This window comes from Camellia sinensis, chromosome 8 (assembly GCF_055761805.1).
Source record: "Camellia sinensis isolate YWXY chromosome 8, ASM5576180v1, whole genome shotgun sequence".
Taxonomy (NCBI): domain Eukaryota; kingdom Viridiplantae; phylum Streptophyta; class Magnoliopsida; order Ericales; family Theaceae; genus Camellia; species Camellia sinensis.
Genome location: NC_138968.1, coordinates 57392714 through 57536892, shown reverse-complemented (window position 1 = coordinate 57536892; position 144179 = coordinate 57392714). Strand labels below are relative to the sequence as shown.

The 144179-nt window shown below is 42.7% G+C and overlaps 2 protein-coding genes and 2 long non-coding RNA genes across 9 annotated transcripts; 3 read left to right on the top strand and 1 right to left on the bottom strand.

Moving 5' to 3' along the window:
• The first annotated feature begins 89674 nt into the window (after nucleotides 1-89674).
• On the top strand, nucleotides 89675-90685 carry LOC145796542 (uncharacterized). Its single transcript, XR_014337013.1, has 3 exons — nucleotides 89675-89792; nucleotides 89921-90082; nucleotides 90176-90685. It is a non-coding gene; the product is annotated as an uncharacterized LOC145796542 (long non-coding RNA).
• Nucleotides 90686-90832: 147 nt separating this feature from the next.
• On the top strand, nucleotides 90833-91672 carry LOC145796541 (uncharacterized). Its single transcript, XM_082881765.1, has 2 exons — nucleotides 90833-90950; nucleotides 91159-91672. The coding sequence occupies exons 1-2, from the start codon at nucleotides 90834-90836 to the stop codon at nucleotides 91567-91569; spliced, it is 528 nt and encodes a 175-aa protein (XP_082737891.1). The 5' UTR covers nucleotide 90833; the 3' UTR covers nucleotides 91570-91672.
• Nucleotides 91673-114611: 22939 nt separating this feature from the next.
• Nucleotides 114612-115064, top strand: LOC145797778 (uncharacterized). The gene has a single exon (XM_082885197.1). The coding sequence runs from the start codon at nucleotides 114612-114614 to the stop codon at nucleotides 115062-115064; it is 453 nt and encodes a 150-aa protein (XP_082741323.1).
• Nucleotides 115065-125141: 10077 nt separating this feature from the next.
• Nucleotides 125142-133478, bottom strand: LOC114276936 (uncharacterized). Of its 6 annotated transcripts, none has more exons than XR_014337721.1 (5): nucleotides 133181-133478; nucleotides 132090-132850; nucleotides 130560-130672; nucleotides 129902-130251; nucleotides 125142-125257 (listed from the first exon to the last, which is right to left on the bottom strand). It is a non-coding gene; the product is annotated as an uncharacterized LOC114276936 (long non-coding RNA). The 6 variants fall into 6 exon arrangements; XR_014337725.1 differs by having other exon boundaries at nucleotides 132732-132850; nucleotides 133181-133476; XR_014337722.1 differs by lacking the exon at nucleotides 133181-133478 and having other exon boundaries at nucleotides 129902-129999; nucleotides 130157-130251; nucleotides 132090-133157.
• Between the last annotated feature and the right edge of the window lie 10701 nt (nucleotides 133479-144179).

Below are 144179 nucleotides of genomic sequence, written 5' to 3'. Positions count from 1 at the left end.
TAGAATAAATTCATGACTTCTGTTCAGACAAACCGATTCATGGAACGGCTGGGGCACTCAAACCGTATAGATTGATCAATTTGCCCTTGCCCCAGCTGGTTCATGAACGTAGAACGCCGTGATCTGACTTAATCATAAATAGAATAAATTCATGACTTCTGTTCAGACAAATCAATTCATGGAACGGCTGGGGCACTCAAGCCGTATAGATTGATCAATCTGCCCTTGCCCCAGCTAGTTCATGAACGTAGAACGCCGGGATCTGAGTTAATCATAAATAGAATAAATTCATGACTTCTGTTCAGACAAATCGATTCATGGAACGGCTGGGGCACTCAAGCCGTATAGATTGATTAATCTTAAGCTAGATTGATCAATCTGCCCTTGCCCTAGCTGGTTCATGAACGTAGAACGCCGGGATCTGACTTAATCATAAATAGAATAAATTCATGACTTCTGTTTAGACAAATCGATTCATGGAACGGCTGGGGCACTCAAGCCATATAGATTGATTAATCTGCCCTTGCCCCAGCTGGTTCATGAACAGCGAACGGCGATCGTCACGTAAGGAATCTTGTACGGAATACCCGATGCGTGGAACGACTGGGGCACTTAAGCCGTATATATCAATCTGTCATTGTCGCTTCAGTATTAATGAGACAGCCTCAGAGATGATTCCCTTGTAGGGAATAAATAGGCGTGTGCTTCGTGAACGAGGGTCCTATTTATGCGCTCAGTGAGCATCTCAGTCCCGCTCTTTGAGGAAGATTAAACAAGTGCAAATGTCAAATAAGCTTTTCTCCAACAGCAGAGGTGAAAGGAAAACGCTAGCTGAGCTGGGAGGTGCCATGAATCGAAGCGGTGAATCCTTACGAACGGGCGGTAGGACTTCGAGGGATCGGGAGAGACACCTATTTCCTTGTCGTCGAAGTAGATCGCCTAGGAGGGACAATCAACCACAGCGTAAGGCTCCTCAATCCCGTCCTGGAAGGGAATCCAATGCGACTCCTCGTCCATTGAGTTTTGCGGTCTTCGTGGGTAATAGACCAATGACGGAGGCGGATTCGATCATTCGAGATCCAAATGTGGCAGTCGAGTTTACTCGACAAATTTTTTCACCCGAAGTTCAGTAGTCGATGGTAGGTCGGCCAGAGTTTGAAGCGTTTCGTGAAGGCGTTCATGGGGTGGTGAGGGGACTGTACACGGCTTATGAGATCGGCATACGTCTCTGAGCCGCTTGCCGCGGCATAGAACAGAGAGATGAACGAATTCAGAAGTTAGAAGCTCGCACCGAGAAGGCCGAGCGTGAGCTAAGGAAAATCAAGCCTGCCGGGGCTTGAACCGGCCAACCAAATTCGATTGTCGAAGAAAGGGTTACTCAAAGGTTGATTAGGGATGCGATCGCCAATCGTAATACGGCTAGCATGTTCACGATTGAGACTGCGAGAGGCGATTGGTCGGAATTCAGAAGACCAAAGAGAAACTCGCTGAGGAAGTTTGCCGATGTGAAAATCGTGGCTTTAAATACAATTGGATCAAGGCATCTCAAGCCAAGGAAGCTCTTCGAGCGTCGGGAATTGATTCGGCGCTGCCACTCTACCAACGTAATCATTTTCCCTTTTCCGCGTTTGAAGTCTAGAAGAGTGAGGATGAGGGCGAGGTCGAATAAAAATACTATGTAATTGTGTAGTTATTGCCTGATTGAATAAATCGTCCAATTTTAAATGTTTCATTGTAACCTGTATTCGTCACGCTCGCGTTTGCATACATTTTCATTGTATAAATATTGTCCGGCCCAAGTTAAGTGGGCATTTAATTCCGAACGGTTATATGTCGGCTTGTCATGAGCATTCTTGGTTAAATGTCATGCGTTTTACGCATGATCAATCTGCCGATTAGGCTTCTGATTTCGGAGGCTTAATCGGCCCAAAGGTGTCACGCTCCACGGGCTCCGAATCCGGAAACTGTCAGCCCATCTATAATTGCCATAATTAGTCCATTTTAACTCCAAAAAGCCAAAAATTAGTATATGGAGCGGCTATGGCCAATATCTACCGGCGTCCGTCTTTTGGGGTTCAGTATTAATGAAATCGCCTCGGGGTCACCGCAAGGATTAGAAATAAATTGCCTCGGATTTTTCACCCCAGTAATTTCACTTATTGTGTTCAAACTTGCTTTAAAACAACTTTGTTGCGCGGGGTCAGACAAATGTGAATTTTCTCCATCAGCAGAAGGGAGGCTCGAACTTTGGCTGAGCTCAGTACTGCAACGAATCGTAGTAGAGAACCCACCCGTGCGAGAGGTGGGGCGTTCAAAGAATCGGAAAAACGTCAGCCTCTAGGTCGTCGAAGCAGATCGCCCCGAAGAAAGGATAAGCCCGATGTAGCGTCGCGACCGTTGAATTTTACTATTTTCGTGGGGAATTCCTTTATTGTCCTGGATCTTGGCCTTGACATTGTCAATGGTGTCAAGGATCTCTACCTTTAGGGGAATTCCTTTCGAAGGGAATTCCTTTCTTCTCTAGATTGTCTCGCCAGTATGTACATTGTGGATCCAAGCGCGGTCAGATCGAAGCATTTCAAGCTACGAAAGCTCTCTGAGCAGTGGATGTTGATTCAACGTTGCCGTAATGCCAACGCGACCACTTCCCCTTTGTTGCTTTTGAAGCTTGAGAAGGGTGGGGATGAAGACGACGCCGTATGAAAATAGATATTGTAATGCTCGAACGCGGATTGCGTTTTAGTAATTACTGTTTTAATCGAATAAAATATTTTATTTCAACAGTCTGTATCTCATTGTGAATTTTTGTTAAGCATCTTATTTTGAGTGTTGGCATGTTTTGTTCTATTCATACGATTGTTCCAGCTCAAATTACATATCCCTGCTTTGATGTGAACCTGGAGGGCGCTCTGGTTTGCAGGCTCTATCGGCCCAACAACGTTATGCGCCAAGAGGGCTTCGAATGCAGAGACCAATCGGGAAACCACAAGGGGCGCTCCAAATCCGGAGACTTAATCGGCTCAGCGACGTCACACGCCGAGGCAGCTTCGAATCCAGAGGCTTTATCGACCCAATGACGCCATGCGCCGAGGGGCTCCGAATCTGGAGACGTTATCGAAACGACGTCATGCGCCGAGGGGGCTCCGAATCCGAAGACTTTTTTAGCCGATCGTGATATCCACGAAGAGCGCTCTGAATCTAGAGGCTTTATCGGCCCAACGACGTCATGCGCCGAGGGGTCTCCGAATCCAAAGACTTTTTGGCCAGTCGTGATATCCACGAAAGGTACTCTGAATCCGGGGGCTTTATCGGCCCAACGATGTCATGCGCCGAGGGGGCTCCGAATCCGGAGACTTTTTGGCCAGTCGTGACATCCACGAAGGGCGCTTCGAATCCGGAGGCTTTATCGACCAAACGACGTCATACGCCGAGGGCGCTCCGAATCCGGAGACTTTTTGGCTAGTCGTGATATCCATGAAGGGCGCTCTGAATCCGGAGGCTTTATCGGCCTAACGACGTCATGCGCCGAGGGGGCTCCGAATCCGGAGACTTTTTGGCCATACGTGGTATCCACGAAGGGCACTCCGAATCCGGAGACTTTATCGGCCCAACGACGTCATGCGCTGAGGGGGCTCCGAATCTGGAGACTTTTTGGGCAGTCGTGATATCCACGAAGGGCGCTCCAAATCCAGAGGCTTTATCGGCCCAACGATGTCATTTGCCGAGGGGGCTCCGAATCCGGACACTTTTTGGCCAGTCGTGATATCCACGAAGGGCGCTCCGAATCTGGAGGCTTTATCAGCCCAACAATGTCATACGCCGAGAAGGCTCCAAATCTGAAGACTTTTTGGCTAGTCGTGATATCCATGAACGGCACTTCGAATCCGGAGGCTTTATCGGCCCAACGACGTCATACGCCGAGGGGGCTCCAAATCCGGAAACTTTTTTAGCCGATCGTGATATCCACGAAGGGCGCTCCGAATCCGGAGGCTTTATCGGCCCAACGACGTCATGCGCCGAGGAGGCTCCGAATCCAGAGACTTTTTGGCCAGTCATGATATCCACGAAGGGCACTCCGAATCCAGAGACTTTATCGGCCCAATGACGTCATGCGCCGAGGGGGCTCCGAATCTGGAGACTTTTTGGCCAGTCGTGATATCCACGAAGGGCGCTCCGAATCCGGAGGCTTTACCGGTCCAATGACGTCATGCGCCGAGGGGGCTTCGAATCCGAAGACTTTTTGGCCAGTCGTGATATCCACGAAGGGCGCTCCAAATCCGGACGCTTTATCGGCCCAACAACATCATACGCCGAGAGGGCTCCAAATCTGAAGACTTTTTGGCCAGTCGTGATATCCACGAAGGGCGCTTCGAATCCGGAGGCTTTATCGGCCCAACAACGTCATGCACCGAGGGTGCGCCGAATCCGGAGACTTGTTTAGCCGATCGTGATATCCACGAAGGGCGCTCCGAATCCGGAGCCTTTATCGGCCCAACGACGTCATGTGCCGAGGGGGCTCCGAATTCGGAGACTTTTTGGCCATTCGTGATATCCATGAAAGCCGCTTCGAATCCGAAGGCTTTATCAGCCTAACGACGTCATACGCCGAGGGTGCTCCGAATTCGGAGAATTTTTGGCCAGTCGTGATATCCACGAAGGGCACTCCGAATCCGGAGGCTTTATCGGCCCAACGACGTCATGCGCCGAGGGGTTTCCGAATCCGGAGACTTTTTGGCCAGTAGTGATATCCACGAAGGGTGCTCCGAATCCGGAAACTTTATCGGCCCAACGACGTCATGCGCCGAGGGGGCTCCAAATCTGGAGACTTTTTGGCCAGTCGTGATATCCACGAAGGGCGCTCCAAATCTGGAGGCTTTATCGGCCCAACGACGTCATGCGCTGAGGAGGCTCCGAATTCGGAGACTTTTTGGCCAATCGTGATATCCACGAAGGGCGCTCCGAATCCGGAGGCTTTATCGGCCCAACAACGTCATACGCCAAGAGGGCTCAAATCCGAAGACTTTTTGGCCAGTCGTGATATCCACGAAGGGCGCTCCGAATCCGGAGGCTTTATCGGCCCAACGACGTCATGCACCGAGGGGGCTCAGAATCTGGAGACTTTTTTAGCTAATCGTGATATCCACGAAGGGCGCTCCGAATCCGGAGGCTTTATCGGCCCAACGACGTCATGCGCCGAGGGGACTCCGAATCCGGAGACTTTTTGGCCAGTCGTGATATCCACGAAAGGCGCTCCGAATCCAAAGGCTTTTTGTCGGAGCACCTTTCGGCTAGACTTCGCAGTGGGTGGGACTACAGCTTTTCAACAAGAATCCTTGCATTACAAAAGTGGAATGTGTACATGGCGAATCTTTTATAGCTAAGATCATTCCTCACAAGTCAGGTTTAATGACAGAATTTTCGATTACCAGGACCGTGACGTATTTCTGAGCCCATAAGGAATTCTTCCAATAATGGTCGCCTCAGTTATGACCTAATTGAGGATCCACTCTCCTGGTGTGTAGCGGCGCAGCTGAACGCGTTGATTATATGACTTGGCAAGTTGTTACTGGTGTCACCTAGGACTATTGTGGCTTTTCGTTACGGAGTTGTCCGACATTGTTGAGGATGTTTCGATTCGGAACTTCGGAGGAGTTGGCCTGCGACTTCGCAGGCGTCTTTCCAGAAAGGAGATAACATGTTTGTGCGGATTACCGGGAACCACGGATTTGCTCAATGCCGTGTACGGTCGGGAAGCGCAGCAGCTGATAGTAGGTGTTTGGCACGGCTTGAATAGCATGCAACCAAGTTCCTTCCATGATGAGATTATATGGCGATGGAAGCTTCATGACCAAGAACTCTACATCCGTTGTTTGGGAGCCTGCTCGAACGGGTAGTGAGATTTTCCCCAACGGGTACTCTGGATTTGCGTTGAAGCCGAACAAAGGATGAGGAGCTAGAGACAGGTCTGATTCATTGAAGCCGAGTTTGATAAAGGTTTCGTAATACATAACCTCTGAAGTGCTCCCTTGGTCTATGAGGACACGCTCAATGATAGATCGACTCACGCGTAGCTCAATGACCAATGGGTCACTATGGGGGAGTGTTACGCTGGTAAGATCGGAATCGTCGAAGACAATACTCATAGCTTCATGGGGCTGCTTCGATGGTGTGTGTTGTTTCTGGGGGGCTGACTGAATTGCATGTACGGCAAGTGGCGTTGGAAGGCCGTATATCATATGAATGATGTCGAGCGGAGGTGAATCCTGCTGAAGGGCAACTGTTTTGATTGCGTTTTTTCGGACATGTTGCTGGAGTCGACCATCTTGCACCAATTCCTCAAGGTGGTCTTTCAGAGCATAACAGCTATCCGTATCATAACCGTGATCTTTGTGATATTCACACCGCTTGTCCCGTCGTCTCGTGTCGGGAGGTCCCACCATTTTGGACGACCATTTGAAGAATGGCAGATGTTGGATTTGGGACATAACCGAGCTGATTGGCTCTGACAGCTCCGTATATTTCTTGTCAGCGCGCTTTGTGCGCCTATTATCAACTTACAATTGCTTATTTGTTCGGTGTGAGCATTGTTCGCTTGATCGGTGAGAATCCCGTTTCTTGTCTCGTTTAGCCCGCTGTCGTGGTTCAGGGCTCTGAGGAGGTATGGAACTTATTGGCTGAGGAATTTCAGGGGGGGCCCATTTTTATGGCAATGTGTCCAGCTTTAACCCACAAGGAGTCATCTTCCACTTTGCAGTATTCCTCTACTTTCTTCATCAACCCCCAAACTGTTTTGGGTGGTCTTCTGGTCAAGGAATTGCGGAGGGCGCTATCCGGGTGTAATCCCATTTTGAAGGTGGTGATGGCCATGGAATCATTGCAAGCATCATCAACAAGATTAAAGCACTCCCAATATCGTGCCGAATATGCTCTTAGTGTTTCTCCTGGCAGGATTTGCATTGCCCAGAGAGAGTCAGCTTGTTTCGGCTGAACGTCGTTGGTGATGAATCTAGCCCTGAAGGACTTCTATAGTTAGTGGAAGGTTTTGATCGAAGCTGGTTCTAGTTTATAATACCACCTGACAGCCAATGGTCCTAAACTGCTGGGAAATATTCGGCACATGAAGGCCTCGTCGTATGCATACAAAGTCATGGCCTGCTTGTAGTGGTGGATGTGATCAGTGGGTTCTGACTTTCCATCATAGAGAGTGAATGACGGGGCTTTAAACTTTTTGGGAAGGATTTCCCTTGCGATCCGTCACACAAAGGGATCATACTAGTCCTCGTCATCTGAGCCATTTCTTCTGCGCTTATGCCTTATACGTGGGCCCTCTTCAAAGGAGTTGGAAGTGCAGGCCGTCTTTTCTTTTTGGGCTCCAGAGATAGTGAGTCGGAGTCGCTATCAGTGTCTTGTTGCCGGGCTCGAGATCGTTGACCAGCCGCTTTCAAAGGTCATTCCAGCTCTTGGCACACGGTTTGTTTGGACTTTGCCACCTCCAGGGCCAAATCCTGACGGAGATGCTCGTTCTTAGCAATCATGTTTTCCAACCGCTGCTCGTTTTACTTTGCTTGTTCCATGATCGCTTGCATTGCCTTATGCTCTGGGGTCGAAGGTAAGGCGAAGTTCAAAGCGCGTCGTGCCAGGATATTCTCCGGTCCATGCATGTTTGTTGGCGTAAAATCGTCTAACTACATGGTTTCATCAGTGGCTATTGGAGGGTCCTTCGTCACGCCCGCCATGGATGTGCTTGAGTATTCCCGCAGACGGCGCCAGTTGTGGAGAAGTGGCTTTGGGGATTCTCTTCAGATCCTGGGGGACGCTTTTGATCCTCTTCTAGTCACCTGAAAAAGAATGAACACTCCGGTCGGGGGTGCCGGAATTAGCACTCTGACAGGCAAGTCATTCTCACACTCAAGATTGCTTGTATTCTAAGTTAAGCACAATAATTTTCACATACCTTTCTCAGTTTGCTATTCCTCTATTTATACTCGTTCCCTGTGCCTCGGGGCAAGGCCCACTTTTCACTCATTATCCTTCTATTCCCTCGGCTCCATAGTTCAATAACTATTCGGCCCATCTATCCATTTTATTTGGCATCTTGAACGTGCCGGATAGAGCCGAATAGTATCTGACTGGAATATGCTTCTAATTCTTTTTAACATTCGGCTCCCACAAATATATATATATATTATATGTGTGTATGAGGCTCTTTAACAAATTACTAAGCTCATTTGAATTGATTTTTTCCAGTGATTTTATAATTTTTTACGAGAGAAAAAGTGTAAAACAATAAAGAGAATGAAGTGACTTTATAGCAATCAGGCTTAGACCCAACCCATTTATTGCTTTTGAATCTGAGAAATCATATTGGTAGCGGTCTTCCTTCCTTCTTTTCTTATTGGGTTTTGGCTTCGAGGGTCGACAGCCTTCGTGGTGGTATTGCCACTACCTTTTTTTCTTTGTTTTGTTCTACTCCTGGGGTCGACACCAATCTTGGTGGTGTCGTCACCACCTTGTTGCAGTGCTCTTGGTGTGGCTACTGAAATTTGGGGTCGACACCAACTTTAGTGGTGTTGACACTTGTCTTGTTATTGGCCTCTGGGGTCGACACCAATTATGGTAGGGTCGACCCTTCCAATGCTTTTTTGTTCTGGGTTGCCTACTGAAAAATAGAGCCGACACCACTGGTTCTGAGGGTCGACCCTCGTCTGCGGTAAAACATTAGTGTCTCAGTTTTTCTTCTTAGGGGTCAACACCACTGTCTCGACGGTTGACCCCTGTGAGTTATTTCCATATTTTTGTTCGACTTGGGACCTACTTTTTGGGGATTTTGCCTTGTACTTTTCATTTGACTTAGAGCCATTTGTAGACGCGCCCGCGGAGGGACCCCGCTGCTATAGTTCAGACTCGATTTGTGTCACGGTTCTTAATCTGAACCAAAGAGTCCAAATCTGGCAAATCGTTTTGAGAAACAGATTTTTTGAAAAGTAGTGCTAAGCATGGACTGCTTTGCCAGATACAGAGTCGCCACCTAAATATTTTTAAAATGGGGAAATTTAGGAAACCCTGACTCGGTGCCGAAGGCCACATGTCCGTCATCACCGGAGTTGTCTCAGCTCGGGAGCTTGGGTACGATCGGGGAAGGTCAGCTATGAGCACCCCCTTTCGCCCGGTCCGAAGACCGGCCTCTACTAACCGTGATATCCGTATTTGAAAACTTTATGTGTTCTTATTCCATTTATTAGCCTAGAATTACTATGTTATGCGCGCAGCAAACAAGTATAGACTAGATTGCCTAATTTGGAAATAAGCATTGCATATCCGTTTGTTTTGGAAAATGTTTTGAATTTGCTACTCGCAAGTAGGCTAAAACACGGATTTCAATGAGTTCTTCCAACTCAAACAATCCAACCTTCACCCACAGGCATCCAAGCAGTTTATAACACATAAGCATCTAGCCACATGTTAAGCATGCTGACATGGCAACATTCACACTCATACGATATGCTAAAGCGGAAATACTTACATCGTACTCCGTGCCAAAACAAAGAACTCGTTAGCAAACATGCATGATCCAAGTCCATGTTAAGTGCCTAATGTATCGCATACAAAGTGTTGCTAGAATAGGCTCGGCTATCCTAAGCATGGCATGTGAGAAATGCACAACTATCACATATTCAGTTTAGAATTTGAAGTACAAATGCAGTTAGCGTGATGTACCGAGCCTAATACATGTAGCATAAATGCATGAATGCACGCATGCATAGCATAAGGTATGCTAATTTAAACGTGCCCTAATCTACCATCATAAGCAGGTAAATAAAAGGGAAGAAAGACGTGAGGTTGGAAGACATACACACACTCACGCACACTTATTACATCTTTACCCTCACTCGGAGGGATCGAATAAATATTACAGATTAATTAACTACGCAAGCTAATTAATATTACAAATTAATTTAATTAACGAATTAAATAAACTAAGAAAAGCAGATAAATCGCCTCGGGAAACGCGCCGCCATGCGCAAGCTGCCTCTGTTTTCTTTCCTCTGCTCCTTTGGAGGCTGTCAAAACCTCAGGACTGCATCCCTGGACACTGGGGAGTGCCACCGGCTGAGTGAAATTACCATCGGCACTGGTGTGTAGCCATCGGCACAAAATGGAGTTGTCGGCAGAGGAAAGATTGTCGGCCGGCACCTTACACTGCCGGTCGGCAAAGAAAGCCTGCAGAACCTGCAACTCACAGCAACAGAGGGCAAGACAAAGCATGGCAGCACAATTCAAGGCATATATGCACCAACCATGTCCCTTATCATGATAATGACTCAAAGGGGCATGTGCCTCGATTCTCGGACCACCAATCACGCATTTCCATGCATGATGGCCCAAAGAACCAAGTATGCAACTTTGATTTCAAATGCATGCAAACCAAATCAAACCAAACAAGGCCCAATTCCTATCATCAAGTCAAGGAACAAGGCATGCATGCAAGATGCAATGCAACCTAAGCATACAAACTAAGGATGCAACATGGCATGGTGACAAGCTTATGCAAGCATACAAGCATACATATGGCAATGCAAACTAATGCTAAGGTGGTCTTATACATGAATTAGGCAGCTCTAATAAGGCCTAAAACAGTGGCCATAATGCCCAAAAATGGAGGCCAAAACACATGTACACATACACACGTTGGGAGGCCAACACTTAGGCATAAATTAGACAACCCTCAAGCACACTTGAAAGGGACAATCATGAACAATTAGCATGCAACATGAGCTCCAAAATCATGTTATAAAATGATGCCAAATCATATTAAACAAGACAAGCAAGTGCATGCAAGCGTGGTCCAAGTACTTGAAGCAAGTCATGAAGCTTTGAAGCATGTTTATCACAACAAACATGGCATGCATAAAACTACTAAAACAGATTTTTAGCTTGTCAAAACAAGGCCAAAGGACTCCTTAGATGGCATCTAAGTGACTCAAATACAAAGGCATACATAGACACCAAAACATGGAGCATTGCTACACAAGCTTCCAAAGCATTAAAGAGGCATGTAAGGAAATCAAACAAGCATGGAAATGGGACTGAAATAACATGTGGGGGGACCCCAAATCACCAATTCGATGCAAAGATGTCATGCTACACATGCACATACTCAAGGCTAACAAGCCCAAATACAAAGGAGCTATATCAAGCATGCCAAAATCGACCCAAACACTTATGGACAGACCTAAAACATGGCAAAATAAGCACATAATCTTCACAAGACTAAGCCTAAAACATGCTCCCACAAAGGCTAACAACCTAAGGCACATTAAGGCATAAACAAGGCATTACAAGGCAACTATGCTAAACATGCATGGAGTACCAAAACCAACTTAAAGTCATGTTATATTATGGATATATAAGCATGAAAAACAGCCTAAACATGCTCAACACACACTCAAGCATAATGCTCTCTCAAGAGGCCAAAATATGCCCTTTTCAAGGACAACAAGGAGAGGGGGTGGCCCTCTCCTTCTTGGGACTTCAAGGCATCATCTTCACCACTGAAATCCCTCAAGATTTCAGTGGTGAAGAGACCCCAACACCAAAATCCCGGAGCTAGCACAAAATGGCCCAAAATGAGGACTTTCAAGGCCTAAGCGGGGTCAACCACCCTCAAACAACAAAACACTCTTAATAAATAATAAAGAGGGCCTAAAAATAGAACTTTTTTATGTTATACAATAAGCACAAAAACAGCTCTAAGACAAGTAGAAAATCAATGCAAAAATGGGGAAAAATGAGACTAGGTTCTCACCCTTGTAGACCTCTTCACAAATGGTGCTCCAATGGCCTCCTTTAGCTTGGATCCAACACCAAAACTTCAAAACCAGTCCCTTAGAACCTCAAGAGCCAAAGGAAGGTGAAACACTAGGTGTTTGTGTGCAATAGTATGAACTAAACACTATTTTACACACACAAGAAGGAAAAAAAGAGAAAGATAGGATGTGTATCTAATCCTAACCCTAAAACCAGAGCTTGGTCTATGTTTTTCTCTCCCTCCAATGTCCAAAATCTCCAACCCTTGCAACAAGAGAGAGAGCTCCTCTATATAGAAGCTTCTTGTCTTGTAAAGCTTACAAGACAAGCTTCATAAGAGGAAGATCCCTCCATACACGTGTATGGAGGGATGCAAAAGTAAGACAGCTGTCTAAAAATATCTGCAAAAGCAGATGAACAGTAATCGGCCGGCCAAAAATGCCATCTTGGCCAAAAAGAGTGCCGACCGGCACAAAATAGTGCTGACTGGCAACAAAGGTGCCGGCCGGCAATAAAAATTGCCGGTGGCAGCAAACACCAGCCGGTGGCCTCTAGACACTGCCGTTGGTGGGCGGGGATGGTCCACAAGCCCTACCCTGCCCTTCCAAGGAAAAACACAAGTGTTTGGTGCAAAACCAGACACTAAACGGTCGAGTTCGGGGATCCTGAGGCAAGGTGCGCGAGCCGAGACCTCCGGGAACTCCAAACGAACACAAACATGGAAGATCACCGTGTGTTCAAACGGTGACGTCCAAGTCTTGAGGACGGTCAAAAATGGGGTGTCTACACCATTATTCTATTAATACCTAGTCATTATAAATAGACCCAAAAGCACTTTTATCTCATGACTTGTTCCTCTTTTTCCCTCTTCACCCATGACCTCTCTTTCTTTCTCTCAAAACTCATTTTTTCTCACTTAGATCTTTAGATCTACTCACCTAGAGGTGTGACATTTTGTTCCAGGTGCTTGCTCAAGCGAAGGAAATTGCTTTCAAGTGGAGAATTTCCACTCTCAGAATCTCGCGAGTTTATAGATGGGTCACTCTAGCATAGGAAGTTGCGCGAGCGGAGAATGTTGGCTCCCAGTTGTTTCATTGTAGCACTAAAAAAATTCTAAGACTTGTTATTTTACACTCAAGCGAAGGATATGTTGCTTGAGCGAGGCTTCCAAGTTTGTGTCTTACGATCGAGCGTAGATAGTTGCGCTCAAGCGATTTGCGTGATATTAGCAATTTAAAAAGGACATTCTAGATCATTTCCTTACCTTTTTCTCTTCTATCTTCCGTTCTCTCTCCTCATTTCTGAAAACCCTATACTCTCATTCTAAAATACCTTCCATTTCGCTACGATTTGTATCAAAAGTTGAAAAAGACTTGAAGACATTACTTTTCTACCAATTGAAATTTGGATTTACGAAGGATTCTCCTAGGAGCTTTGCTATTTTTCTTGATCATCGAGGTAGGGTTACCTTTAACCTTGTATTTCTTTATTTTGAAGAAGTAATTGTGGTATTATTGTTGCTCAAGATAAAATATTGATGATTGAGTTGAAATAAACCCTTAATCTACACAAAATAGACTTTCCCCCCTTTTTTAATTGAAATCTCCCAAATTCTTTTATTAAGTATGCCTGTTATGGTAATGTGAACACTTGTAAGTGAAGAAGTGGAGAAAGCCCCAAATGTAATAAAACCCTAATTTCAAATTTGGGTAGAGAATGGTAGTTTAATTGAAGGCTTTCTTTAAAGTATTAGACTATTATGAATAATGAGGAAATGAGATGTATGAATATTATTGTGGAGATGGAATTGTGATTTGGGTTGTGGTTCCCTTGCATGTTATGTAATGTTGCTTGCTTGATAATGTTTAGTGTTTGATGATTGAATATAAATTTGATGAATTGTTCCTTGAACATGAGTACGGGTAAGAGTCAGTTTTAATGTTGTGTGAGTTATGTTGGTACCCGCACGCGGAGAAAGTTAAAGGTGCCCAATTGCACTGTCTAGGCTTATCACTGGACGAATGTGGGAAAATGTTTTTGGGTGTCCATTAGTCCTGCCGTATAGTGGTCACTAAAAGTGGAAAAAGAGATGATTTTGGATGTCCACGTCCGCTATATAATAGTCGGCAAATGTCGGGAAGGTTTTTTAAACAAAAGAAACTTGTGTTTTAACTTGGACTCTTACATGGGACTCATGGGTTAATTTCTTTTGATGTGATGAATGGTGTGAGATGTAAATGTGATTATTTGCTCGTTATGGTGTTGACATGATTGACAATAATTACATGTGTACATAAAATCCTTATTGTGTTTTGTCTCAATGACGTCACCTGTTTATTCGAATAATTAAATACTTGGTTAAATGTATTCCTACTGGACATATAGTTCAACCCTATTTTATTTTTCAGGAATTGATGATACACCACATCCTTGATGAGTTGGGGAAGACAAGCAATAGTTCAACTTGGGAAAGACTGGGTAGAGAATATTTTGTTGTTAATGTAGAAAGCATTGTACTTAGACTTTTGAATTGGTTTTGCTTATTTTGTACACCCTTGAGGCTTATTATTTTTGTAAGGCCATCTAGTTTATTGAACTGGAAAGTGAACTCAAGATGTTTTGGAAATGTAAATGTTAACTTGTAATCTCTTAAACCCTAGTTCAATAAGAAAGATGACCTTTGAAGTATATTATGGTATTTGTCTTGGTATGTTTCTGTATGTTTTAGCAGGGCGTTACAAATTGGTATCAGGGCAATAGGTTAGAATACCATGGGCTCGTGGGAAGTGACATGTGTTATGATAGGGCACCTAGGCTAGGATGGAATGCTTAGTGTGTCTTGTGTGTTTTGTGCATCTATGTGATTGTGTGGGTGTGGAGTTAAACTTCTATGATATGGTTTTTGTCCATTGTATTCACTGAGATCCTTTTGGAAAGGCACCTGACCACTGCTATTTCCACTGGGAGGTCCTTGATTTCAATGGAATTAGCCAATATCTTAGGAGGACAACTCATGTGTGCTGTATGTAATTGTGTGTGATTATGTGGAAATTTGTGTATTTGGATGATGTATCAGTACGAGGATTTGGAATGGAGCACTTAGGTGCAGAAAGTTGGTCTTGACTTTAACATTGTCTCTAGAGTTCATGGTTAGACCTCATCGAGGAGGCCAGAACATTCCAACCCAACCTAAGATCCCTTCGTAAGAAGAAAGAGTGGGTTAAAACACTATACTGATTCCACCGGCCCAAGAAGCTATGGAGGCCTTAGCGAGGGAGATGGAAGGGGCTCTTCGGGAGTCTATAGAAATACTTAGGGCCTAGCAAGCAGCTAGGATGGTGCGAGGAGAAACTAGAGCTTCCTTTTTGAAAAAGGAGTTCTTTCGCTCAAATCCTGCCGAGTTCAGTGGTGGACCTGACCCAATGAACGCGAATGAATGGTTGGAACAAATTGTCAAGTCCTTCAAGATTTTGGACATTCGAGAGAACGAGTTATAGGTGGTGTTAGCAGCCTATCAATTAAAAGGAGAGGCCGAGCAATGGTGGAAGTACATTAAGAACCGGGTCGAATACACATGGGAGGCATTGTGCACGCCTTCCAAGAGAAGTTCCTCCCTTCCATAGCTAGGGAGTGGTTAAGAAAACAATTTGAGGAGCTGCTCCAACTCAATACACCAGTATCAGAGTTTGAAGCCATCTTTACTAGTTTATCACGCTTTGCACCTGAGTTAGTAGCAACCGAGGAGCGTCGGTGTCCGAAATTCAAAAAGTGGTTGAGGCCGAAGATCTTAATGAAGGTGGTGGATAGCATGATTGGAGATTATAACCGCTTGGTGGAAGCGGAATCCCATGTAGAGATCACGATAGAGGCAGAGAAGGCAAGACAAAGGTTGAAGAGGTCGAGTCATTCAGAATCTCAGGGTGACACGAGTTCTTCAAAGAGGTCCTGGGGTTCATCGTCGTCTTTTCAATCACCTCCATAACCAGCCAAATCATCTAATTCTGTAATGGGTGGAAGTTCAAGGAGTGTGGCCTGAATCCGTGGTGCTTGTTATAAATGTGGCTAGATTGGTCATAAGGTTGCAAAGTGTGGACAGAAAAGTGGTGCACAGTCCCAATCTATGAGTCCACAGAACCAATTTTAGAATAGGGGCCAAACACAGTCTTGCTACCAGTGTGGTCAATCAAGGCACTTGAAGAAGTTCTGTCTGTAGAGACTAGGGACTACTAGTGTGGTGGGGTCTCGGCAGTTTGGAGGTTTTCAGATGGGCCAAGGGCAGAGATTGTCTTACCAGCCAGTTCCATCAGGTCAAACATCTCGAACAGTTCAGGGAGCTACAGCTGCACAATCTACACAACAACCTTTTGCTCAGAGAGGTGATGTACAAGAGCAGAGATCACAGAGAATGGTGTATGATGTCACCGCTTCCGAGCAGACTTCAGGGCCATTAGTTTTTAGACGTACATTTCTTATCTTCAACACCTAGGCTAGTGTACTGATTGACACCAGGCTTCTCATTCATTCATAACCGCTTCATTTGCATAATTATTAGGTTTAGAATGCAAACAACTAAAATCTTTACTCATAGTAGAGTCACCGAATGGGAGTAAGGTTGTTTTGACCAATGGGTGTCAAGGGTGTGTGATTGAGGTTACGGGTCGACAACTCCTATTCAATTTTGTTCTATTGGAAATGTCGGGTTTTGATATGATCCATGGTAGGGACTGGTTGTCCACTTATTGGGCAATTATCGATTGCTATCAGGAGAGAGTTACCGTATGCATTTAGGGAAGTGAGTGTTTTACGATAGGCATGATAGATCATTAGCCTCTTCATACTATCCATGTGGTCAAGGTGAATTTACTTCTCTCATAGCAGCCTTTTTAGACAATGGGAGTGGCGTAGTTCGAGACGGGTTTTCAAAAGTAGTATATGAGTATTCTTATGTTTTTCCTAAGGATCTCATTGAGTTACTTCCCCACCAGGAAGTTGAGTTCACAATAGATCTAATTCCTGGTGCGACACCTATCTCCCCACCATCATATAGGTTTACCCCAACTTAACTAGTCATTTTGAAAGAACAATTACAGGAACTATTAAGTAAAGGCTTTGTACACCCTAGTACCTCACCTTAGGGAGCCTTAGCTTTGTTTGCAAAAAAGAAGGATGGTTCATTAAGGTTGTGCATAGATTATCGTAAGTTGAATCAAGTCACGATTAAGAATAAGTATCCCTTGCCTAGAATAGATGATCTTTTTGACCAACTTAAAGCCTCTCGTTGTTTCTCTAAGACAGAGCTATGGTCGAGCTATCACCAAATCCGAGTTAGGGAGGAAGATATTCCAAGGACCATTTTTCACACTCGATATGGTCATTATGAGTTCTTAGTTATGTCGTTCGGTTTGACTAACGCTCTAGCCACATTCATTGAGCTGATGAATAGAATCTTTCAAGAGTTTCTTCACAAATGTGTGGTCGTCTTTATAGACAATATTCTTATCTATTCACTTTCCGAGGAAGAGCATGAAAGGCATCTTCACACTATCTTACAACTTCTTAGAGAGCATAGTTTGTATACAAAATATGAGAAGTGTGAGTTTTGGCTTTCAAAAGTGAAGTTTTTGGGCCATGTAGTCTTAGGAGATGGAGTTATGGTGGATTCTTCAAAGATAGAAGGTGTGCAGAATTGGGAACAACCTAAAAATGCTTTAGAAATTCGTAGTTTTCTGGGCTTAGCCGGTTACTATCACCAGTTCATAAAGAACTTCTATTCCATAGCATCACCATTGACTAGATTGACCTGCAAGGAAATGAAATTCATTTGGAGTGAAGCTTGCAAGAATTCTTTCCAAGAACTAAAGCTTAGATTGACCACCGCTCCTATTCTTATCATTCCAGAACGTGGCCTGGGATATACCATTATAGCTTTCTTTTTGTGCTCCTTTCGAATACGACTAGCCTTACAGTTCGGACTCCTGTGGTTCTGAATCTGATTTCACAAGTGCAATGTGAAATAGATAAACACAAATGAGTCCAAATCTGACAAATCTTTTGAAAAATTGATTTTGAATTTAAAAAAATGCCAAAAATAAACTGCTTTGCCAGATTACAGAGTTGTCACATAAATATTTTTGAGAAATTTAGAAAACTCGTGACTCGTGCCAAAGGCCATTAGTCTGTCATTGTAGCTCGACTTTTTCTCGCCCCCTTTTAGAAGTTTGAATATAAGCCCTACAGTTCAGACTACCGCGGTTCTGAATCTAATCTCACGAGTGCAATGTGAAATTGATAAACACCAAAGAGTCCAAATCCGACAATTCTATTGGAAAATTGATTTTGAATCAAATTGCCAAAAATGGACTGCTTTGTCAGATACAGAGTCGCCACCTAAATGTTTTATTTTGGGAAAATTTAGGAAACCCATGACTCGTGCCAAAGGCCACGTGTCTATCATCACAAAGATTGTCTCGGTTCATGAACTTAGGTACGAGAGGGGAAGGTCATGAATTGAGCAGCCCCCGCTCGCCCAATCAAAGATCGGCCTCTACTAATCATGATATGATTTTTATCAACATTAAATGCTCTTGTTTCGGTTTATTAGGCTAGCATTTACTATGTGATGTGCGCACACACAATGTATAGACTAGTTTGCCCGAATTAGAACAATTCAATTTCATGTTTCTTTTTTGAAAAGGATTTGATTTTTCCACTTAACAAAGTGGACTTAAAGTTTTGAGAATTTGCCACTTGACAAAATGGGCTTAAATGTACATTCATTGAATCATTCCAATTCAAGCAACAAGGCTTCATCCACAAGCACTAAACAATTATAGTAATTAAGCACTTAGCCTCATGGCAAGCATTCTAAACATGGCAACATCAACATTTCATGCAAGATGTTAAAGCATTAAAAACTCACCTAGCACTCTAAGCTAAGATAAAACAAAAGAGTTAGAAAAATATGCATGATTTCTAACTATACAAGATAGCCAATGCAACGCATGCAATAATGCAACTAAAATAGGCTCGGCTACTAAACATGTTATTTGCAACAATTTCATAGCATGTGTTTAAACACATTCAACGAGGTAATAAAACAACAATGCAATTAGAATGATGAACCGAGCCTCGGTGCATGTAAGACAAATAAATGGATGAAAACATGTGATATGGTAATTGAAACGTGATGCCCTAATCTAACCATCAAAAGCGGATAAATAAAAAGGAGAAAGACTTGGGGTTGAAAGACATACACATTATTACATCATTTCGCTCTCACGAAGGAGAGTCTGAATGAATAGACTAGCTAACTAGCAACCAATTAAGCTAAAGCTAATTAAGCTAGCTATTACAAAATGAAATAAATAACTTACTAAACTACTTAACTAATTATTAAAATAACAAATGAACTAATTATTTAACTAATCTAGCTATCTAAAATAATTACATCATAACTAGTTAACTACTTAACTAATTAAAGAATTACAACACAATATACAATTAATAATTAAACTAAGCAATTAACTACTATGCCTTGGGAAATGAGAGATGTTCATGCGCATGCATGGTTTCCACTCGAAAAGATCACCGTTTGGCTTTTGAATACCTCTATTTGCACAGTTAAACATTTCCAAAACAATTTTGCTCCACCCTACCAACACTCTGCTGAGTTTTGCATCAATGGCCAGTCAGCCAAAGATGAAGGTTGTCGGCCACCAACCGGCCATGGAGGTGGTCTGCCGGCCACTGATGCATAGGTTCATCTTGCTATAACAGAGGACAAACAGAGCATATACAAGGTATTTTCAAGGATTGTCTGCCCAACTCACCCCTCTTTTTCATGAACAAATCCAAGGAGTTGTGAACCTAAGCCACAAACCACCAATTCAAGTAATTTCATTGCATGATGGCATGTGACTCGAGAGTGCAAGTTCAATAAATGCAAGAACAAAACACAAACCTCTTCCCTTTCATGAAAGATCAAGAGAAGTGGTTGACCTTAGAGATTTGAATCATTTCATCACTAGCAAGTATGAAATGGTTCAAGCTTTCATGTGTTCAATTAACGTCCGATTGAACACACCAAGACACAATCAAATTCTTATCTTTGCACAATTTTAGTTTCAACTTTTAGTTACTCCTTTTAATTACCCTTCCATTCTTTAACCAATTAAGTCCATTGGTAAGTTGAGTCCTCTAAAAGAGAAGGGAGTGTCAAACAAGGGGTAGTTTAAGGCAAGAGAGAGGTGTCATGTCGTTGATAATGTACCCTCAAAAGAGGATTAAACCATTAAGCATGGACCTCAATCTCAAGCTTAAACAATCCCAAGGTTGAAACAACCCTCAAAGCAAACAAAGAGCGAAGAAATAAGGGAGGTTGCCGAGATTATGCTTGCTGAATTAAGTGAGAAAAGCACTAAAACAATGCAATCAACTCAAACAAGTGGTGTCTAAAGGCCTAAAACACCAAGCTTGTGAGGACACTTACACTAGAAGCATGCAAAACAAGACACAAATGATTCAACCAACCCAAAATAGAGCTAAAACAGTCCAAATCAGAGGTTAAAACAGGCTGGAATTAAGCGAAAAATGGCTAGAAAAATAAGCTAACACATAGAGCTATCTAGGCTAGCAAACAAGACCCAAGGAGTGGAGGCTAACCCCTCTAAATTTGGACTTCAAAACATGATTTTGGCTACTGAAAAAGCTCTAAAAATCAGTGTTTAAAAGCTTGGAAAAAGATAGTAAAAAGTTGGGAAACGTAAGGGCAAAGGCCTCAAAAACAAGGTATAAAGAAGGCTATCAACCCGTCAACCTTTAATGACCTTAAACCTAAGCTTCAGCCCAAAAAAACACAAAGTTTTGATAGCCCAAAACAATGAAAAAGTAGTAGAAATAAAAGCAAAGCAAGCAGGCAAATAGGTAGAGCCTTATACCTCTTGAAGAGAAGAAGCAATTCCAAGCAACAGCACAAGCAAACAACACCCTCTAGAGCTCAAACCAACCTCAAAAGTACCTCAGCTCAAAGGTGAAGAGATTTGGTTAAGGGTGTATAAGCAAATTTTGAAGAATTGTAGGCTAAAGTGTAGAGATTTGGTAGAGAGAGAGGAAAATTTTTTAGCTCAAAATTTTTTCTAACCTTCAAAACAATATGAGAGGTCTTCTATATATAGAGAACCAAGCAATTCCCTTAAAAACATCTAGCCCTACACATGGGTGAAGATGCATGCATATGTGGAAACAGCTGGCACAACTGTATAAAATATCTGCAAAACACACTGGTGGCCGGTGTAGACCGCCTGAACTTCCTCCACGCGCCCCCCTTTGGGAGAGGGCGCAGATTTGGGTTCTAGCTACTATAGTTCGGACTCCTATCACGGTTCTGAATCTAATCTCACAAAGTGCAATGTAAGACTGATAAATCACCAAAGAGTCCAAATCCGTCAAACCATTTTGGAAAATCGATTTTAATCAAAAAACGCCAAATATGAATTGCTTTGCCAGATTTCAGAGTCGCCACCTAAATATTTCATTTTGGAAAATTTAGGAAACCCTGACTCTCACCAAAGGCCACGTGTCCGTCATCACCAAAGTTGTCTCGGTTCAAGAACTTGGGTACGAGAGGGGAAGGTCCTAAAATGAGCACTCCCGCTTGCCCGATCAAAGGATCGACCTCTACTAATCATGATATGTTGTTTTGAAAACACATGTGTTCTTATTCCGGTTATTTAGCTAATTTACTACGTGATGCGCATAGCATACAAGTATAGACTAAATCACTCAATTTGGAACAAAACATCTCATGTTTGTTTTTCGAAAATGGTTTGAAGTTGCTACCCTCAAGTAGGCTAAAGCGCGAATTTTGCCACCCTCAAGTGGGCTTAAAACATGATTTGCCACAAACAAGTGGGCTTAAAATGCACATTTTGATAAATTGTTCCACTTCAAGCAATGAAGCCTTCATCCAGAGGCATTCATGTAGTTAATCACTTAAGCACATAGCCTCATGGCAATCATGCTATTGTGGCAGTCGCTTACACACATGCAAGGATGCTAAAGCGTAAACACGCACAGTGTGCTCCGAGCTAAAACAAAAGCTAGTTAGTAATCAATGCATGATTCTAACTATGTTAATTGCCTAATGCAACACATGCAAAATTCAACTAAGTAGGCTCGGCTATCTAAGATGGTATATGAATGCGACATTTGATACATGTATTCAAATAGATATTGAAATACGATGTGATTTGAATGATGCGCCGAGCTCGGTGCATGCAAGACAAATGAATGATGCAGAGATGCAAAGCATAAGTATGCTAATTGAAACATGCCCTAAAACTAACCATCTAAAGCTGGTAAATAAAAGGGAGAAAGACGTGGGGTTGGAAGACATTTAGACACACACGCACACTTATTACAACATTTGCCCTCTCGACGGAGGGTCTGAATAAAAGCTAAGCTAAGCAACTAATCTAATAATCTAATTAGACTAATTATCACACAACCAAATTGAATAATAAGCAATCTACTTACTAATTATTACATCACTTCAACTAATTGACAAATTAGCTAATTAAATTACAAATACGAAAGGCTAACTAACAAGTAAACATTTAAGCTAAGCTGCTTCAGCTCTATTTCAAGAAGTTGAATATGCATGCTCACATTTGGTTTCTCGCCCCGAAAAGCTCTCTGGTTGCTCTCTTGAGGCTCTGTTTGCAAGGTGTCCTTGAGAACTTGCTGCTGGATCTTACCAAAACCATGCTGGGGAGTGCACCAGTAGCCTGCTAGCCATGAGGAGCTACTGTTGGCCACCTGCCGGCCAAAGATGGGCCTCTGCCGGCCAACAATGGAAGGGTGCCGGCCATCAATGTGGCGCTGCCGACCACTGGTGTGCTGTGACACCATTCTGCAACAAAGCACAAAAATAGAGGAAATGGAGGGTCTCCCTAGGGCATGTGTGTACTGTGCCACTCCATATCATTTCAAAACATCAAGGGAGAGGCACTATTGGATCCAAGACCATCAATCGAGCATCTCAATGCTTTATAGTCAAAGATCCAACTTGCACAAATTCGATGAATGCACAACAAACAAGACACTAAGACCACGGCCTTATCATGAGAGGTCAAAGGCAATGGAGGCAAAGGGGATTGGCTCACTTTTATCACTTTGAGTATGAAGTGGGCCAATCCATCTTGTGTTCAACATAACGTCTGGTTGAACATGATGTAATGCACACAAACAACATGCTATGCAAACAACATGCTAATCTTGGCATGAAACACAAGACTCTAACACACAAACAATACATGTACAACATGTTAAGAGACTTAAGCGTCAAGACTAGCTAAGGATACAACACTAGGACCATGCAATACAATGCTCAATGGACTGAACCAGCCCCAAACAGTCCTCATGCATGCCAAAGTAGTGGCTGAAATGTGATGAAACTTAAGCACAAGAACCAAGGAAATCATGCTCAAGTTATGGCTCGCAAACAAGGCACAAAGCTCAACCCTCAAACACAATTAAAAAGTGATACACATGAGAGTATGGCAAGGCTATATGCTCTGAAATAACATGTTAAATGATGCCATATCACATAAACATCGCAAATAAGGCATGCCAGAGGGCTTAAAGCACAAGGCTAGCAAAGGGCTCTACACAAGAGGCATGCAATACATGGCCTAAACAACCAAACCAGCTCTGGACAGAGCTCAAACATGCCAAGTTAAAGGCCAAAACATGCTGAAAAGATAGCCCAAAAGCTTAGACAAGCATGCATACGTATTGGCTCACAAACAAGGCATAAGTCACGTCTCTCAAAAGCATTGAAAGAGTAGAACATGTGAGAGTGTGACTGCACTATACACACTAAAATCAAGTAAGAAATGAGGCTAAGGCATGCAATCATCACATTCAAAGCATGCTAGAGATCTCAAACACAAAGCTAGCGAAGCCCAACTACACTATAGCTATACAAAGCTAAGTATATATGACCAAGACCACTTAAAATAGACCTCAAGCATATTAAATCAGTGGCAAAAATATGCTGGAATGAAGCCAATACATGCTAGGATAATATGCCAAATCATGAAGCATGTTAGGCTTATGAGTATGATTGTGCTACAAGTACATGAAGCATCCATAAGGTGACTCAACCAAGCCAAAATAGAGCTACAACATACTGAAATAAGACCAAAAATAGGCTGAGATCAAGCCAACACATGCTAAAAAAATATGCTCAAGTATGAGGCCAACAAGAGATAGAACCAAGAAGCAAGAAGGGGAGGCCACCCCCTCCTACTTTAGACCTTAAAACATAGTTTCTACCACTGAAATTCCTCTGAGTTTCAGTACTAGAAAGGCCAAACAAAGGGTGCCTCTAAAGCTTTAAAAGATGGCACCAAGCTTAAGCAAATAAGGCACACAAGAGGATAGGACACCCTCAACACCAAAGAGGCCTCAAACAACCATTTCTAACACTTAAAAATTGAAGTTTTTATAGTTGAAAGCTAAGCCAAAAGAAGCATGCAAAGATGGCTAAAAGCAAGACAAAGCTTAAAGAGGGTACCTACTCACCCTTGAAGAACCACAGCAAAACAAGCACTTCTGAGGCAAAAACCAAGCTTTGAGAGCTCAAACATGCCTTATGGAATCTCAGATCCAAGGTCAAGATGTTAGGCTAAGAGGGTTGTGTGCAAATATGCCAAGAACACTCATTTTCAAACACTATAGAGCATAATATATATATATATATAGAGAGAGAGAGAGAGAGAGAGATCTAGAGAGAGAGATATATATTTTGTCTCTAAAATTTCTGAACCCTTGAGAAGGGGGAGGCACCTCCCCTTATATAGGAAATGCAAGCAAAAGCTTGCTTGACAAGATTAAACTTGCCTCCATCCATCCATACACGTGTATGGAGGATGGCTCAGTGAGCTACAGCTGGCTCAAAATATCTAAAATACTATCTGTTGAAACATAGTGGTCGGCCGGCCATCAGTGGTGGCCGGCAGTGCCTCATTGATGGCCGGCAGGCCTCATCAATGGCCGGCAACCCTTGATCATGGCCGGCAGGGCACTAAAACAAGCAATAGGGAGGGACCAAAACATGGTCCAAAGATGGGGCAGAAATAAAACAGGGTTTGGAAAGCCCAAACCTGTGACGTTCCGTTGCGAAGTTCGAATGCTCGGCGAACAACCAAACTTGTTGCTGGATGTACCTGCAAGCACAACCAGGTCTTAAGGACGATAAAAAATGTGGTGTCTACAGCCGGTCAGCCATCACTGGTGGTCGGCAAGCCATATAACGGCCGGTAGCCTCTAGGGATGGCCGGCAAATCACCAAAGGTTGTAGGCTGGAAAGACCATGGCATGGTTCAAAAATGAGACAAAAATGGTGCAGGGTTTGAAAAGCACAAAGTTGTGGCATTCCACTAAGGACTTCGAGCAATAGATGAACAGTTAGACTCAACATCAGGTATGCATGCGAGGACGTCCAAGTCGTAAGGGCTGTCAAAAATGGGGTGTCTACAGTCATCACCAAAGTGTCTCGGCTCAGGAACTTAGGTATGAGAGGGAAAGGTCATTAATTAAGCACCCCACTCACCCGATCAAAGATCGGCCTCTACTAATCGTGATGTGATTTTTATTTACATTATACGCTCTTGTTCCGGTTGTTAGGCTAATTTTACTAGGTGATGCACACAAGTATCGACCTATTTACAAAATTTGGAATGCATTGATTTTTATGTTTGTTTTGAAAAAGAGTTTTGAATACGTTTCACTTGAAAAAGCGACCTCGTATTGACGTTTGATCAATTTATTCCAACTTAAGTAAAAAGGCCTTCATCCACCGGCATTCAAACAGGAATATCACTTAAGCATTTAGCCTCATGGAAAACATGTTCGTTATGGCAACACAAACATACAATGCAACATGCTAAAGAAAAAAATGCTCACCTAGTACTCCAAGGCAAGCCAAATAAAGCAAAATAATTAGAAGAAATGCATGCTCTTAGATAGTGCAATATGACTAATGCGGCGCACACATTGTGAAAATGATAAGTTCGGCTACTAGCATGGAATTTGATTCAATTCAAAACATGGGATAAATCACGTATTCGAGCAATGAATTTTGAAATTGACATTTGATTAGTATGATGAGCCGAACCCTATGCATGCAAGACAAATGGATGCAAGTCATGGAAAATGCTAAGTAAATATGATGCTACCATTATAAGCAGGTAAATAAAAGGGAGAAAGAAATCGAGGTTGGAAAACATACATAATTATTACATTTTTTGCCCTTGTGCAAGAGGGTCCGAATGAGTGTCTAAGTGTCCGAATTCATAGGTAACTAGATGCTGCCTTCTGTTTCTACCAAAAGTCACTGTCTACCACACATTGGGGGCCGACCAGCCCCAAATGACACCCAGCCATGTCCAAAAATGGCCGGTATTGCCCTAATTTCATGCCAAAAATGTTTTTGTGCTCGGAGGTAAGGACAGTGCAGACAGAGCCTTTCTAGGCCTTGTTTTTCCCTTCTGCTCTTCTCTGTCATGTTAAACTCAAGAGAAGAACAAATTCGAGTCTGAAACCACCAATAAGCACAGGTTGATGGCTTGATGATCCCATGCACATTTGGACAAAATTGAATAAATGCAATGAAAAACCACCAACCCTTCCTCCTATCGTGAAGGCTTAACGAGGGAAGTAGACAAGCTCTAAGTCTCATCAATGTATCATTGATTGATAAGTGACAATTCTTGGAGCGATAGACTTGGCATAACGTTCGGCCAAATCTAACCATCTAAACATTTTCTTTCTGTCGGTTTCATTCATTTTAAACCAATTTTATTAATCCTTTCCATTCTTTAATCAATTTCTCCAAAGCCATGTTTAAGTCCACCAAATGAGAAGAAACGTAATGCGAAGTGATTCATAGCATAAAAGGAAGACTACGCCTTGACGATGAACCACCGTAGAGATTAAGCCATTGAGCATGGGTCACTTTCTCATGCTTTGAATAACAATTGATCTTTGAAATAACTCTCACACGAAAGAAAAGAAGAAATCAGGGAGAGCGCAGAAATGATCACGTGAACTTGATTATTAGGATGAGACGCTAAATATGAAAACTAAGTAAAGCAATGCCATCAACTCAAATGACTCGGTGTCTAAGGCCTAAACAACTAAAGCCACGAGGAATTACAACACAACAAGCTAGATATTCAAAGAATAAACTAATTAAATAAATTGGGATAGCCCTAAACAGCCTCTAATATGTGAAAAATAGTGGCTAAGAGTACACAAAAAGAGAGGAAGAATGAAGAAACGCAAAGATAGTAAACAAGAGCAAGGAGAGGTGGCTAACCCCTCCACTTTTTGAGACTTCTAAACCCTGTTTTTTTAGCCCTTTTAAACTCTGAAAATCAGTTTCAAAGCCAAAGAAAATAGAGCAAGAACAAAAGGTATGAGCTATGAGTTAAGGCACAACAAAGGGTGTTAGCCCTCTCTACCTTTGGTAGCTATCCAACCCCAAGTTCCAACACTTGAAATGGATCCAAAATAACACAAAAAACACTAGGAATAGATAGAAAGAGACAGAAATGAAAGCAATGAGAAAGGGGATAAGCTTCTACCTCTTGAAGAGAACAAGTTCTTGTTGTAAACCAAACTCAATCCAAACGCCCTCTCAAGTGCGAATTGTGATTCACAAGTCTCAACCAAGGCTCTAAGGCTTTGCTCTAAGGTTGTGTATGGTGTATAGATATGGTGTAAGGGTGACAAAATATCTCAAAGCTAGCATGCACAAGAAAAAAGCGCTCAACAGGGTGATTTGGCTTCAGTGAAAATTTTCTAACCCTCAATACAGTCTCTTAGGCCCATATTTATAGAATTTGAGCAAAACAGGTCGAAAATATCTTTAAAAAACAACAGCTGGCTGATTCCCGCCCAAAACAGTGTTTCTCGCCAAAGAGACCCGACCAGCCCTAAATGACCACGGCCGGCTCCCAATGTGCTCCCCTATTCCTTTGTTTCAAGCTCAGTGCAGGTCAGCACAAAGTTCAAAAATGAAATTCTGGGGTACAAACAGTGTAAATATGAAAGGTCTGGGCTTATTTTGAAGCTTGAACTTAGATCATTTGTTGACAATTTGAACCACACGCAACGCAACTTTTATCATCGAGTGTGCAGGACAATGCGTCCAAGTCTTATAGGCAGTCAAAATTGGGGTGTCTACAGTTGCCTCTCTTTGACAGAGCTCGAAGTCATGGAATGACGTGAGTGAGTATCAAAGCCCGACCCATTTTTGACAAGACCGTCAAACTTGGGCAAACAAACGAAATGCATATGCAGTTGGTTGAACCCGAGGGTTGCCTACATATCCCGTTGCAAGGAATCAAACCAGCGTAGTTTAAGGACAAGATCCAAATGATACACAATGCAACGAAACAATGCAAATGATATACAATGTAAGCAATCTATGCCACGAGCAGTGCTTACCACACAAATTTCATAAAGGAACGGAGATGCAAATCAAACTACGTTTTATATAGAAAAGAAGTGTGGGCACGAGCCAAATGACGCCTAACACAAGCTAAGTGCCTACATCCTCAATACTGGCATTAGCGCAGCAAGGATGCTTACACATAACAGAACCATGTTTTAACGTGAAAAGGGTGCGAGCACATGCAAAACTATGTATTTCATAGAAAGAGAAAGGGTTCAAGTAATTGAGTGGTATGATATAAGTGAGGAATGATCTGATGGGGAAAGATAATGATCCTAAATGCTGAATGCAACAAGACAAAGTACAATGCAATGGATGCAATAGATGAAGTGAATAAGGGACACAAGCTGAACTACGTCTTACCTAGAAAGGGCATGGACACAAATCAAACCACGTCTAACACAAAAAAGGCACCGACAGCCTTGATACTGGCCTCAGCGCAGCAAGGTACTTACACATGACAAAACCATGTTTCAACGAGGGAAAGGTAAGAGCACATGCCAAACTAAGCTTAACATGGAAAGGATGCAGACAATAAAATGTTACGATGTAATGGATGTAATGGATAATGCAGTAGATGAATGCAGTAGATGCATGTGGTAGATGCTATATGCAATTTAATAGATGATAATGGATATGTTGTAGTAGCTGGGAATTTGTACTTTTAGAAAGTACTTGGCAAGGGTAATTGGCGATGACTCACCTCATGCTGTTGGGGATGTTCCGCTTCTTCTTGGTTTTAAGACTTCTTCCCTCATCTTACGCTTCCAAACCACAAGAAGTACTTTTCTCCCTGGCTAGGTTCGGAACTTTCCCTATTCTCTAACAGGGTGACTGTAGACGCACCCTAGGGCTTCATACTACAGTTCGGACTCAAATGTCACGGTTCTTCTGATCGAACAATGTGCGATGTGAGATTGATAAATCACCAAAGAGTCCAAATCTGGCAAATTGTTTTGGAAAATTGATTTTTGTAAAGAAGTGCCAAACATGGACTGCTTTGCCAAATACAGAGTCGCCACCTAAATATTTATTTTGGGAGAATTTAGGAAACCCTGACTCGTGCGTAAGGCCACGTGTCCGTCATCACCAAAATTGACTTGGCTCGGGAACTTGGGTACGATTGGGGAAGGTCATGCAATGAGCACCCCCGCTTGCCCTATCAAAAATCGGCCTGTACTAAGCAAGATATCTTGTTTTTGAACACACATGCGTTCCTATTCCGATTATTAGCTAGAATTATTATGTGATGCGCACAACACACAAGTATAGACTAGATCGCCTAATTTGGAACAAAGCATTGCATATTCGTTTGAAAATAGTTTGAAGTTTGCTACTCGCAAGTAGGCTAAAACAGGGGTTCGATGAATTGTTTCAATTCAAGTAATCCAACCTTCACCCACAGGCATTCAGGCAGTTATATCATATAAGCAATTAGCCTCATGGCAAGCATGCTGTCATGTTAACATTCGCACACATGCAAGATGCTAAAGCATAAAAGCTTACCTTGTACTCCGAGCCAAAACAAAGAACTAGTTAGTAATCAATGCATGATCCTAGTTTATGTCAACAACGGCTAATGCAACACATGCAAGATGTAATTAGAATAGGCTCGGCTAATCTAAGATGGCATATGAGATGTGACAATTTGATACACGTATTCAAGTTGGAATTAAAATACGATGTAGTTAGTATGATGCGCCGAGCCCGGTGCATGCAATACGAATGAATGATGCAAACATGCATAGCATAAGGATGCTAATTGAAAATGACCTAGAACTAACCATCGTAAGCGGTTAAGTAAAAGGGAGAAAGAAATGGAGCTTTGGAAGACATGCATCGCACACACGCACGCTTATTACAAAACTTGGCCCTCTCGACGGAGGATTTGAAAGAATAATACAAATCATCTAATTAACTAACTAACAAGCTAATTAATTATTACACAACCCTTAACTAATTAAACAAATTAATTAAGCTATGAAAATAGTAAAACAGCCTCGCGAAGAGGGACAAATGCATGCTCGGTCGACTTCGCTTGGAAATCCATCGCCATGCCTCATGTTGCCTCTGTTTGCACTGCTTTGTACCTCTGAAAATTGTGCCAACATCTGTGACACTGTTGAACCACCTCATGTACACTGTGGGAGGTCGTCGACCAAAAGATAAGGCTATCGGCCAAAGGAATGGTGTCATCGACCACTAATAAGGCTCTCGGCCAGGAATAGTTAGCCGATCGGCACTGAATATGGTCGGTCGACCATTTCTTCCGGTAGATTGCTCCTGTTGCTGCAGTAGAGGACAAACAGAGCATGGCAATGCATTTACAAGACAATGTTTGCACCACCACCCTCCCTATCATGTCATGAGCTCAAGGGAGTATAGTCCTCGACCCTCAGACCATCAATCATGCATTTCAATGCATGATGGCCAAAGGAGCCAAGTGTGCAATTCAATATCAAATGAAATGCACACAACACATAAGGGGCCTCAACCTCTGTCATGCTCGATCAAGAAGCAAGGGAATGCACACACAATGCAATGCAACCCTAGCAAGCATGTGACAACATGCAAACTTGTAAACATGCAACAACATGAAATCCAAGCATACAAACATGCATTCATACAATGTAATAGGTATGCAACAACAATACCAACAACAAGCATGCAATGACATGTAATCTAACAAATATGCAAGGTGGTTGAGCATGCAACAACATGTCAATTAGTAAGCATGTAATAATATGTAATGGACCAAGTACGCGACAAACATACAAGCATGATGTAAAGTAACAACTTTGAACAACATGGTAAGATGCAACATGAACATGCAAACATGCAAGGCATGTAAAGGTGGATAAGTATGCAACAACATACAAAATGAGACAAGCATGCGACAACATAGTAAAATGGACTTAAACTAAAGATGGATAGACCTCAGCCATGCCCAAAATCAGTGGCCAAAATGCTATGGAAATGAAGACAAAGGTACATACAAACATGCATGCCAATTGCCTATCACCTAAGCATAGGAGAGCAACTTTCAAGAACACTTAAAAGGGGATAAAGCATGCAAGTATGACAATACTACAAGCTCTGAAATGATGCTAGGCATGATGCCAAATCACACAAACAAGCCAAGCAAGGCATACAAGAAAGCCTAAAACTTAAGGCTAGCCAAGGAGCTCAAACCATGGCTATGCAAAACATGAAGCAAATGGAAAGTATAATCCAAAATAGTCCTAGATCATGTCAAAATGAGCCTAAAACATGCAAGGACCAAAGCCAAAATAAGCTAGAATAAAGGGCCAAAAGCATGAGGCATGCAAGGCTATAAAAGGGGTGTTAAACTACACCTATCAAAACCGCACATGGCATGACTTAAACCAATAAAATCAGAGTTATGACATGTCAAAGTAAGCCCAAAAACCCACTTAGATGGCATCCCAAAGACCTAAACATGATGGCATACACAATGACCCATTCATGAGGCATAAAACATCAACTCTTTAAAGCATTAAAGGAGTGATAAGTGCAAGTATATGAGCATACTATATGGACTGAAATAACATAACAAGTGATGGCAAATCACTGCAATGGCCCAAGTAAAGCATGCTAGTGACTTGGACACTCAAAGCTAACAAGCTAGATTGAATGGTAGCTATACAAAGCATGGCATATATGATCAAGACAATGAAAAACAGAGCTTTAGCATGTTAAAACAAGGCTAAAAGCTTCTTGGAGTTGAGCCAAAATCATGCTAGAATGACATGTTACAACATGATGCATATTAAGGCAAATAAGGGGATTGCATGACAAGTATATGGAGCATGTAAGAGGCCGTTAAACCAACTTGAAACAGAGGTATATCATAGCAAAACAACACCAAATACTTGCTGAAATGGAGCTAAAACAAGCTAAGCAAACGTGCAACCAATATAGGCCATTTATACTAGCATACAAGACAACAAGGAGAGGGGATGACCATCTCCTATTTAGGACTCCAAAACCACCTTTCCACCACTAAAAATCCTCTGGATTTCAGTGGTAGAAAGGTCATGCAAAGCTAAGAACAAGGGCCAAAAGGGGTGGCCTAAAATAAGGCCAAACAAGGCCTAAGAGGGGGTAAACAAGGCCTAAGAGGGGGTAAACAACCCCAAACCAAAAAGTGACCTTAAACAAAGGTCTAAAGCATCAAAAATCAGAACTTTTATCAGTTAAGAACTAAGCTTAAAACAATAAGAAAGAAGGGCTAAAAACTTATGCAAGAATGGGGTATTAAAAGCAAGTTTGTTCACGCTTGTAGAACCTCTTCAAGAACAAAGCTCCAGCAACTTTACCAAGCTTAAATCACTCCAAGAACTCTGAAACTAACTCCCTAGTGCCTCAGCAACAAGAGGATGGTGTATTGCAAGGTGTAGTGCAAAAGTAAGACAAAATCACACTTTAAGGCACAAATACACACACAAATCAAGAGATAGGGAGATATAGAGATAGATAGATGCAACTTTTCTAACCCTATTTTTCAGAACCTCTATGAAAGAAGGAGGAGCTCCCTTCTTATAGAATTCCAAATTCTAAAGCTTCCTAAGCAAGCTAATCAAGGGGCAAATCCCTACATACACGTGTATGGAGGGGGGAATTGTGGATGCCAGCTATGACAGCTGGCATAAAATATCTACATAAAGCAGATGAACAGGGCTCAGCCAGAAAATATGGCCGATCGACCAACATAAGTGCTGATCGACCAAAAAGAGTGCCGATCGGCCAAAAGAAAACAAGGCCGATGGCTTCATGCCTTGGCCGATGGGTTGAGGGAATGGCCAACAAGCCGCCCTCTTCTCTCAGAAGCAAAAACACAAGTGCTTGGTCCACAACCAAGCACAAAACAATCAAGTCGAGAGATCTTGAGGCAAGGCATTCTGTCGAGACCTCCGAGAACTCAACACGAACATGAGCATGGATGATCATCAAGTGTTCAAATGATGACGCCTAAGTCTTGAGGACAGTCAAAAATGGGGTGTCTACAGTTACCCCTCTTTGACAGAACTCGAAAGTCATAAGATGACGAGAGTGAATGTCAAAGCCCAGAGACGACCCATTTTTGACGAGGCCGAAGACTTAGACAAGTATACAAGACAACGAAGATATGTGCCCGTAGGCAGGGGCAAGATGCAAGTGACGTGCACGATGCCGAGCATAACTTATGATCATGCAAAGGAAGCTGTAACGAAGCAAAACATGCAATAGCATAACATGCAACAGTTTTAAACAAACGAATACAAATCCAACTACATTACATGCAAAAAGGATGTAAGAGAATTATACAATTCTCGCTACATCTCACACGGAGAATACAATACCATCCGGTTCGTCTGGTCTCGCCAGCTTCAAATGAACCGTACATACAATATCATGCCTGCAAAAGAAAGAAACTTAACAGGTACAATATCGTTAGAAACATGCATAGCAATGCAAGTGAAAAGTGCATAACAACACGAGTGAAGTGTGCATAACAATGCAAGTAGAACGTGCGAAACAACGCATGTTATAGATATGTGCGAAACAATGCATGTTATAGATATGTGCGAAACAACGCAAGTTATAGATATGTGCGAAACAACGCATGTTATAGATATGTGCGAAACAACGCAAGTTATAGATAGATTGCAAAACAATGCAAGTTGGATAGGTTGCAAAACAATGCAAGTTAGATAAGTTGAAAAACAATGCAAGTTAGATAAGGTTGCAAAACAATGCAAGTTAGATAAGGGTGCAAAACAATACACAAGTTAGATAGGTGTGCAAGAGAATGCACAAGTTAGATAAGCTGCACAACAATGCAAGTTAGATAGGTTGCAAAACAATGCAAGTTAGATAAGGGTGCAAAACAATGCAGAAGTTAGATAGGTGTGCAAGACAATGCACAAGTTAGATGAGCTGCAAAACAATACAAGTTAGAGGGGATGCAAGACAATGCACAAGTTAGTAGGGGTGCACGAGTTAGTAGGGGGTGCAAGACAATGCACAACTTAGTAGGGAGTACAAGACGATGCACAAGTTAGTAGGAAGTGCAAGACAATGCACAAGTTAGTGGGGGTGCAAGGCAATGCACAAGTTAGTAGGGAGTGCAAGACAATGCACAGGTTAGTAGGGAGTGAAAGACAATGCACAAGTTAGTGGGGGCTGCAAGACAATGCACAAGTTAGTAGGGGGTACAAGACAATGCACAAGTTAGTAGGGAGTGCAAGACAATGCACAAGTTAGTGGGGGGTGCAAGACAATGCACAAGTTAGTAGGGAGTGCAAGACAATGCACAACTTAGTAGGGAGTGCAAGACAATGCACAAGTTAGTGGGGGGTGCAAGACAATGCACAAGTTAGTAGGTAGTGCAAGACAATGCACAAGTTAGTAGGGGATGCAAAACAATGCACATAACGAGCAAGACAATGCACAAGTTAGTTGGGGGTGCAAGACAATGCACAAGTTAGTAGGGGGTGCAAGACAATGCACAAGTTAGTAGGGAGTGCAAGACAATGCATAAGTTAGTGGGGGCTGCAAGACAATGCACAAGTTAGTAGGTAGTGCAAGACAATGCACAAGTTAGTAGGGGGTGCAAAACAATGCACATAACGAGCAAGACAATGCCAGTTATAGGGGATGCAAAACAATGCACATAACGAGCAAGACAATGCCAGTTATAGGGGATGCAAAACAATGCAAAAAAGACATGCAAGACAATGCAAAAGAGATGTGCAAGACTGTAGACACCCCATTTTTGACCGTCCTCAAGATTTGGACGTCATCGTTTGAACACTCGATGATCGTCCCTGTTCGTGTTCGTCTTGAGTTCTCGGAGGTTTCGGCTACGCGCCTTGCCTCAAGACCTCTCGACTTGTTTGTTTTGTGTTTGGTTTTACATCAAACACTTATTGTTTTGCTTCTGAGGGTGGGAAATAGCTTGTAGGCCATCCCCACACCTCACCGGCCATGGCTTGAGGCCACCGGCCTTGTTTCCTTGCCACCGGCCATTGGTGATGGCCAGTCGGCACTATTGATGGTCGGTCGGCATTGTGTTTGGTCGGCCGACCACTGTTTTTCATCAATCGGCCACTTTTCCTAGCCGAGACCATTTCTTGAGGGAGCCTGACCCTTTTGAACCTTTTTTTAGCTTCTTGAGGAAGCTTGAACCTTCTGACCCTTTGTCTAGCTTCTCCAAGAAGCTTGACCTTTTTTTTCAGCTTCTTGAGGAAGCTTGAACCTTTTTAGCTTCTCCAAGAAGCTTGACCCTTTTTTAGCTTCTCCAAGAAGCTTGATCTTTTTTTTTAGCTTCTCCAAGAAGCTTGAACCTTTTGACCCTTTGTCTAGCTTCTCCAAGAAGCTTGAACCTTTTTAGCTTCTCCAAGAAGCTTGATCTTTTTTTTTTTTTAGCTTCTCCAAGAAGCTTGAACCTTTTGACCCTTTTTAGCTTCTCCAAAAAGCTTGACCCTTTTTTTAGATTCTCTAAGAAGCTTGACCCTTTTTTTTTTTTAGCTTCTCCAAGAAGCTTGAACCTCTTGACCCCTTTGCCTAGCTTCTCCAAGATGCTTGGCCCTTTTGCTCCAAGCTTCTAAGAGAAGCTTGGCCTTTTTGGTCAAAGCTTCTAAGAGAAGCTTTGCCCCCTTGGTTTCTCTATATAAGGAGAGCCTCTCCTCCCCTTTAGAGGGTTAGAAAAATCAGATATATATGATATATATATCACTCCCTCTCTATATCTCCCTCTCTCTCTACATTTGTGTAGGTTAGAGGGTCCAAAAGGGTCTTGTTCTTGGCCTATTGCACACCACTTCATAGCCACACACTTCCATCATCACTTGGAGGTTCTTAGAGCTTGTTTTCAGAGGTTGAGGACTGGTTTTTGAGACCTAAAGGTTGCTGGTTCTTGCTGGTCTTCAAAGGTAACTTCTTACCCTCTTTATTCTCCATTTTTGCACACCCTTTTAGCCTATCTTGATTGCGAAATTAGGCTTTGTGTATAACATAAAAAAGTTCTGTTTTTTTGTGTTTAAGATACTTCATTAAGACCACTTTTGTGTTTGGGGTCGTTTACCCCCTCTTAGGCCTTGTTTGGCCCCTTTTTTGTGTGATTTTGGTGAGCTCCGGGGCCACCTTGTTTGGGACTCCTCACCACTGAAATCTTGAGGGATTTCAGTGGTGAGGATGGTGGTTTGAGATCCTAAGAAGGAGAGGGGTGACCCTCTCCCCTGTTGCCTTGTTTGTTGCCCCTTTTTGGCCTTCCAAAGGGGCTCCTATTTGCATGCTTCCAAGCCTTGTTTCAAGCATTTTTTAGTGGGTTTTAGGACCCCCATAAGCCATTTCTAGAGTTGGTTTGGTCTTGTTGAATGTCCTTATTGCATGTGTAGAGTAACCCTCTTGTTGGCCTTTCAAAGAAACACCCCATCCTAGCATGTGTGGACCTTGTTTCCATGGGTTTTTGGGGCTTATTTGACATACCATGTTACTCTTTTTACTTGGTTTAGACACACCATGCTTGCGATGCATCCTTGTCTTGTAATGCCATGAATTGCCTTAACATGTGCTTAGCATTTAGACCACTATGCTTACTTGTTTTGGCTTAGCTTTGTGAAGCTTTTGTGCATGTTTTAATGTTGTTGAGGTCTATTTTTGGTCATTCGGGTCATCCATGCTTTCCTTTGTATAGCTACCATGTAATCCCCCTTGGCTTGCCTTGTGTTTTAGACCATTGTTGCATACTTAGCTTGTCTTGTTTACTTGGTTTTGCACCTTCTATAATATGATTTCAGAGCTTTCTATGTGTGCCATGTATCCATGTTTATCCTCTTTTAAGTGCGCTTCGAAGTTGCTCTTTGGTGCCTAAGTGTTGGACCTTGTGTGCATGCATTCTTGTATGTGTTTTGGCCCTCATTTCCATGACATTTGGCCGCTGTTTTGGACCTAGAAGAGAGCTGTCCAAATTAGTTTAAGACCATCCCTTTGGCATGTTGTTGCATGCTATACATGTTTGTATGTTTAGGTACTTAGCCTATTTACATGTTGCATGTTTAAGTGTCATCGCTTTGGCATGCTTCTTGTATTAAGTTGCTTTGCATATTTACATGTGTTATGCCTTTCATGTTATTGCATGTGTGTCATTAACATTGATGTTATATGCCTTGCATGCTTACTTGTTTAGTTCATGTGCCTATTGCACATTGTTTTGTTGTTTGCATGATCATGTTGCACACTTAGCTCACATGCCTAGGTTGCATTACATTGGCATGCATACTTTGCCTCTTGAATTGAGTATGATAGAGGTTGAGTTCATTGTTTGTTTCTGTGCATTTCATTCCACATTGAAATTGCACACTTTGGTTCTTTGGGCCATCACGCATTGAAAGGCGCGAATGGTGGTCCGAGAATCAAGTACCATGCTCCTTTGAGCCATAAACAAGATAAGGAGTGTGGTTGGTGCATACATTTGCTTGAAATACATTGTCATGCCTTGTCTGCCCTCTGCTGCTCTCAAACAGGTTTCAGCAGGAAGAATTGGCCGGCCGACAGTGTTGGGTGCCGACCGGCAAAACAGGTTTGGTCGAGAGCATAATGTTTAGCCGATGAACATTCTAAATGGCCGGTGATGATCTCACTTAGCTGGTAGTGTCCCACAACACTCAAAGAAGCAACCTTGGAAGTTGTGCAATTTTCAGAGAAGCAGAACAGTCAAAGCAGAGGCAAACTTGTGCATGGCAGTGACTTTCCGAGCGGAGCCGAGCGCGCATTGCATTGGGCCCTCTTCCCGAGGCCGTTTACTGCTTTCATTAGATTGGTTAATTTGTTAAGTAATTAATTGGGCTGTAATAATTAATTAGCTTGTAGGTTAATTAATTTATATTATTCTTTTGGTCCCTCCGAGCGAGGGTGAATTTATAATAAGTGTGGGTGCGTGTGTGCATGTCTTCCAACCCCTACTTCTTTCTCCCTTTTACTTACCTACTTTTGATGGTTAGTATTAGGACATGTTTACTTTAGCATACCTTATGCTATGCATGCGTGCATCATTCATCAGTATTGCATGCACCAGGCTCGGCGCATCATATTAACTGCATAAGTATTTCAAATCTAACTTGAATACATGCTATTTGTGCATTTTCACATGTCATTTATAGACTAGCCGAGCCTACTCTAGTGACATTCCGCATGTGTTACATTAGCCATCTTAACATGAACTAGGATCATGCATATGATTACTAACTAGTTTCTGTTTTGGCTTGGAGTACTCTGTAAGTCCTTTTGTTTTAGCATCTCGCATGAGTGTGAATGTTAACATGACAGCATGCTTACCATGTGGCTAAATGCTTATGTGATATAACTGCTTGAGTGCCTATGGGTGGAGGTTGAATTACCTAAATTGGAATAATGCACTAAAACTGTGAGTTTTAAGCCCACTAGATAGTGGCAAAAACCATCTTTTCTAAAAGCCCACTTGAGGGTGGCAAAACCTGCATTTTTAGCCTACTTGCGAGTAGCAAACCATCTTCAAAACGAACATGCAATGTTTTGTTCCAATTTAGGCGATTTGGTCTATACTTGTTTGCTGCGCGCATAACATAGTAATTCTAGGCTAATAAATGGAATAAGAACACATAACGTTTTCAAAACTGGATATCATGGTTAGTAGAGGCCGATCTTCGGATCGGGCGAGAGAGGGTGCTCATAGCTGACCTTCCCCAATCGTACCCAAGTTCCCGAGCCGAGGCAACTTTGGTGATGGCGGACACGTGGCCTTAGGCAAACGAGTCAGGGTTTCCTAAATTTCCCCAAAATAAAATATTTAGGTGGCGACTCTGTATCTGACAAAGCAGTCCATGTTTGGCACTTCTTTCAAAAAATCTGTTTTCTGAAAAACGATTTGCCAGATTTGGACTCTTTGGTTCAGATTAAGAACCGTGACAATTTGAGAGTCCGAACTGTAATAGACCCGCAAAACGAACGGAACGGGACTCGTCCTCTTGGGGCGTTCGGGGACGTCTACAGTTTCTGGCGACTCCGCTGGGGATTTAGAGAGCTTGACTCGAACTCGTGATATCCTGTTTTGATTTCGCTTATGTGTTTCTTTGCATTGCATGTGCATTGGTGCGCCTAGGACACCGTTTTTGCCATCTGCCATTCCTGAACGGTTTGCCGGAGGCTTGTCTTGTCAAGGCATGACCATAAGGCTGACCGGTTATGGGCTCTGACAGTATGGGAACACAAACCCTGGTTTTTACCGGGGCACCCTTTTGACCATTCGACCTAGTGCATATTCGGAATCCATAGTGACCATTCCAAGCTAGGATAGGTTGCTTACCCGATTATAGGTTGTTTGAAACCGCTGCGTGCATAGTGAAACCCTAGCTCCTGACAAAATAGGACAGGGAAACCCTACCCCAACATAGGGGTGTTTTGGCTCTCATTTGCTTGCTATGTGCTTTTTGGAGTTGGCCTCTATAGGAATGCATATATCAGTTTGCAAGTCTGGGTATCAGGCCTGCGGGCATCAGTGTTTTGAGAATCAGTTATATCTGCGGGTATCAGATTCAGATTTGGGGCAGCGATTTTGGAGAACCGTGATCAGTAGTGGAATACAGTTATTCAGTTATGCCTATGCCTGTTCTGATGAAATTGGGCTGAGATGCTGCCTGTTTTCTCTTTTGCTAGGTAGTCCTGGAACCATAGCTTCAGAAGGCTCCAATATCCCCCGAGGTTCATTGAACTTGTACTGATAGACTTTGTCAGGTCATAGACTCAGTTCAAGGGTAATCAGGGCCAGAGAAGGCTAGTCAGGCACAGACCACCAGTACAACAGCTACCAGATCAGTGATCTTTGAGCAGTCAGGCTGAGATTTCCGAGCCTATTGCCGACACAGATATACCGGTTGCTCAGTTAGATTAGAACAGTATGTCGAGTCTAGAAGAGATGGTGCGCCAACTCCAGGATAGTATGAAAGCCATGCAGCAAGACACTGTCCGTCAAGCAGAATTCGCCAAGCAACAGGCTGTGGTCATAGCCCAATAGGCAGAGACAATTGCCAGATTGGAGCAGCAAACTGGAGTATCTACTTCGCACCAGGCTCCTCCCCCACCAAGAGTTCCCATACTCGGGGAGGCAACCCACGTCCAGGATGATACGGACATTCCAGTCGGGCCAGCTCCGCCCCCGGTTATACCCTAGCTATCCAAGACACCCATCAACCTACCGGACTCCCCCTTTGAGTTAGAGACGGATCCAACGGCACTAAAGATGAGCAAGCTTGAAAGGTTGTTCAAGAAGGCTCAAGGCATGAAATCCGTCCCGGACATCGAGGATGGGTATACCAATGCAACTGTGACGCTGCCAGACAGATTCAAGATGCCACATATTGACCGTTTCGATGGGTCCGGGGATCCCATGGTGCACTTGCGGCTGTTTTCAAACATTCTAAGGCCGATGGGCCTCACCAGATTACAGAAGCTATCATTGTTTGGCCGGACCCTGTCTGGGATAGCCGCAGTCTGGTATGCGAAATTGGAGAACTCTGTGAAACAGAATTGGGAAGAGATGGCTGAGGCCTTCAGTGATCAATACTCCTACAACACACAGATTGAGGTCACAACTCGTGATCTTGAAGTCACCCGCTAAGAGCCAAAGGAGGGTTTTTCAGAGTTTGTGGCGAGGTGGAGAGCAAAGGCCTCGATGATGGCTACAAGGCCTTCCAACAAAGACCTGATAAGGATGGTTGTGCGCAACCTCCAACCCAAACTAATGCAGAAAATAATCGTGCTCCCCTTCTCTACCTTTTTGGATCTGCATGAGATGGGGGTACAGATCGAGGATGCTATGAAGCAGGGCCTTATTGATCAGGAGAAGGAGCAGCCCAGGAGGGCGTTTAGCCGCAATTCGAATGCGACCACCAGCGGTGACGCAGCTGCAAGATCTTCTGAAGTGGGCATGGTCGCCACCACCACACCAAGAACAGCCACCCCTTTTGTTGGTGCATCCAATCCAAACCCCCGAACTTCGGACTATCTACCCCGAGGCAAGAGGGTTTTCACCCCACTTTTTATGCCTTTGTCTAAAGCCCTGGGGGTCCTACTCAGGAAAGGACATCTGAAACCGTTGGAACAACGGCCTCTACCCGATCCTCTCCCTCCAAAGCATGACCTGACTACGTACTGTGCTTTTCATCAACAAACCGGTCATGACACCGACAGTTGCATCCGTCTCCACCACGAGATACAAAATTTAATTGACAGCAGTGTCATCCCCGCACCAGGTCCTGCAAAGTCTATCGACACTTGACCAGTGAACTTGTGGGGGATAATGTAATGTGATCGAGGGATAAACCACTTGCGGGCGGTGCTCCATTTACTCCGGATGTGGCGTATGGCACGCACTGTTTTGAGCATTTGTGAATGCTGGGTTTTGTACGTTCTGGCTTGGGTATTGAGTCAGTTCTGTTGTTTTGAGTCTGTCTCTTTGTTTTGAGTCTGTCTTTTCATATCGAGTCAGTCCTGTTGGGTCTGTCTCGTTGTATTGAGTCAGTCGGGCTTGTCGTGTTGTATCGAGTCAGTCCTGTTTTGTTAAGAGTCGGGTGATTCCTGGGGTGTTACCTCGGACATCACTATCTTGTTTTGTGTTTGTCTTTTTGCTTTCTTTTGAGTCTGTTTCTGCCTTGGAGCCAGTTATGCCAACAGATTTGAATGGAACAGCAGTGATTTTCACACTCTCGTGTTTGCTTCTGCCGTGTGCCAGTTGTGCCAGAAGTTTGAATGGAATGACAGTGCTCTTCGCCTGCCTTTTCTGTGCCTTTGAAGTCATTGTAATGACCTAAGTTTTTCAAAACTTTTTTCGAAACATTGTGATAAAAACGAAGAGGAAGGAATTCCTCAGGTTTTGCAAAACTTGATCAATTGAGAGAAAGAGAGGCATGCTAAGCCCTTAATGATTGAGATCATGCTTGTTAATGTGAGTACTGAGAAGGACCCTGGCTTGATCCAGATTGGTTCTACACTGTCTTCAGCGCGAGCGATTTGGCGCTTTCTTAAAAAATTTCAAAAAATATTTTGCGCGGTCCTGCGAAGACTTGTGTGGGATCGCTCTTGAGATTGTGCAGCTTAGGATCGCTCTCAGCCTCGAGATTCGACCCCTCACTTTCAAACCTTGAACCTGAGTTTAGAACGTTCAACGGTCAACCACAACGTGAGGCCTGTGTGGCCATTTTGAAGCAGCCCTCGAACAAGAGGCACCAAAGTCAGATCAAGAAGATCAGATCAAAGGAAGCTTGTAAAGCTAGATCAGAAGCCCCCCCTCAAACTAGGGGCAAAAATGTCAGGTATGCTCGAAGAGCCGAAGATGGATCCTTCATTAAATCAATACAACAGCCACTCTTCTGGATACGGATGGCTTCAAAACCCTAAAACCATTTGGCATGGACTTGTTACACTTTTACCCTTTGAGAGGCTCGCTGGGCCGAAAACCCGGAAGGGCGACCCAGGCAAAAGTTAGAGCAAAAGAAAAATACAAAAAAAAAAGTAAAAAAAAAATGCAATGCAAAAGAAAAGAAAAAAGAAAGAAAAAAAAATGCAAAAAAAAAGAAGAGAAAAAGAAATGAAAAAAATTGAAAAGAAAAGAAGAACAAAGCTCGCAAGGTCGAAAACCCGCAACGGGTGCCTTGGCAAAAGTTAGAGCCTAAAAAGGAGAGGATAATACCCGAGTGTACCTTACCGGAACTACGTAAGGCTTGATTCTCATGTTTGGGATACGTAGGCAACTTCATCTTGAAGTCCAGCCACATACACTTCGAATTCGATTATGTCCATGTGATGGTTCTGGTCATCTTTGTCTTCTCTGTATCCGAGAATTTGGTTGTGTTCGTCACTCTGAGGACTGACTACAATGTGCTGCGGTGCCATTCAAACAAGGGGCAACTTTCCGTTGCCATTCAATGCGCTGCGGTGCTATTCCAACAAGGGGCAACTTTCCGTTGCCATGCAGTGTCCTTCAGACAAGGGGCAATTTTCCATTGCCTCCGACCCAAGGTCGTGCATCTCAAGAGTAGGTTCTGTGCTCGTTGAGCAGTGGCCGTTTGCAAAAATAATTTTTGAGAATTTTTACTGAGGTTGACTGATCTCTCGAAAATTATTCCATTTTTTCCAAAACTGGACCATTTCTTGGACCCAAAAAGGGAAAATTTTCAGTGCTCATAACCTAACTTGCATGATTTTCAAATCAAAAGTCGAACAGGTATGTTAATCTAACTCTCATGTTGGTCAAAATTGTTTTAGTAGAAAGCCAAAACAAAAAATGGTCAAAATAATGAACTAGGGGCACAGTTGAGTCAGGCTTCCAGTCTTTTCCCTGTTGTCAATGCATTTGCCAGAAAGGGCACTCTACCTGCCAGAAAAGGGCACAACTGAAGTCAACAACAAAGGGCTGAAAGCTCTCTCATCCTCCAAGCAACGAGGTATCAAGACAAGTGCGAAGCATGAACTAGAATGGGGCGAGATATTCCACTCCCTCATCTGGACAGATCTGATCATGTCCGAACTTCCCAGCAGAGCATCATCAACTGATGTCAGCTACAGATTTGCTACATACCCAGTTGTAGCGCAACCCCTCTGTGGGAGGAATTCACTGTTGTGAACAAGAATCAAAAGCTGGTAGAATACCAGGGGCAAGGGCCCACGACTTCCTGTTTATCCATCAACCACCCAGGGGAGGGATTGAAAAAAAAATACGAGAGATTGAAGAATAGAGAGATGTGCGATGAGAGAAAAAGTGAGAAAAGGGCTTTTTCAGAAAAATAGAGCTTGAGGGCCGAGTGATGTGAGGATCACAAATGAGAAAGGGTGGGAAACAATACCCGGTGAAACAGGCTCCCTGTGCACGTCTGTATGTCGTGTCTTTTGTTTTGTTTGTCTCGATTCTTGCTTTGAGTCGTTCCAAGCGTGTCTCGATGTGTTTAGGTTATTTACCTTTTGTTTTCCGTTGTTGAGTCGTAGTGCGCTGTGTTCAGTCGTAGGCTCAATACCCGGTTAAGAACTCATTTCTTAACTTCAAAAATAAAATCGCTTTGTGCTTAGAGTGCTGTGCCATTCTTCACGTTTGTGCAAAACAAGATTCTTTCTTTCATAAAACTGCAGGGTTCAGCCCAAGTCATGTCAGAACAGTAAAACCAGGACCTATTTGAAGCTATATAGGTCCCAGACTACAAAACAAAAGCAAAAGAGGAAAATATCGGGTATCTGAGTGTGCTTCAACTTCGGAAAACTCCGTGATTGTGCTCCGGATGTACCTCTTCAGGCCTTGTCAGTGCTCCGAAGAATGAGTGTGCCTCTACTCCAAGCTTAAGCCTGCTTCAAGTCAGAATGGCAATTAAAGCAGCAGCAGATGTTATCTCTCGCCAATGTAAAATAGGGTGTCCCTTTTTCGAGCAGAGTTGTGTTGCCAAGTCCTCCGAAAGGTAAATCGGAGGCACCAGAGTACATGTTTGATGCCCTTCCATTGCATAGAATGTGAACTTTCATATACACTCCGGTTGCATGCGTGCCGCGCATCGTTATGTTTCAGCACAGAATATGCTTTCAATGTTGCATAGAAAATGCCCCCATACTTTCATTTTATCGCACTGTCTTGTGCACCTGCATTGCATTGTTTTGCGCGCTCCTTTGTTTGGAAACACTGGGATACGTCCTTTTGTTTCTTATACCCTTCTGAAACACCGGGATACGTCCCTACGTTTCTCTCTCTTTTCGAAACACTGGGATACGTCCCTACGTTTCTCTCTCTTTTCGAAACACCGGGATACGTCACTACGTTTCTCTCTCTTTTCGAAACACCGGGATACGTCCCTATGTTTCTCCTCTCTTTCCGAAACACCGGGATGCGTCCCTATGTTTCTCTCTCTTTTCGAAACACCGGGATACGTCTCTATGTTTCTCTCTCTTTTCGAAACACCGGGATATGTCCCTATGTTTCTTTCTCTTTTTCCGAAACACCGGGATACGTCCCTAGGTTTCTCCTCTCTTTCCGAAACACCGGGATACGTCCCTATGTTTCTCCTACTTTTCCGAAGCACCGGGATACGTCCCTATGTTTCTTCTTCCATTCTGAAACAACGGGATACGTCCCTATGTTTCTTCCTTCTCTCCAAACACTGGGATACGTCCCTATGTTTCTCTTTCCATTTCGAAACAACGGGATATGTCCCTATGTTTCTCCTCCTCTCCGAAACACCGGGATACGTCCCTATGTTTCTTCTCCTTTGTCGAAACACCGGGATACGTCCCTATGTTTCTCCTCCTTGTTCGTAACACTGGGATACGTCCCTAACCCTTGGGGTACGTCCCTAACCCTTAGGATACGTCCCTAACCTTTGGGATATGTCCCTATGTTTCTCCTTCTTTGGTTAAGAGCATTTGGAATACGTTCCAATGCTTATACATACCCGAAACACCGGGATACATCCCTATGTTTCTCTACCTCTCTGAAACACTGGGATACGTCGCTATGTTTTTCCTTCGTTTCGAAACACCGGGATATGTCCTTATGTTTCTCCTTCCTTCCGAAACACCGGGATACGTCCCTATGTTTCTCATTCCTTCCGGAACACCGGGATACGTCCCCACGTTTCTCTCTCTTTTTGAAACTCCGGGATACGTCCCTATGTTTCTCATTCCTTGCGAAACTCTGGGATACGTCCCTATGTTTCTCATTCCTTCCAAAACTCCGGGATACGTCCCTATGTTTCTTTCTCTTTCTCTGAAACACCGGGATACGTCCCTATGTTTCTCTCTTCTTTTCGAAATATCGGGATGCGTCCCTACGTTTCTCTCTCCTTCCGAAACACCGGGATACGTCCCTACGTTTCTCATTCCTTGCGAAACACCGGGATACGTCCCTATGTTTCTCTCTTCTTTTCGAAATACCGGGATACGTCCCTATGTTTCTTCTCTTTTTCCGAAACACCGGGATACGTCCCTATGTTTCTTCTCTTTTTCCGAAACACCGGGATACGTCCCTATGTTTCTCCTTCTTTTTCCGAAACACCGGGATACGTCCCTATGTTTCTCATTCGTTTCGAAACACTGGGATATGTCCCTATGTTTCTCCCTCTTTGGTTAAGAGCATTTGGAATACGTTCCAATGCTTATACATTTCCGAAACACCGGGATACATCCCTATGTTTCTTGCATGATCATAAGTTATGCTCGGCTTTGTGCATTGTCTTGCATTTTGTCCCTACCCTAGGGCGCATATCTTTGTATGCTACTTGTATGCTTTTGTCTAAGTCTTCGGCCTTGTCAAAAATGGGTCGTCTCTGGGCTTTGACATTCACTCCCGTCATTTTTATGACTTTCGAGTTCTGTCAAAGAGGGGCAACTGTAGACACCCCATTTTTGACCGTCCTCAAGACTTGGACGCCATCGTTTGAACACTCGATGATCGTCCCTGTTCGTGTTCATCTTGAGTTCTCGGAGGTTTCGGCTATGCGCCTTGCCTCAAGACCTCTCGACTTGTTTGTTTTGTGTTTGGTTTTACATCAAACACTTATTGTTTTGCTTCTGAGGGTGGGAAATAGCTTGTAGGCCATCTCCACACCTCACCGGCCATGGCTTGAGGCCACCGGCCTTGTTTCCTTGCCACCGGCCATTGGTGATGGCCGGTCGGCACTATTGATGGTCGGTCGGCATTGTGTTTGGTCGGCCGGCCACTGTTTTTGATCAATCGGCCACTTTTCATAGCCGAGACCTTTTCTTGAGGGAGCTTGACCCTTTTGAACCTATTTTTAGCTTCTTGAGGAAGCTTGAACCTTTTGACCCTTTGTCTACCTTCTCCAAGAAGCTTGACCTTTTTTTTTAGCATCTTGAGGAAGCTTGAACCTTTTTAGCTTCTCCAAGAAACTTGACCCTTTTTAGCTTCTCAAAGAAGCTTGAACCTTTTTAGCTTCTCCAAGAAGCTTGACCCTTTTTTAGCTTCTCCAAGAAGCTTGATCTTTTTTTTTAGCTTCTCCAAGAAGCTTGATCTTTTTTTTAGCTTCTCCAAGAAGCTTGAACGTTGTCTAGCTTCTCCAAGAAGCTTGAACCTTTTTAGCTTCTCCAAGAAGCTTGATCTTTTTTTTTTTTTAGCTTCTCCAAGAAGCTTGACCCTTTTTTTAGCTTCTCTAAGAAGCTTTACCCTTTTTTTTTTAGCTTCTCCAAGAAGCTTGAACCTCTTGACCCCTTTGCCTAGCTTCTCCAAGATGCTTGGCCCTTTTGCTCCAAGCTTCTAAGAGAAGCTTGGCCTTTTTGGTCAAAGCTTCTAAGAGAAGCTTTGCCCCCTTGGTTTCTCTATATAAGGAGAGCCTCTCCTCCCCTTTAGAGGGTTAGAAAAATCAGATATATATGATATATATATATCACTCCCTCTCTATATCTCCCTCTCTCTCTACATTTGTGTAGGTTAGAGGGTCCAAAAGGGTCTTGTTCTTGGCCTATTGCACACCACTTCATAGCCACACACTTCCATCATCACTTGGAGGTTCTTAGAGCTTGTTTTCAGAGGTTGAGGACTAGTTTTTGAGACCTAAAGGCTGCTGGTTCTTGCTGGTCTTCAAAGGTAACTTCTTACCCTCTTTATTCTCCATTTTTGCACACCCTTTTAGCCTGTCTTGATTGCGAAATTAGGCTTTGTGGATAACATAAAAAAGTTCTGTTTTTTTGTGTTTAAGATACTTCATTAAGACCACTTTTGTGTTTGGGGTCGTTTACCCCCTCTTAGGCCTTGTTTGGCCCCTTTTTTGTGTGATTTTGGTGAGCTCCGGGACCACCTTGTTTGGGCCTCCTCACCACTGAAATCTTGAGGGATTTCAGTGGTGAGGATAGTGGTTTGAGGTCCTAAGAAGGAGAGGGGTGACCCTCTCCCTTGTTACCTTGTTTGTTGCCCTTTTTGGCCTTCCAAAGGGGCTCCTATTTGCATGCTTCCAAGCCTTGTTTCAAGCATTTTTCAGTGGGTTTTAGGACCCCCATAAGCCATTTCCAGAGTTGGTTTGGTCTTGTTGAATGTCCTTATTGCATGTGTAGAGTAACCCTCTTGTTGGCCTTTCAAAGGAACACCCCATCCTAGCATGTGTGGACCTTGTTTCCATAGGTTTTTGGGGCTTATTTGACATACCATGTTACTCTTTTTACTTGGTTTAGACACACCATGCTTGCTATACATACTTGTCTTGTAATGCCATGAATTGCCTTAACATGTGCTTAGCATTTAGACCACTATGCTTACTTGTTTTGGCTTAGCTTTGTGAAGCTTTTGTGCATGTTTTAATGTTATTGAGGTCTGTTTTTGGTCATACGGGTCATCTATGCTTTCCTTTGTATAGCTACCATGTAATCCCCCTTGGCTTGCCTTGTGTTTTAGACCATTGTTGCATACTTAGCTTGTCTTGTTTACTTGGTTTTGCACCTTCTATAATATGATTTCAGAGCTTTCTATGCATGCCATGTATCCATGTTTATCCTCTTTTAAGTGCGCTTCGAAGTTGCTCTTTGGTGCCTAAGTGTTGGACCTTGTGTGCATGCATTCTTGTATGTGTTTTGGCCCTCATTTCCATGACATTTGGCCGCTGTTTTGGACCTAGAAGAGAGCTGTCCAAATTAGTTTAAGACCATCCCTTTGGCATGTTGTTGCATGCTATACATGTTTGTATGTTTAGGTACTTAGCCTATTTACATGTTGCATGTTTAAGTGTCATCGCATTTGGCATGCTTCTTGTATTAAGTTGTTTTGCATATTTACATGTGTTATGCCTTTCATGTTATTGCATGTGTGTCATTGACATTGATGTTATATGCCTTGCACGCTAACTTGTTTAGTTCATGTGCCTATTGCACATGGTTTTGTTGTTTGCATGATCATGTTGCACACTTAGCTCACATGCCTAGGTTGCATTACATTGGCATGCATACTTTGCCTCTTGAATTGAGTATGATAGAGGTTGGGTTCACTATTTGTTTCTGTGCATTTCATTCCACATTGAAATTGCACACTTTGGTTCTTTGGGCCATCACGCATTGAAATGCGCGATTGGTGGTCCAAGAATCAAGTACCACGCTCCTTTGAGCCATAAACATGATAAGGAGTGTGGTTGGTGCATACATTTGCTTGAAATACATTGTCATGCCTTGTCTACCCTCTGCTGCTGTCAAACAGGTTTCAGCAGGAAGAATTGGCCGGCCGGCAGTGTTGGGTGCCGACCGGCAAAACAGGTTTGGCCGAGAGCAAAATGTTTAGCCGATGAACATTTTAAATGGCCGGTGTTGATCTCACTCAGCCGGTAGTGTCCCACAACACTCAGAGAAGCAACCTTGGAAGTTGTGCAATTTTCAGAGAAGCAGAACAGTCAAAGCAGAGGCAAACTTGTGCATGGCAGTGACTTTCCGAGCGGAGCCGAGCGCGCATTGCATTGGGCCCTCTTCCCGAGGCCGTTTACTGCTTTCATTAGATTGGTTAATTTGTTAATTAATTAATTGGGCTGTAATAATTAATTAGCTTGTAGGTTAATTAATTTGTATTATTCTTTTGGTCCCTCCGAGCGAGGGTGAATTTGTAATAAGTGTGGGTGCGTGTGTGCATGTCTTCCAACCCCTACTTCTTTCTCCCTTTTACTTACCTACTTTTGATGGTTAGTATTAGGACATGTTTACTTTAGCATACCTTATGCTATGCATGCGTGCATCATTCATCAGTATTGCATGCACCAGGCTCGGCGCATCATACTAACTGCATAAGTATTTCAAATCTAACTTGAATACATGCTATTTGTGCATTTTCACATGTCATTTATAGACTAGCCGAGCCTACTCTAGTGACATTCCGCATGTGTTACATTAGCCATCTTAACATGAACTAGGATCATGCATATGATTACTAACTAGTTTCTGTTTTGGCTTGGAGTACTCTGTAAGTCCTTTTGTTTTAGCATCTCGCATGAGTGTGAATGTTAACATGACAGCATGCTTACCATGTGGCTAAATGCTTATGTGATATAACTGCTTGAGTGCCTATGGGTGGAGGTTGAATTACCTAAATTGGAATAATGCACTAAAACTGTGAGTTTTAAGCCCACTAGATAGTGGCAAAAACCATCTTTTCTAAAAGCCCACTTGAGGGTGGCAAAACCTGCATTTTTAGCCTACTTGCGAGTAGCAAACCATCTTCAAAACGAACATGCAATGTTTTCTTCCAATTTAGGCGATTTGGTCTATACTTGTTTGCTGCGCGCATAACATAGCAATTCTAGGCTAATTAATGGAATAAGAACACATAACATTTTCAAAACTGGATATCATGGTTAGTAGAGGCCGATCTTCGGATCGGGCGAGAGGGGGTGCTCATAGCTGACCTTCCTCAATCGTACCCAAGTTCCCGAGCCGAGGCAACTTTGGTGATGACGGACACGTGGCCTTAGGCAAACGAGTCAGGGTTTCCTAAATTTCCCCAAAATAAAATATTTAGGTGGCGACTCTGTATCTGGCAAAGCAGTCCATGTTTGGCACTTCTTTCAAAAAATCTGTTTTCTCAAAAACGATTTGCCAGATTTGGACTCTTTGGTTCAGATTAAGAACCGTGAGAATTTGAGAGTCCGAACTGTAGTAGACCCGCAAAACGAACGGAACGGGACTCGTCCTCCTGGGGCGTTCGGGGACGTCTACAAAGGCACTGCAATGTGAGAAAATGCATGACAATGAAAATGAAATATGCGAGACGACGCAAGGTGAGGAATGCATGACAATGCAAATGGCGTGCATGACAATGCAAATATGGAAATGCATGACAATGCAAATGAAACGTGCAAGACAATGCAAGGTAGGAAAATGCATGACAATGCAAATGAAACGTGCAAGACAATGCAAGCATGTAATGTAATGCATGACAATGCACATGACGTGCGAGACTACGCATGTTAGGAATGCATGGCAATGCAAATGACATGCATGACAATGCAAGCAAGTAAGAGGTACGCTATTCTTGATGTTGAGATACAACTTCAAAACAAGATGAGGCGTACTAAATGCAAGAACGACACGACGTATAACTAATGCGCGCTTATTATAAACATGACAATACATTGTAATGCAATATGTTTAAAGCGATCTATGAAACTCGCAAGATACAAAAGGATATGAAAAAAAATGATACACCTTGTGCGTACCGAGCATCGCACGTAGAAGACACGGTTCGAGGTCAACTCGAAGGCCGGTTAAGCTTCAACAGTGTGTTTTCTTACACTTTCTTGAGACATGAAGGTTCCAAACAACATAACTGACCCAAACAAGGGTGTTGGAGATGCATCGACCACAAGGAGAGTCCTTCGGCCACTCATCGGCCAAATATTTAGCCGATCGGCTAACAATTTGGCCGATCGACCAAAAATGGCAGTTTCGGGGCAGTTTTGTCTTTTAGCCTCGGGTCTTTAAATATAGGGTTCCAAACCCCATATCCTCACTTTCTCAAACTCGAAAAACATTTCCCTCTCCCTCTAGGTGATTTTCTTTGCTTCGATCTTCGTTTTTCTCTTGTTTTCGGGCCTTTTCCATCGTTCGATTCGCGAAATCCTTCCCGCTTCGCACACTTTGAACCAATCAAAATTTGATTTCGGTGTCCCTTTCTTGGTTTCCACCTCTTGGGGTTTGTTTCCCCCGAGTTATACCTCGGTCTTCGTGCCTTTCCACACTCTGACCTTTTCTCTCATTTTTCACCCCTCGGGGTTGACTTTTGGGTTGACTTTTTGCATTCTCACCCATTTTTCACATCCTCTGCCATTTTCGTACTCTTCTTGAGATGGCAGACGACATTCCATGAGGTGGGACTCCCCTGGAGCTGGACATGGACCCTGAGGTCGAGCTCTTGCCTCTCTGTGTCCGACCATTCAACCCGGCGACCTACAGGCCGGCGGTACATGTGTTGCCTCCCGATGGCATCTGCCACTTCAGGAGCTATGCGAGGGACGCACCACTGGAGCTTTTGTTGCACGTGCCAGAGTCCCATCTGTCCTACAGCGCTTCTGAGGTACACTCTTCCTCTGTTTCATTTTCCGCAATGTAGAACATATAACTGCAATAGTCAATCATGTTCTTTAACTGCTTAACCCAGATACACTAATACATCATATGTGTAGTTCACCGAGAGCACATCCGCACCCGATATCTGTGTAAACTCAAACACATGCACACACACTGCATTGTCAACTGAATAACCCAAACACACTGATACATCATATGCTGTAGTTCATCTGTGAGCACACCCACACCCGATATCTGTATAATCTTGAACACATGCACACACACTGTATTTTCATCAATTCTGAATGCTTTTCAACACTGTATTTCTAACATTGCTTTGCAACTGTTTGTTTTGAAAACAGGGAGATTCCCATGCCTTCCGGGGATATGGGAACATCATCGCCGCGGTTGGTACATGGAGTTGCCCGCTATAGTCCGTGACATTATTGATCATGTCGGCTTCGGTATTTTCTGCAGGGGACTCTCACGCCTCACTGCGAGTAGGCCTCTTCTGGGTGCACTGGTGGAGAGTTCGTGGGACACCACCGACTCCTTCCACATTTCTGCTACCGGGGAGATGACAATGACTCCCTTTGACTTCTCCATACTCACAGGCATCGGAGTAGGGGGTGATCCGATCCCTTTTGACACCGATATGGACGAGTGGGACTCCACCCAGATGTACTTGCTTAGCGATCGACCTCCTCTCTCCCATCTGGGATTTGTGAGGTACTCTTGGTTTGAGGACCACTTCAGGATTCAGGCGCCCACGACTCGAAAGGAGGTGGAGCAGTATGCTCGCGGCTTCATCATGTTCCTGCTGGGGACCACACTCTTTGCCGACCGGGCGAACACTATCGCCCTTTACTTGCTGAGCACACTGGTGGATGTGACCAGGATCCAACGCTATGACTGGGGTGGCGCATGCTTGGCCACTCTCTATGGATATATAAGTTTATCTTCCCGCCGCAGCGGACAGTTGCTTGGGGGCTACTGGCGAGCCTGGGAATTATATTTTCCCTTCCTGTCTTTTCAATTCTACTTTACATTATCTGTACACTACACACACTGCACACATGCAATCTTCTTTACACTGACTGTACACTGCACAATCTGCACATTGTTCTGTGATTTCTGCTCTATCTGCATTTTGCTTTATCTGATAAGCGTACCCATTGTTGCTCGGTTGCATTCTGTAGGTGTGGGTGTATGTCTACTTCCCTAGGCTTGCCCTAGTGCCTGATGTGGAGACGCCCCCCATGGTTCCCTTTTCCCACCGATTCGACGTGAGGTATGAGCGGAGGCCTAGGGAGTCTTTCCTGTTCTTCCGCCGTTATTTCGATACCATCACCGCAGCTGAGGTATTTCGAACCTTTCAATTTATTTAAGCTTTTCTTTACATTATAATTTCAATAACAGATTAACAAACTGTATGTTTCGTCATTTGCAGATCACCTGGCAGCCCTAGGCGGTGCTCGGGAGACTGCCTGTTGTAGGATTATGCTGGAGGGCCCGGTCTGTCGGGCTTGGTATTTTGGGGAGCGCTTCTTGCGGCAAACCCTGGGCTTACCGGAGTAGACAGTTCTAGCGCCTCCTCCTTCCCACGTGAGGCATACCAAGAGGTACACCTTAGAGGAGATGGTGGACTACATGATTGGCTGGGACTCTGAGCCCTTTAGAGACGAGGGCGACTACACGGAGTTCATCCAGGCCTATCTGATGCGGCCTTTGACCAGTGCTCGCCAAGTTGAGAGAGAGAGGCCTGCGGCGCCAGTGGCAGGAGCAGGAGCATCGAGGACACCTCAAGCCCGTGGGAGGAGTGGGTCCCGGAGAGGACAGGGAGTTGGATGGCCAGAGCTGCCCACGACGATGACATGCCGAGGATAGGGTGGGGAGACTTACCAGATACCCATCGCTCCTCCTCCTGCTGATCATGTGCTTGTCTGGGTTCAGGGCTCTACCCCGGTACATACTATACTTTTCATTCTGTACAGTCATTTTATTTCATTTCGTTTGATATTCCGCAGAATACTAATGATTTCAATACTTTTGCAGGCTTCCATCGAGTACACTCGTCAGTCTCTAGAGCTGACAGCCTCCGTGATGGGGATGCTGCAGCGGAGCATCGACTTGTCGACCATCTACGGCATCCTAATAAGTTCCTTCAACCGCAGTCTCAAACTTTGCATAATTTGTTCCATACTGATCTGTTGTACCACATTGTTGATAAGGCACTCGATACACAGCACTCACGGCACTGATACGCTGTAACTCACATATTGCTCACAGCATTGCTCACGACATTCATACACTGTACTCGGACACTGCTCACAGCATTCATACACTATTTTGCATAGCATAACTGATGCATTTCCCATTTGTTCGTTTCAGGCCCCATTCTAGATTTCGGCCACGGGAGGTGCTCCAGCTGGACCATCTGTACCTACTCGAGGAGGAGGGGGAGTCAGGCGGAGGATGATGATCCATAACCGAGGCAGACACAGGCACGCCCGTGCTGAGAGCAGTTCACGAGAGCCCTCCCCGATGATTCTGATGAGGAGGCGGCGTCGTCCCAGGGTAAGGTCGGAGACAGCTCAGACTCTAACTACGGAGCCGACGGTGGTGATCCTGGACCCTCGTCCAGGAAGAGTACCTGGACGGATTCCTGCACTCGAGATGATTGATATTGATCCAGACTTTTGCTGCTTTTCTTCTTTTTAGTCTTGTTCAGACAGCTTGTTGCTTTTCCTTTTTTGTTTTACTTTTCTTTTTACTGGTAGTTTGAGCACATTGTACTGCCTCAGGCAGGTTTTATTTTCTCAAAACTATGTACTTTTTGCAAAAGAAGAACATGAATGAAATGAAACAGCACTTTTGTTCAAAAAGTGTTACATTTGTACATTCTACGCATCGCATCGCATTGCATTACATAACAATGTGAATCAGATTTGAACTTTTGTTTTGAAAACCAAACACTCGAATTGCAATTAATCAGGTAGTGAACCAACTAACGGCAAAACAACTCGATAAACAAAACAAAGACCTTGACAAGCTAACCAAGTGTAAATACAACTCGATAAGCAAAACAAAGACTTAAAGAATGCAAATTACAACTCGATAAACAAATGTACGACAACTCGATAAGCAAATAGGCACGACTTCGCAAAATCAACACCAGAAGGCATTGGAAGTGGAACCAATCACAAGTTCCCAACATGTTCAACACATAAACTGCTCATAGAACAAGGGGAGAGGCCATCGGCCAACATTTTTAGCCGATCGGCCAAAAGGGATGGTCGATCGGCACTATATTTGGTCGATCGGCCAAAAATGGCAAGTACCTCCAAAATGTTGACACTTGTCTTCCACTTAACACCTTATCTTCTACAAAAGCCTCAGCTTCGTAGTTTTTCTCAAAAACCCTGTGCTCACTTTTTCTCTCAACATACACCTCTCTATTCTTTAATCTCTCATTTTTCATCCCTCCCCAGGTATGGTTGATGGACAAGTTGAGAGTAGTAGACTCGTGTCCGGCATATTCAGCTCGCAGCTATTTATTCCAACGACATCTAGTCGATGCCCTGGATGAGGGATGGTGGTACAACTGGATGTGCAGTTTGTCAGCAGACTACATTGCTTGGTGTTGCCCTTGGCACAGTCTGCTGGCAATGAGTTATAGCATGACCCGTCAGCTCGGGATTCAGTTGATCGGCATGACACACTGTGTCTTCTATTTTTCGTTCCGATTCTGGTGCCAGTTCGGACATGATCAAATTTGCTCGGAAGAAGGGATTAAGTACCCTGCTACATTTCCGGTCAGAGGCGCGCAGCTAGCTTGGTATGCCATGACATGGAGGATGAGAGAGCTTCTGGCCCCCGCTCCCACTTTCAGCTACACCCTCTCTGACGAGTGCATAGATTGGCTCAATGAAGAGGCACAAGTTGGGCCCTGTTTGGCATCAGAGGCTTCGACCAGCTCTGGAAGGGATGCAGGAACACCTGACCATGCCCCGAATTTATTTGTTTTAATTAGAACTTTCAAGTTTTCTTTATGAATGTAATGAAAAGTAACTTCAATTTGTATTCAAGAGCAGGAGAACTCTGTATTGAAATCAATAAAATTGAAGGTTGTGGGTACTAAAAATTTTCCGTTTGGTCCAAAAATGGTCTAAGTTGTAAAAAGATTAATTTGTGCAAAATCAACTTTTATTAAAACTTTTTAAAACCATTTTCGATATGGATCAGAACTGGACACGCCTGAGATTTGTCACTGAGATGCACAACCCCGGATTCCACCAACTGGAAAGTTGCCCCTAGTCTGAGTAGCACTGCACCGAAGATTACAATCGAGCTCTTGAATGCTGAATAGACAAAGATGACCAAGCATGATCACATGGACAAAGTTGATCGAGGAAGTGTTTATGGCTGGACTTCAGGATGAAGTTGCCTACGTATCCCAAACATGGGAATCAAGCCTTACGTAGTTCGGCTCAGGTTCACTCGTGTATTAACCCTCACCTCTTACGCTCTAACTTTTTCCAAGGCCACCCTTTGCGGGTTTTGAACCTTACGAGCTCAGTTTTTATAGTTTCAAATTTTCTGTGCTCTAACTTTTGCCTAGGTCGCCCTTTCGGGTTTTCGGCCTAGCGAGCCTCTCAGGGAAAATATTTCTTCAACTTGTCCATGTTGATCGGTTGGGAGAACTCTAGGCCATCTAAGTCCATCAGAACGACAGCTCTGCCCGACCAGATAGACTTGATGATGTAAGGACCAGTCCAATTGGGTCTGAACTTGCCCCTAGGGTCATGGATGGGAGCTCGATTGTCTTTGAGCACCAAATCTCCTTCTTTCAAATTCCTGGACTTAACCTTCTTGTTGAAAGCCCTGGCAATTCTGCGTTGATAACCCTGAACATGGTACAATGCTTTCAGCCTTCTCTCGTCAAAGAGCATGAGTTCTTCGAATCTGCTTTGCTGCCAATCTGCCTCAGCTATCTAACACTCAGCTAGTACTCGCAATGACAGAACCTCAATTTTGATAGGCAGAACGGCCTCCATCCCATAGACCAATGAATACGGAGTCGCCCCAGTAGAAGTTCTAATTGAAGTCCGGTAGCCCCACAGAGCAAATGACAACTTATCTGGCCAGTCCCGGTAGGTTTCCACCATCTTCTGCAGTATGTGTTTGATGTTCTTGTTGGCGGCCTCAACTGCTCCATTGGTCTACGGCCGATATGTGGACGACTTATGAAAAGCCACATTACACTTGTCCAACAAGTCGATCACTTCCTTCTTGAAGTGGGAACCGTTATCTGAAATGATCTCGTTCGAGACCCCGTAGCGACAGATGATGTTGTTTCTGATGAACTTTGCAACATGTGAAGCCTTCAACACTGCATAAGATTGGGCCTCAACCTACTTTGTGAAATAGTCTATCGCGACTAGAATGAACTCATGCCCATTGGACCCCTTCTAAGTGACAGCCCCGATCACATCAATCCCCCAGACTAAAAACGGCCATGGCGAAATCATGTTGTACAGCTTCGACAGCGGAATGTTCATGCGATTCGCATGGATCTGACATTTATGGCATCACTGGACAAAGCCAATACAATCCTCCTCCATGGTGGACCAGTAATAACCATGTCTAAGCATCTTCCAGGCTAGCATCACCCCGTTCATGTGCTCTCCGCACTCTCCTCCATGGATGGCTTCCATCAGGCGCTTCGATTCTTCAGCATCAACACACAGCTTATGCATTCCCAGATGACCTCTCTTGTACAGTTTACCCCCGCAAACGATGAACTGAGCAGCCATTCTTCTAATTGCCCTCTTATCTTTGGCATTTGCCCCTGGTGGATATGCCTCTTTTTCCAAGAAGTTCCAGACATCGTAATACCAGGGGTTCTCATCTTGAACCTCTTCTATGACAGCAATCAACTCATAGGCTGGCACAAATTTCTGGTCAATGATGATTAGACGCATCCGGACTCCAAAAGGGATGTCTATCATGGAAGATAGAGTTGCTAGTCAATCTGCGAACCTATTGTTCTCTCTTAACAGATAAGAGAAATTCAGCTTCTCAAACCAAGGAATCAGCATGTCCAAGGTCTGGTGGTCGATTCTCATCTTTTCTTTTTTGACTTTCCAATCTCCCTTAGCTTGGGATACAACAAGGTTCAAGTCCCCGATGACGTCCAATTGTTTTGCCTCTAGTTCTAGGGCAGCTTCTAAACCAGCAATGCATGCCTCATATTCTGTTTCGTTGTTCGAGACTTTGAAACGGAGTTTGAATGTTAGAGGGATGCGGGAATTGTTGGGTGCTATCAACAACACCCCTATCCCATACCCGTATTGGTTTGACGCTCCGTCAAAGTACATCGTCCAAGTTTCATCTTCGACATGCAAAATGGCCTCGTCTGGGAATAGGTACTCAACTGCTTCATCCCCTTCAACTGGGTGATTGGCTAAGAACTCTACTACCGCTCTCCCTTTTACTAACTTGCGCATCACATACTTCAGATCGAAATCGAAAAGCAGAAGCAACCAATGGGCTAGCCTACCCAGAAGTGCCGGTTTCTCAAAGAGATATTTGATGGGATCTAATCTCGAAACCAACATTACAGAGTGAGCTAACAGGTAGTGCCGCAGCTTCCTGGTAGCCCATACCAAGGCCAGACAAGCCTTCTCTAGTGGAGTGTAGCAGGTCTCGTAGTTCAGCATCTTCTTGCACAGGTAGTAGATAGCTCTTTCCACTCTGTCCTCAGACTCTTGTGCAAGCATGCAGCCCATTGTAGTTTCACTCACTGAAAGGTACAAGATTAACGGTTTCCCTGGCTCAAGCGGTGACAACACTGGTGGGTTTTGTAAGTATTGCTTGATCTGTTCAAAAGCAGTTTGGCATCGACTGTCCCATTGGAACTTCTTTCCTTTCTTCAGGAGACCAAAGAGTGGTCCACAAGTCAAGGCTAATTTGGCAATAAACCATCTTATGAATTGCACTTTACCCAGAAAGTCTCGCATCTCCTTTTCAGTCATTGGTGGTGGAATTTCTAAGATGGCCTTGATTTTGGAAGGGTCGACTTCGATACCTCTCTGTGTAATCAAGAGCCCCAGCATTTTCCCTGCTATAACACCAAACGTACATTTCTGAGGATTCAGCCGCAACCGAAATTCCCTAATCCTTTGGAAGAACTTTTGCAAGGCGGTGTAGTGGCCCTCTCTTTCTATGGACTTGACAAACATGTCGTCCACGTACACCTCAACCTCTTTGTGGATCATGTCGTGCAATATCGTGGTCGCAGTCCGTTGATATGTAGCTCTGGCATTCTTCAGCCCAAACGGCATCACCCTATAACAATAGGTTCCCCACGGGGTGGTAAAAGCAGTCTTCTCCCGGTCTTTGGGTGCCATTATGATCTGGTTGTAGAAAAGCCATCCATGAATGAGATCAATGCATGCCCCGCAGTGAAATCCATTAACTCATCGATATGCGGCAGAGGAAAGTCGTCCTTCGGACTGGCTTTGTTCAAATCTCTGAAATCCACACATACCCAAATCCTGTCGCCCTTCTTCGGCACCGGCACTATGTTGGCCAACCAAGTTGGGTATTCAGATACCAGCAGGAACCCTGCATCAATTTTCTTGGTGACCTCTTCTTTGATCTTGATAGCGCAATCAAGGTGGATTCTTCTGAGTTTCTGTTTGACAGGTCAGGCCTCTGGGTCAAGAGGGACCTGGTGCTGTACAATCTCAGGATCGATTCCAGGCATGTCTTCGTAGGACCACGCGAAAACATCTGTGAAATCTTTTAATAAAGCGACTAAGCGCTCGCGTTCCTCCGAAGACAACGTGGACCCGATCTGGACCAGCCGCGGGTCCTTCTTAGTACCAACATTAATTTCGATGATTTCATCAACCAACAGTTTTACAAACCTCTTCTGCTCTTGTTCTATCAAATATTTCAAAACCAGAGGAATTTCTCCCTCGTCATTTTCATCGAAGTTTTGAAAGTCTGAATTAATGCAATAAGTCAAGGGTACAGAAAAGTAATAGAAGGTCACAGTCGCACAATTCTCATTAAGCACTCCATCCAGTCCATCTGATTCTTCTGTTACAACAGACTCAAAAGAGAAAGAAAAAGATGACCTAGCCAGGATTGTGCCATCCGGGTTGTCACCCCTAGGAATACCGGACTCAGACTCAGACGAGTCGGAACCTGATTCTGACTCTACAGATTCGGTGGAATCAGATTCTGGCTCACTACCTGACCCGGTGCTGCTCGATAAGAATCCCTCCTCGTGCTGCCAGACGAGAGAGGGTGCGACGGATACATCCAAAATACTTGAAGATAGGCTCGCAGCCATTTCATTTCCAATCATAGACGCTGAGAGATTATCCCCTAAGCGCTCATATACGATCAGAGGATCTGATAGTAGACAAGCCAGTGCTACCCCCATTTCAATCTCGGTGCTCTCAGAATCCACTTCCTTACACTTCTCAACCTCAGCTGATGGGTCTGTCTGCTCCTCGGCAACATCATCCCCGGATAACTGCAAGTCGAAGAAAATTTCAAATCTCGGTAGATGCCTTTTCTCTGCGTTCAACCATGGCTCTAGGAAGCCGCAGAATGGAAAGTCTTCCCCCTCTTAGAGAAAGTGTCCGTTCATGGTGCCCTGAATAGGCCGATGCATCAAATCAAAATGCCTCCCGGTCTGCTTGGCTCTGGCTCTTCCGGCCATCTCTTTACCTTTTCTCACCCAGTCCTCTTTGGTGGGCAGATAACCCAGGCCAAAGGTATGTGGGTTGTGCGGTACTTCGGCCGATTCAGTAATGCCTTTTCGGCCACTTTTTTCTAGTCCCATCCCAGGGATGTGCTGAAACTTGTTCATGATGTACATCGACTATGCGCTGACATACAACCCCTCATCAATCGCCAAAATGCTCTGTACGACCTGGGCCTTGGCTAGGGTAAATCCTGACAGGAACACATCCTTCGTGCCATGCTCGATTTCCAAAACCAGTGTAGACACCTCTGGCGGCGGATGGATTGACGAATTCCCAAAAACTATAGCCACTCCCTTCCCGTGGGGGTATTTCAACATCTGATGCAGGACAGAAGAGACTGCCTTTACCTGGTGCAGCCACGGTCGCCCCAAGAGTAGATTAAAGGTTGCGGGAACATCCAAGACATGAAAGTCAATCTCGTGTTGTCCTGAACCAACCTGTGTGTGAATCTTCACAGTCCCCATCACTTCTCTGCTAGTATTGTCATAGGCCCTTATCACCTGGGCAGTTGGTTCAAAGTTTGCGGGCTTCAACCCGATTGTATAGGCTGTCCTCGACGGGCATACGTTAATAGCGGACCCTGTATGAACAAGAACCACCGGTATCCATTTGTCTTTACATTCCACAGAGATGTAGAGAGGTTTGTTGTGATTTACGCTCTCAGGCAGAAGTTCCTTGTCAGAAAAGGTCAACGTCGGGGAATCTCCTCCCGGAAAAACCAACCCTACCAGCTGCTCAGGCGTGGTGTCTATCGAAAGTTTGGCTTTGTCCATTGCAGAAAGGACAGCCTGTCTATGTACTCTTGAAGCCATAAGCAGTCCCCAGATGGAGATGTTTGCCTGTATCTTCTTCAGCTGTTTCAGCACAGCCTCCTCTTCGAGCAACTTATCTTTTTGCTTCTCCGCCTCTTTGTCCTTTCCGGACGCCTCTGGTTGATCTAAGTGCGGGGGTTTGAATAATGCCCGCTCCTAGTCATGTGGTCAACTTCGCCAATGTACCAGGTATCATCCGGCTAGTTGTTCCCCCAGTCCTCATCTGTGTGAGCAAGACATAGATCATCGTCTTCCCACCACATGCCATTGGCAACCAACAGACACCGGTCCGGCTCCGTTACAACTATTCCTGTACCCACAGCACCTTCCGTTCCTATGTCCGCAGCACGTTCCGTCCCCACAGGGGCCTTGGCTTTTCTAGTCCTCTCAGAATCTTCGATCCTTTTCGGCTCAAACTGCTTCAGTACAACCTGCTGTTCAGTTTCTTCTGTTCCCAAACTACCCTTATCTTGAGCAAGATTCTTAACACCCGTGCTCTCCGGCGATGCACTCTACTCTTCCGCCCTTCTGGCCATAGTTGATGTCCCCGCCTCTGACGGATCCTGTTCTAGATGAGGTTGTTCAACAATATCTGGCTAGTCGTCAAGCCACCCAGTAGACTCCGCTGACTCATTAAACCAATTGACTACCATGTCCCTTGAGTCCCGCTCGTCGAAAAACTGAAGGTTAGTAATATCCTCCGCTAGTTCTGCCAGGTCATCCAGACCCTGATTAAGTCCATCTTCCCGTACTACACAAATCTCTGCCCCCACTGGCAATTCCACTTTCGACCTAGCCTGGTCTGCTGATATAATGTAATCGCTCATGTTGTTCATGAAGCCCGCAGACCCTTCAGGCTCTGTATCATCAATCTGATCTGCCCCCACAATCGACCCACTTCTATCTTCGATAGCCACCACCACCGTCTCAGGCTGGGTTTAGAGATATCCAACATGCACAAGTCAGTGCTGTCTAGAATGAACACTTCTGGCTTGGGTAGGTGAGAGGGGGTGATATATATGCTAGGGTCGTATGACACAGCCCCAGTTTGGATCAAGTTGATGCATTTGGGAGGTGGAGCTTGGTTATGTGATGAGAGAGGGTTGGTTGTGACATTCGGTTTTTCCGAAGGCACGATCACCGTATTGTCAATGAGATCCTGAATCTCATGACGCAATCGAAAGCACTGGTCGGTGTCATGACCATGCTGTTAGTGAAAGGCGCAGTACTTGGCCGGGTTATGGGAAGCAGGGAGTTTATCTGGTAGTGGCCGCGGCTCTAGGGGCTTCAGGTGCCCTTTCTTGATCAAAACCTCCAGAGCTTTGGACAGGGGTATATATAGTGGAGTGAAAGTTCTTTGGCCTCGGGGATAAATACTTGGTTGTTTGTGAGCTACTTCTGGATGCACCGGTGAATGGCATAGCTGCAAGAGTTCTCGAGGTGGTGGTGGTGACCATTCCCACATCTGAAGATCTGCCAGTTGCAGCACTGCTTGTGCCTGCATTTGTACTACGGTTGAATGCCCTCTTGGGTTGCTCTTTGTCTTGGTCAATCAGACCCTGTTTCATAGCATCCTCGATTTGCACCCCAATCTCGTGTAGATCTGCAAAGGTGGGAAGGGGGAGGACGATCATCTTCTCCATAAGCTTGGACTGGAGGTTATGCACAACCATCCATATCTGATCCTTGTCAATAGGCCTGATGGTCATCATGGAGGCCTTGGCCCTCCACCGGGTCACGAAATCGGAGAAACTCTTCTTCGGCTCCTGCCTAGTTGTCTCGAGATCACGGGTTGTAATCTCAATCTGTGTATTGTAGGAGTATTGAGTTATGAAGGCCTCGGCCATCTCCTCCTAACTCCTCTTAACAGAATCCTCCAGTTTTGCCTACCAAATAGCCGCTACACCCGACAGGGTCCGGCCGAACAGAGAAGGCTTCTGCAATCTAGAGAGGCCCATTGGCCTTAGTATGTTTGAAAAGAGCCGCAAATGCATCATTAGATCCCCAGACCCATCGAAACGATCTATGTGCGGCATTTTAAACCAGTCTGGCAGCGTCACGGCCGAGTCGGTATATCCATCCTCAATGTCCGGAATGGACTTCACACCCTGAGACTTCTTGAATAGCTTTTCAAGCTTGCTCACTTTTAACGCTGTGGGGTCCATATCGAACTCAAAGGGAGAATCCGGTAGGTTGGTAGGTGCTTTGGATAGCTGGGGTAGGATCGGGGGCGGAGCCGGCCCTGTTAGAATGTCCGTATCTTCCTGGACATTTGCTATCTCCCCGAGTATTGGAACTCTTGGTGGGGGAGGAGCTTGGTGTGAAGCGAATGCTCCAGTTTGCTGTTGTAGCCTGGTAATTAACTCTGCCTATTGGGCCATGACCTCGGCCTATTGCTTGGCAAATTCTGCTTGACGGGCAGCGTCCTGCTACATAGTTCTCATACTTTCCTGGAGCTGACGCATCATCTCCTCCATGCCTGCCATATCGTGTTGTTCTATCTGAACAACTGGTATATCTATCCCTTTAATAGAAACTAAGACCTCAGCCTGACTGTTCACTGATGGGGTAAACCACTGATCTGGCGACTGTTGTACCAATACACTGCGCCTTTTTGACCTCCGTCTAATAACTGGGGGTAAAGAAAGGAACACTGCTTGTCCGTCTATCAGATCCTCAGATCGATTAAGTCTACAGCCTCTAACCCAGAGTGCTCGGGGGATATCTACCTGGTCGGATGCAATGGTGCTAAACTACCTTGCAAAAAGATAAATAAAGCATAATAATGAAATAATGAACAGAAAAACGGACAGCATAACAGCTTAAATAAAGACAACACATAGTTGGCAAACACATGTTGAATGAACCGTTCTCAACTACTGATCACTGTTCCTAAAATCAATGCCCCAAATCTGAATCTGATATCCGCAAATATGACTGACTCTCAAAATACTGATGCCCGCAGGCCTGATACCCAGACTTGCAAACTGATACATGTGTTCCTGTAGAGGCCAACTCAAAAAAAGCACATAGCAAGCAAATGAGAACCAAAACACCCCTATGTTGGGGTAGGGTTTCCCTGTCCTATTTTGTCAGGAGCTAAGGTTTCACTACGCATGCAGCGGTTTCAAACAACCTACAATCGAGTAAGCAACCTATCCTAGTTTGGAATAGTCACCATAGATTCCGATATGCACTAGGTCGAATGGTCAAAAAGGGTGCCCCGGTAAAAACTGGGGTTTGTGTTCCTGTCGTAGCAGAGCCCACAACCGGTCAGCCTTATGGCACGCTTCTCAAAGCGAGCCTCCAGCAAACCGTTCAGGAATAGCATATGGCAAACACGGTGTCCTAGGCGCACCAATGCAAATGCAATGCAAAGAAACACATAAGTAGAGTCAAAAAAAGATATCATGAGTTCGAGTCAAGTTCTCTAACTGCCCAGCAGAATCGCCAGAAACTGTAGACGCACCCTAAGGCTTCATGCTACAGTTCGGACTCAAATGTCACGGTTCTTAATCTGATCTCAGAATGTGCGATGTGAGATTCATAAATCACCAAAGAGTCTAAATCTGGAAAATCATTTTGAAAAACTGATTTTTGTAAAAAAGTACCAAACATGGACTGCTTTGCCAGATACGGAGTCGTCACCTAAATATTTATTTTGGGGGAATTTAGGAAACCCTGACTCGTGCCTAAGGCCACGTGTCCGTCATCACCAAAGTTGCCTCGACTCGGGAACTTGGGTACGATTGGGGAAGGTCATGCAATGAGCACCCCTGATCGCCCGATCAAAGATCGGCCTGTACTAAGCATCATATCTTGTTCTTGAACACACATGCGTTCTTATTCCGATTATTAGCTAGAATTATTATGTGATGCGCACAACACACAAGTATAGACTAGATCACCTAATTTGGAACAAAGCATTGCATATTCGTTTGAAAATAGTTTGAAGTTTGCTACTCATAAGTAGGCTAAAACAAGGGTTCAATTAATTGTTCCAATTCAGGCAATCCAACCTTCACCCACAGGCATTCAGGCAGTTATATCATATAAGCTATTAGCCTCATGGCAAGCATGCTGTCATGTTAACATTCGCACACATGCAAGATGCTAAAGCATAAAAGCTTACCTAGTACTCTGAGCCAAAACAAAGAACTAGTTAGTAATCAATGCATGATCCTAGTTTATGTCAACAACGGCTAATGCAACACATGCAAGATGTAATTAGAATAGGCTCAGCTAATCTAAGATGGCATATGAGATGCGACAATTTGATACATGTATTCAAGTTAGAATTGAAATACGATGCAGTTAGTATGATGCGCCGAGCCTGGTGCATGCAATACGAATGAATGATGCAAACATGCATAGCATAAGGATGCTAATTGAAAATGACCTAGAACTAACCATTGTAAGCGGTTAAGTAAAAGGGAGAAAGAAATGGAGGTTTGGAAGACATGCGCACGCACGCTTATTACAAAACTTGGCCCTCTCGATGGAGGATTTGAAAGAATAATACAAATCATCTAATTAACTAACTAACAAGCTAATTAATTATTACACAACCCTTAACTAATTAAACAAATTAATTAAGCTATGAAGACAATAAAACAGCCTCGGGAAGAGGGATGAATGCATGCTCGGTCGGTTTCGCTTGGAAATCCATCGCCATGCCTCATGTTGCCTCTGTTTGCACTGCTCTGTACCTCTGAAAATTGTGCCAACTTCTGTGACACTGTTGAACCACCTCATGTACACTGTGGGAGGTCATCGACCAAAAGATAAGGCTATCGGCCAAAGGAATGGTGTCATCGACCACTAATAAGGCTCTCAGCCAGGAATAGTTAGCCGATCGGCACTGAATATGGCCGGTCGACCATTTCTTCCTACAGATTGCTCCTGTTGCTGCAGCAGAGGACAAACAGGGCATGGCAATACATTTACAAGACAATGTTTGCACCACCACCCTCCCTATCATGTCATGAGCTCAAGAGAGTATAGTCCTCGACCCTCGGACCATCAATCACGCATTTCAATGCATGATGGCCAAAGGAGCCAAGTGTGCAATTCAATATCAAATGAAATGCACAAAACACATAAGGGGCCTCAACCTCTATCATGCTCGATCAAGAAGCAAGGGAATGCACACACAATGCAATGCAACCCTAGCAAGCATGTGACAACATGCAAACTAGTAAACATGCAACAACATGAAATCCAAGCATACAAACATGCATGCATGCATTAAATGTAATAGGTATGCAACAACAATACCAACAACAAGCATGCAATGACATGTAATCTAACAAGTATGCAAGGTGGTTGAGCATGCAACAACATGTCAATTAGTAAGCATGTAATAATATGTAATGGACCAAGTACGCAACAAACATATAAGCATGATGTAAAGTAACAACTTTGAACAACATGGTAAGATGCAACATGAACATGCAAACATGCAAGGCATGTAAAGGTGGACAAGTATGCAACAACATACAAAATGAGACAAGCATGCGACAACATGGTGAAATGGACTTAAACTAAAGATGGATAGACCTCAGCCATGCCCAAAATCAGTGGCCAAAATGCTATGGAAATGAAGACAAAGGTACATACAAACATACATGCCAATTGCCTATCACCTAAGCATAGGAGAGAAACTTTCAAGAACACTTAAAAGGGGATAAAGCATACAAGTATGACAATACTACAAGCTCTGAAATGATGCTAGGCATGATGCCAAATCACACAAACAAGCCAAGCAAGGCATACAAGAAAGCCTAAAACTTAAGACTAGCCAAGGAGCTCAAACCATGGCTATGCAAAACATGAAGCAAATGGCAAGTATAATCCAAAACAGTCCTACATCATGTCAAAATGAGCCTAAAACATGCAAGGACCAAAGCCAAAATAAGCTAGAATAAAGGGCCAAAAGCATGAGGCATGCAAGGCTATAAAAGGGGTGTTACACTACACCTATCAAAACCAAACATGGCATGACTTAAACCAATGAAATCAGAGTTATGGCATGTCAAAGTAAGCCTAAAAACCCACTTAGATGGCATCCCAAAGACCTAAACATGATGGCATACACAATGACCCATTCATGAGGCATAAAACATCAACTCTTTAAAGCATTAAAGGAGTGATAAGTGCAAGTATATGAGCATAATATATGGACTGAAATAACATAACAAGCGATGGCAAATCACTGAAATGGCCCAAGTAAAGCATGCTAGTGACTTGGACACTCAAAGCTAACAAGCTAGATTGCATGGTAGCTATACAAAGCATGGCATATATGATCAAGACAATGTAAAATAGAGCTTTAGCATGTTAAAACAAGACTAAAAGCTTCTTGGAGTTGAGTCAAAATCATGCTAGAATGACATGTTACAACATGATGCATATTAAGGCAAATGAGGGGATTGCAAGACAAGTATATGGAGCATGTAAGAGGCCGTTAAACCAACTTGAAGTAGAGGTATATCATAGCAAAACAACACCAAATACTTGCTGAAATGGAGCTAAAACAAGCTAAGCAAACATGCTACTAATAAAAGCCATTTATACTAGCATACAAGACAACAAGGAGAGGGGATGACCCTCTCCTATTTAGGACTCCAAAACCACCTTTCCACCACTGAAAATCCTCTGGATTTCAGTGGTAGAAAGGTCATGCAAAGCTAAGAACAAGGGCCAAAAGGGGTGGCCTAAAATAAGGCCAAACAAGGCCTAAGAGGGGGTAAACAATCCCAAACCAAAAAGTGACCTTAAACAAAGGTTTAAAGCATCAAAAATTAGAACTTTTATCAGTTAAGAGCTGAGCTTAAAACAATAAGAAAGAAGGGCTAAAAGCTTAAGCAAGAATGGGGTATTAAAAGCAAGTTTGCTCACCCTTGTAGAACCTCTTCAAGAACAAAGCTCCAGCAACTTTTCCAAGCTTAAACCACTCCAAGAACTCTGAAACTAACTCCCTAGTGCCTTAGCAACAAGAGGATGGTGTATTACTAGGTGCTCTAGTGCAAAAGTAAGACAAAATCACACTTTAAGGCACAAATACACACACAAATCAAGAGAGAGGGAGATATAGAGATAGATAGATACAACTTTTCTAACCCTATTTTTCAGAACCTCTGTGAAGGGAGGAGGAGCTCCCTTCTTATAGAATTCCAAATTCTAAAGCTTCCTAAGCAAGCTAATCAAGGGGCAAATCCCTCCATACACGTGTATGGAGGGGGGGAATTGTGGATGCCAGCTATGACAACTGGCATAAAATATCTGCATAAAGCAGATGAACAGGGCTCAGCCAGAAAATATGGCCGATCGACCAACATAAGTGCCGATCAACCAAAAAGAGTGCCGATCGGCCAAAACTTTGGCCGATGGTAAGAAAACAAGGCCGATGGCTTCAGGCCTTGGTCGGTGGGTTGTGGAAATGGCCAACAAGCCACCCTCTTCCCTCAAAAGCAAAAACACAAGTGCTTGGTCCACAACCAAGCACAAAACAGTCAAGTCGAGAGATCTTGAGGCAAGACGCGCTGCCGAGACCTCTGAGAACTCAAAACGAACACGAGCATGGATGATCATCGAGTGTTCAAACGATGACGTCCAAGTCTTGAGGACGATCAAAAATGGGGTGTCTACAGTGACAGACTAGGTTGGTTCAGTATCCAGAATTAAGGTGCATACAAGCTACCTCAACCTATGGGATTGCCATACAGATTTCAAGCCGAGGATAGACCCCTAAGTATTTAAACTAGACTTTAGTATCAAAAATTCTGTACCTTTGCATTCTAGGCCTTGGCCATTCAAACTCCAGTTTCCACCGTCTCAGTTGATCCCCTAGGAATTCACTACAAACACAGTCAAGTGGCTATATCAAACTTCCTGAAGTCGTTTGGGCACGACAAACACCAAAGGAATTGCACCTTTAGAGGATTTAATGTCTCCTAGACCGTGTGAGCACACAAGACAGTGCGGGTGAGGTGAATGCACAAAACAATGCTATTTGGATGCACAAGACAGTGCGATGGGAAGAATACATAAAATAGTGTGATACAGGCTGAATGCACAAAATAGTTCCATACAAAGTGCACGAAACAGTGCGATACAAAGTGCAAGATGCATAGTATGTGGAGGGAAATGAATAGTACTCAGAGTAATGCATCATGCACCTTACGAAATAAGTGTAAGAAAACTTGCCACAACTCATTGAAATGTAACACATGTAGGCATGCAGGCAAGAAGCATGTAGGCATGCAGACATGGAGGCAACTCGACAAAACTCTATTAAGTGCAGAACAAAGTCAAGAGAAAGAGCAACCAATCATGCAGTTTAAATCAACCAGAGTGTATGAGCACGCAGGCATGATCCAAAGCACATGTATTCGTCAGAGGGAAGATGACAATCCCAAGAGAGCTTTGAAATGGTCAAAGACAACTTTCACGAAAGCTAAATCATATCAGAATCATTATGGGGCCTAACCCAGGGGAAAGTGCCCAACAAATGGCTTTAAGCGAACTGAGAGAAAGGTTGGGTCCATGTCCCTTGTTCAATTGATGGTCCGATCAGATGTACTGAAAATTACCTCTAATGTCCAGCCACTGGCCACTGTTTTCAACTTCATGCAGACACGTGTGATGGGGATCATCAGGTCTTGGAATACTTGCCAACCCATCAGACTCATGTTTCTCTTCTGCCCGATATGTTAAGAACTTACTCCAGCCCCCTCTAAAGCAGTGACAGATTCCTCATATACACTAATCATGAATGTGTTGCCCCTTATATGGGCACTCTCAGCTCGTTTATGAATTTCACACGTGGACTTGTTTTCGAGTTTGGAGCGAACATTTGTGTATGGAAATTTGACCGATGCCACTTTGTTGAACTTTGAGCGATAGACACGCTATGGTGACTTGCTGAAGAGCACTTTTAAGCAACAGACATGCTATGGTGACTCGATGAACAATGCATACTGAAACAAATGCTAGGCTTGATGCAAAAAAACTCACAACTGACCCAAAACCAGAAAAAGACTCAAGGTGACTAATCATTTATAGTGGCCCTAATATTACTTATGCTCCCTTTAGAAATTTTGCAAAGCTTGAGTTTTGATTCCTTTTTTTGCTCAAATTAGAGATTCTACTGATAAGGTCAAGTATTGAAAATTACTCCACTTGTTGATTCAAGCTAGTTCCTTCCTACCTAACGTAAGTATGTGATATGCACAGCAAACCGTGTAGTTCACAGATTGATGCGAAGCTAACGACGTGAATCGGGCAAGGTGATTGGGTTGAGATGAATAAGATAGATATGGTTTAGACCGAACTTCAGGATGAAGTTGCCTATGTATCCCAAGAATGGGAATCAGGTCAATGTAGTTCATGGATAAGTTGTCACTTGGGTATTGACACTCTCCTTTTGCGCTTTAACTTTTACCAAAGTTGCCCTTTTGGGGTTTTCCACCTTGCAAACTGTAGACACCCCATTTTTTACCATCCTCAAGACTCGAACGCCATCGCTTATGCACTCAATGATTATGATTGCATGGGTTCATTTTGAGTGCTCGAAGTTCTCAACGAAGTGCCCTACCTTTGAGCCATGAAACCTTATTTGTTTTGCGCCTTGTTTTGGACTAAAACCTTGTTTTTGCTTGCCTGGAACTTTTGGTGACCTGACGGCCACCACCATAGGTTGGCCAGGGGTGTGGCCGGTCAGCCACCAGTGGTGGCCGACGGCCACCAATGCCTTTTTCCGGATATTTGTTGACAGTTGTGCCAGCTGTTAGCACAATGAGCTGCATCTCCCTACATGTGTATGGTGGGATGTTTCTAAGTTGAAAGAGTGTTTTTCTATAAATAGGGGAGTTCCTCCCCCATTTTGAGAGGTTAGAAATTTTGGGACAAAATTCTCCCTCTCTCTCTAGATTTCTCTCTCTCTCTCTCTCTCTCTCTCTCTCTCTCTTACAATTTTGTATACATTTGCTCACAAATCCTTAGTTTTAGACTATACCTCCTAAACCAAATCTCCTTACCTTTGAGCTAAGTTTCTTTGGGACTCTCTTTGAGCTCTAAGAAGAGGTTTTAGCTTGGTTTGGTGCCTAAACTTGAGCTTTGCTTCGAAGGTATAAAGCTTGTCTTGTTTGCTTTGTTTCAAGATACTTGTGTTACCATCTATTTCAATTGTTTTTGGCCTGGTTTTGAACTATAAGAAGCTCTATTTTTGTGACTTAAAAGTGATGGTTTGAGCCTTTTTTAGTTAGGGGTTGTCTGCCCTTCTTGCTTCTTTGCTTGTATTGTTTTTGTGCTTTTCATTCATCACTTTCAAATCAAATTTTTTGGGCCTTTTAACCACTATATTTCAGAGTATTTTCAGTAGCCAAAAACTTGTTTTGAAGTCCAAAATTGAAGGGGTTAGCCTCCCCTCTTCATGTCTTGTTTGCATACCTAGTTAGCTTCACGTGTTGGCATGTTTTTCTAGCTTAAATTCGCTCAAGTCCAGCATGTTTTACACTCTATTTTGAATTGCTTTAGCTCTGTTTTGGGCTGTTTAGGTCAGTTGAGTCTTATTTTGCATGGTTGTAGTGCAATAGTCCTTACAAGCTTGGTGTTTTAGGCTCTAGACACCTTCTTGTTTGAGTTGATAGCATTTTTTTTGTATGCTTTTATCACTCATTTTCAGCACATACAATCTCTGCAATCTCCCTCATTTCTTCACTTTTTCATTTGTTTTGAGGGTTGTTTCAACCTTAGGGTTGTTTAAGCTTAAGGTTGAGGCTCATGCTTAATGGTTTAATCCTCCTTTGAGGGTTCATTACCAACGGCATGAAGCTTCTCTATTGCCTTAAACTACCCCTTGGTTGACACTTCTTTCACTTTAGGAGACACTCACCAATGGACTAATTGATTAATAAATGGTTTGGTAATTAAATTGAGTAAACAAAATTGGCAAGTAAAAGTATGCAAGATAAGCATTCTTTATGTTGCATTGCATGTGTTCAAATTGGATGTTGATTTGAACACAAGGAAAATGGAACATTTCATACTCAAAGTGATGAAATGTGTCATTTTCCTAGGTCACCATTGCCCTTGATCATGCATGATAGGGTGGTGGTCATTTTGGTCTTGTTCGTGCAATTATTGAACTTGTACAAACTTGGTCCCTTAGCCATCATGCATGGAAATTGTTTAATTGATGGTTAGAGGGCCAAGAGTTTCTCTCCTTTGGGCTTGTGTGATGATAAGGAGGGTAAACAGTACAAACAACCTGTGAGAATACATTGTGTTGCTCTGTTTTGCTTTCTGTTGCAGCATGGAAATGTAAACCAATAGTGGCTGACCGGCCACCAATGGTAGCCGACCGGCCCCTTGTCCCTTTTGTCAACCATCAGTGATTTTGGCATAATGTGATGGTAAGATGAAGCAGAGGTGTTCTGGAAGTTGGCAGAATTTTCAGTGATCAAATGTGCAAACAGAGGATTGCAGTAGCAAGGTTGTGGCTTTTTCGGGTGTAGAATCGAGCATGCGCATGCATATCCATCACTTCCCGAGGCTAAGTAGTTGATTACTTAGTTTACTTGCGATTAACTTGTAATCCATTAATTAGCTAAGTTGTTAATTAGATGTATGTAATTATTTAATTAATTAGCTAATTAGTTTTGGTTTGTAATAATTAGTTAGCTTAATTAGCGTAGCTAGTTGGTCAGCTCTTATTCATTCGAATCTTCCTTCGCGAGGGCGTAATGTTATAATAAGTGTGTGTGCGTGTGTGTATGTTTTCCAACCCCACGTCTTTCTCCTTTTTATTTACCGGCTTTTGATGGTTAGATTAGGGTCATGTTTTACTTAGCATATCGCATGCTTGCATCCATTCATTTGGCTTGCATGCACCGAGGCTCAGCGCATGATTCAAACTGCATTGCCATTTCAATAATTCTTTGAATACGTGTTTAATCTCATGTTATCAAATCGATTCATATGCCATATTAGTAGTCGAACCTATTAATTGCATATTGCATGTGTTGCATTAGGCATCTTAACATAGTTAGGATCATGCATCTTTCTAACTAGTTTCTGTTTTGGCTTGGAGTACTCGGTGAGTCTTTATACTTTAGCATACTTGCATAAGTTTGAATGTTGTCATGATTAGCATTCTTGCCATGAGGCTATGTGCTTAAATGCTAAACTGCATGAATGCCTGTGGATGAAGGCTTGTTGTTTGAATTGGAACAATTCAACGAATGTGCGTTTTAAGCCCACTATGCTTGGTGGCAAATCCGCAAACTTTAAGCCCACTTGAGGTGGCAAATTCAAACTATTTTCGCAAACAAACATGAGTTAAATTGTTCCACATTGAGCAAACTAGTCTATACTTGCTTCCGTGCGTCACATAGTAAAGCTAGTTTAATAACCAGAATAAGAACGCATAATTTTTATAAAAAAATCATATCATGATTAGTAGAGGCCGATCTTTGATCGGGCGAGTGGAGGTGCTCATTTCATGACCTCGTACCTAAGTTCCCAAGCCGAGGCAAATTTGGTGATGACGAACACGTGGTCTTCGGCACAAGTCAGGGTTTTCTAAATTTCCCCAAAACAAAAAATATTTAGGTGGCGACTCTGTATCTGGCAAAACAGTTCAATTTTGACATTATTTGATTTAAAATCGATTTTTCAAAAAGGTTTGTCGGATTTGGACTCTTTGGTTTTTGTCAGTTTTATATTGCACGTGTAAGACTAGATTTAGAACCACGGGAGTCCGAACTGTGAGGCCTTTCTTTTCAAACCTTTTGAAAGGGGGCGCGGAAAAAGGCGAGTCCACACGAACTCTATTTATTTGATTTCTCATTTTTCATGCTCTAACTTTTTCCTAGGTCCCCCTTTCGAGTTTTCGACCTAGCGAGCCTCCCAAGGTTAGCGTTACAACACTTGTGGTGAATTTGATCAATAGTCATCTGTGCCCTGACGTGGGAATTGGATTCATCTTGATTTGAGTTTGGTTCTTCATTCCTTATGCATGTCTTTGTCCTTTCTTTTGCTCCATTTTGAAAGTTGCTTATTCTCTTAATGTGGTACTTTCTTGCATTGGCTTCCCCGGATTTAGACAAAAGTTCATTTCCTCACAGTTGTTTGGATTTCATTTCAATGAATATCCCCAACTTGATGGTTGACTTATTTTCCTTTTCTTTTCTTTTTCTTTTCTTTTTCTTTTGGTTTCTTTTATCCTTTTCTCTTCAAATTAATGAAAACACCAGAGGGACGAATTCTATGATTATAAGGTCAGAAAGGCGTCTTGTGCTTGCCAAAATGATCACCTTAAGGCGAAGAGAATCTCCAGGACAGTGTAGAATACCACGCAAAATTCCAAATCTATATTTGCTAGTTTTGTAGAAGAAATAGCTAAAGAAGCAGCTTAAACTTTTGAGATCATGAAGCACTTTGCACTGATAAGTCATAATCCACTCATACCATTTAGGGGATCCTTCTTAACACTCGAGCTTATTAACGGAATCTCAGTTAAAAAACAAATTCAAAGTTTTTTTTATTTTTTTTAAAAAGGTCACACATGCATTATTGTAGGTACAACAAAATGATCAAAAACTTGACTCCTGCTTTTTTATTATTAAAACAACAAAACGAAGACTCGAGGGTACACGAGAGTGTCTCAAAGGAAGAGACTCAACTGACGTAACGACTAAGAAAAGACAAGGGAAATAAAACTCATGACTCAACTATTTACAAGACACAACTCAAAACAAAATCAATATTCTGGAGGCAAAAAGGGTTTTCACTCTTCAAGTTCATCTATAGAATTCAAAAACAACTTCAAGTAGCTCACAGGAGGGTTCAAACTAGCCTTCAATTCAGTAATACTAATATCCACACTCAGTAGGATTGATTTTAGACTTTTAAACTGAGTCCCATAAATTGAGCCTCACAATTACCTTGATTGTCTCCATACATCTCATTAGCCATGCTGGCAAGGGTCAAAGGTTGGTTGTTGGCAAACCATGGATGGGATTTACGTTATGAGGTGGCAATCTATTGTAGTCAGAGAGAGGGGTATTAATAGCTTTGGGATTTTCAGGTGGGGTGATGACCTTATTGTCAATCAGGTCTTGAATTTTGTGGCAAAGGTGAAAGCAACGGTTAGTATGATGACCGTACTACTGATGGAATGTGCAATATTGGATAGGGTCATGCCTAGGTGGGAGAGGATTAGGGAGAGGTCGAGGATTGAGCGGTTTGAGATACACTTTCTCCATCAGTACCTTTAATTCATTGGTAGGGCTCATGTGGAGATAGGCGAAGGTTCATTTTTGGGAAAAAAAAGCATCAGGCTTAGAAAAATTGGCAAATGGGTTGGCGGGTGTTGGCTGGGTATTCATGGGCTTAGGACTAGAATCAGGATGGGTGTTTCTGGTAAAGCATCCCTTTTCATGGCTTACCCCTGATTAAAAATACTCCTAACCTGGGTAATAAAAGTGTCATCCACAGTCTTTGCAACAACTGTGAGCACTTGTTGCTTATTCAACCCTTTGACCTTCAAAGTCCAAATAGCCCACCGAAGATGTGCATAAGGATCAATACTTTCCCATGCCTTGTTCTTGCCACTTGTTTCAACTCAGTTAAAGAGTCGGACGACTATATCTAGGCAAGGCCTGTTTGCTTTTGATTGGCCCATTCCACTTTTAGCTTGTCCCAAGATTGGAGAATCCTTTGATGGGATTAAAACCCCAAAGGTTAAATCTGCCACCGTTCCTTGAAGGTCTTCAATCATTCTCAACATCTCAGCAGTGGTGGGTTCGGCCATTTGGCGCTTTTGATGTGTCTGAACCAAAGTGGGTGTATCCATCATGCACAAATCAGTACTTTTAACAATGAACACCTCTGGCCTGGGCAAATGTGATAGAGTGATATATATATTGGGGTCAAAGGTAGGAGGTAGTGTATGGATGAGGTTTAGATTTTGAGGAAGATGAGGTATGTGGTCATGTACAGGAAGTGGGTTGGGGGTTACATTGGGTTCTTGAGGTGGAGCTATCGTCCGGTTGTCGATGAGATTCTGAACCTCATGACAAAGGCGGTAGCAATGATCGATGCCATGACCGTGCTATTGATGGTATGCACAGTATTTGGTGGGGTTATGTCTGGTAGGGAGTGGGTCGGAAAGAGGTTGGAGATCAAGGGGTTCGAGATACCCTCTTTCCGTCAAGTCTTTCAGTGCGCTAGTCAGGCTCATATGGAGGGGGGTGAAAGTGCTGCCTTGAGCTCGGGGTTGGGTCAGCTGTTTGTGGATTGGTATTGGCAAAAAGGTTGGCAGTTTTAGGATCGGTGGCGACGGTATTGATTTCAGTGGGTTTGGGAATAGTGCTACTGCTAGCATTGCTCCTCGTGGAAAACACCCTCTTTGTTGGTTCACTTGTTCTAGGAATAATCCCTTTGTTAAATGCGCTCTCAATCTGAACCTCTAATTAATGCAAATTTTTGAAAGTGAATAGTGGAGTGACTATTAACTTTTGTAACCTATCCGGCTCAACGTTCTGCACCACTATCCGTACTTGGTCCCTCTCGAAAGGTCAATCTATCATTTGTGCTGCCTTTGCTCTCCATCTTGTGAAAAATTCCATAAAAGGTTCTTCAAGATTTTGGTCGATTGCTTCAAGCTGTTGGGTGGTCATTTCAATTTGGGTATTGTAAGAATACTGATTGAGAAATGCCTTAGCCAACTCTTCCAAGTTCGGCTTCACTTTATCCTCCAAATTGGCATACCAAGTGGCCACTATACCCGACAGGGTTCTTCCATATAGAGAGAGTTTCTGAGGCTTAGTCAGGCCCATCGGTTTTAGGAAGTCCAAGAAAAGCCGAATATGTACCATAGGATCTCCAGACCCGTTGAAACAGTTAATGTCTGGCATTTTGAATTTGTCTGGGAGCCTCATGGATGCCTCGGTGTACCCATCCTAAATGTCGAGAATGGAGTTAATTCCCCGTGCCTTTTTGAATTGCTTCTCAAGGTTAGCAACTTTTAACAAGGTCGGGTCGAGATCATTAATATCAATGGGAAAAACCCCTCATTAGGTTGCACCAGCAGTCTGAAAACCTGAGCTTGAGCCAACCCTTCTTGAGGATCTGGACCTTGCAAATCTTCAACTAGCGAAGGTGGATCAAAGTTCGACTGGGGCTCGGGACTGGATGTGTGGTACATGCCCCAAATGGGCATTGCATTTTAGCATTAGTCTAATCCCGCATAGCAATTCCCTAGTTTAGGGTCGTTATCATGGCCATAACTTCTTCTGGACTCTGAGCCATCACGGGTCTGTTGAGTTTGGATGGGTGTAAGCTGAGAGCTGACTAATAAGGATTTCGACCCGGTTATACTTGATGTATCTGAACTGGATTAGCCTAGATGGGTTTGACTGGATTGGGCTTTTTTAGAATTGGTCTTTTGGCATTGGATGGATCTTTTCTTAGTTGGCCTTTTGGGATCAGATGGATTGGACCTTTGCTGGATGGATTTTTTCTGGGATTGGATGAACTGTGATGGGTTAAGGCTTTTCGGGTTAAATTGGGCTTGACCTTTGCTGAGTTGGGTACTGCTCCTTCTTTGGCTCAGACAAACCTAGCATTAAAAACAAAATCCCCCATTAGATCAGGGTACCAGGTATGCTGGTTAAAACAAAGCAAGATACAATTTTTGGCCCTGGTTCTGGGATGCTGAAGATGCACCCATATCAAACACAAACCACTGGATTTTGACCGAAATCTAATTTTGATATGACCCTCAAGTTTGAAAGGAATCGCCTCAAAATTAAGACTCTTTAAGGATTACATCACACATTGCCAAAGATTTTACATTTCTGCAAAAAAAAAAAAAAAAAAAAAAAAAAAAAAAAAAAAAAAGGCATTCAAAACACCCCTATGAGAGGCTAGGGTTTCCCTATCCTAGCTTTGGAGTGATGTACAGCTTTACGGTTCAAAAAAATGGTATCATAACATCCTGAATAGAGGTGAGCCTCCTATCCTATTTTTGAAACAGTCACTAGAGCGTACTATATGCACTAGGCCAAATCGGTCCAAAAGGGTACCTTGGCAAGATTACCTAATATACCTCTCACACCTAACACCGACAAGTGAAATGAGGACAAAGCAGTACAACGGTAATCCAGATCCAAGGGTTGTGTTTCCAACGTGGTAGAGCCCATGACCAGCCAACCTTTTGGCAAGCTTTTTAGGCAAGCCTTCGGCAAGCCGTCCAAGAATAGCAGATGGAAAACACAATGACTTAAAGTAACAAATGCAAATGCAATGTAATGAACATATATATCTAATAAAACGTCACATCATGAAGTTCAAGTCAAGTTCTCTAATTTCCCTAGCAGAGTCGCCGGAAACTGTAGCTTGCTTTTCGTGCTCCTTTCAGATATGACTAGCCCTACAGTTCAGACTCCCGTGGTTCTGAATCTGATTTCACAAATGCAATGTGAAATAGATTAACACAAATGAGTTCAAATCCAGCAAATCTTTTAGAAAATCAATTTTGAATAAAAAATGCCAAAAATGGACTGCTTTGACATATTACAAAGTCACGACTTAAATATTTTCAGGAAATTTAGGAAACCCATGACTTGTGTCCATCATCATCAAAGTGTCTTGGCTTAGGAACTTAGGTATGAGAGGGGAAGGTCATTAATTGAGCACCCCACTCACCCGATCAAAGATCGGTTTCTACTAATCATGATATGATTTTTATTTACATCATACACTCTTTATTCCAATTCTTATGCTAATTTTACTAGGTGATGCACACAAGTATAGACCCATTTACAAAATTTGGAATGCATTGATTTTTATGTTTATTTTGAGAAAGAGTTTTGAATACGTGTCTGTAACAAGCCCGCGGGGGGGGGGGAGGGGGGGGCCTCGCCACAGCTCGGACTCGACTTTCGTCAGTCACGGTTCTAAGTCTGAACCAAAGAGTCCAAATCCGGCAAATCGTTTTGAGAAAACTGATTTTTGAAAGAAGTGCCAAACATGGACTGCTTTGCCAGATACAGAGTCGCCACCTAAATATTTTATTTTGGGAAATTTAGGAAACCCTGACTCGGTGCCAAAAGGCCACGTGTCCGTCATCACCAAAGTTGCCTCGGCTCGGGAACTTGGGTACGATTGGGAAAGGTCACTTCGTGAGCACCCCCGCTCGCCCGGTCATAGACCGGCCTCTACTAACCATGATATCTATTTTTGAAAACATTGTATGTTCTTATTCCGGTTATTAGCCTAGGTTACTATGTGATGCGCACAGCATACAAGTATAGACTGGATCGCCTGAATTGGAACAAAACATTTCATTTTTGCTTTTGAAAATGGTTTGCTACCCGCAGGTAGGCTTGAAACATTTGATGATTTATTCCAATTCAGATAAACCAACCTTCACCCACAGGCATTCAGGCAGTTATATCATATAAGCACATAGCCTCATGGTAAGCATGCTTTTATGGCATTCACTCACACGCATGCAAGGATGCTAAAGCATAAAGCTTACCGAGTACTCCAAGCCAAAACAGAAACTTCATTAGAAATCATGCATGATCCTAAGTATACAGAAATGCCTAATGCAACACATGCAAAAATGTAATTATAGCAGGCTCGGCTATTCTATGATGGTATATGAAATGTTACAACTATCATGTATTCAATTTGGAATTGAAAAATACAATGCAGTTAGTATGATGCGCCAAGCCCGGTGCATGCAAAACAGATGAATGAATGCAAACATGCTATCATACTGTATGTTAATTGAAACATGCCCTAATCTAACCATCATAAGCGGATAAATAAAAGGGAGAAAGACGTGGGGTTGGAAGACATACATCACACTCACGCACACTTATTACAGTTGTGCCCTCGCGCAGAGGGTCCAAATAAATATACAGTCCGAATATTACAGTCCCGAATGAAAGAATATTACAGTCCGAAAAATATACAAATTCCTAATTAATTAATAAATTAACTAAGAAAATAAATAAGATTGGCATGCAAGCCAGGGACTGCCTTGCTTCTGATGGATGATGCATGTCCGGGTTGTCTTGCGCGGAAATCCACCGGAATGCCCCAATTAGCCTCTGTTTACATCTGTTCTTGAAATGCGTGCCAAGTCCCGGAAAGTTACTGATTCCTGATTTTGCTGCAACAGAGAGCAGGAAAGGGGCATACCAATGTATTTGCACAGATATATGCATGTCTCGATCCTCGTGCCACCAATCACGCATACCGAGGCATGATGGCCGAGGAGTCGAAATGCACAACTCAATATAGGATGAATGCACATGAAATTACAGCTAAAACCTAACTCCATCATGGATAATCCGGAGTGTCGGTGACTGGGAAATTGAGACACATTCCGTCACTCGGAGTACGAAATGTACCTCGTTTCCCGTGCCCGGGCCAACTCCTATTCCGAACACAATGCAATATGCATGATATGCATGAAATGCAACTAAGATACAATCCTAACATACACAATGCTATGGAAATGAGATGCCTCGAAATGCGTGCATGCGGGCACGCAAACCCAGAAAATGAAAGAATGCAATCTAAGATACAACCTAGTATGCACTATGCTGTGAAAATGATATGCCTCGAAATGCGTGCACGCAGGCACGCAAACCGAGAAAATGACAGAATGCAATCTAAGTGACTAAAATGGCATTGGAAAGGTAACATGGACTTATACTAACATGAGAGAGCCTCAGCCACACTCATATAAGAAGCCGGTTGATGAAAATGAAGTGCCTCGAAATGCGTGCACACGGGCACGCAAACCGAGGCGATGACAGAATGCGATGCAAATGACATAGAAACATGATGTGGGCTTATACCAACATGAGTGAGCCTCAGCCACACTCACATAGGATGCCGGCGGATAAAAATGAAGTGCCTCGAAATGCGTGCACACGGGCACGCAAACCGAGGCGGTGACAGAATGCGATGTAATGACATGAAAACATGATATGGGCTTATACCAACATGAGTGAGCCTCAACCACACTCACATAGGATGCCGGCGGATAAAAGTAAAGTGCCTCGAAATGCGTGCACACAAGCACGCAAACCGAGGCGGTGACAGAATGCGATGTAATGACATGAAAACATGATATGGACTTATACCAACATGAGTGAGCCTCAGCCACACTCACATAGGATGCCGGCGGATAAAAATGAAGTGCCTCGAAATGCGTGCACACGGGCACGCAAACCGAGGCAATGGCGGCATGCGATGTAATGACATGAAAACATGATATGGGCTTATACCAACATGAGTGAACCTCAGCCACACTCACATAGGATGCCGACGGATAAAAATGAAGTGCCTCGAAATGCGTACACACGGGCACGCAAACCGAGGCCATAGCGGAATGCGATGTAATGACATGAAAACATGATATGGGCTCATACCAACATGAGTGAACCTCAGCCACACTCACATAGGATGCCGGCGGATAAAAATGAAGTGCCTCGAAATGCGTGCACACGGGCACGCAAACCGAGACAATGGCAGAATGCGATGTAATGACATGAAAACATGATATGGGCTTATACCAACATGAGTGAACCTCAGCGACACTCACATAGGATGCCGGCGGATAAAAATGAAGTGCCTCGAAATGCGTGCACACGGGCACGCAAACCGAGGCGGTGACAGAATGCGATATAATGACATGAAAACATGATATGGGCTCATACCAACATGAGTGAACCTCAGCCACACTCACATAGGATGCCGGCGGATAAAAATGAAGTGCCTCGAAATGCGTGCACACGGGCACGCAAATCGAGGCAATGGCGGAATGCGATGTAATGACATGAAAACATGATATGGGCTTATACCAACATGAGTGAACCTCAGCCACACTCACATAGGATGCCGGCGGATAAAAATGAAGTGCCTCAAAATGCGTGCACACGGGCACGCAAACCGAGGCAATGGCGGAATGCGATGTAATGACATGAAATGGATGGCAATTATTCTAATGGGATTCCAGCACTAAAATATGGGGGAAAACAGTCCCGAAATGAGGCGAAATAACATGAAATGCATGGAATTGTCCCGAAATGCTAATTTAGGCACCCGAAATGGCCTATAGCTATGCCAGACATGCACAACATGGACATGCAATGCAAAGACAGAAGCTAGACAGTCCCAAAAAAGGCACTTTCACAGTTATAAGCATGGCCAAACAGCAAGCATAGGTATGGCAAAAATGGCATGCAAGAATAGGGGCCAAGAGAGGGGTAATGAAGCAAGTGATATAAGAAAAACCCAAACTGAAAAATTTCCTTCTACAACACTGAAGAGGGACCAAAAATATGAATATTTACAGTATATGGCAAGCTTCGAATCAATATACAAACATGCTAAAAATGTGATGCAAAATGAGACTCAAAAGTGGCTATAACATGAAGTATACAAAATAATCACCAAACAGCCAAAGACCCTTAATAAAACATGTAGAATGGGCCAAAATAGGACTATTTATAGAACTGTAAAATGGCCAAAAACAAAAGCATGGTAGACTAACTAAACATGCAAGAATGGGGAATAAAAGAGAGATATAACATGAAGTGGCATATGGAGACCCCAAACCATGAAAGAACCTAAATGAAACATGAATAATGGACCAAAATAAGCACTTTTTCAGAACTGTAAAATGGCCAAAAACAAAAGCATGGTAGGCTGCCATTGCATGCAAAGATGGGGACCAAAAGAGGAGTATAAAGGTAAGTACAACATGGAAGTCCCAAATGGTGTTGAGCCCTTCTTCAATGTTGAAGAGGGGCTCAAAATAAGCCTAATATCAGTTTACAACATGCTCAAAAACAGATTACTCATGGGCCAAAAATAGCATGCAAGAAAGATGGCATACAAGAGGGTAATGAAGCAAGTGCATCATGGAGGGCTCAAACAGGGTTGAGCCCTTAATGAAGAGTGAAGATGAGCTCAAAAGAGGGCCCTTTTCAGTTAGGGCCGGAGCTTGAAACAAAAAGCAAGTGAGGCTTACAAATGGATCAAGAAAAATGGTCAAAAGAGGAGAAGTGCTACTTACCCTTGAAGACTAAGACTTTTGTTGCTTCTTGGATCAATTTGCAGCTCCTTTTGCCTTTGAGGAGCCTTCCTTGTTGCTGGAAATGAGGTGGTGGTGGTAGAGCTTGGTGGTGTAGAAGGAATGGTGCTTAGGGACTTAGAGATTTTTAAAGAAATGAGAGGTATGGAGATGGAGTTGTATATGGAGGCTTGAAGAACAATTTTTCTAACCCTTGTAAGTGAAGCCACCAGCTGGTTATAAGGGTCCAAAAGGGGGTGTAAAGGTGGGGGAAAAGGAGACAAACTTTCCCCCACAAAATATCCCCCGGATAAAGATCTTTTCTGGGGGATAAAGCTCCACAGCTGTAAAGTGCACAGTGCCAAGATCTCGGCCGGCCTATTACTTTTGCTCCAGGTGGCCGGCCGGCTAGGGGTCAAAAGGGTCAATCAGATTTTCTGGCCGGCCACCAACTGGTAGTGTCCTCCTATGTGTGTACAACACAACCCTGTGGTTAAAAGTCCAAGAAAGTGGGTCCAAGGGGTTCAACATTAGCTCGGAAAGAGGGGTTCAAAAGGGTCAAGTGGAATTACTGGCCGGCCACCAACTTTTAGGGTCCTCTCATGTGTGTACATCACAAATATGTGGTTCAAAGTTCGAGAAAAAGGGTCCAAGGGGTTCAACATTAGCCCGGAAGGAGGGGGTCAAAAGGGTCAAGTAGCATTAATGGCCGGCCACAAACTTTTAGGGTCCTCCCATGTGTGTACATCACAAATATGTGGTTCAAAGTTCGAGAAAATGGGCCCAAGGTGTTCAACGTTAGCCCGGAAGTGCGAAAAACGGGCGCCGGAGGGCATCGGAGGATGTATAACTGGTTGCCGCAACAATTGCTGGCCTCCTGCCCTTCAGTGACCTCCCGGGTGATAAAACAGAGGTACCTGCCAAAAATGAACAAAAACCGTTGCAAAACGAATGCTCGGGGACCAAAACGCGCAGTTCGAGGTCCCGAAAATGGGCTGTTAAGCACCGAAAGTGGCGTTCGGCCACGAAGTGGGTTTCTCAGGCCCCAGTGTCCCTCAAAAGGGAGAAAATAGGAAGTATGCCAAAAATTAGAGCAATAGGATCTGGTTAAGCGGTTCCGAACCGAGGCACACGGCCTACAGTCCCGAAAAACCGGAAACTGGACTCCGAAATGGGAAAAATGGCCTACGGCCACCAAATGTAGCCTACGGCCACTGAGAGATGGTCTACAGGACCTCTCCCTCCCCTCAGGAAAAGAAACAAAGAAAACCGAGTCTGGTTCGCAAACCGAGACAAGGCACAGAAGAGGGTTCGGAAGTCCGGAGGCAAGGCTCACGGCCGCAACTCTGAAACTTCTGAACAAGCACATTATGCAACATCACCAAGTGCTCAGTCGGTGACGTCTGAGTCTTAAGGTCGGTCAAAAATGGGGTGTCTACAGTTGCCCCTCTTTGACAGAACTTGAAAGTCACAAGTGACGGGAGTGAATGTCAAAGCCCAGAGACGACCCATTTTTGACAAGGCCGAAGACTTAGACAAACATACAGGATAAACAGAGATGCGCCCGCAGGCATGCCCGCAGGCAAGGGGCAAAATGCAAATGATATGCGAGAAGCCGAACATAACTCAATGATCATGCAAATGCAGCAAGCTGTAATGAAGCAAGTATTCGCAAATAGATGCAACAGTTTTAAGCAAGAATGCAAAGCAACAACTACATTTCATGCAGTTAAGAATGCGGAGGATTATTCAATCCCCGCCACGTCTCACACGGAGAAGATACGATACCTGCGCGACTCGTCTGGTCGCACCAGCCTCAATTGAACCGTACATACAATATCGTGCCTGCAAAAGAGAGAAACTCAACGAGTACAGTATGCTACCAACATATATCCAATGTGATTCTGGAAGTTTGACACACGCAGTGCCGGCAAGTGAATGCATCGCAATGCGAGAGTGGAACATGCGTGACAACGTATGCTCAAACATAGAGGCGTGCCAATATCAAGAAATGTGTACGTTAATGCAGGTATGCTCATGAGAATGCAAGTTATGTGCATGATAGTACAAAATGAGCATGAATCAGGGTGTTCATTTGTCATGAAATAACGAGTACGGAAATGCGCGTTTCGGCGAAGGCGACTTGATCACGGCCTCCGATCCGCTTCCCTGAAAGGCTACAACTCATTCAAAAAGGATACACTTTGATTTCGATGAATGATGATGAGACATATGTCAGAGCTTGAAGCTGAAGTCCCGGCGGAGCTATTTCGCGACCGGAAGTGTACTTTTCTTGAACTTTTTCAGGTCCCGGGAACTCCGATCTTCCTCAAAATTTGCAGGGAGCTAGGTGAGCCTGTGAGGAACATGGCCGGCCGGTTATAGGGAAAGGGGGAGGTGGCCAACCGGTTTCCCATAAAGTAGATAGCTGGCCGGCCAGTTATCCAAAAAGCAGATAGCTGGCCGGCTAGAAAAGGGGGCCGGCCGGCCATATGCCCAGATCCGAGGGCATTTTGGTCTTTTTCACCTCCTTTTTGCATGCTTCTTCAACCAAGACCTTGAGCCTATATAAGGCAGCCGAGGCCCCTTCCTTTCTTGCCTCCTACAACATTTTCTTCTCCAGATCTGAGTTTCACACGCGTTTTCCAACGCCCCGCGCAAATTATTTTCGCAAAAATATTCAGATTCAAGCACTTTGCAGCGATTAAATTTCGGTTTCGGAGCTTCTTTTCGTATTTTCGCCACTTGAGGTAAGTTTGTCTCAATATTTGGAATATTTTCTCGGGAGTTGACTTTTGTTGACTTTTCATTTCCCGAGAGTTTGACTTTTGTTGACTTTTTTCAGTTTCGGCTCATTTTGCTCATTTTTGCTCCCTTTTGCAGATTCTTCTGAAAATGGCGGGTAATTCTCCCCACGGCGGAGGTTTTCCAGGTGCTGGAGATGATTTTGATCCCATGACTCTACCTCCGAGGACCCGACCTTTTATTCCCGGGAGGTACCGTCCGCCAGCGCATGTTCTCCCGCGCGCTGTCTTCCGTCACTTTACTAGCTTTGACGAGCGAGCACCCGGGGATCTGCTTCTCCGAGAGCCGGAGCATCACCTCTCTCATGAGGCCCGAGAGGTATTTACCTCATTTTCTATATTTTTCGTAGATTTCGCACCTTTGCCATGCTTGAACACGCAGTTTAGCTTATGACATAGTACTTTGCTTGCATCCTGAACATGTAGTTTCAACACTCGAATTTCTTAACACTCGGCTCATTAATTAATTGCGAACGCACAGTACACATTAGTTAAGAGGCGAACACACGGCTCAAACATTGATTTGTAGAACACACAGCCCGAATTCGAAAATGAACACACAGTCCACACTTTAAATTTTCCGAACACGCAGCCCAGATTAGAATAGTGAACACGCAGCCCAAACTTTAAATTTTCTGAACACGCAGCCCAGTTGAATAGTGAACACGCAGCCCAGATTAAATAGTGAACACGCAGCCCACACTGATTAAAAGTTGAACACGCAACCCAAACTTTAAATTTTCTGAACACGCAGCCCAGATAGATAGTGAACACGCAGCCCACAATTTAACTGAAAGTTGAGCACGCAGCCCAAACTTCAAATTTTCTGAACACGCAGCCCAGATAGATAGTGAACACGCAGCCCACACTGATAGAAAGTTGAACACGCAGCCCAAACTTCAAATTTTCTGAACACGCAGCCCAGTTAAATAGTGAGCACGCAGCCCACACTGATAGAAAGTTGAACACGCAGCCCAAACTTTAAAATTTTCTGAACACGCAGCCCAGATAGATAGTGAACACGCAGTCCACAATTTAACTGAAAGTTGAACACGCAGCCCAAACTTCAAATTTTCTGAACACGCAGCCCAGATAGATAGTGAACACGCAGCCCACAATTTAACTGAAAGTTGAACACGCAGCCCAAACTTCAAATTTTCTGAACACGCAGCCCAGATAGATAGTGAACACGCAGCCCACAATTTAACTGAAAGTTGAACGCGCAGCCCAAACTTCAAATTTTCTGAACACGCAGCCCAGATAGATAGTGAACACGCAGCCCACACTGATAGAAAGTTGAACACGCAGCCCAAACTTCAAATTTTCTGAACACGCAGCCCAGTTAAATAGTGAACACGCAGCCCACACTGATAGAAAGTTGAACACGCAGCCCAAACTTTAAAATTTTCTGAACACGCAGCCCAGATAGATAGTGAACACGCAGCCCACAGTTTAACTGAAAGTTGAACACGCAGCCCAAACTTCAAATTTTCTGAACACGCAGCCCAGATAGATAGTGAACACGCAGCCCACAATTTAACTGAAAGTTGAACACGCAGCCCACACTTCAAATTTTCTGAACACGCAGCCCAGATAGATAGTGAACACGCAGCCCACAATTTAACTGAAAGTTGAACACGCAGCCCACACTAGTATTTGCATGTAGCTTATTTCACTTCATCGGCATACAGCCCATTTCATCTCATTGGAACATAGCCCATTTCATCTCATTGGAACACAGCCCATTTCATCTCATTGGCACACAGCCCAGTTCATCTCATTGGCATATAGCCCATCTCATCTCATTGGCACACAGCCCATTCATCTCATCGGCACACAGCCCATTTCATCTCATTGGCACACAGCCCATTTCATTTCATTGGCACACAGCCCATTTCATTTCATTGGCACACAGCCCATTTCATCTCATTGGCACACAGCCCATTTCATTTCATTGGCACACAGCCCATTTCATTTCATTGGCATACAGCCCATCTCATCTCATTGGCACACAGCCCATTTCATTTCATTGGCATACAGCCCATCTCATCTCATTGGCACACAGCCCATTTCATCTCATTGGCACACAGCCCAGTTCATTTCATTGGCACACAGCCCATTTCATTTCATTGGCATACAGCCCATTTCATTTCATTGGCACACAGCCCATTTCATTTCATTGGCACACAGCCCATTTCATTTTATTATTGACACATGTATTCATTCTGAATGCAGGTTGGTTCCCGCAGTGTGCGGGGGTATGGTTCCACCATCGCACGGGACTGGTACGCCGAGCTCCCGGAGGGTGTCCGAGACTTGGTAGATTTGGCAGGATTCGGGCCTTTCTGCGTCGGGTTGTCACGTTGTCCTGCCAGGAGGACACTGATGGCAGCCATGGTAGAGAGATGGTGGGACACCACCAACTCCTTTCATTTCTCTGCTACCGGGGATATGACCATGACCCCTTTTGACTTCGCTGTGTTGACTAGCTTAGACATCGGAGGTTGGTCCATCCCCTATGATGAGGACATGGGCGAGTGGGAGGCCGCCTGGATGTATTTATTGGGGGCTCACCCGCCTGTTGACAGGGTTTCTGGGAGAGTCCGATACACTTGGTTCTCTTCCCACTTCCGGCAGACGGAGATGGTGCCTGAGACTCCCGAGGAGACGAAGCAGTACGCCCGTGGTTTCCTTATGTTCCTCTTCGGGACTACCCTGTTCGCCGATAGAGGGAACACAGTTGGGTTATATCTGCTGAGCGCTCTGGTTGACCTATCACAGGTCCATCGGTATGATTGGGGTGGCGCCGGCCTGGCTACCCTTTACTTTTATATGAGCGCGACCTCCCGCGGGCGGGGCGATTTACTTGGCGGCTACTGGAGAGCCTGGGAGGTACTTTTCTGTCCCCTTGATTTACATTTCTGCTTCTCATTACTTGTACATTGCACTCACAGCGCACTTTTACAGTCTGTATTTTGCTCTCAGCATTTCGTACTTACATTATGCACTGCTTTTCTCAGCTATGGGTCTATGTATACTTTCCATCATTAGCCCCAGAGCTGGAGGTGGCAGGGATTCCCATGACCCCATATTCATTGGTGTTCGAGGGCCCGCACCAGCCGAGACCTCGAGAGACCCTCCTTAACCTGCGACAGTACTTTGACACTGTGCGACATTCAGAGGTACCTCAGAACTTTCAGTTCCTTTCATTCTCATCTTTGATTTGCTCTGTATATTCTCGACTTCTGATTGGTTTATGCATTTATCATCCGCAGATCACATGGCAGCCCTGGGTGCCCCTGGGTGATGGTCTCCGACTTCAGTATACCGGAGGGTCAGACATCTCCCAGTATAGGGTCCTGCTCGAAGGGCCGGTTGGCAGGGTATGGTTCCTGGGGGAACGCTTTCTGCGCCAGGTATGGGGGTATCTTTCTCAGGATCCTCCCGCAGTACCCCCAGCCAGTATGCGGACTGCTGACAGGCTCTCTTACTCGGAGGTAGTCGGTGCCATGCTGGGTAGTGATGCTTTACTACACATTGAGGAGGGGGACTACGCCACTTACCGTCACATATATTTGATGCCTCCATTGACGGGAGCTCATATCCCGATGATGAGGCCTGCCGGTATGTCATCCTCGGGCCAGGCTCAGGCTCGGGCTGCAGACGCCCCTTCTACTAGCAGGGCTGGTACATCTAGAGGTAGGAGTAGACCGGTTCCTCCGGTTCCGTCGACTTATCCTCATCCTGGATGGCCAGATATGCCGACTAAGTTGATGGCGTGGCAGTATGGGGCTATTTCCCCGACTCCGATCCCGCTAGAGCCTCCGATGCCCAGTGATCGATACGCTATTGATCCTGACTCACCGCTGGTATGCCCCACTGTTTTTCATTCATCATTTAGATGTTTAGACGTTCTTTTGTTCACTGATGATTATGAACTCATTTTTGCAGCCACCGCGAGGGTACATGGAGGAGGTGGTTGGACTGGTGGCCACACTCGAGGGCATGGTCCTGCGTAGGGAGGCACAGTTGTCTGTTGCGGGCATTCAGGTACCCTTCAGTTTTCTGGCATTTATCATACTTCTGATGACATGCTGATTTCTACTGCATCGATAGACTACTTGTGTAGAGCACATCTGACACACACCCCACTTGTACACTGTATTTACATGCACCCACTTCACGTAGCCTCTGCTTGTATCTGCATCTGATGTATATATTTGGACTGATGCATTTAAATTGAACTCTTTGTTTTCAGATGCCTTCATGGTCCGGTCAGCCGCAGGGCAGGCCACCTGGGCCTCCTTGGGGAGCTGGGCCATCTGGGCCTTTTCAGGGGGCGGGGTCATCTCGGCCTTCCCGAGGAGCCGGGCCATCTAGGCCTTTTCGAGGAGCTCGAGGAGGGCCTGTCCGCAGACGCAGGGCTCACGTTGTGGAGGTGGAGCCTGATGAGGAGGAGGAGGATGCTGAGGAGGAGGAGGAGGCTACCGATCGTCAGTCAGAGACATCTGCTGAGGAGGGGGGCTCCGGTTTTGGCTCGGGGAATAGAGTCGAGGCTGAGGGGGATCCTGAGGATGACAGCTCCGACTCAGATGATGATGATGGTGCGGAGGTTGTCCCGCAGAAGAGGATGAGGAGTGCTTCTCGTTCCCGCTCCCGAGGACTTTGATGCTGTTGTTTCCTGCTTTATTTTTCTTTTTGCTAGTAGTTTGTAGCACTTTGCACATTGTTAGGCAGTTTTATTTTTTGTAAAACTTGTACCTTTGTTTGTTGTAAAGCATGATGAAATGAAATAGCTTTTGAAAAGGTATTTGTATTTTAAGCATCGTATCGCATCATTTATTTTGCACAAGAATGAAATTGAATGGTAATGCGCATTGTGTAATCACCAAGTCAGGTAGTGAACCGACGCAACAAACTAAGCAACGCAACTTACTAAGATATAACAGGACCTTAGGAAGTTTACAACTCGATAAGCAAAATGCAACAACGTTAATCAACGCAAATAATCAAGACTTAAACAAAGATTGCTTAAACAGAGAGCAATGACTCAAAAAAACACGAAACACGTCCGCTCGACAAACAACTCGATAAGCAAAACAACAACTCGATAAACAAAACTACAACTTGATAAACAAAGCTCAGCAATAACAGAGTGTACTTCGGACGATCCGGGCATCGGAACGCATCCGAAATGAAGGCCTTTGACTCTCCCGTTGCATGGAAATGTTTGAAACTTTCCTCAAAGGGTAAAACAGGGCTAAGGGGATACACTGCAGCATTGCCGGCCATCCTTGGGAGCCGGCCGGCCATTTTTGTGGAGAGAGAAAGCTGGCCGGCCAGTTTCTGAAAAAGTAAATGGCTGGCCAGCCAGAAAAGATGGCCGGCCGGCCAGCTATTCCTGCAGCCTCCCGATTTTTGACACGTGTCCCCGTGAATAGTGTTTTTCCTTCTATAAAAGCCTCAACTTCGGGAACATTCATTTCATCTTAGTTTTAGACAAAGATGGAGGCATTTCTCGCAGAAAATGTCACATCTTGGATCTCTTCTCTAGATGGCTCGGAAAAGTTGAATTTCCGGGGTTTCGACTTGAATGCACTATTCACGCTGAGCCGTACTCCGCTACATTTCCCTTTTCTCCATGCCGCGGCAAGGTTCTGGAATCCAGTGACGCATGTTTTTAGCTTTGGCGGCCAAGAGATATGCCCCACTTTCGAAGATTTTCAGGTTTTGATGGAGTCTGAGTGCTCTGAAGTGATCTTGCCTCAGCTCCGTTTCGGTCACGCCCAGGCTTTAGGGCGGATGTGTGGGCTCACGGCGCATGATGCTCGATCTCTAACCTGCAGTGGGGAACTGGACATCCTCGGCTTGATCCACCGTTTTTCCGACGCCGATGACCGCAGCAACCATTATTTGCAGGGTTTCCGACAACACGCCCTCTGCTTATGTTTGTTGTCTCACTTTCTGCTTTCCTCGGGCTTCGGCGGGGCTAGCATTCGCCTGATTGAAGTCGCCCAAGGTTTGAGAGAAGGGAAGAGTTGTATTGCCATGACCTTGGCCGAGACACTGATGGGCTTAGATTCTGTCTATCGCCGGGAGGCGACTAGGTTTGCTGGGAGTCCACTGCTGCTACAGGTAATGTTTCCCACCCAACCTTACATATATATTTGCTCACATCACTCGACCCTCAGGCTCGTTTTTTTCTCACAAAAACCCTTGTCTTACTTTTCTCTCATCGTACATCTCTCTGTTCTTTATTCTCTCATTTTCTATCCCTCCCCTAGGTATGGTTAATGGACAAGTTGCAGGTTGTGGACTCTTGCCCGGCCTATTCAGCTCGAGGCTACTTCTTTCGGCAGCGCCTAGTCAATGCTCTTGACGAAAGGTGGTGGTTCGATTGGATGTGCAATTTGTCCGCAGACGGCATTGCTTGGCGTTGCCCTTGGCTCAACCTCCCGGCAATGAGCTATAGTATGTCTCGGCTGATTGGGATCCAATTGATTGGTCTAACCCACTGCGTATTCTATTTTCCGTTCCGGTTTCTGCGTTAGTTTGGTCATGATCAGACCTGCCCACCGGAGGGGATTGAGTACCCAGCCGCTTTCCCGGTCCGGGGTGCACATCTTGCCCGATATGCCACGGCATGGAGGACTAGAGAGCTCCTGGCCCCTGCTTCCACTTTCAGTTGCACTTTGTCCGATGAGTGCTTGGATTGGCTCAATGAAGAGGCACAGGTTGGGCCTAGCTTGGCATCGGATGCTTCGTCCAGCTCTGGGAGGGGACGCAGAGATACTTGATTCAACTATGCCCCAAATTTATTGCTTATTTAGTATTTTCAAGTTTTCTTTATGAATGTACCAAAAAAAGCAACCTCGATTGTAATGCAAGAGCAGGAGAACTCTATTTTGAAATCAATGAAATTGAAAGTTGTGGTACTGAAAATTTTCCGCTTTTGGTCCAAAAATGGTCGTAGTCGTAAAAAGATTGATTTGAACAAAGTCAACTTTTATTAAAACTTTTCAAAACTATTTTCGATGTGGATCAGAATTGGACACGCCGAAAATCTGTCACTGAGATGCACAACCCCAGATCCCTGCAACTAGAAAGTTGCCCCTAGTCTGAAGAACAATGCAGCACTGCAAAGCAACGGAAAGTTGCCCCTTGTCTGAGTAACTTTGCACCGTCGCGGCAACGGAAAGTTGCCCCTAGTTTGAACAGCACTGTACCGGAGATCACGATAAATACTGATGGATAAAGATGACTGAGATGATCAAAATGGACAGAGTTGATCGGGGAAAGGTTTATGGCTGAACTTCAAGGTGAAGTTGCCTACGTATCCCAAAGATGGGAATCAAGCCTTACGTAGTTCAGGCTTAGGTTCGCTCGAGTATTTTCACTCTCCTTTTGCGCTCTAACTTTTGCCAAGGCCGCCCTTTGCGGGTTTTCAACCTTGCGAGCTCAGTTTTTATATTTTCTAATTTTTTTGTGCCCTGATTTTTGCCTAGGTCGCCCTTTCGGGTTTTCGGCCTAGCGAGCCTCTCAAGGATAGTATTTCTTCAACTTGTCCATATTGATCGGTTGTGAGAACTCCAAGCCATCTAGATCCATCAGAACCACAGCTCCACCTGACCAGATAGCTTTGATGATGTAAGGACCAGTCCAATTAGGTTTGAACTTGCCCCTTGGGTCGTGGATGGGAGCTCGCTTGTCTTTGAGCACCAAATCTCCTTCTTTCAAATTCCTGGACTTAACCTTCTTGTTGAAAGCCCGGGCAATTCTGCGTTGATAGCCTTGGATGTGGTACAGTGCTTTCAGTCTTCTTTCATCAAAGAGCATGAGTTCTTCGAATCTGCTTTGCTGCCAATCTGTTTCGGCTATCTGGCATTCAGCCAATACTCGTAACGATGGGACCTCAATCTCAATGGGTAGAACAGCCTCCATTCCATAGACCAATGAATATGGAGTTGCTCCAGTAGAAGTTCTGATTGAAGTCCTGTAGCCCCACAAAGCAAATGGCAGCTTGTCTGGCCAATCTCGATAGGTTTCCACCATCTTCTGCAGTATATGCTTGATATTCTTGTTGGCGGCCTCAACCGCTCCGTTGGTCTGCGGCCGGTATGTAGATGACTTATGAAAAGCCACATTGTATTTCTCCAACAAGTCTATCACTTCTTTCTTGAAGTGGGAACCATTATCTGAAATTATCTCGTTTGGCACCCCGTAGCGACAGATGATGTTGTTTCTAATGAACTTTGCGACGTGCGACGCCTTCAACACCGCGTATGATTGGGCCTCGACCCACTTTGTGAAATAATCTATCGCTACCAGGATAAACTCATGCCCGTTTGACCCCTTCGGGGTAACAGCTCCGATCACATCAATTCCCCAGACTGAAAAAGGCCACGGCGAAGTCATGTTGTACAGTTTTGACGGCGGGATGTTCATGCGGTTTGCATGAATTTGACACTTGTGGCATCGCTGAACAAAGCTAATACAATCCTCCTCCATGGTCGACCAGTAGTAGCCCTGTCTGAGGATCTTTCTGGCCAGCATTACTCCATTCATGTGTGCACCGCACTCCCCCCCATGGATGGCTTCCATCAGGCGTTTTGACTCTTCAGCTTCTACACAGAGCTTATGCATTCCCAGATGACCCCTTTTGTACAGCTTTCCCCCGTAGATAATGAACTGAGCAGCCATTCTTCTGATGGCCCTCTTATCCTTGGCGTTTGCCCCTAGTGGATATGTCTCCTTTTCCAAGAAGTTTCAGATGTCGTAATACCAGGGGTTGTCGTCTTGAACCTCGTCTATGGCGGAAATCGACTCGTATGCTGGTACAAACTTTTGATCAATAATGACTGGACGCATCCGGACTCCGGACGGGATGTCTATCATAGAAGATAGAGTTGCTAATGAATCTGCAAACCTGTTGTTCTCTCTTACGAGGTGGGTGAAATTTAGCTTCTCAAACCGAGGAATTAACAAATCCAAGGTTTGGTGGTAGATTATCATCCTTTCCTCTTTGACTTTCCAATCTCCTTTTGCTTGAGACACAACAAGGTTCGAGTCCCCAATGACGTCCAACCGTCTTGCCCCTAGTTCTAGGGCTGCTTCCAGGCCAGCAATACATGCCTCATACTCTGCTTCATTGTTGGAAACTTTGAACCGGAGCTTGAATGCTAAAGGGATACGGGAATCATCAGGTGCTATCAGCAACACCCCTATCCCATACCCATATTGGTTTGACACTCCGTCAAAGTACATCGTCCAAGTTTCATCTTCGACGTGCAAAATGGCTTCATCTGGGAATAGATACTCAACCGGGTGGTCGGCAAGGAACTCCGCTACCGCTCTGCCTTTTACTGACTTGCGCGTTACATACTTCAAATCAAATTCAGAGAGCAACAGCAGCCAGCGAGCCAGCCTACCCGTAAGTGCTGGTTTCTCGAAAAGATATTTGATGGGATCCAAACGCGAAACCAACATTACAGAGTGGGCTAACATGTAATGCCGCAGCTTCCTGGTTGCCCATACCAAGGCCAAACAAGCCTTCTCCAGCGGTGTATAGCGGGTCTCGTAATCTAGCATCTTTTTGCTCAGATAGTATATGGCCCTTTCCACTTTGTCTTCCGACTCCTGCGCGAGCATGCAGCCCATGGTAGTCTCAGTTACCGAAAGGTACAGTATCAACGGTCTCCCCGGTTCTGGTGGTGACAACACGGGTGGGTTCTGTAAATACTCTTTGATCTGCTCAAAAGCTGCTTGACATCGGCCGTCCCACTGGAATTTCTTTCCTTTCTTCAGGAGACCAAAAAGTGGTTCACAAGTCAAGGTTAATTTAGAAATAAACCGTCTTATGAATTGCACTTTACCTAGAAAGCCTCGCACCTCCTTTTCAGTCCTTGGTGGTGGCATTTCTAAGATGGCCTTGATTTTGGAAGGGTCGACCTCGATGCCCCTTTGTGTGATCAGAAACCCTAGCATCTTCCCTGCTGTAACACCAAACGTGCATTTCTGGGGATTCAGTCGCAGCCGAAACTCTTTGATCCTTTGAAAGAATTTTTGTAAGGCGGTGTAGTGGCCCTCTCTATCTTTGGACTTGACAATCATGTCGTCCACATACACTTCGACCTCTTTATGGATCATATCATGCAATATTGTAGTTGCTGCCCGTTGATACGTAGCTCCAGCATTTTTCAACCTGAATGGTATCACTCGATAACAATATGTCCCCCACGGGGTAGTGAACGCAGTCTTCTCCTGGTCTTCGGGTGCCATTACTATCTGATTATAGCCTGAGAAACCATCCATAAACGAAAGCAAGGCGTGTCCTGCCGTGAAATCCACCAATTCATCGATGTGTGGCAAGGGAAAGTCGTCCTTCGGACTGGCCTTGTTCAAATCTCTGAAGTCTACACAGACCCGAATTCTGCCATCCTTCTTTGGCACCGGAACAATATTGGCCAACCAAGTTGGATATTCAGATACCAGCAGGAACCCTGCGTCAATTTGCTTGGTGACCTCTTCCTTAATTTTGAGGGCCCAGTCCAGGCGAATCCTTCTGAGTTTCTGTTTGACAGGGCGGGCCTCGGGGTCAAGAGGGATCCGGTGCTGTACAATCTCAGGATCGATTCCAAGCATGTCTTCGTAGGACCACGCGAAAACATTTTTGAAATCTTTTAATAAAGCGACTAAGCGCTCGCGCTCCTCCGAAGACAACGTGGACCCGATCTGGACCAGCCGCGGGTCCTTCTCAGTACCAACATTCACAGTAGTGATTTCATCCATTAAAGGTTTAACAAATCTTTCCTGCTCTTGATCAATTAATCGTTGCAAAACTGGGGGAATTTCTTCCTCGTTGTTTTCATCAAAATTTTGAAAATCCTGATTTAAGCAATAAATCAAAGGCACAGAAAAATACTCGGAAACCACATCCACATCATTCTCATTAAATACTTCCAAGCCGTCAGATTCCTCTGTTACAACGGACTCAAAAGAAAATGAAAAAGACGACCTAGACAGGACTGTGGCATCCGGGTTATCACCCCCAGGAATACCGGACTCAGACTCAGTCGAGCTGGAATCTGATTCTGACGCACAAGATTCGATAGAATCAGATTCCGGCTCACTACCTGACCCGGAACTGCTAGATAAAAAGCCTTCTTCATATTGCCAAATGAGAGAAGGTGCGATAGATGCATCCAAGATCGGCGCTGGAAAGCCCGCAGCTATTTCATCTCCAATCACAGAAACCGAAGAGTTATCCCCCAAGCACTCTTGGCCGATCGGAGGATCTGATAGTAGACTCGCCAGTGCTACCCCCATTTCAAGCTCTGTGCTCTCAGGATCCACTGCTTCACATTGCTCAACCTTAGTTGGTGGGTCTGTCTGCGCTTCGGCAACGTCATCCCCAGATAGTTGTATGTCGAAGAAGATTTCAAAACCAGGCACGCGCTTCCCCTCCGCGTTTAGCCATGGCTCCGGGAAGCCGCAGAATGGAAAATCTTCCCCCTCCCGGACGAAGCGTCCGTTTAGGGTACCCCAGATGGGCCTGTGCATTAACTCAAATGGCTTACCGGCCTTCTTTGCTCTGGCCCTTCCGGCCATTTCTTTTCCTTTCCTCACCCAATCTTCTTTGGTGGGCAGATAACCCAGTCCAAAGGTGTGAGGGTTGTGTGGCACTTCGGCCAACACTGAGACGCCCTTCCGGCCGCTACTCCCTAATCCCATCCCGGGAGTATGTTTTAGCTTGTTCATGAGGTAGATAGATTGAGCACTAACGTACATACCCTCATTCATAGCCATGACATTCTGAACCACTTGAGCCTCGGCCAAAGTGAACCCCGACAAAAACACATCCTCTGTGCCGTGTTCGATTTCCAAGACGGGTGTGGACACCTCCGGCGGCGGATGGATTGATGAATTCCCAAAAACGATTGCTACCCCTTTCCCGTGGGGGTACTTTAGCATCTGATGTAGAGTGGAAGAGACTGCTTTGACCTGGTGCAACCACGGTCGCCCCAAAAGTAGGTTAAAGGTTGCGGGAACGTCCAAGATATGAAATTCGATGCTCTGTTGTCCTGGACCAACCTTGGTTTGAATTTTAACAGTCCCCATCACTTCTCTGCTGGTATTGTCGTATGCTCTAATCACTTGGGTGGTTGGGATGAAGTCCACGGGTTTTAACCCGATTGCATATGCCGTTCTGGTTGGGCAGACATTAATCGCAGACCCGGTATCAACAAGAACCACCGGTATCCACTTATCTCTACATTCCACAGAAATATAGAGAGGTTTGTTATGACTTGTGCCCTCAGGCGGTAGCTCCTTGTCCGAAAAGGTTAATGCCAGGGAACCTCCTCCCGGAAAAACCAGCCCAACCAGCTGTTCAGGCGTGGTGTCTATGGAGAGTTTGGATTTGTCCATGGCAGATAGGACAGCTTCTCTGTGTACTCGTGATGCCATTAGCAGTCCCCAGATGGAGATGTCTGCTTGTGTCTTCTTTAACTGTTTCAGCACAGCTTCCTCTTTAATCTGCTTCTCTTTCTGTTTCTCCGCTTCCCTATCCTTCCCGGATGCCTCGGGTTGGTCCAGATGTGGGGGTTTGAAGTACCGCCCACTTCTCGTCATATGGTCAACCTCATCGAGGTACCAAGTATCATCCGGCTGGCCACTTCCCCAGTCTTCATCGGTGTGGGCAAGACACAGGTCGTCATCTTCCCACCACATTCCGCTGGCAACCAACAGACACCTGTCTGGCTCCGGTCCACTCGCACTCTCAGTGCTCTCTGTCCATATGCTCGCAGCATTGTCTGTCTTCGTGCACACAGCACTTTCAGTCCCCTCAGGGCCCTTTGCCTTCCTGGCTCTCTCAGTAGCCTCAAACTTTTCTTGTTCCAACTGCATCGGTACAGCTGGTTGTTTAACAATTCCTGTATCTACAATGCCCATGTCTTGAGCGGAATTCTTAACACCGGCGATACAACTTGACTTTCGGCCATTCCGGCCACAACTGATACTTCCGCCCCTGCCGGGCTCTGTTCTGGTTGGGCTTCCCCCACTGCATCTGGTTGATCCTCGAGCCATCCAGTGGCCTCCTCTGATCCCTCATAATCATACCAGTTGATTGACGTATCCTTCAGTTCCTGGTCATCTAAAAATTGCAGGTTAGCGAAGTCCTCCTCTACGGCTGTCAGATCATCTGCCCATAGCCCAGATCCATCCCCCCGGATCATGCATAGCTCTCCTGTCTCTGGCAATTCTACGCTTAGCCCAATTCGGCTCGTTGATAGGATGTACTTGCTTGGATTATAGGCTCCCCCAGCAAAATTCTGTCCAGTCCCAGATTCAACAATCTCATTCTCTCCCAAAATCTGCCCTGCCCTGTCTTCGACGGTCACCACCATTGGTTCTGGTTGGGTTTTAGAGATGTCCACCATGCACAAGAAGTCTGTGCAGTCGGGGAGGAGCACCTCTGGCTTGGGTAGGTGGGTGGGCGTAATATAGATGCTAGGATCGTAAGATGAGACCCCAGTCTGGATAAAATTAATTCTTTTGGGAGGGGGAGGTTGGTTATGTGGTGGGAGAGGGTTGGTTGTGACATTGGGTTTATCAGGAGGCGCGATCACCTGTTTGTCAATAAGATCCTGGATCTCATGACGCAATCTGTAACAACGGTCGGTGTCGTGACCGTGTTGTTGGTGATACGCGCAGTACTTTGACGGGTCATAAGAGGGGGGGAGTGGATTCGGTAATGGTTTTGGCTCCAGGGGTTTTAAATAATTTTTCCTGATCAATATTCCCAGAACTTTGGTCAGAGGCATATATAGTGGGGTAAAGGTTCTTTGGCCTCGTGGTTGGAATCGGTTGTTTTGTGTGTTGCTTCCGGACGCGCCGGAGAATGGTGTGGCAGTCATGGGCCTTGGAGGGGGAGGGGGAGTGGTGGTGACCATACTAACTTCCGAGGCTCTCGTATTTGCAGCGCCACTCGGGCCTGCATTGTTGTTGCGGTTGAAGGTCCTCCTCGGTTGTTCTCTGTCGTGGTCAAACAGACCTTGTTTCATTGCATCTTCGATTTGCACCCCCATATCATGTAAATCTGCGAAAGTAGGAAAGGGGACTACAATCATTCTCTACATCAACTTCGGGTGGAGATTGCGCACAATCATCCGGATTTGATCTTTGTCAGTGGGCCTTAAGGTCATCATTGACGCCTTCGCCCTCCACCGGATCACAAAGTCCGAGAAAGTTTCCTTGGGCTCTTGCCTTGTCGTTTCGAGATCACGAGTTGTGATCTAGATCTGAGTGTTGTATGAATATTGCGTGACAAAGGCCTCAGCCATCTCATCCCAATTCTTCTTCACTTCATCTTGTAATCTTGCGTACCAATGGGAGGCCACACCCGACAGGGTTCGGCCGAATAGTGAGAGCTTCTGTGGTCGTGTTACGCCCATTGGCCGCAAGATGTCTGCAAACAGTCGGATATGGACCATGGGGTCGCCGGACCCATCAAAGCGGTCGATTTGTGGCATTTTGAACCTATCGGGGAGTGTTACGGCCTCCTCGGTATATCCATCTTCGATATCCGGCATAGCCTTGACCCCTTGGGATTTCTTGAAGAGCTTCTCCAATTTGCTCAATTTCAGAGCTGTATGATCAACCTCGACCTCGAATGGAGAGTCCGGGTGATTGGGTGTATGGACCTTGGACAGTTGTGGTGGAAGCGGGGGCGGAGCTGGCCCCGTTGGAAGATTTGTGTCCTCTTGCAGATTTTGGATAGTCGGCACAGTATTCTGGGTATTCGGAGGAGCGTTCTGAACAGCAGGTGTCTGCTCAGGTAATGGGGCCCCTGCCGGAGGAGGAATTTGGTGTGAAGCAGATGCTGTATTCTGTTGTTGCAGTCTGGTAATCAGCTCAGCCTGCTGGGTCATAATTTCGGCCTGTTGCTTAGCGAGTTCATCCCGGCGAACGGCATCCTGCTGCATGGCCCGCATGGTTTCCTGCATTTGGCGCATCATTTCCTCAACTCCTGTTGGTGCCGTCATACTATTTTGATTTGTCTGAACTACTGGCAGATCTGTCTCAATGGGGATCTCAGTCCAACTGTCCACTGATGAGGGAAACCACTGTTCTGGTGATCTCTGTTCAGATATACTGTGCTTTTTCTGCTTCCTTCTGGTAACAGGGGGTAGAGAATGGAGCACTGGCTGTCCGTCGATTAGATCCTCAGATCGATGGAGTCGACGACCTCGTGTCCAAAGTGCTTGGGAAATGCCTGCTGGGTTGGAAGCAATTGTGCTAAAACTGACCTAGCAAAAGATAAATAAAGCGAAAAGGAAATAAATAAACAGATAAACGGACAGCATAACAGCTTAAAATAAAATGCATGACACACAGTCGGGCATAATCAACACACAGTCAATAAGCTGAAGTACACACTGTCCTCAAACACTGATTATTATCCCTGTATCACTGTTCCCTAAAACAGAATCTGATATCCGCAGATAACTAATCCTCAAATATTGGCTGATGCCCGCAGGCCTGATACCCATAATACTGAACTGATGCACGCAGGCCTGATGCTGACAATTCTGAACTGATGCCCGCAGGCTTGATACTCAAACTCATATACTGATCTGATGCCCGCAGGCCTGATACTGACAATACTGAACTGATGCCCGCAGGCCTGATGCCCAAACTCATATACTGATACATGCATTCCTGTAGAGACGCACTCTAAAGCACATAACAGATAAGTGAGAGCCAAAACACCCCTATGTTGGGGTAGGGTTTCCCTGTCCTATTTCGTCAGGAGCTAGGGTTTCACTATGCACACAGCGGTTTCAAACAACCTATAAACGGGTAAGCAACCTGTCCTAATTTGGAATGGTCACTATGGATCCGAATATGCACTAGGTCGAAAGGTCAAAGAGGGTGCCCCGGTAAAACCGGGGTTTGTGTTCCCATACTGGCAGAGCCCACAACCGGTCAGCCTTATGGTCATGCCTTGACAAGACAAGCCTCCGGCAAACCGTTCAGGAATAGCAGATGGCAAACACGGTGTCCTAGGCGCACCGATGCAAATGCAATGCAAAGAAACACACAAGTGCAGTCAAAAACAGATATCATGAGTTCGAGTCAAGTTCTCTAAATCCCCAGCAGAGTCGCCAGAAACTGTAACAAGCCCGCGGAGGGGGGGGCCTCGCCACAGCTCGGACTCGACTTTCGTCAGTCACGGTTCTAAGTCTGAACCAAAGAGTCCAAATCCGGCAAATCGTTTTGAGAAAACTGATTTTGGAAAGAAGTGCCAAACATGGACTGCTTTGCCAGATACAGAGTCGCCACCTAAATATTTTATTTTGGGAAATTTAGAAAACCCTGACTCGGTGCCAAAAGGCCACGTGTCCGTCATCACCAAAGTTGCCTCGGCTCGGGAACTTGGGTACGATTGGGGAAGGTCACTTCGTGAGCACCCCCGCTCGCCCGGTCATAGACCGGCCTCTACTAACCATGATATCTATTTTTGAAAACATTGTATGTTCTTATTCCGGTTATTAGCCTAGGTTACTATGTGATGCACACAGCATACGAGTATAGACTGGATCGCCTGAATTGGAACAAAACATTTCATTTTTGCTTTTGAAAATGGTTTGCTACCCGCAGGTAGGCTTGAAACATTTGATGATTTATTCCAATTCAGATAACCCAACCTTCACCCACAAGCATTCAGGCAGTTATATCATATAAGCACATAGCCTCATGGTAAGCATGCTTTTATGGCATTCACTCACACGCATGCAAGGATGCTAAAGCATAAAGCTTACCGAGTACTCCAAGCCAAAACAGAAACTTCATTAGAAATCATGCATGATCCTAAGTATACAGAAATGCCTAATGCAACACATGCAAAAATGCAATTATAGCAGGCTCGGCTATTCTATGATGGTATATGAAATGTTACAACTATCATGTATTCAATTTGGAATTGAAAAATACAATGCAGTTAGTATGATGCGCCAAGCCCGGTGCATGCAAAACAGATGAATGAATGCAAACATGCTATCATACTGTATGTTAATTGAAACATGCCCTAATCTAACCATCATAAGCGGATAAATAAAAGGGAGAAAGACGTGGGGTTGGAAGACATACATCACACTCACGCACACTTATTACAGTTGTGCCCTCGCGCAGAGGGTCCAAATAAATATACAGTCCGAATATTACAGTCCCGAATGAAAGAATATTACAGTCCGAAAAATATACAAATTCCTAATTAATTAATAAATTAACTAAGAAAATAAATAAGATTGGCATGCAAGCCAGGGACTGCCTTGCTTCTGATGGATGATGCATGTCCGGGTTGTCTTGCACGGAAATCCACCGGAATGCCCCAATTAGCCTCTGTTTACATCTGTTCTTGAAATGCGTGCCAAGTCCCGGAAAGTTGCTGATTCCTGATTTTGCTGCAACAGAGAGCAGGAAAGGGGCATAGCAATGTATTTGCACAGATATATGCATGTCTCGATCCTCGTGCCACCAATCACGCATACCGAGGCATGATGGCCGAGGAGTCGAAATGCACAACTCAATATAGGATGAATGCACATGAAATTACAGCTAAAACCTAACTCCATCATGGATAATCCGGAGTGTCGGTGACTGGGAAATTGAGACACATTCCGTCACTCGGAGTACGAAATGTACCTCGTTTCCCGTGCCCGGGCTAACTCCTATTCCGGACACGATGCAATATGCATGATATGCATGAAATGCAACTAAGACACAATCCTAACATACACAATGCTATGGAAATGAGATGGCTCGAAATGCGTGCACTCGGGCACGCAAACCGAGAAAATGACAGAATGCAATCTAAGATACAACCTAGTATGCACTATGCTGTGAAAATGATATGCCTCGAAATGCGTGCACGCGGGCACGCAAACCGAAAAAATGACAGAATCCAATCTAAGTGACTAAAATGGCATGGGAAAGGTAACATGGACTTATACAAACATGAGAGAGCCTCAGCCACACTCATATAAGAAGCCGGTTGATGAAAATGAAGTGCCTCGAAATGCGAGCACACGGGCACGCAAACCGAGGCGATGACAGAATGCGATGCAAATGACATAGAAACATGATGTGGGCTTATACCAACATGAGTGAGCCTCAGCCACACTCACATAGGATGCCGGCGGATAAAAATGAAGTGCCTCGAAATGCGTGCACACGGGCACGCAAACCGAGGCGGTGACAGAATGCGATGTAATGACATGAAAACATGATATGGGCTTATACCAACATGAGTGAGCCTCAGCCACACTCACACAGGATGCCGGCAGATAAAAATGAAGTGCCTCAAAATACGTGCACACGGGCACGCAAACCGAGGCAATGGCGGAATGCGATGTAATGACATGAAAACATGATATGGGCATATACCAACATGAGTCAACCTCAGCCACACTCACATAGGATGCCAGCGGATAAAAATGAAGTGCCTCGAAATGCGTACACACGGGCACGCAAATCGAGGCAATGGCGGAATGCGATGTAATAACATGAAAACATGATATGGGCTTATACCAACATGAGTGAACCTCAGCCACACTCACATAGGATGCCGGCGGATAAAAATGAAGTGCCTCGAAATGCGTGCACACGGGCACGCAAACCGAGGCAATGGCGGAATGCGATGTAATGACATGAAAACATGATATGGGCTTATACCAACATGAGTGAACCTCAGCCACACTCACATAGGATGCCGGCGGATAAAAATGAAGTGCCTCGAAATGCGTGCACACGGGCACGCAAACCGAGGCGGTGACAGAATGCGATGTAATGACATGAAAACATGATATGGGCTTCTACCAACTTGAGTGAACCTCAGCCACACTCACATAGGATGCCGGCGGATAAAAATGAAGTGCCTCGAAATGCATGCACACGGGCACGCAAATCGAGGCGGTGACAGAATGCGATGTAATGACATGAAAACATGACATGGGCTTATACCAACATGAGTGAACCTCAGCCACACTCACATAGGATGCCGGCGGATAAAAATAAAGTGCCTCGAAATGCGTGCACACGGGCACGCAAACCGAGGCAATGGCAGAATGCGATGTAATGACATGAAAACATGATATGGGCTTATACCAACATGAGTGAACCTCAGCCACACTCACATAGGATGCCGGCGGATAAAAATGAAGTGCCTCGAAATGCGTGCACACGGGCACGCAAACCGAGGCAATGGCAGAATGCGATGTAATGACATGAAAACATGATATGGGCTTATACCAACATGAGTGAACCTCAGCCACACTCACATAGGATGCCGACGGATAAAAATGAAGTGCCTCGAAATGCGTGCACACGGGCACGCAAACCGAGGCAATGGCGAAATGCGATGTAATGACATGAAAACATGATATGGGCTTATACCAACATGAGTGAACCTCAGCCACACTCACATAGGATGCGGGCGGATAAAAATGAAGTGTCTCGAATTGCGTGCACACGGGCACGCAAACCGAGGCAATGGCGGAATGCAATGTAATGACATGAAAACATGATATGGGCTTATACCAACATGAGTGAACCTCAGCCACACTCACAAAGGATGCCGGCGGATAAAAATGAAGTGCCTCGAAATGCGTGCACACGGGCACGCAAACCGAGGCAATGTCGGAATGCGATGTAATGACATGAAATGGATGCAATTATTCTAATGGGATTCCAGCACTAAAATATGGGGGAAAACAGTCCCGAAATGAGGCGAAATAACATGAAATGCATGGAATTGTCCCGAAATGCTAATTTAGGCACCCGAAATGGCCTATAGCTATGCCGGACATGCACAACATGGACATGAAATGCAAAGACAGAAGCTAGACAGTCCCAAAAAAGGCACTTTCACAGTTATAAACATGGCCAAACAGCAAGCATAGGTATGGCAAAAATGGCATGCAAGAATAGGGGCCAAGAGAGGGGTAATGAAGCAAGTGATATAAGCAAAACCCAAACTGAAAAATTTCCTTCTACAACACTGAAGAGGGACAAAAAATATGAATATTTACAGTATATGGAAAGCTTCGAATCAATATACAAACATGCTAAAAATGTGATGCAAAATGAGACTCAAAAGTGGCTATAACATGAAGTATACAAAATAATCACCAAAAAGCCAAAGACCCTTAATAAAACATGTAGAATGGGCCAAAATAGGACTATTTCTAGAACTGTAAAATGGCCAAAAACAAAAGCATGGTAGACTAACTAAACATGCAAGAATGGGGAATAAAAGAGAGATATAGCATGAAGTGGCATATGGAGACCCCAAACCATGAAAGAACCTAAATGAAACATGAATAATGGACCAAAATAAGCACTTTTTCAGAACTGTAAAATGGCCAAAAACAAAAGCATGGTAGGCTGCCATTGCATGCAAAGATGGGGACCAAAAGAGGAGTATAAAGGTAAGTACAACATGGAAGTCCCAAATGGTGTTGAGCCCTTCTTCAATGTTGAAGAGGGGCTCAAAATAAGCCTAATATCAGTTTACAACATGCTCAAAAACAGATTACTCATGGGCCAAAAATAGCATGCAAGAAAGATGGCATACAAGAGGGTAATGAAGCAAGTGCATCATGGAGGGCTCAAACAGGGTTGAGCCCTTAATGAAGAGTGAAGATGAGCTCAAAAGAGGGCCCTTTTCAGTTAGGGCCGGAGCTTGAAACAAAAAGCAAGTGGGGCTTACAAATGGATCAAGAAAAAGGGTCAAAAGAGGAGAAGTGCTACTTACCCTTGAAGACTAAGACTTTTGTTGCTTCTTGGATCAATTTGCAGCTCCTTTTGCCTTTGAGGAGCCTTCCTTGTTGCTGGAAATGAGGTGGTGGTGGTAGAGCTTGGTGGTGTAGAAGGAATGGTGCTTAGGGACTTAGAGATTTTTAAAGAAATGAGAGGTATGGAGATGGAGTTGTATATGGAGGCTTGAAGAACAATTTTTCTAACCCTTGTAAGTGAAGCCACCAGCTGGTTATAAGGGTCCAAAAGGGGGTGTAAAGGTGGGGGAAAAGGAGACAAACTTTCCCCCACAAAATATCCCCCGAATAAAAATCTTTTCTGGGGGATAAAGCTCCACAGCTGTAAAGTGCACAGTGCCAAGATCTCGGCCGGCCTGTTACTTTTGCTCCAGGTGGCCGGCCGGCCACACCCCCTAGCCGGCCGAATCAGATTTTCTGGCCGGCCACCAACTGGTAGTGTCCTCCTATGTGTGTACAACACAACCCTGTGGTTAAAAGTCCAAGAAAGTAGGTCCAAGGGGTTCAACATTAGCTCGGAAAGAGGGGTTCAAAAGGGTCAAGTGGAATTACTGGCCGGCCACCAACTTTTAGGGTCCTCTCATGTGTGTACATCACAAATATGTGGTTCAAAGTTCGAGAAAAAGGGTCCAAGGGGTTCAACATTAGCCCGGAAGGAGGGGTCAAAAGGGTCAAGTAGCATTAATGGCCGGCCACCAACTTTTAGGGTCCTCCCATGTGTGTACATCACAAATATGTGGTTCAAAGTTCGAGAAAATGGGCCCAAGGTGTTCAACATTAGCCCGGAAGTGCGAAAAACGGGCGCCAGAGGGCGTCGGAGGATGTATAACTGGTTGCCGCAACAATTGCTGGCCTCCTGCCCTTCAGTGACCTCCCCGGTGATAAAACAGAGGTACCTGCCAAAAATGAACGAAAACCGTTGCAAAACGAATGCTCGGGGACCAAAACGCGCAGTTCGAGGTCCCGAAAATGGGCTGTTAAGCACCGAAAGTGGCGTTCGGCCACAAAGTGGGTTTCTCAGGCCCCAGTGTCCCTCAAAAGGGAGAAAATAGGAAGTATGCCAAAAATTAGAGCAATAGGAGATGGTTAAGCGGTCCCGAACCGAGGCACACGGCCTACAGTCCCGAAAAACCGGAAACTAGACTCCGAAATGGGAAAAATGGCCTATGGCCACCAAATGTAGCCTACGGCCACTGAGAGATGGTCTACAGGACCTCTCCCTCCCCTCAGGAAAAGAAACAAAGAAAATCGAGTCTGGTTCGCAAACCGAGACAAGGCACAAAAGAGGGTTCGGAAGTCCGGAGGCAGGGCTCACGGCCGCAACTCTGAAACTTCTGAACAAGCACATTATGCAACATCACCAAGTGCTCAGTCGGTGACATCTGAGTCTTAAGGTCGGTCAAAAATGAGGTGTCTACAGTGTCACTTGAAAAACCGAGCTCGTATTGACGTTTGATCAATTTATTCCAACTTAAGTAAAAAGGCCTTCATCCACCGACATTCAAACAGGAATATCACTTAAGTATTTAGCCTCATAGAAAACATACTCGATATGGCAACACAAACATACAATGCAACATGCTAAAGAAAAAAATACACACCTAGTACTCCAAGGCAAGCTAAATAAAACAAAATAATTAGAAGAAATGCATGCTCTTAGACAGTGCAATAACTAAGGCAACACACACATTACGCAAATGATAAGTTCAGCTACTAGTATGGAATTTGATTCAATTCAAAACATGGGATAAATCACGTATTCGAGCAATGAATTTTGAAATTGACATTTGATTACTATGATGAGTTGATCCCCATGCATGCAAGACAAATGGATGCAAGTCATGGAAAATGCTAAGTAAATATGATGCTACCATTATAAGCGGGTAAATAAAAGGGAGAAAGAAATCGGGTTTGGAAGACACACACAATTATTACATATTTGACCCTCGTGCAAGAGGGTCCGAATGAGTGTCCGAGTGTCCGGATTAATAGCTAACTATTACAACATCAAACAAATGAATTGAGCAAAATTAACTACTCATTACATATTCGAATGAACTCGAAATTAACTAGCTATCTAATTTTATTACAACAAGGGTATTATAACAATACTTAATTACAACAATAATGTTAATACAAGCAACAATGAGGCACAACGATCACATGCACAGTGCCTAGAAACTATTCTGTCTGCCCAGACTACTCTGCCTCACCCTCAGCCACAGCCATCTGTTTCTGCCCAAAGTCACTGTCACGACCCGAACCCGCCCCTATGGGTTAAGGACATGACCGGCCAGTAATCGAGGGATTACCTATGGCCTCAAACCAAACAAGACATATTTTAATAGAGTTAAGGCACCAGACAGAAGCAATTTCAAACTTTTGTCCATAGAGCTGTGCTTACATGGCACGTCAAAACATTTTACAAACATACATTAATAACACACATCAAGGAAAGTTAACATCTAAGCTATACATAACAGGATCATTCAAGTCATGGCCAGCCAATCGAAACTATATACAACCGTGATACAAAGTTCTCGCCAACATGACAAAATATAACGAGATAACAAAAGGGCAAGAACAAGTCTCGTGCGTGAGACGGTTGGGCTGACTCTTCAAAACCTTGACTGTTTCTCACAAACTTCACTGAGGCTGGGTTTGGACCTCCCTTGGCTTACCTATAGACACATGAATGAGTGTGAGCGAAAGCCTAGTGAATAATATCAAATAAAGAAGATACACGAACAGCATTTAGAACAACATGCACCAAACGGCCTTGGGCCCAATTCATATTTCTATCTAGTATATATATATATATATAGGTCAAGCAACTGCGGTTCCAAACACATCAAACGGCCTCGGTCCCAATCCATTCATGTCAAACAGCCTTTGGCCCATTCATGTCAAACGGCCTTCGACCCATCCATTCTTTCGTTCATGTCAAACTGGCCTCTGGCCCATTCATTCTTTCATTCATGCCAAACTGGCCTTTGGCCCATTCATACTTTTATTCATGCAAACTGGCCTCTGGCCCATTCATACTTTCATTCATGTCTAACTGGCCTTTGGCCCATTCATTCTTTCATTCATGTCAAACTGGCCTTTGGCCTATTCATACTTTCATTCATGCCAAACTGGCATTTGGCCCATTCATTCGAATTAACAAACTTATAAGACTTACATAGAAGTAAGTAATTGGACAAATAACATACTTCAGATATCTTTATTAAGATATTACTCACAGTGATCGGCTGGATGATTTGCCCTGGAGCTCGACCCTACACATTCCATGAACACAATGGGTCACAAACAATTCAATCCGTTCTTAATTTACATATTCCTCTTTAGGCTTCATTTTTATCCTTTTAACTCATTTACAATGCTTAATGTATGCCGAAGAGTACGTAGAAGTGAAAGAGAACGGAAAATGAAACACATAACACATTTACAAAATTTCAGAAATAGGGGTCCCCGCTCGAGCGTGGACTTGCCCACTCGAGCGGACCCATTAGGTCTACAAAAGTACTGGTTGCCTCATTTTTACGCTCGAGCGTGAACTCGGACGCTTGAGCTGAAGGTCATTCTACATGGCTCCCCGCTCAAGCGTGAACTTCCCGGCTCGAGCGGACATCATGTCTACAGAAAGTTCTGGGACCTCTATTTCCCGCTCGAGCGGACATGCCAAATTCTGGAAAATCCAAAATTGTTCTTGAGTTTCAAACTTGTATCCAAATCAACATATCTTGCATATTATGACTCAAACTTCACATATACATTTACTAACATGATCCAACACCAAATTCATTACATTATGAAGCTCAATTTCATGAATTAATCGCATGCATGTCCCAAATTACACCAAACTTATTTCCAACATAACAATTTCATGTATTCAAAACTCATACTCTTATGAATTGTACATGCATGTGAGATATAGCTCTCATTCTCAATTTAAAGGATGAAAAGATGATCAAAAGCATGAACTTCAATCAAAGATTCAACATGGATCATGTCTTTCAAGCTCAAACATACAAATTCATGGCAATTTCCTACATGTATGTGTGTATTGACTTCCAATTTATCAAAACCAACTCATTTTCATCATAATCAATTCATTTCACGTTCTTGATCACCAATTAGTCTTGAACTCACAAAATCACAAGCTTAAACTCATGAATTTACTCACCTTGGAGCTTTAATCTTCACAATTTCTAGTTGAATCTTGAGTCCAACCTTCCAATTTCACAAACTTGAGCCAAACACACAATTCTCCTTCTTTCACCCTCTCTAGAGCCGTCCCCTCACTCTCGCTAGTGTGTAAAAATCAGATTTTTGAGCTCCAAACAATCAAATGAGGGTGTAATTGGCCTTTTATATAAGCTCCTCTAATCACATTATTTTAATACTAAATAATTGAGCACCATTTCATTAATTTAATCTATTCAATTTGATCTGAATCAATTTTCAATCAAATTTCACCGTAGGCTCTAAAAATTATGCTAATCACAATGGTGTAATCAATTTCGGGTTTTGTGGCCGATAAGGCCTTCAATTTTCAGTTTATAATAGTAAGTTGAACAGATATTCCTACAGCGAACAGATAGAATTTCAAAACCACATATATTCACATAAATGGCACACAAAGTCATATCAAATGCATGATCACAATCATAATTAAGGTTAATTAGCATAATACAGACCAGGGTTATCACAGTCACTGTCTACTACACATTGGGGGCTGACCGGGTCCAAAAATGGCCGACCGTGCCTAATTTCATGCCAAAAATGTTTTTGTGCTTGGAGGTGAGGACAGTGCAAACAGTGCCTTTCTAGGCCCTATTTGTTCTTTCTGCTATTTTCTGTCATGTTAAACTCAAGAGAAGAACAAATTTGAGTCCAAAACCACCAATAATCACAAGTTGATGGCTTGATAATCCCAAGCACGTTTGGACAAAATTGAATAAATGCAATGAAAAATCACCACGTCTTCCTCCTATCATGAAGGCTCAAAGTGGGAAATAGACACGCTATAAGTCTCATCAATGTATCATGGATTGATAAGTGACAATTCTCGAAGTGATGGACTTGGCATAACGTTCGGCCAAATCTAACCATCTACACATTTTCTTTGTGTCAGTTTCATTCATTTTAAACCAATTTTATTAATCCATTCCATTCTTTAATTAATTTGTCCAAAGTGATGTTTAAGTCTAACAAATGAGAAGAAATGTCACACAAGAAGTGATTCATAGCATAAAAGGAAGAATACAACTTGACGATGAACCTCCGTACCTTGACAATGAACCTCTATAGAGATTAAGCCATTGAGCATAGGTCTCTTTCTCATGTCTTGAATAATAATCGATCGTTTGGAATAAATCTCAAACTAAAGAAAAGAAGAAATGAGGGAAAGCGCAGAAATGATCACGTGAACTTGATTGTTAGGATGGGACTCTTGATATGAAAACTAAGTAAAGCAAAGCCATCAACTCAAATGACTCGGTGTCTAAGGCCAAAACAACCGAAGCCACGAGGACTTACAACACAACAAGCTAGCTATCCAAAGTGTAAACTAACTAAATAAATTAGGACAGCCCTAAACAACCTCTAATATGTGAAAAATAGTGGCTAAGAGTGCACAAAAAGATAAGAAGAATGAAGAGGTGCAAAGCTAGTAAACAAGAGCAAGGAAATATGGCTAACCCCTCCACCCAATGAGACTTCTAAACCATCTTTTTCAGCCCTTTTAAACTCTCAAAATCAGTTTGAAATCCAAAGAAAATAGAGAAAGAACAAGAGGTATGAGCTATGGGTTAGGGCACAAGAAAGGGTGTTAGCCCTCTCCACCGTTGGTAGCTATCCAACCCCAAGTTTCAACACTTGAAATGGATCCAAAACAACACAAAAACACTAGGAATAGATAGAAAGAGATAGAAATGAAAGCAAGGAGAAAGGTGGTAAACTTTTATCTCTTGAAGAGAACAAGTTCTTATTGTAAACCAAACTCAATCCAAACGCCCTCTCAAGTGTGAATTGTGATTCACAAGTCTCAACCAAGGCTCTAAGGCTTTGCTCTAAGGTTGTACATGGTGTATAGATATGGTGTAAGGGTGAAAAAATATCTCAAAGCTAGCTTGCACAAGAAAAAGGAGCTCACAAGGGCGATTTAGCTTCATTGAAATTTTTCTAACCTTCAATACAGTGGTTTAGGCTCGTATTTATAGAATTTGAGCAAAATCGGTCGAAAATAACTTCAAAAAACAACAGCTGGCTAATTCCCACCCAGAATACTATTTCACGCCAAAGAGACCCGACCGGCCCCAAATGGCCATGCCGGCTCCCAATGGGTCACGGCCGGCTCCCAATGTGCTCCCCTATTCCTTTGTTTTAGGCTCAGTGCAGGTCAATACAAGGTTCAAAAATGAAATTTTGGGGTTCAAAAATGAAATTTTGGGGTACAAACAGTGTAAATATGAAAGGTCTAGGTTCGTTTCGAAGCTTGAACTTAGATCCTTCTTTGAGACTTCGAACCACACTCAACGCAACTTTCATCATCGAGTGCGTAGGACAAAGCATCCAAGTCTTGCAGACCGTCAAAAATGGGGTGTCTACAACCGTCTATTGTGATGCCTCTATAGAGGGGTTTGAATATGTTTTGATGCAAGAGGGTAAGGTCGTGGCTTATGGTTTGCACCTATTGAAAACTCACGAGAAGAACTACCCAACGCATGATTTAGAACTTCTCGCCATTGTTTCTTCTTTGAAACTGTGGACACGTTATTTGTAGGGTGAAAAATTCAAAGTCTTCTCTGATCATAAGTGCCTTAAGTATCTATTCTCCCAGAAAGATTTGAATCTACGTCAACGGAGATGGATGGAGTTTTTGGAAGATTACGACTTTGAAATACACTACCAACCTGGCAATGCTAATGTTGTAGTGGATGCTCTAAGTAGGTATTCTGTAAGTACTATGGCAAGTTTAGTGATGAGGGAATGGAAGATGATAAGAGATGCCGATGAATTTGACTTGCAGCTTCGTGAATCCTCGGGACAAGCTATCCTGCTCACCACCATTGCGCAACCCACTCTTATTGCACGAATATTAGAAGCACAGTTAGGTGATCCAGAAGTGGATGTGATTAGAGAAAGAATCTCCCAACGAAAACAGGAGCGGGGCTTGAATATTTATATGAACTCTAGTATTCATTACTATGACCAGTTGTTTGTGTTAAGGAATGAAAGTTTGCGGGACTTCCATCACCCACGCCTTGTCGTGCATCTAGGAGGCACCAAAATGTATTATGACCACAGTCTACAATTCTGGTAAAGAGGTATGAAAAAGGACGTAGCTTTGTTTGTGTCCAAATGTCTAACCTGTCAACAAGTCAAAGCCGAGCACCAAAGACCTGCAAGACTGATCTAACATCTTCTAGTTGCTGAATGGAAATGGGAACATGTTAACATGGATTTTGTTACAGGCCTTCTTAGAACACAAAGAAACAATGACGCCATATAGGTGATCATCGACAGGCTCACCAAATTAGCCCACTTCCTCACCATGAGTATAGGGGTTTCTATAGAGTTTCTAGCTGAACTTTATATTTAGGAGATTGTTCACCTCCATGGGGTTCAATGAGTATAGTGTCTGATATAGACCGTCATTTTACAGCCAGGCTATGGCAGAGTCGTTAGAGTGCCTTGGGTAGTCAATTGAATTTCAGAACAATTTACCACCCATAAACCGACGGGCAATCTGAATGTACTATTCAAATTTTGGAAAACATGTTGAGGGCATATGTATTAGATTTTAAGGGGTCTTGGGAAAAGCACCTACCCTTAGTTGAATTTGCTTATAACAATAGCTATCAAGCTAGTATCGAGATGGCACCTTTATATGGACGTCCATATATATCACCCTGTGCTGGACCGAAGTAGGAGGCTCACCATTGTTAGGTCCAGAACGTGTTTGTGAGACTACAGAGAAAATAGCCCTCATTTGGAAAAGGTTAGTTATAGCTTAAAGCTGACAGAAGAGCTATGCAGATAGACAAAGACGACCCTTATCCTTTGAAGTAGGTGACCATGTCTTTTTGAAGATATCTCCTAGAAAAGGGTTGATGTGGTTTGGCCGGAGTGAAAAACTGTCACCTAGATTCATTGGTCCCTTTGATATCATTGAACGGATTGGAGAAGTTGCATATCGCCTTACATTGCAACGACAACTCTCCCAGATCTATGATGTGTTTCACGTGTCTAAGCTTTGCAAACACAAACCCAATCCCTCTCATGTGATAGATTTGACAGAGATTGAAATAGATGAAGGTGTGTATTATGAAGAAAGACAAATCCAAATTTTAGATACTAGAGAGTAAGTTTTGAGGGATAAAACAATTCCCTTGGTTAAAGTGTTATGGCACCATCACGATGTGAAAGAACTACATGGGAGCATGAAGCTAAGGTCTGTGAGAAATACATGGACCTGTTTTCAAATATGTGATGTAATTACTCCTTTCCTTTCCCTTGTATATGATGAATTGAAAATGGACTATGATTTTTCCAAGTCTCTCTTGTCCTTGTTTTTGATTTTAAGTTGGCATATCATTTGATTGGGAGTTGCTAAAGATTGATAAATATGTTTTATTGTCATACTTTGTTATAAGATTATGGTGAATGCCATTTCGAGGACGAAATACTCTAAGGGAGAGAGATTGTGACATTTTGTTCCAGGTGCCCTCTCGAGCGAAGGAAGTTGTGCTCGAGCGGAGAATGTTGGCTCCCAGTTGTTTCATTATAACTCTGAAAAAATTTTGAGACTTGTCATTTTATGTTCAAGCGAAGGATCTATCGATCAAGCGAGCCTTCCAAGTTTGTGTCTTACGCTCGAGCGTAGATAGTTACACTCGAGCGGTCTACAGGATACTAGCAATTTAAAAAGGACATTCTAGATCATTTCTTTATCTTTTTCTCTTCTATCTTCCCTTCTCTCTCCTCATTTCTGAAAACCCTATACTCTCACTCTAAAATACTTTCCATTAGACTTAGATTTGGCCTAGATCACTTATCAAATGTTGAAGAAGACTTGAAGACACTACTTTTCTACCGATTAAAATTTGGATTTGCAAAAGATTCTCCTAGGAGCTTTGCTATTTTTCTTGATCATCGAGGTAGGGTTACCTTTAACCTTGTATTTCTTTGTTTTGAAGAAGTAATTGTTGTATTGTTGTGGCTCAAGATAAAATATTGACGTTTGAGTTGAAATAAACCCTTAATCTACCCAAAATAGACTTTTCCATCTCTTTTAACTGAAATCTCCCAAATTCTTTTATTAAGTATGCCTATTATGGTAATGGGAATACTTGTAAGTGAAGAAGTGAAGAAAGCCCCAAATGTAATAAAACCCTAATTTTAAATTTGGGTAGAGAATGGTAGTTTAATTGAAGGTTTTCTTTAAAGTATTAGACTATTATGAATAATGAGGAAATGAGATGTATGAATATTATTGTGGAGATGGAATTGTGATTTGGGTTGTGGTTCCCTTGCATGTTATGTAATGTTTCCTACTTGATAATGTTGAGTGTTTGATTATTGAATAGAAATTCGATGAATTGTTCCTTGAGCATGAGTCCGTGTAAGAGTCGGTTTTGATGTTGTGTGAGTTGTGTTGGTACCCGCGCGCGAAGGAAGTTAAAGGTGCCTAATTGCCCTATTTAGGCTTATAACTGGACAAATGTGGGAAAATATTTTTGGGTGTCCACTGGTCCTACCATATTGTAGTCGCCAAAAGTGAAAAAATGGATGATTTTGGATGTCTACGTCCGCCATATAATAGTCAGCAAATGTGGGGAAGGTTTTTTAAACAAAAGAAACTTATGTTTTGACTTAGACTCTTACATGGGACTCATGGGTTAATTTCTTTTGATGTGATGAATGATGTGGGATGTAAATGTGATTATTCAATTGTTATGGTGTTTACATGATTGACAACAATTACATGTGTACATAAAATCCTTATTGTGTTTTGTCTCAATGATGTCACATGCTTATTCGAATAATTAAATACTTGGTTGAATATATTCCTATTAGGCATATAACTCAACCCTATTTTATTTTTCAAAAATTGAAGATACACCATATCCTTGATGAGTTGGAGAAGACAAGAGTAGTTCAACTTGGGAAAGACTGGGTAGAGAATATTTTGTTGTTAATGTAGAAAGCATTGTGCTTAGACTTTTGAATTGGTTTTGGTTATTTTGTACGCCCTTGAGGCTTATTATTTTTGTACAGCCATCTAGTTTATTGAACTGGAAAGTGAACTCAAGATGTTTTAGGAATGTAAATGTTGAATTGCAATCTCTTAAACCCTAGTTCAATGAGAAAGATGACCTTTGAGGTACATTATGGTATTTGTCTTGGTATGTTCCTGTATGTTTTAGCAAGGCACTAGAAAAGGTACCTTCTCATCTTGGTCTTTTGAAATAGATTGTAGATCGTGTCAAGAGCTTCATTTTGATCCGAGTGGTTCATGATTTCGTTGGTGTGGAGTTTTTTCGAGTCCTTCTCTTCCACCTTCTAAGCTTGAGGTAGGGATTCTCCATACTTCCTTATGCGTTTTAACTTAGTTATTTGTTTTTATAAAATAACATTGTCAAAAAGTGGATTTTTGAACAAATCTTGGGTTTTGGTTCGAAATCAAAAAGATGGGATTTCAAATGGTTTCTTGGGAATGGTTGTGGGTAGATACTTGTTAATGACATATGATGAAATGATGGTTTTTTAACTTGGAAAATGGTTTATAAAGGAAAGAGGGTTTTTGCCCTAGAAATCTCAAATGTTGATTTTGTATTGATAAATGGAATTCATATTGAAATGCTGACATTGAGTTGTTATGAATAAGGATGGTAGAGTTAGATATGTATTATCAATCACATCTTGGAATTTGGAAAGTTAATTTTCTTTGAAACTATCTATTTGTTTAGAGATATTTGTTTTGGACTATCAATGGAGGATAGCTATAATTATTGTAGAAATTGCATGAGAATTAGGAGAATTAAAAACTAATTTTTCATCCATTTGCATTAAGTATTGTTGCATTTTTATTTCATTGAAAATGTAACTTGTCTTGAGAAAATGGGTGAATTTGGGAAGAAGTTGTTGTTACATCAAATAGGTTGGCCTGTGTGTCCATGGTGAAAATCCTAAAAACCGTACATATACATGAGTGTCAATCCTGCGGATGACATATCTATAAAATGGCAATAGTAACACTTGTATAGCCTACGTCTACATGTGTGCCAATTTATGATTTTTCGCGGACGAAATTTCCATGAAATGTGATACTTGTCTAGAGATTCCCAAAGTTATGATTCACTACTCCATTTTCTAATGTAAAGGAAATGCTCTTGAATTGTGGCATGAATTGCATGGTTTCGGAATGGGATATAAAATGTTTTGTCATGAGCCTTGAATATGTATTTCACCCTTATATCTTTTTTAAGATTCATACACTATGTTGAATTATTTCTACTGGGTTTTAACTCACCTTATGTGAGAAAACTATTTTCAGGTGCTGATGGTATACCTCCGCCATGGAAATAACTTAGGAGGACTTGGAAGCAACAAGGACTTAATTTTGTTTATTTTGTTGTACTTATTTGTACAAGTCTAGGGCATTAACTGTATTAATTTGAATCCATTTTGTTATAACCAAGCATTGTCTTGGAAAACTGTAAGCCCATAGAGCGGTTCTTATTTGCTTGATGTCCATTCTATTATGTAACATATGCTATAGATTCAGGAGCGGGCTTGTGAATGTATATCCGTATATGTTACTCTTTTGTAAACTTAATTGGAGGCTAATGGAAAATAATTACTCATATATATGTTGTTATTCAATGAATATGATGGATGGTTTATTGTCTTTTATTTCGGGGCATTACAGACTTTACAATTTTTTATGAAAAAACGTATAAAAAAATAAAGACTGAAGTTGACTTTTTGTATTAACTTTTTTTAATTTTTTGATTAAAATCTCATTTTTCTGAACAAGGCCTAAGAGACTTGAACTCAATGATTTCTTGTTGCTCAAATTACTCAAGGGTAAACCCTTGGTAGAAGTGGGCATAGACTTGGTTCGAGGCTAATTTTGTCATGTCAAATATTATTTTAGGATAATTCTATTTACACACAACTAATCCTCTCAGTATATATCATTATTTAGTACACATATATAATAATTTTTAGGGTTTGAAAATATATTAGTTCACACCTAACTTTCCATTACTAGCCCTAATGTAACATATCACCTTTCTGTTTGAATACACACTACAACCTCATCCAAATATCTCCATCTTCAAAACACTAGAGACCTCTATCTTCAGAATACCATAGATCTCCATCATTTTGAAGATCTTCATCCCTGACGGAGGGTTTTGTTCAGCCGATGCATTCTCGTTGTTTCAGATCTCCATCGTTGCCATCGTCACGCCGTTATTTCGCCGGTGTACTATCAGTATTGAAGATTTGTCATTCTCACCCTTGATTCACACCTTTGATTCTCACCTTGATATGTTTTTCCTATCTTCTTTTGATTTGGTTGTCGATTCAACTTCCATAACAATTTTGATTTTGAGTTTGGCTCAACTCTGATTGTTTGAATATAATATCATCGTAAAAAATAAATAAATAAATAAATTAAATTAAATTAAACAAATTGAATATGTTCAAAATATTTATGTTGAACAAAATAAATACATTCATACTTTATATGTTGAACAACTTCAACTCGTTCAGATTTATTATGTTGTACATATATTAAATTTTATATGTTTTTTTTCTTTCTTTTTTTTGTAAATGTTGCATACATTTATTTTTGGATAAAAAAAAATCCAAAAACAAATTAAATTATTGAATTGAATTGAATTAAAATTGAGAAATGAAATTTTTAAGGAATTAAAATATTCAAATTTTTATGTCTAAACATTAATAATTTGGTCAACCTTAATAATTTGAATAAAAATAATGGAACATTGTGTGAAAGTTCAACTCTCGTTATCTCTGAACACGTGACGTACAAAGTCATATTCTCAACGATTATGTGAACGAGATAAACAAAAGTTCAAAAAGCTAAGTATTAAATTGACTATTTTATTGTTGCGTTGTTTGAAATCAATAATCTCAATGTCATCCTTAGTGTGCAAATTTTCAAAATCAATTGATTTCAATATTTTTAAATCCTATATCTTCAAAACCAATTCGTTTTGGATGTTTATATGTCCATAGGTGATGATAGTGTGTAAAGAGTGTTCTGTGTTTTTATATATGAATAATTAAATGGGTATAATACACCTCGTATTGTCCTTAATGGTCTTTTCATTTGAGAATATTATTGGAACATAAATTTAATCAGTTAATAATATATACTGAGAAAACTAGAATTTTCCATTATTTTATCATGTCAAGCTTGATCACTTAACTTTATATATGAGCTAATAAATTTTTTATTTTAATTTTTTGGGTCAAGGCTATTTAATGATTTTGGCTTAATTAACAAATGGACGCTTGGACCAAAAAATCCAATTTTAAATTTTCTTGTCCACAGATCTGGCGCTGCTCTATACTGTCCATAAGGACAAACTATCACAAAATGATCAAAATACCCATAACTATTTATTTGAATCACGACGTCGACGTCTATTTGTTTCAATCCCATCTCGAACCGGTTGTGTCTCTCTCCTTCTCTCTCCCTATCTCCTTTTACGAAACCCTAGTGTTGTCTATCTCATTCTCTACTTCTCTTCCGGCGTCCTCTTTGGCCTCTACCCCAACGGCTCCGTCGTCTACATGACCAACACCAACACCCCTCATCATCGCGCCGCTGCTGTTGTGTTGTGGCCACTAGATCTGACCCGTCAGATTCACCGCCCTCCATTGCCGTGGAGTCATCGACGAGGCAAGAGCGAGATTTGACGGTGGAGTCGGAGGAGAACTCGGTTCCGACAATGACAAAGGACTCAGTGGCACTCCTGATTCAGGTAGTAGAGAGGACGAGAGAACAATGGGTAGTACTGAGAGAACAATCATTGACAGACTCTGGAATCTCGCCATTGCCAAAAGCTTTTTTGCTTTCCTCGATCTACAAACAAATGGATTAGTGATATGATTCAAATAAAACAACGCTATCAAAACTCAGATCCAAAGCTTCAATGCAGATGAAGAAGAAGAAACTGAAGCGTTAGCAGAGAAAGCAACATTCAGATATATTCTTTTTTTTTTCTTTTTCTTTTTTTTCTTTTTTTCTTTATCTGTTAGATCTATTGAATATGTATTAGATCTGGTGTATAGGTGTGTTGATGATGATAATGATGATGACGATGAATAGATAGATGTTGTTGTTGATGAGATGATGACGATGAATAGATAGGATTTGATAATGATGTTGTTGTTGATGAACAGATGGGCTTTGTTGTTGAAAGTAATTTTGAATAGATTAGTGAGAGAGAGAGAGAGAGAGAGAGAGAGAGAGAGAGAGAGAGACATAGATAGAGAGAACAAATATTTGAACAGATAGAAATTTTTTAACATGATTTGATAGGCTTGATATTTCAAAATATAGAAAATTACAAAAAATAAAAAATAAAAAAATTTGAACAGATAAAATTTTAACATATAAGGATAAAGAGAAACCCACAGAATTTGGACAGAGAGAGAAATCCACAGAATTTAAACGGATAGGGAAAAAATTTGAGAGTAAACTACTAATATGTTCTAATAGTTTGGCTTAATTCTCATCAATTCCTATTGAAAATAAGTCTTAGTGAAATCGTCGTTAAAAATAATTTTTTGTGACGATTTTTTGTATATATTGCTAAAAATTAACAATCAATGACTTTTTTTATCATGATTTTTATAAATTGTAGCTAAAACTTACAATTACTGACTTTTTGTGACAATTTTCAAGCAGTTGCTGAAAATTAACAATTATTGACTTTTTAATAGTTTTTGATGAAAAATGACATTAATTACCATAGGACTTATTGGACAATAAGACTACCTATTAGGACTTACAAGCAAGTCTCCTAAATTTGAACAAATAAGGACAAAAATTTAACAGATAAATATAAATTTGAACAGATAATCAAAAAAATTGAATAAAAAGAAAATAATTTGAACAGATAGTCAAAAAAAAAAGTCAACAGATAAAAAGGGATAAAATTGAAGACAAAATGTCATTTAAAACAAATAAAAAGACTTTTCACTAAAATATTTTATAAAAGGTAAACCTTTCATCAACAAAAATATATCCACTAGACCTAATATCTTATACCCTTCTTAACTTGGATTTATTACTAATTTTTTCTTAACAAATCTAATTTATTGCGTTACTAAAAAATATAAAAATATTAATATGTTATAAATGGTTAGGTTAGATTGAATGAAAATTCTTTATTTCAAGGCTAATTAAAAAAAAATATATATATATATATATATATTGCTAATAACACTCTAACTTCACCTTTAGACCGTCCATTTATTTGAACCTTTCCTAATAAAATAGCAAATAGCTCTCCACTTCAAAATATCATATCATGGGCTGTGTTTGGCAGATTATTCTGTTGTTGCTTTTGTCCATATATATATATATATATATATATATACACATATTTGTAATTTTATCGATATAATTTTTTAAGTCCTTTCCAGGTCAAAATGAATCGCGTATTACAGTAACCAAGAAATAGCAAAAAAGCCGAGCAATAAATTATTTCTTTGATAAATTGCAAAGAAATTGGTTGTTATCTTTTCTTTTACCAAATTTCTTACTAGGAACGAATTTTCCAAATTATTAAAAAAAAAAACGAGAGACAAATGTTATCAATTTCCCCATATTTTATCTCCCTCTACTAATTTCTTCCACCAAACAGTTAAACAATGGCTTTGTCTCGACCTCGATACACATACAATGTGTCCGTGAGCTTTAGAGCCGAAGACTGTAACTTCGTCAGTCATCTCTACATTGCATTGGCTTACAAGAGGATTCATACCTTCAAAGACGATGAAAAGCTCAAGAGAGGAAAATCGATTTCGCCGGAGCTCCGGAGAGCAATTCGATAATCGAGGTTTGCAATTGTAGTTTTAACGAAGAATTAAGCTTCTTTGAGATGGTGTTTGGATGAACTTGTGGAGGCACTTGAATGTAGCAAGACAACGGTTTGTTCGATTTTCTATCGTGTGGATCCATCGAAAGTGCGAAGGCAAAGAGGGAGTTTTGGAGAGGGATTTGATGAATTGGTTTCCAAGCAAGGAGTTATGGGGATGGGGAATGTTCAAAGGTGGAGGATGCTTTGGAGCAAGTCTCTAATTTATCAGGATGGCCTTATCCCAGTGATACCATCATTAGGTAACTTGCACTTCTTTTTTTTTTTTCAATAAAATTATCTTCTTCCCCCATTGAATATACTTTCTATTAAGAAATATTTCAATTGCAATGAGTAAAATTAATCACATTTGACCAAACTATTGACATTTTTCCTTCTTACAGCTCTTTGGAGTTTTGATGAATAAATTTACAACTATTCTCCTAAATTTGCAAGTCTGAATCAATGTTCATCCAAGAAGTTGTCGGGATACTTTTTAGAAAATTAAATCATACATATTCAAGCATTGGAGAAGATCAAGTTGGGATGGATTCTCGTATGAAGGAAGTGATTAAATTCCTAGGTTTAGGGATGGATGATGATCGTGTTGTAGGGATGGGTGGAATAGGTAAGACAACTATTTCCGGAGCTGTTTTTGATTGTATCTCTTGCCTAGGTTGCAGTTTTATTGAGAATGTTAGAGAAGTTCAGAAAAAATGTGGATTAAAAACTTTGCAAGAACAACTAATTTATGAAATCTTAATGGAAAATGATTTGAAAGTAGGAAGTGATGGTCGTACAATACATATGATAAAGAACATGATATGTCGTAAAAAAGTTCTTATCGTGCTTGATGATGTGGATGAATCAACTAAACTCGAAAAATTGGTAGGAGAGCACGATTGGTTCGGTTTTGGAAGTAGAATCATTATAACCACTCAAAATCAACATTTGTTGACTAGATATGGCATAACACATATTTATAAGGTTGAGGAATTAAGAGAAGATGAAGCTACAGAACTCTTTGAATTGAAAGCCTTCTAAAAACACTAACAAATAAGAGGCTATGGAGTGCTTGTATGTCGTGCAGTAAAGTACACTAAAGGAGTTCCTTTAGCTCTCAAAGTTTTATGTTCTTTCCTTTGTGGTCAAAACAAAGATGAATGGGAAAGTTCATTAAAAAGACTAAAAGAAAGCCCTATAAAGGAAGTTCAAGAAGTACTTAGAATAAGTAACGATGCATTGGAATGGCAAAAGTAGGAGTATTCTTGAAAAACACAAATTTACAACACAACCAAAATATATGTAAGGTAATATGAACAAAAACACAAAATGAGCTACCATCTGCCCTCCAAATTACCAAACATGTCCATATGAAATCTCGAATCTGCAAAAAAATGAAACACAAAAAAAAAATGCAAGTTAGACAATTATTATCTTATCCATAAAATATACAATTTAACATGCATTTTTCGAATTAGTTTTCAAACCGGGAGTCTCGTGCTAGTTCCGTAAGTTTTCACAACTCACATTGGTCCCTCTCAAGGTGTTTGAGGTGTTCCCCAAGCCGTCTCGTGGCTGTTGCACGATTTTGGCTTCTAATGACCTATTTTCAAGCTTAAGTGTGAAAAAGTACATTTTTGACTTAGTTTTCAAACCGGGAGTCCCGTGCTAGTTCCGTAAGTTTCCACAACTCACATTGGCCCCTCCCGAGGTGTTTCACGTGTTTCCCAGGCCGTCTCGTGGTTGTTGCACGATTTTAACCTCCGATGGCTTACTTTTCAAGCTTAAGTGTGAAAAATTGCATTTTTCGACTTAGTTTTCAAACCGGGAGTTCCATGTTAGTTCTGAATTTTCCAACAATCACATTGGTCCCTCCCGAGGTGTTTGAGGTGTTCCCCAGGCCGTCTCGTGGCTGTTGCATGATTTTGGCCTCCGGTGGCTTATTTTGAAGCTCAAGTGTGAAAAAATACAATTTTGGACTTAGTTTTCAAACCGGGAGTCCTGTGCTAGTCCCATGCTAGTTCCGTAAGTTTCCACAACTCACATTGGTCCCTTCCGAGGTGTTTGACGTGTTCCCCGAGCTGTCTCATGGTTGTTGCACGATTTTAACCTCTGATGGCTTACTTTTCAAGCTTAAGTGTGAAAAATTACATTTTTCGACTTAGTTTTCAAACTGGGAGTTCCGTGCTAGTTTCGAAAGTTTCCACAACTCCCATTGGTCCCCCCCGAGGTGTTTGAGGTGTTACCCAGGCCGTCTCATGGCTGTTACACGATTTTGGCCTCCGATGGCCTATTTTTCAAGCTTAATTGTCGCTGGAAGTGTATTTTTGGACTTAGTTTTCGAATCGGGAGTCCCGTGCTAGTTCTGTAAGTTTCCACAACTCACATTTGTCCATCCCAAGGTGTTTGAGGTGTTCCCCAGGCTGTCTCGCGGCTGTTGCATGATTTTGGCCTCCGAAGGCCTATTTTTCAAGCTTAAGTGTAAAAAAGTACATTTTTGGAATTAATTTTCAATCCGGGAGTCCCGTGCTAGTTCCATAAGTTTCTACAACTCACATTGGTCCGTCCCGAGGTGTTTGAGGTGTTTCCTGGGCCGTCTCGTGGCTGTTGCACAATTTTGGCCCTCGAAGGCCTATTTTCAAACTTAAGTGTGAAAAAGTACATTTTGGGACTTAGTTTTCAAACCGGGAGTCCCGTGCCAGTTCCGTAAGTTTTCACCACTCACATTGGTCCCTCTCGAGGTGTTTGAGGTGTTCCCCGGGCCGTCTCCTGGCTGTTGCACGATTTTGGCCTCTAATGGCCTATTTTCAAGCTTAAGTGTGAAAAAGTGTATTTTTTGACTTAGTTTTCAAACCAGGAGTCCTGTGCTAGTTCCGTAAGTTTTCACAACTCACATTGGTCCCTCCCGAGGTGTTTGACGTGTTCCCCGAGCCGTCTCATGGTTGTTGCACGATTTTAACCTCCAATAGCTTACTTTTCAAGCTTAAGTGTGAAAAATTACATTTTTCAACTTAGTTTTCAAACCGGGAGTTCCGTGCTAGTTCCGAAAGTTTTCACAATTCACATTGGTCCCTCCCGAGGTGTTTGAGGTGTTTCCCGGGCCGTCTCGTGGCTGTTGCACGATTTTAGCCCCCGAAGGCCTATTTTCAAGCCTAAGTGTGAAAAAATGCATTTTTGGACTTAGTTTTCAAATCGGGAGTCCCGTGCCAGTTCCGTAAGTTTTCACAACTCACATTAGTCCCTCCCGAGGTGTTTGAGGTGTTCCCCGGGCCGTCTCGTGGCTGTTGCACGATTTTGGCCTCCAATGGCCTATTTTCAAACTTAAGTGTGAAAAAGTGCATTTTCTGACTTAGTTTTCAAACCGGGAGTCCCGTGCTAGTTCCGTAAGTTTTCACAACTCACATTAGTCCATCCTAAGGTGTTTGAGGTGGTCCCCGGGCCGTCTCATGGCTGTTGCACGATTTAGGCCTCCGATGGCCTATTTTTGAAGTTTAAGTGTGAAAAAGTGCATTTTTTTACTTAGTTTTCAAACCGGGAATCCTGTGCTAGTTTCATAAGTTTCCACAACTCAAATTCGTCCCTCTCAAGGTGTTTGAAGTTTTACCCGGGTCGTCTCGTGGCTGTTACACGATTTTGACCTCCGATGGCCTATTTTTCAAGCTTAATTGTCGCTGAAAGTGCATTTTTGGAGTTAGTTTTCAAACCGGGAGTCTCATGCTAGTTCCGTAAGTTTTCACAACTCACATTGGTCCATCTTGAGATTTTTGAGGTGTTTCTCGGGCCGTCTCGTGACTGTTGCACGATTTTGGCCTCCGACGGCCTATTTTTGAAGTTTAAGTGTGAAAAAGTATATTTTTGGACTTAGTTTTCAAACCGGGAGTCACATGCTAGTTCTGTAAGTTTTCACAACTCACATTGGTCCCTCCCGAGGTGTTTGAAGTGTTACCCCGGCCGTCTTGTAGCTGTTACACGATTTTGGCCTCCGATGGCCTATTTTTCAAGCTTAATTGTCGCTGAAAGTGCATTTTTGGACTTAGTTTTTGAACCGGGAGTCCCGTATTAGTTCCGTAAATTTCCTCAACTCACATTTTTCCATCCCGAGGTGTTTCCTAGGCCATCTCACGGTTGTTGCACGATTTTGGCCTCCGATGGCCTATTTTTCAAGCTTAAGTGTGAAAAAGTACATTTTTGGAATTAGTTTTCAATCCGGGAGTCCCGTGCTAGTTCCGTAAGTTTCCACAACTCACATTGGTCCGTCCTGAGGCGTTTGAGGTGTTTTTCAGGCCGTCTCGTAGCTATTGCACAATTTTGGCCCCCGAAGGCCAATTTTAAGGCTTAAGTGTGAAAAATTGCATTTTTGGACTTAGTTTTCAAACCAAGAGTCTCGTGCCAGTTTTGTAAGTTTCCACAACTCACATTGGTCCCTCTCGAGGTGTTTGAGGTGTTTCCTGGGCCGTCTCGTGGCTATTGCACGATTTTGGCCTCCGATTGCCTATTTTTCAAGCTTGAGTGTGAAAAAGTGCATTTTTGGACTTAGTTTTCAAACCGGGAGTCCCGTGCTAGTTCTGTAAGTTTTCATAACTCACATTGGTCCCTCCCGAGGTGTTTGAGGCGTTTCTTGGGCCGTCTTGTGGCTGTTAAATGAATTTGGCCTCCCTGTTTTCAAGCTTAAGTGTGAAATAGTGTATTTTTTTACTTAGTTTTCAAATCGGGAGTCCCGTGCTAGTTCCGTAAGTTTTCAGAACTCACATTGGTCCCTCCCGAGGTGTTTGACGTGTTCCCTAGGCCATCTCGTGGTTTTTTAACGATTTTAACTTCCGATGGCTTACTTTTCAAGCTTAAGTGTGAAAAATTACATTTTTCAACTTAGTTTTCAAACCGGGAGTTCCGTGCTGGTTCTGAAAGTTTCCACAACACACATTGGTCCCTCTCGAGGTGTTTGAGGTGTTCCCCAGGCCGTCTCGTGGCTGTTGCACGGTTTTGGCCTCCGGTGGCCTATTTTGAAGCTTAAGTGTGAAAAAGTGCAATTTTGGACTTAGTTTTCAAATCGGGAGTCCCGTGTCCCTCCTGAGGTGTTTGAGGTGTTGCCCAGGCCTTCTCGTGATTGTTACACGATTTATCCCTCCGATGGCCTATTTTCAAGCTTAAGTGTGAAAAAGTACATTTTTAGATTTAGTTTTCAATCCGAGAGTCCCGTGCCGGTTCCGTAAGTTTTCACAACTCACATTGGTCCCTCCCGAGGTGTTTGAGGTGTTTCTCGGGCTGTCTCGTGGCTGTTACATGATTTTGGCCTTGGTAGCTTATTTTCAAGCTTAAGTGTGAAAAAATGTATTTTTAGACTTAGTTTTCAATCGGGGAGTCCCGTGCTAGTTCCATAAGTTTCAAAACTCACATTGGTCCCTCACGAGGTGTCTGAGGTGTTCCTCGTTCTGTCTCGTAGCTGTTACACGATTTTGGCCTCCGATGGCCTATTTTCAAGCTTAAATGTGAAAAAGTGCATTTTTAGACTTAATTTTTAAACCGGGAGTCTCGTGCTAGTTCCGTAAGTTTCTACAACTTACATTTTTCCCTTCTGAGGTGTTTGAGGTGTTCCCTAGGCCGTCTTATGGATGTTGCACGATTTTGGCCCCCGATTGCCTATTTTGAAGTTTAAGTGTGAAAATGTGTCTTTTTCGACTTAGTTTTCAAATCGGAAGTCCTGTGCTAGTTCCGTAAGTTTTCACAACTTACGTTGGTCCCTCCCGAGGTTTTTGAGGTGTTGCCCAGGCCGTCTTGTGGCTGTTGCACGATTTTGGCCCCCGATGGCCTATTTTCAAGCTTAAGTGTGAAAAGTATTCTTCGTTATTATGAACTATGAATCACATGTTAGCCTTGTGCCCTAAAAGCCAATCTAAAAACCATTTTTAATTTCTACCTGGTAATATTGTTGAATTCGAAATAGTATATTTCAAAATGATTATAAAATATCTAAAAAATAATAACAATTAATAATATAATGGTGCAGAAGATGCATTTCATATAATTGAACCTTGTAATGATTTTGGTTTCCAAGGATGTTGAAAGAGGAGTTGAGCTCGCATCGGATTATCCTCAAATATGGAACGATTAACTTAATCTTCTACACAACTGGAACCATACATAGCCCATGAGAGAATGAAATTTGATATCATCAAAACACAATAATGGACCTAAAGAGGAAATTAGTATGAAAATTGAAGAATAGTATTCCACAACCATTTTCTTAAAGAAAAAAATGACATGTGTATATGTATGACTTACCAACCTAGAAAATAATGAAATGTGTGCAGTAGGCCCTATATGTATACATGGTGCTTGTGTGGATCCACAATGAGAGATGAAGAAAACCAGTACAATTCTCTGCAATGTCACCAGCACCACCAACCTATTAAAAGGATAACCATGCTACAATTGAACAAACACCTCAATAAAAATTTATTTCTGCAGCCAAATAGAGCAAATAAATCAATAGACCGGACTCAATTTATGTCAAGAAATTAATTAATTTTGAAAAATAAGACAGAAATTGCAGGTTCTAGAGGATCAAGAGATTCATCATAAAAACATAGAACAATTGAGTGAACATTACCAAGAGCATTAAATCAAGGAAAGGTAATTATGAGACCAATTAAATAATTCAATGGAGAAAAAAATTGAGTGAACATTACCCTGAGCATTAAATGCATGGACTCAACTATTTACGAAGAACAATTGCCAAATGACTTTGGATCTCATCATGTTCACTTGAGACCTTGAAATCCAAGACCGTGGAGCCAAACACCTGGCAAAAGATCAAAAAGAACCAAATGAGCTGCAGAGACACGGTAATGTTAGAAAAATGTATAAACCAATACATTTAAACTGGTCTAGAGCATTAGTACCAACAATATGTGCCAATCCCATTTGGTATTTAATCCTTTCTATTCATGACCTACATACAAAGAATTCAGATAATCTCTAGAGGACTATATGGCAACAAAGAAAGAAAACAGAGAATGTTGGTGAGGGGACCGCAACAATGCAGACAATATTATGCATAATTGAATCAATGTATATCAATAAAATTTGACACATTAGATGCTATAACCCCTCACAAGATAGAGCAAAATGGATTGTTGTCATAGGAAACAGCATAGCTGACAGCTACAAGCTAGCATGCATTACAATGGTCAGGTATACATTTAGCGGGTTCAAACTTAGGGGGGTTGGGCCTTTTCTCTTTAGCCTTTGGTGGACCAACACCAATCAGATCTGCTACCTTTCTGGTCTTCCTCACTTGGGTTGCAACTAAAACACGATCAACATTCCCAATAACGGTTAGTATCCCCTTCTCACTATCCACCGATATCTTATCAATGCATGTTCATTCAAAATATATATAGCATCATTTTACACATGTCATAGTTCAAAACATAGTAAATTTCGACAAACTTGTCAACCCATTCTTCATACCTTGAAGTTTAGTGATGACTTCAATATATTGCTTTTGCACTTATGGCAGTGAATGTTGACTTTCACCTCTATTTTTTGCATAGAAATGCAAAGAACAAGAGCCATGAATTTGAAAGAACTAGAATGAATAATAGCGAAATTTCACTAAAAACTAGGCCTTACCTTCACCTCCATGGCAGCGAAAATGATCAAATTGAACTATATGTTCCCTCAACCTAGGATTAATGTTGGAAACCTATTTGTAGAAGTAGGACTATAAAAAATAATAATAATAATAATTAAATAAAAAATGTCAACTTAGTAAAGAAAAACCTTGACTTTGTTTTTAAGATTTTGAATGGTCGAAAGCAGAATATAAGGTGGTTGCACATTTAGTTTTTTATTTTTTCATTTTTTTTTTTTTGATGCAGGGAAACATGAAGTCTATGATGACATGGAGCAAGTAATAATGTGATGTAAATGCCAAAACTGATTGGGATGTTTGTGGAAATTTAATAGCTTAGAAAATTCTTGACAGTGATTGTTTCCTTAGAAAATTGTTTGACGGTGATTATTTTCTTGAAGAAGGGTTCAAATCCTCCTCCCGAACAGCTCATGGTATTTTACCGATGTAGACAAAGAAGTGAATTCCACAGGCCAATTCTTCCTAGGATATGTACTCAAATAACAAAATTAAGGTCACTAATGTCAATGGAGAGAGAGAGAGAGAGAGATAGATTTTGACAATTCCATTATATATTTTATACCTTTTTACAACAAAAAAAGGGAGATAGGATTGAATCTGATTTGAAAGATTGGCATCTGGTAACAAACCACCACAAATCAGTACTTCAAAAAAGTCCATCACTAAATTATAATCTCTCTGTGATATTTGCATCAACAGATACTATCTTTTGGATTAGTTAAATAATGTTATTATAGTTTCAAATGGATGGATTTGAATGAAATAACTCCGCAATTATAGCTATTTGAAATCATCAAGATATATATAAAGCTAAACATTTTCCCAAACATTTGCAAAAATTTGTCGCCTAAATGAGTTTTTATCATAGACCAAAATATACAAACAATTCAGACTAAATTGAAGACAAGCTTTGGTATGCTCATTATAAACAAATTGCAGACAATAATACCATGCTTAATTGAAGCAATGTATATACTAGTACACAAAAATTATTAAAATTTGAACACATTAGATGCCATATTCTAGAGACCACACACAAACACGTGTATGGGCAAAAATCTCATGACCGAATGCCTCAAAGAAACCTCATAAAGAATGGACAACAAGAATGCTAACTCATTTGCCTCTTTGTCATTAAGATTTCTAAAGAAATTCAAATTCCAACAGAGACATATAGGATGAAACCATAGAAGCAAATAGACACATGATGAGACAGAGACAAGCAATGCAAACCAGAGAACAATGAACAAAATAATCCTTGCCCCTTCCAACATCCTCCCAGAAATGCACATGCTCCCCATTACCCACATTGACACCAACAATCTGATAAAATTAGACAAGAAATATGCAATTATCCACTGAGACCATTTGTTGTTGTTCTGGTGAATAGATACTCGATTTAAGAAACAACATATTAGAAAGAAACATGTAGCAGCTTGATACACCCACCAAATCCTAAATACCATATTTTATACTTTTTATTGATATTATTGCCCGTACAGATGTGATACATCAAGTTTCTATTATAGAATATAGATTTATACACACATATATATAGATTTCTACCAAAGAAAGGGCATACAAATTGACAAACCAAAACAATGAGAACACATATATATGTACATATATATATATATATAGAAAAGAAGATACCTGGTGCGAAATGGACGGAGATTAGGGCTTCCGATGGTGTCACATCAGTGTAGCAAAACGAACAGAGAAGAGGGCTTCCGGTGGTGCGATTCGAATAGAGAGAGAGGGCTTCCGGTGGTGCGATTCGAACGGAGAGAGAGGGCTTCCGGTGGTGTGATTCGAACGGAGAGAGGGGGTTTCCGGTAGTGCTCGTGTGCATGTGAGAGGGCAAGGAAGAAATCAGTGAGAGGGTTTCACGAGTTCAGACTAGAGAGAGAGACGAGACTGGGTGAGAGTAAGAGAAATAGTGCGAGAGAGGAGTGATTTGGGTAGACTGATTTGGGAAGACAAAACGACGTCGTTTTGTCTCCTTAAATTATAGGTGACGAATTTCTATTTGTCTCTGAATTTTTTTTACAATGGTGACGAAATTTTTTGTCTCTAATATGGCGCCCAAATTTTCTACCAAAATTTCCAAGGGCAAGAATCTGTTTTGCGACGAAAAATAAAATTTAGAGACGAAAAAAAATTTCGTCACCTATTATTTTTTTATTTTAAACATTTGGTGATGAAATTTTGTTTTTGTCTCCAAAAATAGTACAATTGGAGACGAAATCTTATTTTCATCACTAAAACATATATATTTGGAGACGAAATATTTTTTCGTCATGTGTTTTCGTCACCATAGACCTTTTTTGTTGTAGTGATGCATGATTTGATACAAGAACTAGGGTGCTATATTATTTTCCATCAATCACCTAAACAGCCTGGAAAGCGCACTAGGTTATGGTGTGATGAAGATATAAAACATGTAGACAAGTGCCCTAGGCCCCTCTTTGGAGAGGGGCTTCATAGTCCCATGGGGCTATTAATCCCATGGCAAATTTTCAAAGCAAACATGATATTGTGAGTCCCTCCTCACTGTTAGTCCAATCCCACCTTTCATCTATGAAAACAAACAGAGCCTTGTAGACAAGTGCTCCGCTGGCTCATAGCTAGAGACAACAAAGTGCTACTTCGGTTATTTTATAATGAAAAAAAATCTTGCACCAATCACAAATAGTTGTCTCTCTTTTTTTCTTTTCTTTTTTTCTTTTTTGAATTGTTTTGGAGAAATAAGAAATTAGTAGTACTTTTTTTAAAAAAAAATTATAGATTCATAATAAATTTACAAATTTTAATAATTAAAGTCATAAAATTTTTCATGATGAATATGTAATTATTATGAAAAAATGCCACTAATTTGCAATTTTCTCAATATTTTTTTTTATACTCATGTAATATTATGTGATATTTTTAATAAATGTGAAATTAAAACATATTAATTTAGTCATCTTTTCTTTTTTAATTACCTAATAAAGTTGAGTTAGTATGCCTCACTCATAGAAACTTTTGACCACGTGATTGATTTGCCACATTACATATCACATGGTATTTCAAAACTACAGAATAATTATGCATTGTTACCTCCTAGACACTATATGAATATGTAGATCTCACTATTTAGACCAATCACAATAAACATTTGATATAACTTATTTGCTTAAAAATAAATAAATAAATAACTAAAGGTGTGTGGTTACAATTTTAGATTAGGACTTATTTGATTTTTTCAACTCATTTGACTAGATTAATAATGTTATTTTTTTTTTAGTTACAATTTGAAACTTTTTCAGTTTATTTAAAACCAATAAATACATACCCGACAAAAAACTCATCTTTTGGCCGTAATGATAACTTTTAAACATATTTTGAATATTTGCACAACAAAAAAAAGCATGTGACCAACTTATTCAATAAAACATATTCATTTTTTTTTTCACAAATTATCAAAAGTTATACCAAACATATTTGTAACTTATTTATTTTTTAAAGTTAATAATAAAAAAAAGTTACGATAAAAAAATTATACCAAACATATCATCAAAAAGTTACATTATTTTGATGTTAGAATTTTTAATATTTTAAATTACAATAATATCTCCACGTAGAGATTTCCTTCCTTCATGGAGACTTTATCCTTCTGACGTAGAAGTTTAATTTTTTTCCCTACATGAAGACTTTTATCCTCCTTTTGTGAAGTTTTTTTTTTTTTTTTTATCCCTTATGAGATCTATTTTGTACTCCGATATACTTTATTTAATGACTTATTAGTGGATTTATAATGTATCAAGTATTATGATTTGCAATAAAAAAAAGAGAAAGTTTATATATTTTGAATACTCATGATATATACCCCCCCCCCCCGGCCCAAAAAAAAAATGATGAGAAAGGGAAGATAATGTCCACTTTTTTGGAGACAAAGACGATAAAATGAAAATGTTACGATTATCGGATTGAACTAAATTTTTTCATAGATAATATACGCTGAAGGCCCTACAAAATGAACAGTTTGTATTATCGAAATGAGACCTGTGGTGGGAGCCCAAGACCTCTCAAGTTCTTTCATATTATGATGTGAATATGAAAAAAGCCAAACACAAATTTAAAATAAGAGATTTAGGAGAGTGAATGATAGATATAGATAAATGTGATTTTTTTTTTATACAAATTATAATTTAAGATTTTGGATGTTTACTCTAACTAAAATTCTTGGAGCCGCTAGCCACTAATTGTGTTGTGATCAATCTCTATTGTACAGAGAAATTCAGGTGGAAGGAATTGTTTTAGCATTGTTTTACCTGGGAGAGAGATTCCAAAGTGGTTCAGCCATCAAAGTAAGGGGTGTTGGATGTCTTTTCAGTTACCTCCACATGGGTTTAACAACAGTTTCTTGGGATATGCTTTCACCGTTGTTGGAATTAGTAATAAATACAAGCCTTTGCTTATTACTATGAGGTTTAAGAGCCTTGGTACTCAGAGGGTAACCACAAAATGCTCTAAACGTCAAATCACAAGTCTTCTAACTGTGGATTTTGGAAATTTGCCAGTTAGGTATATCTCATGCAGTGAATTTCTAAGAAACATGGAAGATGATATGGAGCAATTAAATGAGGGTGGAATTGAATTTTAAGCTTGTCTATTTGGAGTCTGTCAGAATTGTTTATCAGGAGAATATCAACTGGCTTTGAAAGCAGCTAAAAGATATTGCTTTGGCGAAGACGCATGGAAAGGGAAGAATTTTGTTGAGGTTAAAAAGATCGGTGTCCATTTAGTATACAAGGAAGCTAAACAACAAGCAATGACTATATACAACTCTAAAGATAACAACAACATAGGTGTGTTCCATGGAGACTTGAACAGATCAGTAGGAGTACAAGTTGCTAGTAGTGTTACTATATCAAAGAGAAGACACAACGGCCTAAATGACAATGACTACGATGCAGTAGCAAAATCCAGCGAAAATCCTGGAATCGATGTTCAAGAGGACCTCCTCAACCTCAACAGCAAAAGGCTTAGGTAAGTATCTCTTATAACTCAGTTACATGTTAACTCCAAATAAAAATGTCATCAACTCACACTTCCACTGCAAATTAGAAAATAAAGTTAGAATAGACATAACCCATTTCAAATGAGTCAAAATTGGTCTAAATTCAAATGTACTATCTAATTCATTTACACGAAAGTAGTAAATTATACTTGTGGTTTTCTAAAATATGTGCACTCTGTATCACCTTTTTTCTTCAGTTTTAGTTTTGCCTCTTTGGTCCATAAGCATATATGACGAAGATGCAGCATGGTCTTATAGTCTTTAGTGGTGAAATTAATCGTAGACAACCCATTTTGACCACCCGCAAGACTTAGACGCTTGGTTCAATGCACTCAATGATGAAAGTTGAATTATGCATTCACAGCGACTCAGAATCAATCAGGCTTCCTAAACAACCTCACATCTTCAACATTTACCTTGTTTGAACCCATGAGTTTCATTTTTGGACCTTTTCTTACCCTGAGTTGAGTTTGAACCAAAAAAATAGGGGAGGCCATCAAGGCCCGATCGTGTATCAGTGATGGCTGGCCGTGGCTATGAATGGTCGGCTGGCCTTCGATGGCGATAAACACTGTTCTGGGCGAGAGACCGTGCAACTGTCCGTTTTTTAAGGTATTTATCACCTTTTGAGCTTGAATTCTATAAAACCGAAGCTCTGGGATTGTTTTGAGGGTTGAAAAAAATTCTAGAAGTGAGATATACACCTTGAGAACTCTTGACTCCTCCTTCTTCCATTGCAAGTTATCTTTGAGCTAACCCAGCTTGCTTATACCACCTATATACACCATGTACAACCTTGTCTTACCACCCTAGAGCCTTGGTTGATCTTGAAGAAGTGTAATTCAAGCTTGAGAGTGCATTGAAACTAAGTTTGGAACATGAACAAGTTTACTTCTTGGAAGGTATAAGCTTGTTTTCTCTTCTCTTGCCTTTATTTCTATCATTTACTTCATGCTTCTCATTGTTTTAGATTGTTTTGAGCTTGTTTGAAGTGTTTGGAGTTGGGTTTGAAGAGTTACCAAAAGGGTAAAGAGAACTTGCTCTTTCTATACCTTTATTCATAACTCAAACCTTCTCCTTTTCACTCATTTTCTTTGATATTTACACTGATTTTTAGAGGTTTGAAAAGGCTAAAAACGATGTTTTGAAGCTTCAAAAGTGGAGGGGTTAGCCACCCCTCCTTATCCTTGCTTACTAGCCTTAATTCTCTTTCTATTGTCTAGCTTTTCAAGCCCTTTTCATGCATGTTTTACCTCTAATTTTCATGTATTAAGGGTTGTTTTGAGGTTGCCTAGATCTTTTCAATTGGTTCATGCCTTGTTTAACACACTAGTGGTCTCATAAGTTGGCATACTTTTACTTGTTATGCTTTCTTTGTTCATTTTCCATATTTGGAGTCTAAGTTTACTAATCAATCAACCATCCATATCTTTCATTCTTGAGAATGGTTTCAACCAATTGAGGTTGTTCAATATATGTAAGGGAGACCTACACTTAATGGCTTAATGTCTTCGGAGATTCATCGTCAATGGTGTAGTCTCCTTCTCATGTCTTAGAAGAACCTCTCGTTTGACATTATTTCTTGTTTAGAGGACTTTAACATCACATTTGGACAAATAGACTAAACAATGGCAATAACTAAAACAATTGGTTTAAAACTTGAATTAACACACTTAAACAAAATGGCTTAATAGCTTGAACTTGGCCGGACGTTATGCCAAGTTCTTTGTGTCAAGGGTCATCAAGCATCAATTCATGGTGTTTTTGATGTCTTTGAAGCGTCTCAACTTCGTTTTTTGAGTTCATTCCATGACAAAAAGGGAAGGATGGTCATTTGCATTGCATTCATTGATTTTTGTCTAAAATGATATCTGAGATCATCATGCAATCATATTGCTCATTGATGGTTTTTAAATCAATCCCAACCTTCTCTTGAGGCTTTCCCATGACAGAGAAGGAAAGAAGGACAAACAGAGCTTGAAAATGCTCTATCTGCACTGTTTTCACCTAAGAGCACAGAAACAGAGTTTTGCACCAAATCAATGCACGGCCGGCCCTCTGTAGGCCCGACCGGCCATCAGTAATGCATGGCTGGCCCTTGGTGTGTGGCCAGCAGTCCAATTTTACAGAAACGGAGGCAGTGGCTGTAGGTGAAACAAAGGCGACTTGGGCCGACAGAGTAGCTTTCAGGTGATGCGCATGCAACCTTCATCTATCTTCCATGGCGTCCTTATCAAATGCGTTTACTTATTTAATTATTTCATTAGCATAATAAGTTGTGTTGTAATATTTAATTAGTCTAATTAGTTGTAGCTAATTATTTGGTGTTGTAATATTTAATTAGCTTAGCCTAGTTAAATTCTTAATTAGCTTAGATAGTTAGTTAATTATTCATTTCAAGTGTTGTAATAATTAGTTAATTAGTTTATCTATTTATTCAAATTTTGTAATAATTAGCTTAACTTAGCTTAGTTAGTTAATTAGCTTAATTCATTTGGACTCTCCTTCATGAGAGCATGTTGTAATAATGTGTATGTCTTCCAACCCTACGTCTTTCTCCCTTTTACTTAACTGCTTTTGATGGTTAGTTTAGGGACACGTTTCAATTAGCATACCTTATGCTTTATGCTTGCATACATTCATCTTGTCTTGCATGCACCAACGCTTGGCACATCATTCAAACTGCATTGACATTTCAATACTTCTCTGAATACGTGTTTAACCGCATGCTATTTAATTTAATCATAAGCCATATTAGTAGCCGAGTCTATCTTAATTGTGTATTGCAGGTGTTGCATTAGACATCTTGCATAGTTAGGATCATGCATGTTTCTCTAACTCATATCTTCTTGGCTTAAGTACTAGGTGAGTTTTTAGTGCTTTAGCATACTTGGATATGTGTGAATGTTGCCATGACTAGCATGCTCGCCATGAGGCTAAATGCTTATCTGTTAAATTGTTTGAATGCCTTTGGATGAGCTTGTTGCTTGAATTGAAATTATTCAATAAATGTACATTTTAAGCCTACAATGTCTAGTGGAAAATTCATAGTTTGAAGCCCAATTTGTTGAGTGGCAAATTAGCAAACTTTAAGCCCACGTGAGGTGGCAAATTCAAACCTCTTTTCGCAAAACAAACATGATTTTGAATTGTTCCAGCTTGAGCAAATTAGTCTATACTTGCTTGTTCACATCACAAAGTAAAGCTAGCTTAATAACCGGAACAAGAGCACATAATGTTAATAAAAATCATATCATGATTAGTAGTGGCCGATCTTTGATCGGGCGAGCGGAGGTGTTCAGTTCATGACCTTTTCCTCTCGTACCTAAGTTCCCGAGCCGAGACAACTTTGGTGATGACGGACACGTGACCTTTGGCACGAGTCATGGGTTTCCTAAATTTTCCCAAAATTAAAATATTTAGGTGGCCACTTTGTATCTGGAAACGTAGTCCAATTTTGGAATCTTTGATCCAAAAATCTATTTTCCAAAAGATTTGCCGGATTTGGACTCTTTGTTGTTTATCAGTTTCACATAACACTTGGATTTGGACTACCGTTGTACTGTTTGATCCTCCTTTCACTTCTCGGTGTTAGGTGTGAGAGGTATATTAGGTAGTCTTGCTGAGGTACCCTTTTTGACCAATCGTCCTAGTTGTATATCGAAAGCCATAGAGACTATTCCAAACTAGGACAGGTTGCTCACCCGAATTCAGGATTGTATGAAATCGCATTGCTTGAGTAGTGAACCCTAGTTCCTGATGAAACTAGGATAGGATACCTCTACCCCATCATAGGGGTGTTTTGGCTCTCACTTAACTGTTATGTGCTTTTGGAGTGAAACTCTACAAGAATGTATGTATCAATTGCAAGTTTGAGAATCAGATTTGGGGGCAGAGATTAGCATTGAGTGCAGTTCTACAACTTTTGATTGCAACTGTGTCTTGTTCATATCTGAGCTGAGGTGCTGTGTAATTTCTGATTTTCGCTTTCTTTTTGCTTTATTTCTTTTTGCAAGGTAGTTAATCACAATTGCTTCGGATAGTCTAGTTACCTCCCAAGCACTCTGGACCCATGTGAGAAGACTTTACAGATCCGGGGATCTTGTTAGGGGACAGCCAGTGTTTGCTTCACTCCCACCGATTACAAGACGGAGGAGGGTTATGCATAATTCACTAGTCCAACAGTCACCTTTTACTTCACTCGCGCCCAGTCAGGCTCAGTCTTCTACTTCCACTCCAGTAAGAGATTATTCACCAGTTCTAATGGCTCAATATCCCCCGGTTAGCATGGAAAACCTGCTCTGACATCTCCAGTAAACCATTGAAACCATGCAATTAGATGCTGCCCGCCAAGCTGAAGTTATAGCTCATCAAGCAAAAGTGATAAATGGGCTTCAACAACAATAACCACCGCAAGCAACGACTTCTACTTCCTATGCACCTCCAGCGGGTATTCCAACACCCAGAGTCGCTGTCAATGTCCAAGAGAATCTAGGCATTCTAATAGATCTGATCCCACCGCAAACCTCCAAGGCACTAGTGTACCAAACTGAGGCGCCATTTGAATTCAAGGTTGACCCTACTACACTGAAGGTCAACAAGGATGGATAGGGCGTGAATTCAATCCCTGACATCGAGAATGGATACACAGACTCTGCAGTAACTCTACCGAACAGATTCAAGATGCCACATATAAACCGATTCGACGGCTCCGGGGATCCCATGGTCCATCTGCAGTTATTCTTTGATATCCTCTGACTAACGGGTCTTACTAGACTTCAAAAGCTATCACTTTTTGGCCAGACCCTGTCGGGTATAGCGGCCATCTCGTATGCAAAGCTGGAAGACTCTGTGAAACGGAGCTGGGAGGAAATGGTTGAGGCCTTCATCACGCAGTACTCCTATAATACCCAGATCAAGGTCACAACCCGTGATCTTGAAGGGACCCGTCAGGAGCCAAAAGGGGGCTTCTCAGACTTTGTGACCCGATGGAGGGCTAAGGCCTCGACGATGACTATCAAGCCATCCAAGAAGGATCAAATCAGAATGGTGGTCCGCAATCTGCAAGGGACACTATTGCAAAAGATGATAGTCTTACCATTGTTTACATTCACTGAGCTCCATGAGATAGGGGTTCAGATCGAAGATGTGACGAAATAGGGGCTGATAGCCGATGAGAAGGAACAGCCTAAGAGGCCCTTTACACGTAGTTCTAATGCAACCACAAGTGGTAGCACCTCTGCACGACCTTCAGATGTGAGCATGGTCACCACCACACCCAAGACTGCCAACCCTTTTGCCAGTACATCCAACACAACTCCACAAACCTCAAACAACCAAGCCCGATCCCAGAGGGTCTTTACCCTGCTTTACATGCCCTTATCCAAGGCCATGGGTGTGTTAATCAAAAAGGGTCATCTTAAGCCACTAGAGCCTCGCCCTCTACCCGATCCTCTCTCCTCGAAACACAACCCAGCCAAGTACTATGCTTTTCACTAACAGCATGGTCATGACACTGATCAATGTTATAGGTTGCGTCATGAGATTCAAGATCTCATCGACAATAAGGTGATAGCACCTCCCCAAAAACCTAACATCACTTCAAATCCTCTCCCACCACATAACCAAGTCCCTCCACCTGGGTATATAAACCTCATCCACACACTAGCCGACCCCAATATATATATCACCCCTTCCCACCTACCCAAGCTGGCGTAGCTTATCCCCAAGAGCACAGACTTGTGCATGATGAACACGTCTACACTCCAACTTGAACCAGTGGTGGTGATAGTGGTAGATGAAGGGAGGTTGGCCTTAGTGGAAAGTGTCAGTCTATTGCCTGAGGGCTCTGAGGACTTATCTGAAGAGGTGTACAACCTGTACTGCTATATTGAGCCAATCAATCAAGCTAAGCCGGAAGTGGTGTTACTGGCTGGGATGGAGGTCAGTGTAGTTCAAGGGGATGGACCAAGTCAAGGATTAGATGATCTGGCCGACCTAGAGGTGGACATAGACAATTTGCAGTTCTTTGATAAGCAAGCTCAAGGGGACGTGCATATTGATTGGTTTGATCTAAATAGGTCGAAAGACAATTCTGGGTGGTTAAGTGATGAACCCGATAGAGATGAGGGAACAATTAAAGCTGGAAGAATAGAAAGCGGGAACTGCTGCAATGGCCGAAATGGCCGATAGGAAGGGTAAACTGCCCGAAAACACCGATGTAGAACAATTGGCTTAGGAACTGGGCATGCTTAGTACTATACATACAGAGCAAGAAGCCACACTGAAGCATTTTGAGCAAGAAATGAGTGAAAATAACCAGAAAGCTAGAAAAGCCCAACACCCTACGGGGAAGATTTGTGACCAGAAGATAATCCGAACAGAGCCGGACAAATGTTTGTCGACTGCCGAAGGAATCTGGTAGGATGATGACGACCTACACCTGGCTCATACTGATAAGGATTGAGAGGAAGACCTTCCTAACAACACTTGGTATGTAGAAGAGGTCGACCATATGACAAGAAGTGGCCGATATTTCAAACCACCGCATCTAGACCAACCTGAGGCATCCGGGAAGGATAAAGAAGTCAAGAAACAAAAAGAAAAACAGTTGGACGAAGAGGCTGTGTTGAAAGAGTTGAAGAAGATTCAAGCTGATATATCTATCTGGGGTCTGCTTATGGCTTCACGAGTGCACAACTGTCAGTGATGGATAAAAGCTAAGTTGTCCATCGATACTACCCCAGAACAACTAGTAGGATTAGTCTTCCTAGGAGGCGCTGCGCCAACTCTAACCTTCTCGGACAAGGAATTGCCACCTGAAGGCTCTGCACACAACAAGCCTCTATACATATCTGTGGAGTGCCGAGAAAAGTGGGTGCCAATGGTATTGGTCGATACTGGGTCAGCAATCAACGTCTGCCCATCGCGTACAGCATATACCATCGGTTTGAAATCGGCGGATTTCGTACCTACAGCCCAGGTGATTTGGGCATATGACAACACAAGCAGAGAGATGATGGGTATAGTACAGATCAGAGTTCAAGTGGGCCCAGCGTAATAGGATATTGAGTTCCTTATTCTGGATGTCTCGGCCACTTTCAATCTACTGCTAGGGAGACCTTGGCTGCACCATGTGAAAGTTGTCTCTTCTACCCTCCACCAAAACCTAAAATACCCCCATAGAAAAGGGGTGGCTATTGTATTCGGGAATTCATCTATACATCCTCAAATAGAGGTAACTACACATGTGCTGGAAATTATTCATGGCGAGGAGGATGTTTTCCTCTCTAGATTTACCCTAGCTGAAGCCTGGGCAATGCAAACCATCTTGGTAGCTGATGAGTGCTTGTATGTTAGTGCCCAATCAATCTATTTCATGAACAAGCTCCAACATATGCCAAGAATGGAATTAGGAAAAAACGGCCAGAAGGGCGTTACTACATTGGCCGATGTGCCACATAACCCGCATGTCTTTGGTCTTGGATATACACCTATCAAAGAGGATTGGGTTAGGAAAGGAAAAGAGATGGTCCGCAAAGCCAGAGCTAAGCAGACCGGGAAAAGCAATGAACTTGTGCATAGACCAAT

Excerpts from the sequence above, each read along its gene's own strand:
- LOC145796541 (XM_082881765.1), top strand. The coding sequence starts at position 90,834 with ATGAACTCATTTTTGCAGCCACCGCGAGGGTACATGGAGGAGGTGGTT. Across the intron at positions 90,951-91,158 it reads TGTCTGTTGCGGGCATTCAG|ATGCCTTCATGGTCCGGTCA; the intron begins GTACCCTTCAGT and ends CTTTGTTTTCAG.
- LOC145797778 (XM_082885197.1), top strand. The coding sequence starts at position 114,612 with ATGGAGTTTTTGGAAGATTACGACTTTGAAATACACTACCAACCTGGC.